Raw genomic sequence first — 121896 nt, 5'->3', positions numbered from 1 at the left:
TCTTTCTTTCTTTCTGCCTATCTTATGCATGAATCAATCAATAAATAAAATCAATATATATATATATATATAACCCCACATGAGATAGAAGTCAGAGTACCCTGGCCCCAGGCTGTGGCACACCTGGTTAAGCATATACATTACAGTGTGTAAGGAACCAGGTTCAAGGCCCAGGTTCCCACCTGATGGGGGAAAACTTCACAAGTGGTGAAGCAGTGATGCAGGTGACTCCCTTCCTCTCCCTCTCTAACTCCCATTCCTTCTCAATTGCTCTGTTTCTATCCAAAGTGAATAAATAAAAATAAAATGTCTTTTTAAATCTATATCTGCCTTTTAAAATATTTTATTTATTAATGAGAAAAATAGGAGGAGGAGAAAAAGAAAACCAAACATCACTCTGGTACACATGCTGCCAGAGATTGAACTTAGGACTTCATGCTTCAGAGTCCAAGGATTTATACATTGAGCCAACTCCCGGACCACAAAATAAAATATCTTTAAAAAAAGAAACAAAAGTGGTCCAGGAGGTGGCGCAGTGGATAAAACGTTGGTCTCTCAGGCATGAGGTCCTGAGTTCAATCCCCGACAGCACATGTACCAAAGTGATGTCTGGTTCTTTCTCTCTCTCTCCTATTTTTCTCATTAATAAATAAAATACTTTCCAAAAAAAAAAAAAAAGAAAGAAAGAAAAGGGGGGGCGGGCGGTAGCGCAGCGGGTTAAGCGCACATGGTGCAAAGCACAAGGACCTGTGTAAGGATCCGGGTTAGAGCCCCTGGCTCCCTACCTGCAGGGGAGTCACTTCACAGGCGGTGAAGCAGGTCTGCAGATGTCTGTCTTTCTCTCCCCCTCTCTGTCTTCTCTCTCCATTTCTCTCTGTCCTAGCCAACAACACTGGCATCAATAACAACAACAATAATAACTACAACAATAAAACAAGGGCAACAAAAGGGGGGGAAATGGCCTCCAAGAGCGGTGGATTCGTGGTGTAGGCACCGAGCCAGCGATAACTCTGGAGGCAAAAAAAAGAAAAGAAAAGTCGGGGGTCAGGCGGTAGTGCAGATAGTTGAATCCACATAGTGTGAAGCACAAGGACCAGACTAAAGATCCTGGTTCGAGTCCCCGGCTCCTCACCTGCAGGGGGTTGCTTCAGAAGCAGTGAAGCAGGTCTGCAGGTGTCTATCCCCCTCTCTGTCTTCCCCTCCTCTCTTTATTTCTCTCTGTCCTATCTAACAACAACGATAGCAATAACAATAACCACAACAATGATAAAACAACAAGGACAACAAAAGGGAAAATAAATATTTTTTTTAAAAGTCAAACAATGATGTGGTAATTTTCAAACACATATCTGATGATTCCATGTAGAATTCAGTCACTATGAGTTTCCTGGGGAAGAAAATGTCAGCAGGGGCACACCTGGTTAAATGTATGTTACCATACACAAGGACTCAGGTTCAAGCCCCAGTCCTCCACCTGCAGGGAGAAAGCTTCACAAATGGACAAGCAGTGCTGCAGGTTTCTCTCTGCCGCTCTCTCTCCCTGCCTCTTCCCCATCCCCTTTCTCAACATCTCTGTATCTTATAAAATAAAATTAAGTTAAGATTTAAAAAAAAATAGTAACCACCTCACTCTGGTATGTTCAGTGTAAGGGATAGAGCCTAGGAAGCTTAGGCAGACCAATGTGAACCAGTGGTCTACCTGCAGAGCTTCTTGATTGTAATTTACTCAGAATGCCAATGATTTGATTTCACTATAAGAACACTGCTTTGTTCTGGCTTATGGTGGCTAATGGAGATTGAACCTGGGGAGCTCAGAGCCTCAGGTATGAAAGTTGTTTGCATAACCATTATGCTCTCTTTCCAACCCTCCAAAATTTGTTTTTTTACCAGAGCACTGCTCAGCCCTGCTTTATGGTGATGCTGGGGATTGAACTTATGGTGCCTCAGACATGAAAATCTTTTTGCATAACCATTGCACTATTTCCTCAGCCTCCAAAGTTGTTGCTATTGTTGGTGGTCATAGTGGTGCAATGTGTGTGTGTGTGTGTGTGTGTGTGTGTGTGTGTGTGTGTGTGTGTATTTTATGGTGGTGTGGGGGATTGAGCCTGGGACCTCAGAGCCTCAGGCCTAACAGTTTGTTTGAATAACCATTATGCTATCTGCACTCCCCTCCCAAAGTATATTTTAATATTTATTTTATTTATCTAGTTATTTATTATTTTCTATTTGATTTGAAAAGACAGAGAGAAGGAAGTCACGTGGTAGCGCAGCAGGTTAACCGCACATGGTGCAAAGTGCAAGGACCTGCATAGGGATCCGTTTGTCCCCTCCCCCCCCTCCCCACCTGCAGGGGAGTCGCTTCACAGGGGGTGAAGCAGGTCTGCAGGTGTCTGTCTTTCTCTCCCCCTCTCTGTCTTCCCCTCCTCTCTCCATTTCTCTCTGTCCTATCCAACAACAATGACAGCAATAACAACAATAATAATACCTACAACAATGATAAAACAACCAGGGCAACAAAAAGGGGAAAAAATAGTCTCCAGGAGCAGTGGATTCATGGTGCAGGCACTGAGTCCCAGCAATAACCCTGGAGGGAAAAAAAAAAAAAAGAAAGAAAGAAAGGACAGGGAGTCGGGCGGTAGCACAGTGGGTTAAGCACACATGGCGCAAAGCACAAGGACCAGCATAAGGTTCAAGCCCAGGCTCCCCACCTGCAGGGGAGTCGCTTCACAAGCGGTGAAGCAGGTCTGCAGGTGTCTATCTTTCTCTCCCCCTCTCTGTCTTCCCCTCCTCTCTCCACTTCTCTCTGTCCTATCCAACAACAACATCAATAACTACAACAATAAAACAACAAGGGCAACAAAAGGGAGTAAATAAATAAACAAATATTTAAAAAAAAAAAGAAAAAGAAAGGACAGAGAGAAATTGATAATGGAGGGGAGATAGAAATAGAAATAAGACACCTGCAGACCTGCTTCACTGCTTGTAAAGCATCCCCTCCCCATTCTCTCTCCCTCTCTCCCATCCAAGTACTAACCAGGCCCGACCCTGCTTAGCTTCCAAGATGAGATGAGGCGTGTTCAGGATGGTGTGGCCGTAGACCCTCTCTCCCTCTCTATCCCCTCTCCCCTCTCAATCTCTCTCTGTCCTATCCAATGAAATGGGAAAAATGGCCTCCAGGAGCAGTGGATTCATAGTGCTGGCACCAAACCCCAGCAATAACCCTGGAGGCCAGAGAGAGAGAGAGAGAGAGACCGACCTTCAGACCTTCATCACTTATGAAATTTCCCCTCTGCAGGTGGAGATCCGGGACTTAAACCCGGGTCCTTGCACTTGGTAATATGTGTGCCACCACCTGGCTCCCAATATCTATTTTATATATTAATGATGAGAGAGAGAGAATATCAGAACATCACATTGGTACATGCAATACCGGGGCTCAAACTCGAGCCCCCATGCTTGCCAGTCCAGCACTTTATCCACGATGCCACTTACCAGGCTGCAGTTCAAGGCATTTTGTTGTCTGGATATGTGCTTTGTACCCTATGTGTAAACACTTTTGTTGTTGTTGTTGTTGTTTAATCTTTATTTATTGGATAGAGACAGCCAGAAATCGAGAGGGCAGGGGGAGGTAGAGAGGGAGAGACACTTGTAGACCTGCTTCACCACTTGCAAAGCTTTTTCCCCCTGCAGTTGGGGACTAAGGGTTAGAAACCCAGGTCCTTGTGCATGGTAACATGTGCGCTCAACCAGGTGTGTCACCACCAGGCCCCGTGAAACATGTTTGGTTTTTTTGTTTTTGTTTTGAGTCGCCCCTCGCCTGAGGACAATGTTAGGACCCTGCTTGAATGGATATATCACAGAAGGATGCTTCACATCCTTTGGAGGCCCCCCCTGTGGCCCCCTTGTCTGCAGACCGATGTTTAAGGACAGCCCTCAGCAGAGTCTTAGCAAGGGAAAAACAGGAAGAAATGTGCCCTAGAAGAAAGCAGTTTTCGTGGGGCCAGGCGGAGGTGCACCTGGTTAGACATACACATTACAATGTGCAAGGGCCCAGGTTTAAGCCCCCAGCCCCCACCTGCAGGGGGAAAGCTTTGAAAACAGTGAAACAGGGCTGCAGGTGTCTCTCTGTCTCTCTACCTCTCTATCTCCCCCTCCCGTCTCATTGTCACTGTGTCTCTATCCAACAATTAATTGAAAAATAAATAAATAATAATTTAATAATTAATTAAAAATATAGAGTGCTGATTTCCCTCAGTTGGATTTGTAGCTGCCAATATGAAGCACAGCCACTCGGGGGCGGTGTTGCCCCATGGAATTTGTGATTCTTACTCTGATTAGGCGGACTCAAGCAGAGCAAAAGCTGTTCTGGGGTTTTAAGTCCTACAGGACTTTATATTTTACTCACAAAATACTGGCGGGTTTTATCTGTTGGCTGTGTTCTGGCAAGTTGCTTGCATTTCTGTCCAATTTTTTTTTCTTGGAAAAGATAGTTCACAGAAAAATATGAGTTACCTACCCCACAGCGTAGGGGTGAAGGACACAGCTACTGTGGTGAAGCAGGGCTGCAGGTGTCCCTCTCTGTCTCCCCCTTCCTCTCAATTTGTGGCTGTCTCCATTTAATAAAGATAAGCATCTGGGGGGTCGGGCGGTGGCGCAGTGGGTTAAGCGCATGTGGCGCAAAGTGCAAGGACTGGCGTAAGGATCCCGGTTCGAGCCCCCGGCTCCCCACCTGCAGGGTCTGCAGGTGTCTATCTTTCTCTCCCCTTCTCTATCTTCCCCTCCTCTCTCCATTTCTCTCTGTCCTATCCAACAACGAACAACGTCAACAATGGCAATAATAATAACCACAACGAGGCTACAACAACAAGGGCAACAAAAAGGGGGAAAAAATGGCCTCCAGGAGCGGTGGATTCATGGTGTAGGCACCGAGCCCAGCAATAACCCTGGAGGATAAAAAAAAGAAAAAGATAAGCATCATCGCACATTCTTTTATATTAGATTTGAATTATACAATCAATACATTTTGAAATAGCTTTGTAAAGCACAGTTGATGAGCATTATGTCTGGATAAGACCGACAGCTTAGGGACAACTCCACATGAATCTGCTGGGGATACACAGTAAAAAATATAATATTGGAGGGGCAGGTGGTAGCGCAGCGGGTTAAGTGCACATGGCACGAGGCACAAAGAATGACACAAGGATCCCCGTTTGAACCCCACCTGCAGGGGGGTCACTTCACAAGCAGTGAAGCAGGTCTGGGGGTGTCTGTCTTTCTCTCCCCATCTCTGTCTTCCCATCCTCTCTCGACTTCTCTTTGTCCTATCCAACAACAGCAACAGAAATAACAAGAACAATAATAATAACGATAAACAACAAGGGCAACGAAAAGGAAAACAATAGCCCCCAGGAGCAGTGGATTCATAGTACAGGCACCAAGCCCCAGTGATAACGCTGGAGGCAAATATATATAATATTGGGGCCAGCAAGTAGCTCACTTGGACAGTAAGCTGCTTTGCCATGTGTGTGAGACCCAGGTTTGAGCCTGGCCCCACTTCAGTGAAGGAAGCTTTGGTGCTTTGGTCTCTTTTATTCTTTCTCTCTCTCCAGGGTTATTGCTGGGGCTCGGTGCCCCTGCAGGCCATTTTTCCCCCTTTTATATTGGACAAGATAAAGAGAAATGGAGAGAGGAGGGGGAGACAAAGAGGGGAAAGAAAGATAGACACCTGCAGACCTGCTTCACCGCCTGTGAAGTGACCCCCTGCAAGTGGGGAACCAAAGGCTTGAACTGGGATCCTTGTGCAGGTCCTGTACTTTGTACTATGTGCATTTAACCCATTGTCCTACCACGTGCTCCCCCACAGTGTCTCTATGGAAGGAAGGAGTTTCTTTTGTTATATGTATGTTTTTCAAACTAGTGTAATATGTATCTCATACTACAACCTCCTCTTCCCACTCAAAACTCTATCGGAGATGCTTTTGTAGTGGTCCAGGAGGTGGGGTCTCTCTCTCTCTCTTTATATTTTATTTGTTTATTTTACTTTAAAGTTTTTTTTGGAACCGTAAATTAAAAATTTATTATTATTATTATCTTTGCTTATTTGATAGAGACAGCTAGAAATTGAGTGGAGGGATAGATAGAGAGAAAGGGAGACAGAGAGATACCTGCAGCCCTGCTTAAGCTTCCCGCCTCTAGGTGGGGACCAAGGGCTTGAACCCAGATCCTTGCACATTGTAACTTGTGTGCTCAACCAGGTACACCACCAACCGGCCCCTAGTTTTTAATTTTTTTTTCAATTAAAAAAAAATTGGGGGGAGTCGGGTGGTAGCGCAGCGAGTTAAGCGCAGGCGGTGCAAAGCACAAGGGCCAGTGTAAGAATCCTGGTTCAAGCCCCAGACTCCCCACCTGCAGGGGAGTCACTTCACAGGCAGTGAAGCAGGTCTGCAGGTGTCTTTCTTCTCTCCCCCTCTCTGTCTTCCCCTCCTCTCTCCATTTCTCTGTCCTAGCCAACAACAACCACATCAGTAACAACAACAATAATTACTACAACAATAAAGCAACAAGGGCAACAAAAGGGAATAAATAAATAAATATTTAAAAAAATTTTTTCCCCAGGGAGTCGGGCGGTAGCGCAGCAGGTTAGGCGCATATGGCGGCAAAGTGCAGGACCGGTGTAAGGATCCCGGTTCGAGCCCCGGCTCCCCACTTGTAAGGGAGTCGTTTCACAGGCGGTGAAGCAGGTCTGCAGGTGTCTGTCTTTCTCTTTCCCTCTCTGTCTTCCCCTCCTCTCTCAATTTCTCTCTTTCCTAACAACAATGACATCAACAATAACTACAACAACAATAAAAAAGTAAATAAATAAATTAAAACGTTTTCCCTTTTGTTGCCATTGTAGTTTATCATAGTTGTTATTATTTATTATTATTGTTATTGCAATCGTTGTTGTTGGGTAGGACAGAGGGAAATTGAGAGAGGAGGGGAAGACAGATGGGGGAGAGAAAGACAGACACCTGCAGACCTGCTTCACTGCCTGTGAAGAAAACCCCCTGCAGGTGGAGAGCCGGGGTCTCTAACGAGAATCCTTACTCTGGTCCTTGAGCTTCAAGCTCTTAACTCACTGTGCCACCACCCGGCCCTTAAAATTTTTTTAAATATATATATATATTTATTTATTCCTTTTCGTTGCCCTTGTTCTTTTATTGTTGTTGTTGATGTCGCAACTTTTGGATAGGATAGAGAGAAATGGAGAGAGGAGGGGGAGAGAAAGACAGACACCTGCAGACCTGCTTCACCGCCTGTGAATCGACTCCCCTGCAGGTGCGGAGCCGGGGCTCAAACCAGGATCCTTTCCCGTCCTTGCGCTTTGCGCCACGTGCGCTTAACCTGCTGCGCTACCGCCGGACTCCCAACCTTTAAAAATTTTTTAATAGAGCCCTGCTCAGGTCTGGCTTATCGTGGTGCTAGGGACTGAACCTGGCACCTTAGAGCCTCAAGCACAGAAGTCATTTGACTTCTATTATGCTGTGTCCCCAGGCCTCACTCTCTATCCCTCTGTCCCCCTCCCCTCTGAATTTTTCTCTGTCCTATCAAATCAAATTAAATTAAATTTTTAAAACTTTTTTGTTATCTTTATTTATTGGATAGAGACAACCAGAAATCCAGAGGGAAGAGGGATGGTCTGGGAAGTGGTGCAATGGTAAAGCTTTGGACTCTCAAGTATGAGTTCGATCCCTGGCAGCACATGTGCCAGAGTGATGCTTGATTCTTTCTCTTCTCCTATCTTTCTCATAAATAAATAAAGAAATAAAAAAAGAGGGAAGAAGGAAGGGGGAGATACAGAGGGAGAGAGACAGAGAGACACCTACAGCCTTGCTTCACCACTTGCAAAGCTTTCCCCCTGCAGTTGAGGACAGGAGCTTGAACCTGGGTCCCTGTGCCCTGTAACATGTCTGCTCAAACAGATGTGCCACCACCTGGCCCAGCCCCAATTAAATTTTAATAGGTATTCTCAGTTTGTTCTTTAAATGTTGAACTTCTTTCTTTCTTTTCTTTTCTTTTTTTTTTTTTGCCTCCAGGATTATCACTGGGACTCGGTGCCTGCACTACATATTCAGTGCTCTTGGAGGCTATTTTTTCCCTTTTGTTGCCCTTGTTGCTTGTCCTGGTTGTTGTTATGATTATTGCAGTTACTGCTGTCGTCATTGTTGGATAGGACAGAAAGAAATGGAGAGAGGAGGGGAAGACAGAGAGGGAGAGAGAAAGACACCTGCAGACCTGCTTCACGGCTTGTGAAGCTACTTCCCTGCAGGTGGGGAGACAGGGGCTTGAACCGGGATCCTTGCTCTTCGTGCCTCATGCGCTTAACCCACTGCGCTGATGCTCGGTCCCCTTCAGGTGGTTTTATTAATCTTATCCATTAGAGTTTGCTTTCTGTGTCTTGTTTGGCAAGAATATTATCCAAAAAACAAAGATGTTCTACGCCATTTATAATGCAATACTTTTCCTATGTTATGATTATATTTGGAGTTTATTTTAGAGAAAGAGAATTTATATCACAGAAGTTCCTGTCAATGTGTAGGGAGCTGGACTCAAACCAGGGTCTTTCATATGGTAAAGCAGCACTATACAAGTAAACTGGACTTGATTTTAGGAGTGATTTGAGACCAGGTTGTGTTTATTGTTTGTGTATGTTATTGTTGTTGTATTTATTTATTTATTCTCTTTTGTTGCCCTTGTTTTTTTATTGTTATAGTTGTTATTGGTGTTGTCATTGTTGGATAGGACAGAGAGAAATGGAGAGAGGAGGAGAAGACAGAGAGGGAGAGAGAAATATAAACACCTGCAGACCTGCTTCACCACTTGTAAAGCAACTCCCCAGCAGGTGGGGAGTTGGGGGCTCGAACCCTGATCCTTACGCCGTCCTTGCACTTTTCACCATGTATGCTTAACCCATTGCACTACCACCCAACTCCCTGTTTGTTTTTTAACCAGAGCACTGCTCAGTTCTGGCTTATGGTGGTGCAGAGGATTGAACCTGGGACTTTGAGCCTTAAACATGACACTCTGTTTGTATAACTGTTATGATATCGACCCCTGCCCATTGTTGGTATTTTTTTTTAAACAGGTATCTGGTTGTCCCAAAATAATCTCTTGTATAATAACAGATGTAATGTGAGGTCTGAATTGACATAACAACTTCCTATATACACAATTCAATTTCTTAAAACTGTGTTTATTCTTGGATTAAGCTGAGATAGTGTCAACAGTTTCTCCATGTGCTCTGACTCTTGTTCCATCACATTCTCATTCTTTTTTTAAAAAAAATATTAATGAGAAAGGAGGAGAGAGAGAAAGAACCAGACATCAATCTGGTACATATACTGCCGGGATCGAACTTGACAACTCATGCTTGAGAGTTCAGTGCTTTATCCACTGCGCCACCTCCATTTCCACTCATCACATTTTCTTTCATTTACAGAATTACATTTGCTAGTCATAACACTTATTCTATATAAGACTTGAAGTCTCCCACCTGCAGGGTAGTCGCTTCACAGGCAGTGAATCAGGTCTGCAGGTGTCTAACTTTCTCTCCCCCTCTCTGTCTTCCCCTCCTCTCTCCATTTCTCTCTGTCCTATCCAACAACAATGACAACAATAATAACTACAACACAAAACAATAAGGGCAACAAAAGGGAATAAATAAATAAATGAAGGAATAAAAAAAAAACACTGGGTATTTTTTTTTCTGTTGGAACTACATGAAATTCATGAGTTAATTTAGAGAAATGAACTAGAAGTGACACTTTGTAATCTTGATTCTTCCCCATCTCAGTGAGACCTGGTATTTATTCTCTGATGTTACCACTGGTGTCAGTCCTCTGTTCAATGCTTGAATGGATCCAGTCCTCTGCTTGTAGATAAGTCTTCTTTCAGGGAGTTGGGCAGTAGTGCAGCGGATTAAGTGCATGTGGCACAAAGCGCAAGGACTGGTGTAAGGATCCCGGTTCAAGCCCCTAGCTCCTCACCTGCAGGGGAGTTGCTTCACAAGCCGTGAAGCAGGTCTGTAGGTGTTTATCTTTCTCTCTCCCTCTCTGTCTTACCCTCCTCTCTCCATTTCTCTCTGTCCTATCCAAAACGACATTAATAACTACAACATTAAAACAAGGGCAACAAAAGGGAATAAATAAATAAAAAGAAAAAAGATATTAAGAATATTTAAAAAGAAGATGAAAAGAAAGCTTTTCAAAAAATAAATAAAAGTCTTCTTTCCATTTAACATAAAGTCTTAAAAAAATTACTGGCTAGGCAGTGGTATACCCGGTTGAGTGCACACAATACCACGCACAGGGAGGCAGGTTCAAGTCCCCAGTCCCCATCAGCAGGGGAAAAGCTTCACAAGTGGTGAAGCAGTGCTGCAGGTGTCTTTCTTCCTCTCTCCTTTGCTATCTCCCTCTTCCCTATCAACTTTTCAAAGAAGTAAAGGACATTTCCAGTGTTGCATTTCTCTCTCTCTGAGTCGATCCATACTCCCAGCCTACCTCTCTCTTTCCCTAGTAGGTTGGGGATCTGGGGAAGCGGCGCTCCAGGACACAATGGTGGGGTCATCTGTCTAGGGAAGTCTGGTCGGCATCATGCTAGCATCTGGAACCTGGTGGCTGAAAAGATAGTTAACATACAAAGCCAAACGAATTGTTGAGCATCTTTGTTTCTTTTTAATGTTATTCTGGATCAACCTTTTTCTTTAGATAGACATACAGGAAGGGTGGGGGAAACTACTGCACCCCCAGACCTTGCTTTGGGGCTGTGGCCTCACACGTGGTGCCGGGTCCATACTTGGGCCAGTGATTTGCTAGGCAAGCATGCTACCCAGTGAATTATCCTCCAGCCCCACCCCACCCCGTTTATTTATTTTTTTCTTCCCAAGAGAGAGACAGAAGCAGAGAGGAAAAGAAACCACTACACTGACCCTTCCTCCAGTGTGGTGGGAGAAAGGCTCAAACCTGGGTCAAGCACGTGTTGAAACAACGCATGACACTAGTTGAGTTCTACCAGCCTGAATATAATTTTCTTCTCTCTCTCTCTCCCCTGTTGCTACAGTTATCACTAGAAAACTTGAGTTGTGTCAGAATGGTAGAGGTTAATTGGAGCTGATTCAAGTGAGAATAAGAGACAGGAAATTTCTGCACATACACACACACGAACCTTCTTGATTCCAATGTTTCCCGCCCCCCCCCCCAAAAAAAAACTAATCAGATCAGGGTTTTTGTTTGTTTGTATTATTATTTGGTAACACTGCAGTCTTAAAAGTGGGTGGTTACCAATGCTCCTTGGCCAACTTTTTCATTTTTTGTTTCAGATTATAGATAGGCCAAGGAGACACATCACAGTGGCCACACCAAGAACTGCTCAGCTCTGGTTTATAACAGACTATAGAAATGATCCCTGAAAGTATAGTCTTTTCTGGTTTATAGTGTTGAAAGGGTTTGAACCTGGGGCCTTGGAGCCTCTGGCTCTCCCACACCTCCATAAGTCAGAGATGAGCAGTGTTCTGGTAAAAAAAAAATACATAATATTAATGGAACAATAAGAAGTCAATTCTTTTTTTTTAACTTTTTAAAATATTTTATTCCCTTTTGTTGTTTTTTTTGTTATTGTTGTAGTTATTATTGATGTCATAGCTGTTGGATAGGACAGAGAGAAATGGAAAGCAGAGGGGAAGACAGAAAGGGGAAAAGAAAGACAGACACACAGACTTGCTTCACTGCTTGCCAAGCAACCTACCTGCAGGTGGGGAGCCAGGGGCTTGAACCAGGATCCTTACGCTGGTCCTTGTGCTTTGTGCCACCTACGCTTAACCCACTGCGCTACCACCGGACTCCCCAAGAAGTCAATTCTTACTATTCACTAATTTAAAACAAATATTTTTATTGGATAAAGACAGTCAGAAATCAAGAGGGAAAGGGGAGATAGAGAAGAAGAAGAGAGACAGAGACACCTGCTGGTAGAATTGTATTTTCTCTTGTGAAGGAATACTACTGGATGGTTCCTCTCATATGTGGAATATAGATGAGTAGAGAAAATGAACTTGATGGAACAAGAAAAAAGTCTTTCTCTTTTTTTTCTTTTGCCCAGTCTGCTGTCTAGAACAGCCATCACGTATTCTGTTGACAAGTCACCTCATCATGTCCCTGAGCACAAGGTTGAGCTGCACCTTTCAGAGAAGTTTCTTTTAGGCTTGAGTTATGGTACTTTCCAAGTGAAAACCAACAGTAAACATGAGCATGAACAGTGAACATGAGTTGTCCTCGGAGACACACACAGTCATGACCACAGGCTCCCAGGAAACTGCCTGATTCCTTAGTGGTTCAAGTTCAGTAGCTCAGAATGGGGTAGACTAGATTATTATTTATTTCCACCAGAGCCCAGCTGGCTTATGGTGGTGTGGGGATTGAACCTGGGACCTCCCAACCTCAAGCATGAGAGTCTTTTTGCAGAACCATTAGCTGTCTCCCCTACCCTGGGGAAAGACTTTATATTAACACACCTCCTCTGAATGAGGCTGGGCTGTCACATCACAGAATTCTTTTCTTTTTTTTTCCTCCAGGGTTATTGCTGGGCTCGGTGCCTGCACCATGAATCCACCGCTCCTGGAGGCCATTTTCCCCCCTTTTTGTTGCCCTAGTTGTTGCAGCCTCGTGCGGTTATTATTGCCATTGTTGACGTTGCTTTGTTGTTGGATAGGACAGAGAGAAATGGAGAGAGGAGGGGAAGACAGAGAGAGAGGGGAAAGATAGACACCTGCAGACCTGCTTCACCGCCCGTGAAGCGACTCCCCAGCAGGTGGGGAGCCGGGGGCTCGAACCGGGATCTTTACGCCAGTCCCTGCGCTTTGCGCTTAACCCACTGCGCCACCGCCCGACTCCCAGAATTATTTTCAAACCACTGTTTTCGTTTTTCCTTTAGTATATTTTATTTGCTTTATTTGGGGAGGGAGGGAGAGGGGGAGGCGAGAGGGAGAGGAGTGGGGAGGGGAGGGGGAGAGAGAGGAGGAGGGGAGGGGGAGGGGGAGAGGGAGAGAGACCAGAGCACTGCTCAGCTCTGGCTGATGGTGGTTCTGGGGACAGAATTTGGGATATGAAATTTTCATGCCCAAAAGGTATGAAAGCTGTTTGCATTACCCTTATCTGTCTCTCCAGTCCTGTTTTTTTTTTTTTGTTTCTTAGACAGTTATGTAGCTGGCACTAGTCAGAGTAAGCAGTACCATTATATTTGACCATCTGGGGTGGGTGATGCCACTGCTACCCCACCTCCTTAAAAAAAAAAAAAAGCCATCGCAACCTAATCAACACAACGAGTGCCACCCCAACATGCTTCACTTCAGACTATGACCAGAGACTTCAGGTGTATTCCAACAACAAGGGTGTATTGACAACCCTTCAGCTTCATCACTCGGGTGAGACCTTTACTTTCATAGTATTCTCTAATTCCATTCCAGGTGGTCCACTCCCCAATAAAGTCCACAAACATATAGTCCAGGTCCCCTGAGATAGAGCATAGGTTCACACGTGCCCATAAACGAGGGGAAAATATATACCTGAAAGCAGAAGTACACAAGAGCATGCAGGGAATACCCCCAACACTTCATCTGCACCATTCCAGTCTTTAGGTCCATGATTGTTCAACAATCTGTTTGGTTTTGTATGTTAACTCTCTTTTCAGCCACTAGGTTCAGGATGCTGACCAGACTTCCCTGGACTGCAGACCCCATCAATGTGTACTGGAGCGCCACTTCCTCCGAGCCCCACCCTACTAGGGAAAGAGAGAGGCAGACTGGGAGTATGGATCGACCAGTCAACGCCCGTGTTCAGCGGGGAAGCAATTACAGAAGCCAGACCTTCCACCCTCTGCAACCCACAACGACCCTGGATCCATACTCCCAGAGAGATAGAGAATGGGAAAGCTATCAGGGGAGGGGATGGGATGTGGAGATCGGGTTATGGGAATTGTGCGGAATTGTACCCCTCTTATTCTATGGTTTTGTTAATGTCTCCTTTCTTTAAAAAAAAAAAAAGCCACGTTTTGTTTTGCAAATTCAATGTCACTGGGGCTGCTGATGGCTGCAGGCTGCGAAGACTGGTGAAAACAGCTCACTTGGATAGTGCGCTGCTTGCCATGTGCACGACCCCGGTTCGAGCCCGGCACCCCCAGTGCTTTGCAGGAGAATTCGGTGCTGTGGTTACTTCCACCCTGCCTCCTCTCTCCAAAGCAAACAAACACAGCTGCAGGTTGCAAGAAAAAAAAAAAAGCTGACCGGAGGGGGGTGACGGCCGGGAGCTCCCGGGGCGCTGGGGCCCGGCCACCGGAAACGGCGGCCCCCACTTGGGGCGCTGCGGACACACCAGTGAGACCGCCTTCCAGGAAGCCAAAAAATTAAAAAAATAAAGAGGGAAAGAGAGACAAAGGAGGGAGAGTGTGGAGAGCAGGCCTGGCGCCGCGCCCGCCTCCCCGCCTCCCCGCCGCCCGCGCCGGGAACCTCAGGTGCGTACCCCAGCCCGGGGGTCGCCGGGGAGCAGGGCTGCAGACACCGCGTGCTTGCGTACCAGCAGCCCCCGAACCCCGCGAACCCCGCCCCGTCCAACCCCATTCCCCGCGGGCAGGGCTCCACGAGTGGGGGTGGGGCGGCCCTGCGGCGGGGGGGGGGGCCCGCGGTCGCACGCGCTGAACGCGCGTTCTCCTCTCCCTCCTGATTGGCTGAGCGCGACCTGAGGGGCGGGATTTTAGGCCCGAGGACCTCGGCGTGAGGTCACGTTCCGCCGCGGCGCCCGTTAAACTCTCGCGCGGCGTGCCTACGTGGCTGGATTGGTCAGGTGGGAGGGCGGGGCTGCCACTGTTGCTTGGCAACGAGGGGAGGGCTCAGGTGCGCCTTCCAGGGCCCGCCCCTCGGCCTGCGAGCTGTAGATGGCGCCCTTGGGGGCTTTGTGAGCCAAATGCACACAGGCCTGGGGAGAGATCTTGGAGGGACTCCTTGACCTGGTTTAGGCTTAAAGGGGAATATGGGGCTTGCAAGGCTGTATCCTGTCCTTCAAACTCGCACTTTGTGCTTAAGGTCTCAAGTTCAGCCCGCAGCACCACTATAAAGCCAAAGCTGAGCAATGCTCTGGTAAAATAAAATAAAATAAAATAAATAAAATATCCAGGCTGTGCTGTGAATTACAGCTTTATTGTTACAGCCGTAAAACACACCCTTTATGCAAATAACTTATATGCCTGGAGGGGAAAAACAATAAAGGAAATACAGGAGAAAATAAATACTCATAGTTGGACTGAGCGATGGCCCACTCAGTGGGTATCATATCTGCACTCCCCAGTACCACGTGAAAAAAACAAAAAGGAAAGGGGTTGGTGGAAACAACCTATGAGAGAATAAACAAAGCGACTTTTGTTCCTTTTTTTTCCCTGGGGACTGCTGAGCTCAGGCTTATGGTGGTGTCAGGGATTGAATTTGGAACCTTGGAGCCTCAGACATGAAAACTCTTTGCATCACCATTATGCTATATATATCTTTTAAATTTCCCATTTTCTTTAATTTATTGGGTAATACTTAATTTGTTGGGTAGAAGCAGAGAGAAATCAAGAGGGAAGGGGAAGATAAGGAGAGAGAGACACCGTCAGTCCTGCTTCACCAGCAGACCTGTTTCACCTCTCTTTCTTTATATTTATTTATTTTCCCTTGGTTTTTTTTATTGGTGTTGTAGTTATTATTATTGTTGTTATTGATGTCATCGTTGTTAGATAGGACAGAAAGAAATGGAGAGAGGAGGGGAAGACAGGGAGAGAGAAAGACACCTGCAAACCTGCTTAACCGCTTATGAAGCTACTCCCCTGTTGGTGGGGAGCCGGGTGCTCGAACCGGGTCCTTAGGCCTGTCCTTGCACTTTGCACCACGTGTGCTTAACCCGCTGCGCTACTGCCTGACCCCCTACTTCACCACTCTTTAAGCTTACCCCCCCCATGCAGGCAGGGACCAGGGAGGGGATTGAACACAGGCCCTTGTGCATTGGAATGGGCGTGCTCAACCAGTGCTCCACTGCCTGGCCTCCGTATATTTTTTCATTTGTGGTTTAATATTACTTTTACAGAAGTATAAAATGTCAGGAGGATAATTTCATACTCGCACATGGTGTGCGTGAGTCACAACACCCCCACAAAAGTTCTGTGCCCCAACTCTACCAAACCACCATAGTTCTCACAAAGTCCAAGAGACAGTTTCTTTGTTTATTTTTGCAAGTTCATTTGTTTTAGTCATCTATATTCCACATACATGCTCTAAACCACCCAGTAGTTGTTCTTTGTGAGTTATATACCTCACCCCATCCCCTCTCCCCTCCCTCTTTTCCTCTTCTTTCACTTCCTCCATCTCCTCCTTCTCCTTCTCCTTCTCCTTCTCTTCCCTTTTTCTTCTTCAGATTTATTAACTGAGCTGGCAAAATAGTTCACTTGTATTGCATACTACTTTCATGGGGGTGACCCAGGTTGGAGCCAGGCTCCCATCACACTGAAGGAATCTTCAGTGCTATGATCTCTCACTCTCTGCCTTCCCTGTGTCTATCTAAAACACAAAACAAAAAGGAATATAAAAGATTTATTTTAAAAATATGTTTTATGTATTAATAAGAGGGGTGAGGAGTGAACCAGAGCACATGCAGTGCTGGGGACTGAATTCAGGACTTCATGCCTGAGAGTCCAAGTCTTTATCCACTGAGCCACCTCCTGAGTCACAGTAATTCTAATTTTTAAAAACATGATGACACGAACAAATATTTTTACCCTTAATAACAAGGTTTCTGTCACATACGTTAAAAGAACTTTTTTACAATGAAACCTTTTTCCCTTGGAAAGGAACAGAGTGAATGGTGGCTATGACCCTGTGGTTCTCACTAAAGAAAACATACAGATAGGAACAGTATTTGACTTCAGAAAAGATGGTCCTACTTTGTTGCTTTTCATTCTGCTGGTGGGAGTTCTTTTAAGGACCCAGAACAGTATGTCCTTGTGGCTTGTCCCCCCCCCCCCACTTCCCATGAGCACCCACGCATAACATTTCCTAATCCATCTTCGAGACACTTAGAGGCAAAGGAGCTATTAATAATCCCACTTGCTGGGCAGGCGTGACCTAGGACTGTCCTTGGCCTGGCTGAGCTCACTGGCTTCAAGGGGGCCCTTTCCCTGCTGGTTCTTTGTCTAGACCCTGTGTTTCCCTTGTGGCAGTGCCTATCCCTGCTCTGAAAGGAACCATCTGCATGATACTAGGAGGAAATTCCTCCCCATTCTCTGGACTTACACTGGGATAACTTTACAAGATGTGGCAATTCCTAAAAATGATTTTTTTTTCCCAGAGCACTACTCAGCTCTGGCTTATGGTGGTGCAGGGGATTGAACTGGGAATTTGGAACCTCAGGTGTGAGGGTCTCTTTTTTTTTAATAAGATTTTCTTTTAAAATTATATTTATTTATTTATTTCCCCTTTTGTTGCCCTTGTTGTTTCTTTATTATTGTTGTAGTTATTGTTGTTGTTATTGATGTTGTCATTGTTTGATTGGACAAAGAGAAATGGAGAGAGGAGGGGAAGACAGGGTGAGAGAAAAATAGACACCTGCAAACTTGCTTCAACGCCTGTGAGGGGACTCCCCTGCAGGTGGGGAGCCAGGGGCTCGAACCAGGATCCTTACGCTGGTCCTTGTGCTTTGCGCCACATGCGCTTAACCTGCTGAGCTACCGCCCAACTCCCTAATAAGATTTTTTATTTATTTATTTATTTATTTATTAATGAGAAACATAGAAGGACAGACAGAAAGAACCAGACATCACTCTGGTACATGTGCTGTCAGGGATTGATTGAACTCAGGACCTCATGGTCAGTGCTTTATCCACTGTGCCACCTCCTGGACCATGGCATGAGGGTCTGTTTACAGAACCACTATTTATTTATTTATGGGAAAGAGAAGGAGGAAGAAAGAGAAAAGCAGAAGGGGCTGGATGGGTGGCACACCGGATTAGTGCACATATAACTACACACAGGGACCTGCCTAGGCATCCCAGTTCCAGCCCCGGGCTCCCCATCTGCAGAGGGGTCACTTCACAAGTGGTGAAGCAGGTCTGCGGGTGTCTGTCTTTCTTTTCCCCTATCATCCCCTGCTCTCTTAATTTCTCTCTGTCCTATCCAACAATAACAACAACAACAACAACAAAGGAAAATAGCCATAGGAGCAGTTGTAGTGCAGGCACCCAGCACCAGCAATAACCCTGGAGGCAAAAGAGAGAGGGAGAGAGAGACAGAGACACACAGAGAGAGGAGCAGAGCAGCCACTGAACCCAAGATCTCATGCTTAGAAGTCCAGCACTTTACCACTGAGTCATCTCCTGGACTGCTCCAGCGCCATTTTTAGTCTATGTTTTGAGAAGAGAGACACCAGAGCACCCCTCCACCATCTTTGGCCTTTCAGCCATCTTTATTCTTGGTACTGTCTGTGGTGCTCCCACAGGGTGCCATGACCCTGGGCCTTCAGCATGTGCTCTACCCACTGAGCAACCTCTCTGATATCCCCCCCTTTACACTGAGATTTTTTCTTTTTTTTTTTCTTCCAAAAAAAGAAATGTCTATAATTGCCTGGGGAGATAGTACAATGGATTAAACATTGGGCCCTCAAGAATAAAGTCCTGAGTTTAATCCTTGGTATTGCACATATCAGAGTGATGCTCTGGTTCTCTCTCACTCCTCCTCTCTCTTATAAATAAATAAATAATTTTTATGGGAGTCGGGTGGTAACGCAGCAGGTTAAACGCACAGGGCGCACAGTGCAAGGACTGGTGGGAGGCTCCCTGTTCGAGTCCCTGGCTCCCCACCTGCAGGGGGTTCTCCTTAAGGGATGGTGAAGCTGGTCTGCAGGTGCTTATCTTTCTCTCCCCCTCTCTGTCTCCCCTTCTCTCTCAATTTCTCTCTGTCCTATCCAACAACAACAACAGCAATGACAACAATAATAATGACAACAACAAGGGTAACAACAAGGGCAACAAAAAGGGAAAAAATGGCCTCCAGGAGCAGTGGATTTGTAGTGCAGGCACCGAGCCCCAGCAATAACCCTGGAGGCAAAATAATAGTAATTTTTTATTATTTTTATTTATTGATTGGTTAGAGACAATCAGAAATTGAGAGGGAAGGGAGTGGTAAAGAGGGAGACAGAGAAACCTGCAGCCTGCTTCAGCACTCATGAAGCTCTCCCCCTGCAGGTGGGGACCAGGGGCTTGAACCCAAGTCCTGGAGCATTTTTTTTAAAGATTTTATTTATTTATGAGAAAGACAGGAGGAGAGAGAAAGAACCAGCTATCACTCTGGTATATGTGCTGCCGGGGATCAAACTCGGGACCTCATGCTTGAGAGTCCAAAGCTTTACCACTCTGCCACCTCCCAGACCACATCCTGGAGCACTGTAATGTGCACCAGGTGCATCACCACCCAGCCCCATAAATAAATATTTTTTAAAGCATCATGTTTGAACCCAAGCCCCCTCTGCATTAAATGTAACTTAAGTGCTGTGGTCTATCTCTCTCTCTCAAACTTTTTTTTTTCTCCAAGGTTATTGCAGGAGCTCAGTGCCTGCACCATAAATCCACTGCTCCCGGAGGCTTTTTTTCCCCTTTTGTTGCCCTAGTTTTTGTTGTTGTTGTATTTATTATTGATGCTGTTGTTGGATAGGACAGAAAGAAATGGAGAGAGGAGGGGAAGACAGAGGGGAAGAGAAAGACACCTGTAGACCTGCTTCACCGCCTGTGAAGTGACTCTTCTGCAGGTGAGGAGCCAGGGGCTCGAACCAGGATCCTTACTCTGGTCCTTGCGCTGTGCTACCGCCCGACTCCCTGTTGCCCTAGTTGTTATCATTGTTGTGGTTATTATTATTATTGTTATCGATGTCATCATTATTATATAGGATAGAGAGAAATGGAGAGAGGAGGGGAAGACAGAGATAGGGAGAGAAAGACAGACACCTGCAGACCTGCTTCACTGCCTGTGAAGCGACTGCCCTGCAGGTGGGGAGCCGGGGCCGGGATCCTCACTCAGGTCCTTTCGCTTTGTGCCTGCTGTGCTACCGCCTGACCCCCACTGTCTAAAACTTTTATGTATAATACTGGCAGATTTAGAATTTGGTAAAAATGTCAGTGACCTTTTGTGCAGGAAAGAAAAGGAAGGGTTTCTCTTCATATATTTAGTACACAATCTCTCTCTTTCTCAGTGTGTGTGTGTGTGTGTGTGTGTGAGTAAAAAAAGGTGGTGTCTGGCACAACCCTGCTGGAATCTTACAAAACACGCTTCATCAGAAGACACATGTTCCTCTCCCAGTGAGAAATAGTCAGCATGCTTCTCTAGCAGGGAGCCACATTTATTTTATGGTTTGTTAATGTCTAGGTCTAAGGAGAAGCACACAGTAAGAAAGGCTTGATCCCAGCACAGGGCCAGACAATGGTGCCAGGTAGATGTCATATACATTTTCCACACTCAAGGACTTGGGTTCAAGCCCCCAGGGATGGGGAAGCTTCATGACAGGTGAAGCAGTTCTGCAGATGTCTCTCCTCCTCTCTGTCTTTCCCTCTCTGTCTCACCCGCTAGCCAAAAGAAAAATGAAGGAAAAAAAAAAGATGGGGGGGGGGCAGTCAGGCAGTAGAGTAGCAGGTTAGGCGCACATGGCCGCAAAGCTCAAGGACTGCCTTAAGGATCCGGGTTAAAGGCTCCCTGTCGTTTTGCAAGCGGTGAAACAGGTCTGCAGGTGTCTGTCTTTCTCTCCCCCTCTCTGTCACCCCCTCCTCTCTCGATTTCTCTCTGTCCTATCGAACGACAGCAATAACAACAATAATAATAACTACAACAATGATAAAACAATCAGGGCAACAAAAGGGAAAAAATAGCCTCCAGGAGCAGTGGATTCGTGGCACAATCAAGCCCAAGTGATAACCCTGGAGGCAAGAAAGAAAGAAAGAAAGAAAGAAAGAAAGAAAGAAAGAGAGGAAGAAAGAAAGAAAGAAAAAACAGTTTCCAGAACTGAGGAGTCAGGCAGAGTTCATCCATGATCTCATGGGGAAGAAAAATCTTTTTTATTTACGTGTTTTTCCTGGCTGAGCGTTTTTCCTTATGGTGCCAGGGATTGAACTTGGGACCTTTGATGCCTTAGGCTTGAAAGTCTTTTTGTGTGATCACTGTGCTATCTCCCCCAAACACTGCCCCCATTATTTTTTTTTGCTCTAAGAAATTCTGTTATTTGTTTATTTTTGCTACCAGGATTACCACTGGGGCTTAGGACCAGCACTACAAATCCACCACTCTTGGAGGCCATTGTCCCCCCCCCCTTTTCTCTTTCTCTCTCTTTCTCTTTTTTTTTTTTTGATAGGGCAGAGAGAAATTGAGAGAGACACCTGCGTCACTGCTCATGAAGCATTCCCCCTTGAAATGGAGGGAGCAAGGGCTCAAACCCAGGTTTTTTACACATGGTGATGTGTACACTCAACAGGATGCACCAGCCTCACCTGGCCCCCTCTGTGTGATTTTTAAAAATATTTTATTAATTCTATTTTTTTAATATTTATTTATTCCTTTTTTGTTGCCCTTGTTGTTTTTATTGTTGTAGTTATCATTGTCGTTGTTGTTGGATAGGACAGAAAGAAATGGAGAGAGGAGGGGAAGACAGAGATGGGGAGAGAAAGACAGACACCTGCAGACCTGCCTCACTGTTTGTGAAGCAACTCCCCTGCAGGTGGGGAGCCGGGGGCTCGAACCGAGATCCTTCCGCCGGTCCTTGTGCTTTGCGCGACCTGCGCTTAACCAGCTGTGCTACCGCCCGACTCCCTTAATTCTATTTTTGACAGAGAGAAATACCAGAGTACTCACTTATGGTGGTGTGGGGATTGAACCTGGGATTTTTGGCTCAGGCATGAGAGTCTATTTTCATAACCATTATGCTATCTACCCTGCCTGTGATTTTTTTTTAATTTAAAATTTATTTCCCTTTTGCTGCCTTTGTTGTTTATCATCGTTGTTGTTGTTATTGTTGTCGTTGTTGGATAGGACAGAGAGAAATGGAGAGAGGAGAGGAAGACAGAGGGAGAGAGAAAAATAGACACCTGCAGACCTGCTTCACCTCCTGTGAAGCGATTCCCCTGCAGGTGGGGAGCCGGGGGCTCAAACTGGCATCCTTACGGCCATCTGTACACTTTGCGCCATGTGCACTTAACCCGCTGCACCACCGCCCAGCCACCTTGTGATTTTTTAAAAATTTTATTTATTTTCCCTTTTGTTGCCCTAATTGCTTTTTATAGTTCTTGTAGTTATTGTTGTTGTTATTGATGTCATCATTGTTGGATAGGACAGAGAGAAATGGAGAGAGAAGGGGAAGACAGAGAGAGGGAGAGAAATACACCTGCAGACCTGCTTCACTGCTTGTGAAGCGACTCCTCTGCAGGTGGGTAGCCAGGGGCTCGAACTGGGATCCTTAAGCCGGTCCTTGTGCTTCATGCCACGTGTGCTTAACCCACTGCGCTACCATCCGACTCCTTGTGATTTTTTTATGTAAATTACTTATTTTCATGAGATAGTGTTAGACAGAAAAATGGTGGTGCCGGGGATTGAACTTGGGATGTTTGGGGCCTCAGGCATACAAGTCTGGGGCACTAGCACTGCTCATGAGGCTTTGAACGCTCTCAGCCTGGTGGCAATTCCAAGACTTTTGGGGGAGCTGTGAGTCGTAAATTGTGGGTGGAAACCTAGTACATCTTATCATTAGATGACTAAAGTGTGTTTAAATTTATTTTTAGATATTTTATTCACTTTTTTTTTAATGAGAGAGATACAGGGAGAGAGAGACGAACCAGAGAGGCCAGGCGGTGGCACACCCAGTTAAGCATACATAGTACTACACAAAAGGATATGCACATGGACCCGGGTTTGAACCCACACTCCCACGTGCAGGAGGTCACTTCACCGAGCTGTGAAGAGGGTCTGCAGGTGTCTATCTTTCTCTCCCTTTCTCTATCTCCCCACCCTCTCCCCATTCTCACTGTCCTATCTAAGAAAGAAAAAGAAAGGAAAGGAAGAAAGAGAAAAAGGAAATAATGGTCTTCAAAAGCAGTGGATTCATAGTGCCAGCACTGAGCCCCAGTGATTGGAGGCAAAATAAAAAAGAACCCAGCAAGGAGAACTTATGATTTTCATATGGAAGCTTCCTGTTCAATCCCTAGCACCATGTATCATAGGGACATTTTCTCTCTTTCTCTCTCTCTCTCACTAAAAAAATTATAAAAATTAAAAAAGAAAGAAAGAAGGAAAGAAGAAACCAGAGCGCTGCTCAGCTTTGGCTTGTGCTGATGCTGGGGTTTGAACTGGGACCCTCAGAGCCTCATAGAGGACAGTCATTCTGCATCACCGTCATGTCCCTCCCCGCCCAGATGTATATCATCTCATTTCAAGTGCACCATGCTCCTCTGCCGCAGGGACCATGGCCCAGGTAGCCATGTCGACGCTGCCCGTGGAAGATGACGAGTCATCAGAGAGCAGGATGGTGGTGACCTTCCTCATGTCCGCTCTGGAGTCCATGGTGAGACACTGTTCTGGGTCTGCAAACACCTACCCACCACCCCCAGCCGGGTCACAGTGGAAGGGAGAGACCCAGACAGTACTTCACGGTGGCTGTCTGTGTTCGCCTGCCTGACCAGATCCTGCATCCTAGAGGATTATTAATACATACATATATAAGGGGGCCGGGCAGTAGTGCAGCAGGTTAAACGTACATGGCTTTTGAAGCACAAGGACAGGAGCAAGGATTCTGGTTCGAGCCCCCAGCTCCCCACCTGCAGGGGGGGGGGGTCACCTCACAGGCAGTGAAGCAGGTCTGCAGGTGTCTATCTTTCTCTCCCCTCTCTGTCTTATACTACTCTCTGAGTTCTCTCTGTTCTATTCAACAATAACAACAAAATGGAAAAAATGACCTCCAGGAGCAGTGGATTTGTAGTGCAGGCACCAAGCCCCAGAGATAAGCCTGGAGGAAATGTGTGTGTGTGAGTGTATTTAGGGCCAGTAGAATAGTTCATTTGGGCAGGGTATATATATATGTGTGTGTGTGTGTGTATGTGTGTGTGCATGTGTGTGTGTGTGTGTGTGTGTATTTAGGGCCAGTAGAATAGCTCATTTGGGCAGGGTATATATATATGTGTGTGTGTGTGTGTGTGTGTGTGTGTGTGTGTGTGTGCGCATGTGTGTGTATTTAGGGCCAGTAGAATAGCTCATTTGGGCAGGGTATATATATGTGTGTGTGTGTGTGTGTGTGTGTGTGTATTTAGGGCCAGTAGAATAGCTCATTTGGGCAGGGTATATATATATGTGTGTGTGTGTGTGTGTGTGTGTGTGTGTGTGTGTGTGTGTGCATGTGTGTGTATTTAGGGCCAGTAGAATAGCTCATTTGGGCAGGGCACTGCTTTGCCATGTGCACGATCCAGGTTGGAGCCCAGCCCCACTGCAATGAAGAAAGCTTCAGTGCTGTGGTCACTTTCACTCTCGCTCTATTTCTCTCTGTCTCTAAGAGAATGTTTATTACAGGGGGCTGGGCAGTAGCGCAGAGGGTTAAGCGCACATGGCAAGGACCTGCATAAGGATCCTAGTTTGATTCCCCAGACCCCCACTTGCAGGGGAGTCACTTCACCAGCAGTGAAGCAGGTCTGCAGGTATCATTGTCTTTCTCTCCCCCTCTCTGCCTTCCCTTCCTCTCCATTTCTCTCTGTCCTATCCAACAACAACAGCTGTGACAACAATAACAATAACAGCTACAATAAGCACAACAAGGGTAACAAAATGGGGAAAATGTCCTCCTCCAGGAGCAGTGGATTTGTAGTGCAGGCACCGAGCCCCAGCAATAACCCTGGAGGCAAAAATAAAAAAATATTTTTTTTTAAAAAAAAGAATGTTTATTCCACTATGGCTGTAATGCATAAACTCAGATGTACAGATACACTGAAGCTTCCCAGACCTGAGAATGTAATGAAGTTATGTCTGTTGTTTTCCAGACACGTTCTGCTTCAATTCAAAGGTGTAGCAGTCATCCATGTAGGTGCAGGGGTTTACAACCTGGATGGAAGCCTTACCTTGTGGGTGAACCTTGGCTGAGAGTTCTGTCTTGTATCTGACCACAAGACACCTGTTGAGGGCTGGGCAGATAGCTTCCCTGGACAGTACTCTGCTTTGCCATGCGCACAACCTAGTTCCAGCCTAGCTCCATTATGGTTGACAAACTTTCTGTGCTGAGCTACCTCCCCTTCCTTCCTTCCTTCCTTCCTTCTTTCTTTTCTTTCTCTTCTTTTTGCCTTCTATTCTTTCTCCTTCTTTCCTTCCTTCCTTCTGTTCCTTCTTTTAGATGTATTCATTGACACAAGAAAGAGACAAAGAAGAAGCAGAGCATCACTCTGGCACATGCCATGGCAAGGCTGGAACTCAGGACCTCAGGCTTGATCATCCAATACCTTCTCCACTATGCCACTTCCTGGCTTGCTGATTCTGTTCGGTCCTTTGTTTGTCTCCACCCCAGTGTAAGGAGCTGGCCAAGTCCAAAGCAGAAGTGGCCTGCATCGCGGTGTACGAGACGGATGTATTTGTGGTGGGAACCCAGAGAGGACGGGCCTTTGTCAACACCAGGATGGACTTGCAGAAGGATTTTGCAAAGTTTTGTAGGTGTTAGTTGTTTTCTTTTTCTTTTGTTTATTGATATTTTGTCATTGATATTTTACCAGAGCATAGGCTGATGGTGGTGGTGGGGATTAAACCCGGTATCTTTGGGTGTCTCAGGCATGAAAATCTTTTTGTAGAACCATTATGCTGTCTCTCCAGTCATTATGTCCTTTGTACTCTTGGACCTTTTTAAAAAAATATTTTTTTATTTATTTAATATTGGCTAGAGACAGAGAAATTGAGAGGAGATGGGGAGATAGGGAGAGAGACAGAGAGACACCTGCAGCCCTGCTTCACCACTCATGAGGCTTTCACCCTGCATGTGGGGACCAGGGGCTTGAACCTGGGTCCTTGGGCACTGTAATGTGTGCACTTAACCAAGTGTGCCACCACCTGGCCCCCACACTCTTGGATCTTAACAGTGCTTCTGAGTAATGCTTTTTGTAAGCATTTCTTTTACTTGTTTGTCAATGTATAATATTTATGGAGTATTTTTTTTTTATTGAGGGAGTTAATGCTTTCAGTGCAGTCACTGACATATGCACACAATTTCATCATGTAACAGGCCCCCGAAGTTTTCTTCCTATCCCTCCCCCCACCAGCTTTTCTTTGCTTTGGTGCAGTATACTATGTCCAGTCCATGTTTCACTATGTGAGCTCCCTCCCAGAGTCCTTTGCAATACACCATGACCTTAAAAAAAATCTTTATTTATTTATAGGGGCCAATCAGTGGCACATCTGGTTAAGTGCTCACATTACAGTATGCAAGGACCCAGGTTCAAGCCCCTGGTCCTCACCTGCAGGGTGAAAGCATTACAAGTGCTGAAACAGAGCTGCAAATGTCTCTCTGTCTCTTTCTCTCTTTTTCTCCACCTCCGTTCTCAATTTCTCTCTGTATCCAATAATAAGTAAATAAAAGTATTTTTTAAAAAAAAGGTTTTATTGAGGGCCAGGTGGTGGTGCACACACATAGTACAAAAAAGCACAAGGACCAGTGCAAGGATCCCAGTTCAAGCCCCTGGATCCCCACTTGTGGAGGGGCGGTCGCTTCACAGGTAGTGAAGCAGGTCTACAAGTCTCTCTCTCAGTCTCTGTCTCTCTTTTACCTCCAAGGTTATCACGGGGGCTTGGTGCCTGCACTACGAATCCACCACTCCTGTGACCATTTTTTGGATAGGACAGAGAGAAATTGAGAGAGGAGAGAGAAAGACACAGGGCAGGGGAGATAGCATAATGGTTATGCAAACAGACTTATGCCTGAGGCTCCTAAGTCCCAAGTTCAATCCCCCGCACCACCATAAGCCAGAGCGGAGCAGTGCTCTGGTGTTTCTCTGTGTGTGTCTCTCTGCATCTCTCTCAAAAAATAAAAAATTAATAATAATAATATATATATATATATATATGATGGACACTTACAGACCTGCTTCACTGCTTGTGAGCCTACCCCTCTGCAGGTGGAAAGACGAGGGCTGGAACTGTCTATTTCTCTCTTTATCTTCCCCTCTTTTCTCAATTTCTCACTGTCCTATCCAAAAAAAAAAGAAAAAAAATGGATAAAAATTGCCACAGGGGCAGTGGATTTGTACTGCAGGCACCAAACCCCAGCAATAACCCTGGAGGCAAACAAAACAAAACAAGCAAAAAAGTATTCTTTGAGGGAGTCGGGTGGTAGCACAGCAGGTTAAGTGCAGGTGGCACAAAGTGCAAGGATCTGCGTAAGGATCCCCACCTGCAGGGAGTTGCTTCACAAATGGTGAAGGTGTCTATCTGCAGGTGCCTGTCTTTCTCTCCCCCTCTCTGTCTTCTCCTCTTCTCTCGATTTCTCTCTGTCCTATCCAACAATGACGACACCAATAACAACAACAGTAATAACTACAACAATAAAACAAGGGCAACAAAAAGGAATAAATAAATAAATACTTAAAAAGTATTCTTTGTGGGAGTCGGGCGGTAGCGCAGCAGGCTAAGCACATGTGATGCAAAGCGCAAGGACCAGCCTAAAGATCCCGGTTCAAGCCCCCGGCTCCCCACCTGCAGGGGAATCGCTTCACAGACAGTGAAGCAGGTCTGCAGGTGTCTATCTTTCTCTCCCCCTCTCTGTCTTCCCCTCCTCTCTCCATTTCTCTCTGTCCTATCCAACAACACGACATCAATAACAATAAAAAAAGGGCAACAAAAGGAAATAAATAAATATTTAAAAAGTACTCTTTGTATAGAATATGTTCAGTTTGATTTATTTTAAAAATTGATTATCACAAAAAGTTGATTATTTTTATTTATTTACTGGACAGAGACTGCCAGAAATCGAGAGGGAAGGAAGTGACAGAGAGACAGACACCTGCAGCCTTGCTTCACTCTCAGAGCTTTCCCCCTGGAGGTGGGGAGCAGTGGCTCACACCCAGGTCCTTGCACATTGTAACTTGTCCGCTCAGCCAGGTGCACCACCATCCTGCCCCTAGTTTGACTTACTACATACAAGAAAAAGAGACAACAGAGCAGGACTCCAGTTCATGTGACACTGAGATTCAAACCAGGGGCCTCAGGCATGTGAGCCCAATGCTCTCAGCAGTTGAGCTATTTCCCTAGCCTCGAGAAAGTTGTCTTCAATTCCTAATAGTAAAACTGCATTTAAAAAGGAAGAAAGGAAGAAAAAAAGAAAGAAGGCAGGCAGGCAGGCAGGCAAGCAAGCAAGCAAGCAAGAAAGCTCAGCCTGGGGTCTCAGGACCGAACCCCTGTCCCCTTTATCCCTAGAGTCACCTCCCAACTGAGTGTCAAGCTGTGTGCCGCTGCAAAGACCATGTTCTGGTTGATTAGCTCTGGTTGTCTGTTCACCCTCAGTCTCTGTTATTTCTCCAGGCTGGCACTGTGGATTTTCAGAAAGTGTCCGGTGCTAAGTAGGATGCTGACGCTGTGCCAACCGTTCATTTACAGGTGCCGGGGAAGGGGTGTCAGAGGTGGAACCCCCCTGCCCTGCGACCAGAGTGCAGACGAGAGCAGGAGAGAGAGAAGAGCTTAGCAGGGCAGTGGACGACCACTTCCGCTACTGCTATGGTAAAGCCCCCCACAGCACCACGTCTCTGGATGCAGGCAGCCCTCCTGGAGGATGGGTTCCCTTCCTGAAGCTCAGGCCATAAAGGATTTGTCAAGAGGCCAGGTGGTGGTGCACTGGGCTAAGTGTACACATTACAGTGTGCAAGGACCCAGGTTCAAGTCCTTTGTCCCCATCTGTAGGAGGGCAGCATCACAAGTGGTGAAGCAGGGCTCCAGGTGTCTCTTTGTCTCTTTCCCTCTCTATCTCCCACTCCCCTCTTGATTTCTCCCCATCTCTATCCAAAAATAAATAAATGAAAATATAATAATAATAAGAAGAAGAAGAATCTATCAGTAGTGTCCCAGGAGGGGGTGCGGTGGATATAGCCTTGGACTCTCCAGCATGAGGTCCTGAGTCCCATCCCCGGAATTGCATGTGCCATGGTAAATCTAAGGTAAATATTAAAAAAAAAAAATTAGAGTGGTCCAGGAGATGGCACAGTGGATAATGTATTGGACTATCAAGCATGAGGTCCCAAGTTCAATCCCTGACAGCACATGTACCAGAATGATGTCTGGTTCTTTCTCTCTCTCCTCCTATTATTTCTCATGAATAAATAAATACAATCTTTAAAAAAAAATTAGATTCAAGTAAATCTAAGAAAAAAAAGCTGGAAAAATAGCTAGCTCCCCCTGCAAAAAATAAAAGTAAGCCTTTCAAAAAAAATTAAAACATGGGCCAAGCAGCAGTGCACTTGACTGAGTGTACACAGTACTGTATGCAAGGACCCAGGTTTGAGCCCCTGCTCCCCACTTTCAGGAAAGGAAGATTCATGAAAGGTGAAGCAAGTACTGCATATATCTTTCCTCCACTCTCTCTCCTCTCTCTCTCTCTCTCTCTCTCTCTCTCTCTCTGTGTCTCTCTCTGTTGCCTCCAGGGTTATCACTGGGGCTCAGTGCCTGCACTATGAATCCACTGCTCCTGGAGGCTATTTTTCCCTTTTTGTTGCCCTTGTTGTTTATTGTAGTTATTATCATTGTTGTTATTGCTGTCGTCGCTATTAGATAGGGCAGAGAGAATTGAGAGAGGAGGGGAAGACGGAGGGAGAGAGAAAGACAGACACCTGCAGACCTGCTTCACTGCCTGTGAAGTGACTTCCCCTGCAGCTGGGAAGCCAGGAGCTCAAACTGGGATCCTTATGGCTGACCCTTGCGCTTTGTGCCACGTGTGCTTAACCCACTGCACTACCGCCCAACTCCTTTTTTTTTTTGCCTCCAGGTCATCACTGGGGCTCAGTGCCTGCGAATTCACTGCTCCTGGAGGCCATTTTTCCAATTTTGTTGACCTTGTTGTTACTGTTATTATTGTTGCCACTGCTGTTCTTCTTGGATACAACAGAGAGAAATCGAGAGAGGAGGGGAAGACAGAGAGGGGGAAAGAAAGACACCTGCAGATTTTCCCCACTCCAGATTAACTTCTCAGATAGAGAGAGAGAGGCAGTGGCCTTTCCATCTAAGCTGCAATATGCATTTTTAAAATTTATTTATTTATTTATTGGATAGAGACAGCCAGAAATCAAGAGAGAAGGGGGAGATAGAGAAGGAGAGAGACAGAGACACCTGCAGCCCTGCTTCACCACTCATGAAGCTTCCTCCCTGCAGGTGGGGATTGGGGGTTTAAACCTGCATCCTTGCACATTATAACATGTGCACTCAATCAGGTATGCCACCACTTGGCCTAAGTGATAGGCATTTTAAAGATATATTATTCAGGTAGTCGGGCAGTAGTGCAGCAGGTTAAGCACAGGTAGTGCAAAGCGCAAGGACCAGCGTAAGGATCCTGGTTCAAGCCCCCAGCTCCCCACCTGCAGGGGAGTCGTTTCACAGGCGGTGAAGCAGGTCTGCAGGTGTCTGTCTTTCTCTCCCCCTCTCTGTCTTCTTCTCCTCTCTCCATTTCTCTCTGTCCTATCCAACAAGGTGACATCAATAACAACAATAATACTACAACAATAAAATAAGGGCAACAAAAAGGAATAAATAAATAATATTAAAAAAAGTAAAAAAAAAGATAAAATGTATTATTCAACAACAACAACAACAAAAAGTGTGTGTGTGTGTGGGGGGATAGACTGCATCACTCTGGCATGTGTGCCTCCAGGAATGGAATACTTGACAGTCGAAATGCCTTATTCACTGGACCACTTCCCAGATCATTTTATGCTTGTTTCATTTCATTGTTTTTGTTTTATTATTTTTTTTTTCCTAACCAGATCCCTGCTCAGCTACAGCTGATGGTGGTGCTGGGTATTGAACCTGGGACCTCAGAGCCTCAGGCAGGAGTCTTTTTATAGGACCCCCCCACTCTTAAAAGTTTTTTTTTAGTATTTATTTATTCCTTTTTGTTGTTTTATTGTTGTAGTTATTATTGTTGTTGTTATTGATGTTGTTGTTGTTGGATAGGACAGAGAGAAATGGAGAGAGGAGGGAGAGAAAGATAGATACCTGCAAACCTGCTTCACCGCCTGTGAAGCGACTCCCCTGCAGGTGGGGAGCCGGGGGCTCGAACCAGGATCATAACGCCGGTCTTTGTGCTTCATGCCACCTGCACTTAACCCGCTGTACTGCCACCCAACTCCCAAAAGTATTTTTTATTAACATGGAAAGAGAGAGAGGTTGAGAAAGAGCCATAATGGGGCTAGTTGATGACGCACCCAGTTAAATACACATATTACCAAGCACAGGGACCCAGGTTCAAGTCCCTGCTCCCCACTTGCAGGGGAGATGCTTCTTGAGAGGTGAAGAAGGGCTGTAAGTGTCTATCTTTTTCTCTCCCTCTCTATCCCCCCCTCAGTTTATCTCGATTCTAATAAAACTTACAAAGAAAAAAGAAAAAGAGAGAGAACGATAGCATCACACTGGCTTGCATGATGCCTTCAGTGGGACTCAGGGCATCACACTTGTGAGTCTGACTCTGTCCTCGCTGTGCCAGGACTCAGCTTCGAGCCCCCAGTCCCTAGCTGCAGGAGGAAAACTTTGCAAGTGGTGAAGTAGTGTTGCAGGTGTCTCTCTGTCTCTCTCCCTCTCTACCACCCCCTTCCCTCTTGATTTCTGGCTATTTCTATCCAATAAATACAATAAAGATAAGAAAAAAAATTAAAAAGAGGTTTAGCTATGCCAGCAAACTGCTGGGAGGGCCTTTGCATGCAGATCCCAGAGTGAAACCCACCTCCTCTCCAGGTAAAGCCTTGGGGACACAGGTGAGGGTCCCTGTCCCCTACGGGCAGATGCTGAGAGACCCTGAGGCTGTGAGTGTGCGGGGCCTTCCCGAAGGTGTAGCCCCCCAGAACCCCGAGAATTATGACCTTGTGACCCTGCAGTGGATTTGGGAGAACAAAGCAGGAATGTCCTTCATCATAAATAGGTGAGTGACCACCCCCTCTCCAAGTCTATCTGGGGAGAGAGCAACAGCTTGGTTGTGTTTTTGTTTTTTGTTTGTTTGTTTTTAATATTTTATTTACTTATTTTCATTGATTGGATATATACAGAGAGAAATTGAGAGGAAATGAGGAGATTGTGAAGGGACTCCTGTGAAGCGACTCCCCTGCAGGTGGGGAGCTGGGGGCTCGAACTGGGATCCTTATGCCGGTCCTTGTGCTTTGCACCACCTGCGCTTAACCTGCTGCGCTATCGCTCAACTCCTTTTTCATTTTATTTAAAAAAAATTATTTACTGATTCATTTGGATAGAGACAGAAATCAAGAGGGGAGGGGGCGATAGAGAGGGAGAAAGGGAGACACCTGCATCCCTGCTTTTCATGAAGCTCATGAAGCTTTCTCCCTGCAGGTAGGGAATGGGGACTTGAACCCAGGTCCTTGCACAGTATAATGTGTGTGCTTAGCCAGATGCACTACTACCTGACCCTTTATTATTAATTTTCCTTAGAGCCTTGCTCAGCTCTGGCTGATGATGGTGCTGAGGACTGAACCTGGGACCTTAGAGCCTTAGGCAAGAAAGTCTTCTGCAGAACCATCCTGCTTTTTTCCCCTTCTGCCCTAAGACATCCTGTGGGTGTCTCTTTCATGCATGTCCTCCTGAGCTAACATCTTGGTTCTCTTACAGGCCTTTCCTGGGTCCCCTGGGTCAGCCAGGTAAGTGACAGTGTCTCATCCTTGGTGGTGGCCCTGGGCTGCTCAGCTAGCTCTGCTTCCCTGTTCTTCCTTTTTGCTTTTCCAACTTTTTCATTTAGATAGAGATGAAGATGGAAGCACTGGAGCTTCCCCTGGTGCTGTAACACCTCCCATGTGGTGCCAGGGTTTGGGCCTCAAGAATGGCTACACTCTACCCAATGAGCTCTCTCTCTGGCTCCTCTTTCCTTAATCAACTAAAGATGTAAGCTTGGCACCTTCTAAAGTTTATTTATGTTTATTACTTTTACAATTATTTTTCAAAAATACATTTCTTTTCCTCTTACCCTTTCTTTTTTCACTTTTTTCTTTTAATATTTATTTATTCCCTTTTGTTGCCCTTGTTTTATTGTTGTGGTTATTATTGTTGTTGTTATTGATATCATTGTTGGATAGGACAGAGAGAAATGGAGAGAAGAGAGGAAGACAGAGAGGGGGAAAGAGAGATAGACACCTGCAGACCTGCTTCAGCGCCAGTGAAGCGACTCCCCTGCAGGTGGGGAGCCACGGGCTTGAACCGGGATCCTTATGCTGGTCCTTGTGCTTTGCGCCACGTGCGCTTAACCACTGCGCTACCATCTGACTCCTGAGTCTTATTTTTTTTTAATTACTGGGGATTGGTGCCTGCATGACAAATCCACCACCCCCAGTGGCCATTTCTTCCTTCTTTATTGGATAGGACAGACAGAAATTGAGAGGGGAGGAGGAGATAGAGATAGATAGATAGATAGATAGACAGACAGACAGACAGACAGACAGACAGACAGACCTGTAGTCTTGCTTCACTACTTGTGAGGCTTACCACCTGCAAATGGGAGGAGTGTTTGAACCCAGGTCCTTGCTCATGGTAATGTGTGCGCTTAGCCAGGTGCTCCACTATGCATCCCAATAATACTTTTTTTTTTTTTTTTGCCTCCATGATTATTGCTGGGGCTTGGTGCCAGCACTACCAATCCACTGCTCCTGGCAGACAGTTTTTTCCATTTTATTGGATAGGACAGAGAGAAATTGAGAGAAGAGAGGGAGGCAGAGGGAGAGAGACAGACAGACACCTGCAGAACTGCTTCACCACTTGTGAAGTGACCCTCCTGCAGGTGGGGAGCTGGGGCCTCAAACCCAGGATCCTTGCTCTTTGTGCATTTAACTGAGTGCTCCATGACCTGACTCCCCCCAAAATACATTTCTTCTTGTTAAAATATTTTATTTTTCGGCAGGAGTAGGTAACATAATGGTTATGAAAAGAGACTCTCATGCCGAGGCTCTGAAGTCCCAGGTACAATCCCCCACACCACCATAAGTCAGAGCTAAGCAGTGCTCTGGGAAAACATTTTTAAAATTGTATTTTAATGAAAGAGAGAGAAAAACGAGAGTGAGACCCTCTGTTCAGCTCTGGCTGAGCTCAGAATGGAGAGTCTTTTGCAGAACCCCTATGCTGTTTCCCTGTGCGGTCTTTTTTACATTAAAAAATATAAATGTATTTATTTATGATAGAGAAAGAAAGAAAGAAAGAAAGAAAGAAAGAAAGAAAGAAAGAGCAGGAGAGACAGACAGAATCAGAGCAGACAGAATCAGAGCATCTACAACAAGGGCAACAAAAGAATCAAAGCATCTCTCTGGCACATGCAATGCCAGGGATCGAGCTTGGGACTCTGCTGTGTGAGTCTAATGGTTTATCCCCTGCACCACCTCCCAGGCAGCCTCCCCTGCACCACCTCCTGGGCAGCCTCTCAAGATTGTCTCCCCGCTGAGAATGGTGTGGGGAGACAACTGTGTGTGTCTGTTTGCTCCTGCACAGGTGACCCTGGGCCAATGACAGTGACATCAGCCAGAGAAAGGTAAGGCACATGGGATGGAGAAAGAGGCCCACAGTTCATTCCAAGTGCGGTTGTCACCCCAAGGAACAGCTTCCTCCTCAAATTTATAGTATTTATTTGTAATTGTTTTAAGATTTTGTTTATTTATTGTAACATGTGAAATCAACCAGGTGTGCCACCACCTGGCACCTGATTTTGTTTATTTATTAATGAGAAAGATAGGAGAAGAGAGAGAGAGAGAGAACTAGACCACTCTGGTACATGTGCTGCCAGGGATTGAATTCAGGACCTCATGCTTGAGAGCCCATTGCTTTATCCACCTCCCGGACCATGTAATATTTCCTTCCTTCCTTCCTTCCTTCCTTCCTTCCTTCCTTCCTTCCTTCCTCCCTCCCTTCTTCCTTCTCTCTCTCCCTCCCTCCCTCTTTCTTCCTTCCTTTTTTTCTTTTTGCCTCCAGGGTTATCGCTGGATCTTGGTGCCTGCACTACGAATCCACTGCTTCTGGCGGCTATTTTTTTTTCCTTTTTGTTGTCTTTGTTGTTTATAGTTGCTGTTATTATTATTGTTGTCATTGCTGTCACTGTTGTTGGATAGGACAGAGAGAGATTGAGAGAGGAGGGGAAGACGGAGGGGGAGAGAAAGACACCTGCAAACCTGCTTCACCACTTGTGAAGCGACCCCCCCAACCCCCCCACCTCCCGCTCGAACTGGAATCCTTGAAGGGGTCCTTGCACTTTGCATCATGTATGCTTAACCCTCTGCGCTACCGCCTGGCCCCCTCCTTTCTTTCTTTATCTCTTTCTTTCTTTCTTCCTTTCTTTCTTTCTTTCTATTTTTTTTTGCCTCCAGGGTTATTGCTGGGGCTCGGTGCCTGCACCATGAATCCACTGCTCCTGGAGGCCATTTTTTTCCCCTTTTGTTGCCCTTGTTGTTGTAGCCTTGTTATGGTTATTATTGTTGTTGATGATGTCGTTCGTTGTTGGATAAGACAGAGAGGAACAGAGAGAGGAGGGAAAGACAGAGGGGAAGAGAAAGACAGACACCTACAGACCTGCTTCACCGCTTGTGAAGCGACTCCCTTGCAGGTGGGGAGCTGAGCCTTGAACTGGGATCCTTACGCAGGTCCTTGTGCTTTGAGCCACGTGCGCTTAACCTGCTGCACTACTGCCCAACCCCCCCTTCTTTCTTTTTTAAATTTATTTTCTTTTTTGCTTCGAGGGTTATCGCTGGGGCTCAGTTCCTACACCACGAATCCACGGCTCCTGGAGGCCATTTTTTTCCATTTTTGTCGCCCTTGTTATTGTTGTCATTGGATAGGACAGAGAGAAATCGAGAGGGGAGGGCAAGATAGAGAGGGTGAGAGAAAGACACCTGCAGACCTGCTTCACCACTTGTAAAGTGACCCCCTTGCAGGTGGAGAGCTGGTAGCTCGAACTGGGATCCTTCTGCTGGTCCTTGCACTTCACGCCATGTGCACTTAACCTGCTGTGCTACCACCTGGCCCCTTCTTTATTTATTTTAATGACAGTGATTCAGAGAGAGAAGGAGGGCAACAGCCCTGCTCAGCTCTGGCTTGTGGTGCTGCTGCAGATCAAACCTGGGACATAAGAGCGTCAGGCATGAGTTGCAGAACCATTATGCTGTCTCCCTAGCCCCCTTCCTAGCCAGTGCTAGAATATGTCAGTTTGCTGCACTTTGTTTCCTCCTCCCCCTCCTCCTCCCTCTCCCTCCCCCTCCCCTCTCCCTCTCCCCCTCCCCCTCCCCTCCCCATCCCCCTCCCCCTCCCCCTCTCCCTCCCCTCTCCCTCCCCCTCCCCTCCCCATCCCCCTCCCCCTCCCCCTCTCCCTCCCCTCTCCCTCCCCCTCCCCTCCCCCCTCCCCCTCCCCCTCCCCCTCCCCTCTCCCTCCCCCTCCCCCTCCCCCCCTCTCCCTCCCCTCTCCCTCTCCCTCCCCTCTCCCTCTCCCTCTCCCTCTCCCTCCCCTCTCCCTCTCCTCTCCCTCTCCCTCCCCCTCCCCCCCTCTCCCTCCCCTCTCCCTCTCCCTCCCCCTCCCCCTCTCCCTCTCCCTCTCCCTCCCCCTCTCCCTCCCCTCTCCCTCCCCCTCCCCCTCCCCTCCCCCTCTCCCTCCCCTCTCCCTCCCCCTCCCCCTCCCCCTCCCCCTCTCCCTCTCCTTCTTCTTCTTCCTTTTTTGCCTCCAGGGTTATTGCTGGGGATCGGTGCTGACACTACAAATTCACTGCTTCTGGTGGGCATTTTTTTTTTTAAATTTTATTGGACAGACCAGAGAGAATTTAAGAGAGGAGGGGAAACAGAGAAGGAGAGAGATAGATAGATACCTGAAGACCTGCTTTACCACTTGTAAAGCGTTCTCCCTGCAGTAGGGAGCTGGGGTTCGAACCCAAATCCTTGCACTTAGTACTAAGTGTGCTTAACCAAGTGCACCACCACCCAGCCCCCTTTGATATACTTTTCTTTATTCAATGGTATCTTTGGGATTGTAAGACCAAATATAGGTTGATACCCTTAATTTTAAAAAAAGCTTAGCACTTTTAAACTTTTATATCATTTTATTTATTTTTTAATTAAAAAGAAAGAGAACAGAGCCCTTCTGAGCTCTGGCTGATGGTGGTGCTGGGGATTGATCCTGGATCCTCAGAGTCTCCCCAGACCTCCCTTAATTAAAAAAAGTGTGTGTGTGTGTGTGTGTGTGTGTGTGTGTGTGTGTGTGTGTAATATGACAGGGACAGAAGAGGGAACCAGAGTATTACTCTGGCACACTACATGCTGGGGATTTGAACTCAGGACCTCATACCTATGGAGCCCTTTAGCATCTGTGCTCCCTCCTGGACCACAGCACCTTGATTATTTTTTATTTATCCTTTTTTTTTTTAATTGCCACCAGTGTTATTGCTGGGACTCAGTGCCTGCGCAATGAATCCACCACTCCGGCAGCCATTTTCCTTTCTTTTCCTTCTGATAGCACAGAGAAAAGACAAAAGAGAAATTTCCCATGAGTGGTCATCCCACTTCCGGTTATCTTGTCCATCTCCAAAACGGGAACGGCTGCTGGCTATGATAACGTCACCCCAGAACTCATTCTTAACTTGGGCCCCGCAGCAAAGAAGTGGCTCACTTCATTCCTGTCCCACATCTTGGAATCTGAATCTATGCCCAAAATTTGGTGTCGTGCGAAGATAATAGCAGTTTTGAAACCAAAGAAAGACCCAACACTGGCTGCCAGCTATAGACCAATTTCTCTCCTCTCCGTGTGTTACAAACTCCTTGAGAGGCTGCTTCTGTCACGTATTTCTCCTCTTACAGAGAAATTCCTATCACCCGCCCAAGCTGGTTTCCGCCCAGGAAGATCTACCTGCGAACAAGCCCTGGCCCTCTCAACTTACATTGAAAATGGATTCCAGAAGAATTTAAAGACGGGTGCTGTCTTTGTTGATCTCACAGCAGCCTATGACACGGTCTGGCACCGTGGTCTCCTAGTCAAGATCTCAAGATGCCTGCCTCCATGGGTGGCCAACACTATATCGTTTCTTCTCCAAAACAGAAGATTCCGGGTGCATCTGGGTGACAAGTCTAGCAGATAGAGACTTGTCTCAAGTGGCCTCCCCCAGGGCTCTGTTCTGGTTCCTACGCTATTTAATATTTACATCAATGACCTCCCAGAAACTTCTTCAAGGAAGTTCATCTACGCCGATGACATCTGCTGTGCAACTCAAGCATCCAAGTTTGACATCCTTGAGGAAACACTCACGAAAGACATGTCTCTGATATCTGATTACTGTAAAAAATGGCGACTAATCCCTAGCACTGCAAAAACGGTATCATCTGTTTTCCATCTACACCATGCCTCGGCCTCGCGTGAGCTTAATGTGCAGCTTGGCGATACGAGAATCCGGCATGAAGCCCAGCCAGTCTATCTTGGCGTTACTCTCGATCGCACTCTGTCATTTCACGAACATCTCATAAAAACTGCAGCAAAGGTGGGCGCGAGGAATCACATCATTGCAAGACTGGCCAGCTCCTCATGGGGCGCGAGCGCTTCCACACTACGATCATCATGTCTGGCATTATGCTATTCCACTGCAGAATACTGTGCCCCAGTGTGGTTCCGTAGCCCCCATGTCCACTTGGTCAATTCCAAATTATATTCCTCCTTGAGGATAATTTCTGGAACCATCCGTTCCACCCCGGTTCCATGGCTGCCAGTTCTCAGCAACATCGCCCCGCCAGATATTCGTCGGGATGCGGCATCATCTAAGTTCATTTCCCACGTCTACGCTCGACCGGACCTGCCAATATACGCGGATATCTTCGCCCACCCTGTCCAACGCTGGACGTCTCGTCACCCAATCTGGTCCCCTACGCCTACACTGAACTTCTCTGTTCCAGTCTCTTGGAAACAGAGCTGGCAGTCAGCTGAGGTAAAGAACAAACACCTCATCACAGACCCCTGCAAGCGTCAACCCGGCTTTGACCTAGCACGTTATGATTGGACCCTCCTCAATCGCTATCGAATAAGCCATGCGCCGCTATGTTCCATCGCTGGGGAGCCAGAGACGACCCGAACTGTCCCTGCGGCTACAGACAGACTATGACCCACATAGTCAACGACTGCCACCTCTCCAGATTCAAAGGAGGTCTTGAAACTTGACATCAGGCTCAACCTGACGCTGTTGACTGGCTACGGAAGAAGGGCAAACGCTAGAAGAAGAAGCACAGAGAGAATTTGAGGAGGAGGATGGGGAGATACAGAGGGAGAGAGAAAGACACCTGCAATACTTGCTTCATTGCTCCTGAAGTTTCCCCCCTGCAAGTGGGAAGTAGGGGCTTGAACCCGGGTCCTGATGCAGGGTAACGAGTGCACTTAACCAGGTGTGCCACTGCCAGTCACCCCCCCCCACTTGACCAGGGTCTTGAGGAAGTTGAAGGGCACCAGGGCGTCCAGTCTGCTGGGTTGGACCTGGGGGCTCAGAGATCTGGGGACCACTGACCCAGTACCTGTGATCACCTTTCACCCTGCACGTCATGACGGGGTTCCTTCTCCTTCCAGCGGGAACCCCAGCACTGTGAAGGCTGAACCCCTGGAAGATGCCGGTATGTACAGGTTGTCATTGTGCTCCACTGGTTGGTTTTATTGGGGGGGGAATCAATTAACGGGACTCCATGTAAGCTATGATGGGAGGGAAATTTTTCCAGCTTGAGAAACTTCATCTACAGAAACCCTGGAGCAGAGGGCTGGGTGGTGGCACACCTGGTTGAGTGCACATATTGCAATGCGCAAGGACCCAGGTTCGAGCCCCCAGTCCCTACCTGCCGGGGGAAAGCTTTGCGAGTGGTGAAGCAGGGCTGCAGGTGTCTTTCTGTCTCGTTCCCTCTCTGTCTTCCTCTTCCTCTCAAATTCTGACTGTCTCTATCCAATAAATAAATAAAGATAATAAAAAAAACCAATAAAAAAGAAACCCTGGAGCTAATACAATACTTATTTTCTCCCTCCATCTCTCTCTACCTCTCTCTCTCTCTCTCTCTCTCGCCTCAGAGTTATCACTGGGGCTCAGCCCCTGCTCCTGGAGGCCATTTTCTCCATTTTGTTGCCCTTGTTATTGTCATTATTATTGTCATTAATGTTGTTGTTGAATAGGACAGAGGGAAATGGAGAGAGGAGGGGAAGACAGAGACGGGGAGAGAAAGATAGACACCTGCAGACCTGCTTCACCGCCTGTGAAGTGACTCTCCTGCAGGCGGGGAGCCAGGGGCTCAAACTGGGATCCTTACGCCCGTCCTTGAGATTTGCGCCATGTGCGCTAAGCCCACTGTGCTGCTGCCCCCTATCTCTTTCTCGTCGTGTATTTTCATTTATTTATTAACACAAGAAGGGGTCGGGCAGTGGTGTACCCAGTAGAGCGCACACATTACAGTCCACAAGGACCTGGGTTTAAGCCCCCTATTCCCACGTGCAGGTGGGATGCTTTCAGAGCAGTAAAGTAGTGCTGCAGGTCTTTCTCCCCCTCCCTCTCTCTCCCTCTCTCTCCCTCTCTCCTTTCCAGGGTTATTGCTGGGGCTCAGTGCTGGCACTAGTAATCCACTGTTCCTGACAGCCATTTTTTCCATTTTATTGGATAGGACAGTGAAATGGAGAGAGGAGGGAAGATAAAGAGGGAGAGAGAAAGAGAGACACCTGTAGACCTGCTTCACCGCTTGTGAATCGTCCCCCCTGCAGGTCTACAGATCTTTGCACAGGCCCTTGCGCTTAGTACTACGTGCGCTTAACTGAATGTGCCACCACCTGGCCCTCTCTCTTTCTCTCTTTAACATCCTCTTCCTTCTCAATTTCTCTCTGTCCTATCCAAAAGGAAAAAATGGCCGCCAGGAGCAGTGGATTCCTAGTGCTGGCACTGAGCCCAGCAATAACCCTGAAGGAAAGAAGAGAAGTATGTAAATGCAGATTTTAAGTCAACTGTCTATTATTTTATATATATATATATACCTTACCAGAGCATTGTTCAGCTCTGGCTTATGGTGGTGCAGGGGATTGAACCTGAGACTTCGGAGCCTCAGGCATGAGAGTCTGTTTGCATAATCATTATGCTATCTGCCCTCTGCCCTATTATACCTTTTTTAAAATATTTATTTATTTATTACTGGATAGAGAGAGAAATTGAGATGGGGAGATAGGGAGAGAGACAGAGAGACACCTGCAGCCCTGCTGCAGCACTTGTGAAGTTTTCCCCCTGCAGGTGGGGACCAGGGGCTTGAACCTGGGTCCTTGTGCACTGTAATGTGAGTGCTTAACCAGGTGCACTACTGCCTGGCCCCTTATTATTAATTTTATTTTGACTTATCTTTCAACGAGAGCACTGCTCAGTACTGAGAATTGAACCTTGATCCTCAGAACCTCAGGCACAAAACTCTTCCACTATGCTGTCTCCTCAGCCTTCAGGAGTCAACTGTTTTGAAAGAACATTTTCCCCAACTGTGAACTATTCCTCTTTCTACTCCCCTCTTCTCCTTCCTTTCTCTCTCTGTTCTTTCATTTGTCCTTTCCTTCCTTCTCTCCTTTTTATATTATTTTATCACTTTATATACATATGTTTTTAATATTTATTTATTTTGGATAGAGACAGAGAGAAATGGAGAGAGAAAGGTGAGATAAAAAGGAAGAGACATCTGCTGTCCTGCTTCACCACTTGTGAAGCTTCCCCCCTGCAGCTGGGGACAGAGACTTGAACCTGGGCCGTTCCCATTGCAATGTGTGTATTCTAGCAGATACACCATCGCCCGGCCCCACATCATCGTGTTTGCATCCCTGTAAGCCCTCAGTTCAGAGTGGGCTGCAGGTCCCCTGCTGACTGTAACAGGGCTGTGAAGGTCACAGCAGAGCCCTGAAGTCACGCTGAGCAATCAGATTATTCCATTGCTGGAGTTGGGTCAGCTTCTGACTGTGTGGTTTCTGTTGGTTCAAAGGTGGGTTACCAAGCACAGCAGCTGTGACAGTCAAGAAGGAGTTGGAAGATCCCAGTTACTACCAGAGCTCCCTGCAAGGTAACACCAGCTCTCAGCTTCTGGCTTCTTATGCTGGAGCCCAGGAGGGGCACAGTGGATACAGCCTTGGACTCTCAAGCATGAGGTCCTGAGTCTGATCTCTGGCATCACATGTGCCAGAGTAATGCCCTGGCTCTCTCTCCTTCCCTCTCTCTCTCTCTCACTCACTCTTACAAACAAACCTTTAAAAATAATTCAAATTGTGTAAGGATCCTGGTTCGAGCCCCCGGCTCCCCACCTGCAGCAGAGTCACTTCATAGGCAGTGAAGCAGGTCTGCAGGTGTCTATCTTTCTCTCCCCCTCTGTCTTCCCCTCCTCTCTCCATTTCTCTCTGTACTATCCAGCAACAGCAACAACTATAACAATAATAACCACAACAGTGATGGAACAAGGGCAACAAAAGGGGAAGAAATGGTCTCCAGGAGCCCTGGATTTGTGGTGCAGGCACCGAGCCCCGGCAATAACCCGGGGGGCAAAAAAAATAATAATAATTCTAATTATGGGAGTTGGGTGGTAGCTCAGTGGGTTAAGCGCAGGTGGCGCAAAGCATAAGGACCGGCTTGAGGATCCTGGTTCGAGCCCCTGGCTCCCCACCTTCAGGGGAGTCACTTCACAGGCGGTGAAGCAGGTCTGCAGGTGTCTTTCTTTCCCCCTCTCTGTCTTCCCCTCCTCTCTCCATTTCTCTCTGTCCTATCCAACAACTAACACCGATGACATCATCAACAACAACAATAACTACAACAATAAAAAAAAAACAAGGAGAACAAAAGGGAAAATAAATAAATAAATGTAAAAAATGTTTAACAAAAAAAAATTGAAAATAAGATACAATGGTCCAGGAGGTGACGCAGTGGTAAAGCTTTAAACTCTCAAGCATGAGATTCTGAGTTTGATCCCTGGCAGCACAAGTGCCAGAGAGACGTCTGGTTCTTTCTCTCTCCTCCTATCTTCCTCATAAATAAATAAAATCTTTAAAAAAGAAAGAAGTGAACAAATCTTGCTTTTAAAAAAAAAAAGAAAGAAAGAAAGAAAAGAAGATATAAAGTAAGAACCCCATTTCCACTTGCTTCAGCTCTAACAAACTGTCACTAGAGAGGAGATAGCATAATGGTTATGCATAGAGACTCTCATGCCCGAGGCTCCAAAGTCCCAGGTTCAATCCCAGCACCACCATCCGCCAGAGCTGAATAGTGCTCTGGTAAAAAAAAAAAAAAAAAAGAAGTCATTTGGCTCAAATCCTCAAATATATGCACATAAGCTTTTTGTTTGTTTGTTTCTGCCCCCAGGGTTATCACTGGGGCTCAGTACCAGCACCAGGAATTTACTACTACTCCCAGCAGCCTTTTTTTTCTATTAAAATTATTTATTTATTTGTTTCCAGGGTTATCACTGGGGCTCGGTGCCTGCACTACAAATCCACTGCTCCTAGAGGCTATTTTTTCCCTTTTGTTGGCCTTGTTGTTTATTGTTGTTATTATTGCTGCTGCTGTTGTTGGATAGGACAAAGAGAAATCAAGAGAGGAGGGGAAGATAGAGGGGGAGATAAAGAAAGACACTTGCAGACCTGCTTCACCACCTGTGAATCAACTCCCCTGCAGGTGGGGAGCCGGGGACTGGAACCGGAATCCTTACACTGGTCCTTGCGCTTTGCACCACCTGCGCTTAACCTGCTGCACTGCCACCCACCCACCCCCATTAAAATTTTTTTCTTTCTATTTTACTTGATAAGACAGAGAGAAATTGAGAGGGGAGGGAGCGTCAGAGAGGGAGAGAGAGACACCTGTGGAGCTGCTTTACCACTTGTGAAGCTTCCCCCCTTCAGGTGGGGAGCGGGGACTTGAATCCAGGTCTTTGTGCATTGTGACATGTGCGCTCAACTAAGTGGACCATTGTCCTGCCCTTAATATACTTCATTTAAGATGTAAAGAATGGGCCATTTATTTGTGTTTACTTCAGGGAGTAAAAGTACTTCCTACCTGCACTTTTTTTTTTCCCCCAGAGCCCTGCTCAGCTCTGGCTGATGGTAGTGCTGGGGATTGAACCTGGGACCTTGTGTCTCAGACATGAAAGCCTTTTTGCTTAACCATTATGCTGTCTCTCCAGCCCCCTAGTATTTTAAACTGTATTTTATTTGTTTTATTTTTAATGAGAGAGAGAAAGAGAGAAACAGACAGACCAGAGCCCTGCTTAGCTCTGGCTGATGGTGGTGCTAAGGATTGAACCTGGGACCTTGGAGCCTCAGACGCAGAAGGCTCTTTGCATCACCACTAACTATACTGTCTCCCCAGACTGTGACTTTGTTCTCACTACTTGCAATGGAATTATCATCCTAAAAAAAAAAGAAGAAAAAGAAGAAGAAGAAAAGAAAGAAATTATTTTCCTTGTCTTGCCTGATTTCTGCTTTTTCATCCATTTCCCTCTTATTTATTTATTTATTTTACCTCCAGGGTTATTGCTGGGGCTCGCTGCCTGCACTATGAATCCACTCCTCCTGGAGGCCATTTTTTCCCATTTTGTTGTCCTTGATGTTACCCTTGTTCCTGTTATTATTGTTGTTGTCATTGCTGTTATTGTTGTTGGGTAGGACAGGGAGAAGTCGAGAGAGGAGGGGAAGACAGAGAGGGGGAGAGAAAGATAGACACCTGCAGACCTGCTTCACCGCTTGTGACTCAACTCCCCTGCAGGTCGGGAGCTGGGGGCTCAAACCGGGATCCTTACTCCGGTCCTTGTGCTTTGCTCCATGTGCGCTTAACCCGCTGCACGACTACCCAAACCCCTCGTGTCCCTCTTTTCACATGCTATTTGTTCTCTGTTCAGGAAACCAAACCTCTTCCTTGAGTGACAAAATCACAGAAATGGTTTTACCGAGGGAAGGTTAGGTCAAGGCACCTGATCTGTTTTTTTGTTTGTTTGCTTTGCAATTTGTTTTTACTGAGGTATCTTCCCGGGAACACCCTGTTTTTATAATAATTTTTTAATATTTATTTATTTTTATTCCCTTTTTGTTGCCCTTGTTGTTTTATTGTTGTAGTTATTATTGTTGTTGTTATTGATGTCATTGTTGGATAGGACCGAGAGAAATGGAGAGAGGAGGGAAAGACAGAGAGGGGGAGAGAAAGACATCTACAGACCTGCTTCACCACTTGTGAAGCAACTCCCCTGCAGGTGGGGAGCTGGGGGCTCGAACCAGGATTCTTATGCTGGTCCTTGTGCTTTGCGCCACGTGCGCTTAACCCGCTGCTCTACTGCCTGACTCCCAGGAACACCCTGTTTTAATTAAGCACACAAGGTGGACAAGCTGGGATATTCCCAGCTCTGGCTTCTTCTTTAAAAAAGTTTTTTTTCATTATCTTTACTTATTTACTGGATATAGACAGCCAGAAATTGAGAGGGAAGGGGGTGATAGAGAGGGAGACAGACAAAGAGACACCTGCAGCCCTGCTTCACCCCTGGTAAAGCTTTTCCCCTGTAGGTGGGGACTGGGGACTCAAACCTGGGTCCTTAGACATTATAGCATGTGCATTCAACCAGGTGAGCCACCATACACACACACACACACACACACACACACACACACACAATGAATTTTTTAAAATAATTTGTTCTTTTTAAATTTTAAAAAATTTTTATTTATTTATTTTCCCTTTTTGTTGCCCTTTTTTAATTGTTGTTGTAGGTATTATTGTTGTTATTGATGTCGTTGTTAGTTAGGACAGAAAGAAGTCGAGAAGGGAGGGGTAGACAGAGAGAGGGAGAGAAAGACACCTGCTGGCCTGCTTCACCGCTTGTGAAGCGACTCCCCTGCAGGTAGGGAGCCAGGGGCTCAAATTGGGATCCTTACGCTGGTCCTTGCGCTTTGCACCACGTGCGCTTAACCCACTGTACCACCACCTGACTTCCATTTTTAATTGTTTTTATTATCTTTATTATTTATTGGATAGAAACAGCCAGAAATTGAGAGGGTAGGGGGTGATAAAAAGGGAAAGTCAGAGAGACACCTGCAGCCTTGCTTCACTACTCATGATGCTTTCCCCCTGCAGATGGGGACCAGGGGCTCAAACCTGGGTCCTTGTGCATTATAATATGTACACTTAACCAGGTGCACCACCACCAGGCCTCAATATATTGTATTTTTTAAGATATATTTTTTTATTTATTATTGGATAGAAACAGAGAGAAATTGAGAGGGGATGGGGAAATAGAGAGGGAGAGAGACAGAGAGACTCCTGAAGCCCTGCTTCACCACCATCATGAAGCTTTCTCCCTGCTGTGGGGAACAGGGGCTCGAACCTGGTCCTTGCACATTTAACATGTGCGCTTAACCAGGTGCGCCACCACCTGCCCCCAGCTCAGGCTTCTTATTAAAAGGAACTCTTTCAGTTCTCTGGTTGGCAGAGGTTCTGCTTACAGCATCTGGAGAGGAAAGTTCAGCTTAAGAAAGGGCTACACTTGGTGATATAGAGGTAGAATTTGATATTGCTGTTCCTCCTCCTCCTCCTCCTCTTCTCCTTTTTCTTCTTCCTCCTCCTCTTCAATAACAGGCAAGAGACAGAGTGACAGAGATATTTATTTATTTATTTATTTATTTAATTTTTGCCTCCAGGATTATCACTGGGGCTTGGCGCCTGCACTACAAATCCACTGCTCTTGGAGGCTATTTTTTCCCTTTTATTGCCCTTGTTATTTAGACCAAGATATTTACAAAGAAGTCCTACTTAGAGGGGCTGGGCAGCGGCACACTTGGTTGAGCACACATGTTACCATGTGTAAGGACCCTGGTTCAAGTCCCTGCTTCCCACCTGCAGGGGGCAGCTTTACAAGTGGTGAAACTGGACTGCTGGTGTCTCTCTATCTCTCTTCCTCTCTGTCTCCCCATGACCTCTCCATTGCTCTCTTGTTTCTATCCAAAATATATAAAAACTTTAAAAAAGAAAAAGAATCAGTTGTAGCACTGGGGTTGGCTTATGAAACACATTTTTCCAAACAGATGTTTAAGATCATAGTATGGAGGGCAGCTCGTTTACAGTGCCGTTGAGTGGTTTATGCTAAAAGGATTTCAGTGCACCAGGTTAAGTACACATAGTACAAAACGCAAGGACCAGTGTATGCAAGGATCTAGGTTTGAGCCCCCGACTCCCCACCTGCAAGGGAGTGTCGATTCACAGGTGGTGAAGCAGGTCTGCAGATGTCTTATCTTTCTCTCTCCCTCTCTATCTTCCCCTCCTTTCTCAATTTCTCTCTGTCCTATCCAATAAAATGGAAAAAAATAGCCTCCAGGAGCAGTGGATTCGTAGTGCAGGCACTGAACCCCAGCAATAACCCTGGAGGCAAAAAAAAAATTCAGAGCAACCTGGGAGGTGGCACAGTGGAGAAGACATGGGACTCTCAGGTATGAAGTCCTGAGTTCAGTTGTCAGCATCACAGTTGCCTGAATGATGTCCTCTCACTCTCTCTCAAACATTTCTTTTTTTTTTTATTTAAAATTAATAAAGTAAAGAATCACAGGTCCACAGGGAGCTGCAGGAGTAGCACAGAAAGAACCAGTGTCCATTCACCCGTCCCTTGGGGCTGCAACAGACGGGAACCCGCAGCTGCTCTAGTTGGCGTCTCTGTCTCCCTCCCTTTCCCAACAATGGCAGTCAGCACCCTGAGCCTTTCTGAAATGAGCCAGACTGAGCGCCACTAGTCTGTCTAGTCAGACTTTCCTCTGGAGTAGGGCTTCATCAATAGGACAGAGAGAAATCGAGAGAGGAGGGAAAGACAGAGAGGGGGAGAGAAAGATAGACACCTGAAGACTTGCTTCACACCTGTAAAGCGACCCCCCTGCAGGTGGGGAGCTGAGGGATCCATCCCGGATCCTTACGCAGGTCCTTATGCATCCCACCACGTGCGCTTAACCCGCTGCACTACTGCTGGCCCCCATGTCACGGTTTTGTAGTTGTTTTTTTCTCTTTTCCCTCCAAGCCCCTCTGCCTGTGTGATTTCATCACTCTGAGTCATTCATTCGGAGGGAGAAGGAGAGAGACAGAGAGATGGAGAGAGGGAGAGACACCACTGTGCCAGAGCTTCCCTAGCACTATAGCATCTCCCATGATGTCCCAGGGCTGGAAACTGAGCCACAGGCATGGCAAAGCAGGCACCCTACCTGTTGGCCCTGTGCTAATTGTTAAAGGCTTATGTCGTTATGGGGGGGGGGGGAGAGAAGAAAAAGAAGTAGAGGAGGAGGAGGAAGAAGAGGAGGAAAAGGAAATTGAAGAGGAAGAAGAGGAGGAGGGAACCAGAGCATCCCTCAGACACATGTGATCCGGAGATCAAACCCAGGACCTCGTGCTTGAGAGTCCAATGCTCTGACCACTGCACCATCTCCTGGGAGGCCTGTGATAATTCTTTCTGTGTTTGTTGACTTTTTTTTTTTCTTCTTTGATAGGCTAGAGAGAAATTGAGAAGGGGGAGGGAGATAGAGAGGGAGAGACACCTGCAGCCCTGCTTCACCACTTATGAAGCTTCCCCCCCTGCAGGTGGGGACTGGTGGCCTGAACTCGAGTCCTTGTGCATGACAACATGTGCACTCTACCAGGTGTGCAAGACCCCACCCCCCACGCCCACCCCCCACCCTACCCCTGGTCCCTGTACTTCTGTGTCTTAACAGACTGTGGATTCTTGGGGGCTGCTGGTAGCCTAAGAGTAATGCAAAAAAATGACATTTTTTAATATTTAATAATTTATTTTTCCCTTTTGTTGCCCTTGTTTTTTTTTTATTGTTGTTGTAGTTATTATTGTTGTTGTTATTGATGTTGTTGTTAGATAGGACAGAGAGAAATGGAGAGAGGAGTGGAAAACAGAGGGGGAGAGAAAGACACCTGCAGACCTGCTTCACCACCTGTGAAGCGACTCCCCTGCAGGTGGGGAGCCGGCTCGAACCAGGGATTCGAACCGGGATCCGAACCGGGGCTCGAACCGGGATCCTTACGCTGGTCCTTGTGCTTAACCCGCTGTGCTACCGCCTGACTACCACAAATGACTTTCTTTATCTTCCTAATTCCTGGTGCCAAGAAGAAAGGACTAGAACCACACTGATTCCTTAGTTTTGATAAAAGGCCTCCTGTGGGGGGTCGGGCGGTGGCGCAGTGGGTTAAGCGCATGTGGCGCAAAGTGCAGGGACCGGCGTAAGGATCCCGGTTCGAGCCCCCGGCTCCCCACCTGCAGGGAAGTCGCTTCACAGGCGGTGAAGCAGGTCTGCAGGTGTCTGTCTTTCTCTCCCCTTCTCTGTCTTCCCCTCCTCTCTCCATTTCTCTCTGTCCTATCCAACAACGAATTGTGTCAACAAGGGCAATAATAATAACCACAACAAAGCTACAACAAGGGCAACAAAAGGGGGGAAAAAAAAATGGCCTCCAGGAGCGGTGGATTCATGGTGCAGGCACCGAGCCCAGCAATAACCCTGGAGGAGGAAAAAAATAATAATAAAAAAAAATTTTTAAAAAACAAAAGGCCCCCTGTGAGGAGTCGGGCGGTAGCACAGCAGATTAAGCACAGGTGGCGCAAAGTGCAAGGACCAGCATAAGGATCCAGGTTTGAGCCCCCGGCTCTCCATCTGTAGGGGAGTCACTTCACAGGCAGTGAAGCAGGTCTGTAGCTGTCTATCTTTCTCTCCCCCTCTCTGTCTTCCTCTCCTCTCTCCATTTGTCTCTGTTCTAACAATGACATCATCAACAACAACAATAACTACAACAACAATAAAAAACAAGGGCAACAAAAGGGCAAATAAATAAATAAATAAAAATAAATATACATAAAGGCCCTCTTGGTCTACTCCTAACCAGAACCCTGCTCAGCTCTGGCTGATGGCAGTGCTGGGGAGTGAATTTAGGACCTCGGAGACTCAGGCAGGTGCAGAACCACTATGCTACCCCCCTCCCCAAACCCCAACACCGCAGTGTTGTCAGACAGTATCTGAGAGTTTCTCTTCTCCCCTGATTGCTTTATTTTTTTCCCTGATTGCTTTATTACCATCATCTCTTTTCAGTTAAAACAACCTTTGTGCTTGTCTTTTTTCTTCTTCTTTTTTTTAATATTGATTTATTTCCTTTTGTTGCCCTGGTTGTTTTTTATTGTTGTAGTTATTATTGATGTTGTCACTGTTGGATAGGACAGAGAGAAATGGAGAGAGGAGGGGAAGACAGAGAGGGGGAGAGAAAGATAGACACCTGCAGACCTGCTTCACCGCTTGTGAAGTGACTCTCCTGCAGGTGGGGAGCTGGGGGCTCAAACCGGGATTCTTACTTGGGACCTTGTGCTTTGGGCCACCTGTGCTTAACCCACTGTGCTACCGCCTGACTCTCTATGTCTTTTTTCTTTTTGTAACTGGAGCACTGCTCAGCTCTTGCTTATAGTGGTGTGGGGGATTGAACCTGGGGCTTTGGAGCCTCGGGCATGAGAGTCTCTTTATATAACCATTATGCAATCTACCCCCACCCAATAAAGTGAATCTTTTATTTTTTTTAACTTTATTTCATTTGATAAGACACAAGAGAAATTGTGAGAAAGGGAAGCGGTTTAAGGGCAGGAGAGACAGAGATGTATGGTTTTTTAAAAAATGTTTTATTAAATAGAGACAGACAGTACAAAATCAAGAGGGGAGGAGGAGATAGAGAGGGAGAGATAAAGAGAGACACCTGCAGCACAGCTTCACCGCTTGTGAAGCTTCCTCCTGCAGTGGGAACCAAGGGATTGAACCTGGATCCTTTTTTTTAATTATTTATAAAATGGAAACACTAACAAGATCATAGGATACGAGGGGTACAACGCCACACAATTCCCACCACCAGAACTCCGTATCCCATCCCATCCCCTGGATAGCTTCCCTATTGTTTAACCTTCTGGGAGCATGGACCCAGGGTCATTATGGGATGCAGAAGGTAGAAGGTCTGGCTTATGTAGTTGCTTGCCTGCTGAACATGGGTGTTGACAGGTGGATCCATACTCCCAGCCCTGTCTCTCTCTTTCCCTAGTGGGGTGGGGTTCTGGGGAAGTGGGGCTCCAGAACACATTGGTGGGGTCCTCTGCCCTAGGAAGTCCACTTGGCATCATGGTAGAATCTGGAACCTGGTGGTTGAAAAAGAGTTAAGATAGAAAGCAGAGCAAATTTTTGACTAATCATGAACATAATGGTTGGAATATTGTAGATGAAGATTTGGGAAAAGATAGTAGGTCTATTTTAGGTATATTCCAAGGGGCCCATGACCAACTAGTTTTTGCCTGAGCCTGACATTTAATATGCAGGTGACCTAAGTTATTGTCTGGGGGGATGGTGATTTTTTTTTAATATTTTCGAGAGGGAAGGGGGAAATGGAAAGGGAGAGAGACAGGGCCAGGCAGTAGCACAGCGGGTTAAGCGCACATGGTGCGAAGCACAAGGACCAGCGTAAGGATTCCAGTTTGAGCCCTTGGCTCCCCACCTGCAGGGGAATCGCTTCACAAGTGGTGAAGCGGGTCTGCAGGTGTCTATCTTTCTCTCCCCCTCTCTGTTGTCCCCTCCTCTCTCCATTTCTGTCTGTCCTATCTAGCAACAATGGGGAAAAAATGGCTTCTAGGAGCAGTGGATTCCTACTGCAGACACTGAGCCCCAGCAATAACCCTGGAGGAAAGGAAGAAAGAAAGAAAGAAAGAAAGAAAGAAAGAAAGAAAGAAAGAAAGAAAGAAAGAAAGAGAGAGAAAGAAAGGAAGAAACAGAGAGACACCTGTAGCCCTGCTTTATATAAAGCTTTCGCCCTGCAGGTGGGGGCCGGGGGCTCGAACCTGTGTCCCTTGCTCATGTGCTCATGTGCTCAACCAGGTGAACCTCCACCTGGCCCTGTCTTTTTATGCCGATGACAAATGAAAGGTGTGTTGAGTGTTTTGGGGGACAGCAGCCCTGAAAGCTGGAACCTGAGAATCCCTCATAATGAATGTCATTTGAGACATTTTCTTTTCAAGATGTCACCCAGCTCAGCCCTTCGGAAACTCGCGAGGCCCCTGTCGCAGAGGTGAAAGTTGAAGGTCAGTTGCTCTTTTTTTAAATACAGTTTCCAGGGTTTCTCGGGGGCACTTGATATTCCCATCAAGGACCCAGTGCTCTGGGTTATTTATTTACCACCTCACTGCTCAGCTCTGGCTTATGATGGTGCTGGGGATTGAACCTGGGACCTCAGAGGCTCGTATATGGCTTTTTGCATGAACATTATGTTATCTCCCTAGCCTCTCTTCCCTCTTTTCCCTCTCTTCCTCCTCCTCCTACTTTAAAGATACAGATAGAGACAGCCGAGTGGTGTCAGTCAAGCATTCATACCACCAAGTACAAGGACCCAGGTTTGAACCCCGGCTCCCTACCTGCAAGGGGGTCTGCTTCACAAGCGGGGAAGCAGGTCTGCAGGTGTCTTTCTCTCCCTCTTTCTGTCTCCCTGTCCTCTCCCAATTTCTCTCCATCCTATCCAATAAAATTCAGAAAGAAGGAAAGTAAGGGGGCCAGGCGGTGGCACACCTGGCTAAGCGCACACATTACAGAGCGCAAGGACCTGGGTTCAAGCCCCTGGTCCCCATCTGCAGGGGGAAAAGCTTCGAATGGTGAAGCAGGGCTGCAGGTGTCTCTCTGCCTCTCTATCTCCCCTCCCATCTCGATTTCTCTGTCTCTCCAATAATCTTCTTCTTCTAGCGTTTGCCTCTCCAATAATAAATAAATAAAAAGAAAAAAAGAAAAAAAAAAGAAGGAAAGTAAGAAAGCAAGAGAAAAAAATGACCACTAGGAGCGGTGGATTCGTAATGCTTGCAACAAACCCCAGCAATAACCTTGCTGGCAGAAAAGAAAAGAAAAGAAAAGAGACAATTTTACCATAAAAATAAATAAGATAAAGGCAGAGAGAGTGAAAAGAGACCATAGCACTGAAGCTTCCGTCAGTGTTTGGGGGGCTGGGCTCAAACTTGGGGGGGTGCATATGGCCAAACAGTGAACCTTACAGGTGGGAATCAGGGGCTTGAACTTGGGTCGTCGTACGTGGTAACATGTGTGGTCTGTCAAGTGCACTACCACCCAGCCCCTGGCTTTTTTTATATAGGTTAATTCGAATTTATTTTTATTTTATTGAGTGAGAGAGAGAGCAAGACACAGAGAGAGACCAGAGCCTTGCTCAGCTCTGCCTGATAGCAGCGTTGGGGATTGAACCTGGGACCTTAGAGCCTCAGGCATGAACAACTTTCTGCATAACCATTATGCTGTCTTTCCACTCTCCAGGGCTTTTTTTTTCTTTCTTTTTTTGCCTCCAGGGTGATTGCTGGGGCTCAGTGCCTGCACCATGAATCCACAGCTCCTGGAGGCCATTTTTCCCCCTTTTGTTGCCCTTGTTGTTGTAGCCTTGTTGTGGTTATTATTTTTTGTTGTTGATGTTGTTCGTTGTTGGATAGGACAGAGAGAAATGGAAAAAGGAGGGAAATATAGTGAGGGGGAGAGAAAGACATCTGCAGACCTGCTTTACTGCCTGTGAAGCAACTCCCCTGCAGGTGGGGAGCCAGGGGCTTGAATTGGGTTCCTTACGCCGGTCATTGCGCTTTGTGCCATGTGTACTTAACTCGCTGCGCTACCGCCTGACTCCTGGAGTTTTTATTCTTAAGATGTATTTTTACGGGAGTCGAGCGCTAGCGCAGCGGGTTAAGCGCACGTGGCGCAAAGCGCAAGGACCAACTTAATGATCCCGGTTCGAGCCCCGGCTCCCCACCTGCAGGGGAGTCGCTTCACAGGCGGTGAAGCAGGTCTGCAGGTGTCTATCTTTCTCTCCCCCTCTCTGTCTTCCCCTCCTCTCTCCATTTCTCTCTGTCCTATCCAACAATGACAACAATAAAACAAGGGCAACAAAAGAGAATAAATAAATATAAAAAAAAAAATTAAAAAAAAAAAAGATGTATTTTTACATTTTTACAAAAGACGAGAGAAGCAGGGCATCGTGCTGGCACATCCAATGCCGGGGATCAAGCTCTGAACCCCATATTTGAGACTTCAGTGCTCTACCCATGGCACCACCTCCTAGGCCATGATTTTTAAAGAATTATTATCTTCATTTATTTACTGGATAGAGACAGCCAGAAAGCAAGAGGGAATGAGGTGATAGGGAGAGTGACAGGGAGTCCTGCTTCATCACTCACAAAGCTTTCCCCTTGGTGGGGGCCAGGGGCTCAAACCCCAGTCCTCACACGCATTGTAACGTGCACTCAATCAGGTATGCCACCACCTGGGCCCGATTTTTTTTTTCTTTTAATTCAGGTCAGGCTTCTGCTCCAAGTGGCACTGGGACATTTTTTTACAGAAGTGCAGGCCTTGTTCTCTGCTAACTCTAAAATGTCCACTTCTGCTTTAAGGGAACACTAATTCATCCAGCAGTGCCAATTCAGCGACAGGTGTGGAAGATCTCAACATTGTCCAGGTGACAGACCCAGGTGAGGAGGTCTTCGGAGCTTGGCTGCAAGCCATCTCTACAGTATTTTTTATTTTGTTCTGTTTTTGACCCTTTTGTGACATGGGTTAGTCTCTTTAGTCCCTTTGAGATGTTATCTTTTTCTTAGTTCACCAAAAAATCACTCTCTCCGTCACCTATGATGTTCTCTCTGTTCGGTTTTAAGATATTTTTCTTTTCTTTATTTATTTTTCTGCCTCCAGGGTTATTGCTGGGACTCAGTGCCTATACTATGAATCCACTGCTCCTGGAGGCTGTTTTTTTTTTTTTTTAACTTTTGTTGTCCTTGTTTATTGTTGTTCTTATTGTTGTTGTTGTTGCTGTCGTTGGATAGAACAGAGAGAAATGGAGAGAGGAGGGGAAGATAGAGGGGGAGAGAAAGATACCTGCAGAGCTGCTTCACCGCCTGTGAAGCGACCCCCCTCTGCAGGTGGGGAGCCGGAGGCTCATACTGGGATCCTTCCGCTAGTCCTTGTGCTTTGCGCCATATGCGCTTAACCCGCTGCACTACTGCCCGGCCACTTTTCTTTTCTTTCTTGGATTAGATGAGTTTTTTTTTTTTTAATTTTATTTTATTTATTTATTCCCTTTTGTTGCCCTTGTTGTTTTATTGTTGTAGTTATTATTGTTGTTGTCATTGTTGTTGGATAGGACAGAGAGAAACGGAGAGAGGAGGGGAAGACAGAGAGGGGGAGAGAAAGATAGACACCTGCAGACCTGCTTCACCGCCTGTGAAGCGACTCCCCTGCAGGTGGGGAGCCGGGGTTCGAACCGGGATCCTTATGCCGGTCCTTGTGCTTTGCGCCACCTGCGCTTAACCCGCTGTGCTACAGCCCGACTCCCGGATTAGATGAGTTTTTAACACTTTTTTTCTTTATTGGGGGATTAATAGTTCACAGTCAACTGTAAAATGCAGTAGTTTGTACATGTGTAACATTTCTCAGTCTGCCATCACGTTCCAGGACCTCCCCCCCATCCACCCCAGAATCTTTTACTTTGGTGCAATACACCAACTCCAGTCCAAGTTCTGCTTTGCATTTTCTTGTTTTTCAACTTTTTAAAAAAGATTTTATTTATTTATGAGAAAGGAGGAGAGAGAGAGAGAGAGAGAAAGAACCAGACATCTTTCTGGTACATGTGCTGCTGGGAATTGAATTTAGAACCTCATGCTTGAGAGTCCAATGCTTTATCCACTGCACCACCTCCCGGACCACCCATTTATTATTATTATTATTATTATTATTGCTAGTGATTTAATAATGATTGACAAGGTTGTAGGATCCAAGGGGTACAATTCCATACAGAGTCAACCACCAGAGCTCCATATCCCATCCCCTCCACTGGAAGCTTTCCTTATTCTTTATCCCTCTGGGAATATGGACCAAAGATCTTTATGGGGTGGAGAAGGTGGGACATCTGGCTTCTGTAATTGCTTCTCTGCTGGACATGGGCATTGGCAGGTTGATCCACACCCCCAGCCAAGATCTATTTCTTAATTAATGAAAGAGCATCGCTCTGGTATATGTGATGCATGGTACTGAACTCGGGCCCTCATGCTTGAGAGTCTAATGCTTTATCCACTTTGCCAACTCACAGGCCTCTATTTTGTTTTATATTGGTTTGTTTGTTAGATCAAGACAGAGAGACAGAGAAGGAGGCTGGGTGGTGGCACACCTGGTTGAGTGCACACATTCCAATGTACAAGGACTTGGGTTCAAGCCCCTGGACCCCCATCTGTAGGGGGAAAGCTTTGCAAGTGGTGAAGCAGTGTTGTAGGTGTCTCTTTGTCTCTCTCCCTCTTTACCCCCCCCCGATTTCTGGCTTTCTCTATGCAATAAATAAATAAAGATAATAAAAATATATTTTTTGAATGAGAGAGAAAGGGAGAACGAGAGAAGGAAGCCACAGCACACAGCTTACTTTAACGCCGGTGAGGCCTGTAAGCCTCAAGCCTGTGCGTGTCACAAGCAGTGCACTGTCTGCGGGAGTTATTTCACCAGTTCTTCTATTTTATTTGTTTATTATCTTTATTTATTTATTAGATAGAAGAATCCAGGAATCAAGAGGAATGGGGGGATAGAGGGAGGGAGAGACAAACAGAGAGACACCTGCAGCACTGCTTCACCAGTGAAGTTTTCCCCTGCAGGTGGGGGCTGGGGGCATGAACACAGGTCCTTGTTCCCTGTAACACAGGCGCTCAACCAGGGGCGCCACCATCCAGCTCCTTATTATTATTATTATTATTATTATTATTATTTGCCTCCAGTGTTATTGCTGGGGCTTGGTGCATGCACTACAAATCCACTGCTCCTGGAGACCATTTTTTCCCTTTTGTTGCCCTTGTTGTTTATCATTGTTGTTGTTACTATTATTTCTGTTGTTGCTGTCTTCATTGTTGGATAGGACAGAGAGAAATGGAGAGAGGAGGGGAAGACAGGAGGAGAGAAAGACACCTGCAGACCTGCTTCACCGCTCATGAGGCGACCCCCCTGCAGGTGGGGAGCCAGAGGCTCGAACCGGGATCCTTCCGCCAGTTCTTGCGCTTCGCGCCGAGTGCACTTAACCCACTAAGCTATCACCCGGCCCTCTTTATTATTTTGTTTAACCATAATGCAGTGCCAGGTATCAAACCCAGGCCCTCTTGCATGCAAGGCATTTACTCTACCACCGAGCCACCACTCAGGCCCTAGACAAAGTTTTCTATTTTGTGAATTTTGAACCATGCAATAGCTCTGGAAATTCAAAAATGAAATACAATAAAAATGTTAAATATGAGGGGGCCAGGCAGTAGCTCAGTGGGTTAAGTGCACGTGGCACAAAGTCCCCGGACCTTTGCAAGGATAGTCACAAGGATCCCGGTTTGAGCCTCCGGCTTCCCACCTGTGGGGGGGTGGGGGGGGATCACTTCAGAAGTGGTGAAGTAGGTCTGCAGATGTCTATCTTTCTCTCTCCCTCTGTTTTCTCCTCTTCTTTCAATTCCTCTTTATGCTTTCCTATAAAAAAAAGAAACCATTCAGTGTGGTCAGATATTTCCCTAGGCACCATGTCACCTTAGTCATTTCTGCATTTGTTGCACCATGAGAGTCTCTGTCTTAGTGCTGAAGACAGAGGTGCGCGTGGAGAAGGTGTTAGACTCTCAAGCACAGGACCCTCTCAGCCCAGTACCCAGCATCGTGTGTGCAGAGTGATGCTTTGGTTCTCTCTCTCTCTCTTTCTCGCTCTCTCCCCCTCTCTCTCTCTCTCTCTCTCTCTCTCTCTCATAAATCTAAAAGTAGAAAAGAGGTGGCCAGATGGTGACACACTAGGTTAAGCACACATAATACTAAGTGGAAGGACCTGCGCAAGGATCCGGTTTGGAGCCCCCTGGCTTCCCACCTGCAGGGGGGCCGCTTCAAAAGCAGTGAAGCAGTTCTCAGTTCGGTCTTTTTCGCTCCCTCGCTCTCTTCCCCCTCTCAATTTCTCCCTGTCCTATGCAATCAAATGGAGAAAAAAAATATTGGGGGGGGAGGGAAAAAATGGCTTCCAGGATCAGTGGACTCATAGTGCCGGCACTGAGCCCCAGCATAACCCTGGAGGAAAATAAAGTAGAAAAGAAGTGAAGGGGGTGGGGTGGGGTCGGGGTGGTGGAGTACATACATTGCCATATACATGGACCTGGGTTTGAGTCCCTGCTCCCACTTTCAGGAGGGAAGCTTCATAAGTGGTGAACAGGGCTGCAGGTGTCTCTGTCACTCTTTCTCTCTCTCTCTTTTTAAATATTTTCCCTTTTGTTGCTCTTGTTGTTGTTGGTTTTTTAGAAATATTTATTTTATTTATTCCCTTTTGTTACCTTTGTTGTTTTATTGTTGTAGTTATTATTGTTGTTGTTATTGATGTCGTTGTTGTTGGATAGGTCAGAGAGAAATGGGAAGAGGAAAGGAAGGCAAGGGAAGAGAAAGACACCTGCAGACCTGCTTCAACGCTTGTGAAGCAACTCCCCTGCAGGTGGCGAGCCAGGGGCTCAAACCGGGATCCTTAGGCCTGTCCTTGCACTTTGCGCCACCTGCGCTTAACCCGCTGCACTACCACCTGACTCCCTCTCTCTGACACTCTGTATCTCCCCCTCCTCTCAGTTTCTCTCTGTCTGATTAAATATTTAAAATAAGGGCAGGGGAGTGGATGGACAGTGGTACCAGCACCTGTTAGGGCAATCACATTATGATGTGCAAGGACCCAGGTTCAAGCCCCCAGTTCTCACCTGCCGAGAGGAAAGGCTTGCTAAGCAATGAAGCCGGGCTGCAGGTGTCACTCTTTCTCTCCTTCTGTAACAACCCCCCCAGTTCCGTTCTTTCCTGGAAAATAAAGAGAAAAAGAAAAGAAGAGAAAAGAAAAGAAAAGAAAACAGCTGCTGGGACCGGTGGCTTCATTGTGCAATCACCAAACCCCAGTGATAACCCAGGTAGTAAATCAATAAATACAGTTAAAAATAAACGTGAAAAAGAAGATGTTCACTAAAGTAGCACATGGTGTGTTCACATAGTGCTGCAACTTCGAAAATTATTATTATTTTTAACCAGAGGACTGCTCTCAACTCTGGCTTATGGTGGTGCAGGGGATTGAACCTGGGAGCTCAGAGCCTCAGGAATGAGAGTCTCTTTGCAGAATCAGTATGCTATCTACACCCGCCTTGGAAAATTCTTGTTCATCTTTCCCAACTTCCATTGATGCATTTCCAGAAGTTTTGTTTTGTTTTGCCCCCAGGGTTATCGCTGGGGCTCCATGCCTCACCGCTCCTGTGGTTATTTATTTTTTTTTCAATTTTTTTTTTTTTGATAGGACAGAGAGAAATTGAGAGGGGCGTGGAAGATAGGGAGAGAGAAAGACAGATACACCTGCAGACCTGCTTCACCGCTTGTGAAGTGACCCCACCCTCACCTCCTCGCTGGTGGGGAGCCGAGGGCTCAAACCAGGATCCTTGCGCGGGTCCTTGTGCTTCCATACTATGTGGGCTTAACCTGGTGCACCTCCGCCCGGCCCCCTCCAGAAAACTTACTGTCTGTGGAAACAAACACTCAGGCAAGCCTGGTGTTTTCTTGTGGGCCAACATCAGTTCTCCGGGGGGCAGAGGGACACACTGTGAGAAATCTGAAGCAAGTTTGCTTGCTTGTCTCATTATTTTTAGATAATGAGAAGGAAACTGTAACAGGCACTGAAAAGATCAAACAAATTCGAGAGCAAGTCAATGACCTCTTCCGGCGGAAATTCGGTAAGTTGTCCTGTTAGGGAAAGTATGTACTTGTCCTTTTATTATTTTTTTTTAATTTAAGTTTTTCTGCTTTATTATTATTATTATTATTTACCAGAGCACTACTCAGCTCTGGCTTATGGCGGTGTGGGGGATTGAACCTGGGACTTGAGAGCCTCAGGCATGAAAGTTTCTTTGCATAACCATTATGCTATAACCCCACCCTTTCTTCTTTATTTATTATTGAACAGAGACAGAGATAAATTGAGAGGGGAGGACAAGGAGGTAGAACAGGAAAGAGACAGTCACCTGCAGCCCTGCTTCACCACTTGTGAAGCTTTCCCTCTGCAGGTGGGGACCAGGGGCTTGAACCAATGCCCTTGGGCATTGTAATGTGTATGCTTAACCAGGTTCACCAGCGCCTGGCCCCAGTCCTTCTTTTAAAGGAGGTATTTATTGCAGGCCAGGCTGTGGCACAGTGGGTAAGGTACTAGACTCGCAGACATGAAATCCTGAGCTCGATCCCTGTCATTGCATGTGCCAGAGTCCTGCCCTGCTTCTGTCTCTCTCATTAATAAGTAAATAATTTGGGGGGCCAGGTGGTGGCACAGTTGGTTAAGTGCACACATAGCAGTGCTCAAAGACCTGGGTTCAAGCCCCTGGTCCCCACCTGCAGGGTGTAAGCTCCACAAGTAGTGAAGCAGGGCTATAGGTGTCTCTTTGTCTCTCTCCCTCTCTATATCTGCCTCCCCTCTAAATTCTCTCTGTCTCTAGTCAATATTAAATAAAGATTTTAAAGTAAATAAATAATTTTTAATTTTAATTTTTTATTTAGTTATTGGATAGAGACAGCCAGAAATCGAGAGGAAGAGGAAGATAGGGAGAGAGACAGAGAGATACCTGCAGCCCTGCTTCACTACTTGTGAAACTTTCCCTCCACTGGTAGAGACTAGAGGTTTGAACCTGGGTCCTTGTACATTGTAGCATGTGTACTCAACCAGGTGCACCATCACCTGGCCCCCAATAAGTTTGTTGTTTTTTTTTTGCCTCCAGGGTTGTTTATTGCTGGGACTCAGTGCCTACACTACCAATCCACTGCTCCTGGAGGCTGTTTTTTTCACTTTTGTTGCTCTTGTTGTTTATCATTATTGTTATTATTGCCGTCATTGTTGTTGGATAGGACAGAGAGAAATGGAGAGGGGGAGAAGACAGAGAGGGGGAGAGAAAGATGGACACCTACAGACCTGCTTCACTGCCTGTGAAGTGAACCCCATGCAGGTGGGGAGCCAGGGGATTGAACCAGGATCCTTATGCCCGTCCTTGCACTTCAGGCCATGTGCACTTAACCCGCTGCGATACCCCCTGCCCCCCAATAAATAATTTTTATAGTATGTATTTATTATGAGTGGGTGAGGGAGGAAGGAGAGAGATAAATGACCAGAGCAGGGGGCTGGAGGGTGGCACACCACGCTGAACATACACGACTGTGCACAAGTAACTGGGTTCAAGCCCCTGATCCCCACCTGCAGGGGGGGAATGATGCTTCACAAGTGCTAAAGCAGTGTTGCAGGTATCTCTCTCTTCCTCACTCTCTGTCTCCCCTTTCCATCGCAGTTTCTTTCTGTCTATCCAATAAGTAAGTAAATAAATAAAATGTTTTTTGACTAATTAATTTATTCCCTTTTGTTGCCCTTGTTTTATTGTTGTAGTTATTACTGTTGTCTTTGTTGGATAGGACAGAGAGAAATTGAGAGAGGAGGGGAAGACAGAGAGGGGGAGAGAAAGATAGACAACTGCAGACCTGCTTCACCACCTGTGAAGGGACCCCCCTGCAGGTGGGGAGCTAGGGGCTGGAACTGGGATCCTTACGCTGGTCCTTAAGCTATAAATAAAATTTTTTTTAAGTTAAAAGAGAGAGAGAGAGAGAGAGAGGACCTGGGCATAGCAGGGGAACCTTGAACCTGCAGCCTCTGGGGCTACCAGTTGATGCTCTGATAGGCTGAGCTGATTCTCTGGTCCAAGACTATATATATATATATATATATATATATATATATATGAAATTACCTTTACAGGCTGGGCTGTGGCACACCTGGTTAAGCACACACATTACAGTGCTCAAGGACCTGGGTTCAAGCCCCTGGCCCCACCTATGGGGGGGAAGCCTTGTAAACAGTGAAGCAGAGCCTATAGGTCTCTCTCCTCTCTCCCCCTCTAGCTCCCCCTCCCCCCTTGAGTTATCTTGGCCTCTATCCAATAAATAAAGTATTAAAAGAATGAAAGAAAATGACTTTTTACATCCCGGGAGGTAGCTCAGGGCTGGACTCTCCCAAGTTCAGTCTCCCATGTCACATGTACCAGAGTGATACTCTGGTTCTCTCTCTCCCACGTGTAATGGATACAAATGTTAATAACTGAGTAAACCTTCGGAAATAACAGAGAAAAATGGACCTGGGCTTGGGGAGAGAGCTGGTGGCAGCCTGACTCCTGTCCTATCATCCACACCCCAGGTGAAGCGGTGGGTGTGGACTTCCCGGTGAAGGTGCCCTACCGGAAGATCACATTCAACCCGGGCTGCGTGCAAGTCCACGGCCTGCCCCGCGGTGTGGTGTTCAAGGCCCCAGGATACCTGGAGACGAGCTCCATGCAGAAGATCCTGGAGGCTGCAGACAGCATTAAGTTCACCATCGTGCGGTAGGCCAGACCACCCCACCTGGTCCCGGGGCCACCCCCTCCCTGCCCAGGAACACAGGGGACCATGGGAACTGAGGACCCTGATGGCAGGGGGGACAAGGGCAGCCTGTCTCTCACAAAAGTGGCTCAGCACTCTGTTCACAGAGCTGATTCTGTCTCTTTCTCCCCAGGCCGCTTCCAGGCCTCGAGCTGAGCAGTGGTGAGTATCCCAGCGGGGAGGGGCTGCACCTGCCCCTGGTGGGCAGTGGACAGTGTCCTGGGGGGCTCGCCAACTGGCCCAGGCCTGGCCTCTGCAGAGCCTGCTGATGAGTCAGCACTGTATTTCTCATGTGCTGGGAAGCCTCCCAGCTAAGTATAGCTTGATTTTGACGGCCAGGTACCTTCTTATTTATTTACTTTTATTAAGATTTTTTTTTTAATTTTATGTTTATTATTTTTTACTTCCAGGATTATTGCTGGGGGCTCGGTGCCTACACTACAAATCCACTGCTCCTAGAGACTATTTTTTCCATTTTGTTGTCCTTGTTGTTAATGATATTGTTATTGTTGTTGCTGCTGCAGTAGTTGTTAGATAGGACAGAGAGAAATGGAGAGAGGAGGGGAAGGCAGAGAGGGAGAAAGAAAGACAGACACCTGCAGACCTGCTTCACCACCTGTGAAGTGACTCCCCTGCAGGTTGGGGAGCCGGGGGCTCAAAATGGGATCCTTACACCAGTCCTTGCGCTATGTGTGCTTAACCCACTGAGCTACCGCCCAGCCCCCATTTATTTACTTTTCTATTTACACCAGAGAGAGGGAGTTACGCCTCCCTCTGGCAGATGCTGGAGATGGAACCTCACTCTTGAGAGTCCAGGGCTTTATCCATCACTCCCCCTTCTGGACAGTAGTTTTAGTGTCTTCCCTGGATGCCAAGGGCAGGGGCTAAAAGAGACCTCTCAAGGAGAGAGAAAACAAGTCAACTATTGAATGGCCTTACTTGTTGGAAAGCTCTAATGTTCTTTTTCCTCTTCCTCTTCCTCTTCCTCTTCCTCTTCATTACCAGGATTATTGCTGGGGCTAAGTACTGGCACTAGGAATCCACTGCTCCCAGTGGCCATTTCTTCTTTTTAATTTTTTATATTATATTTTTATTTATTTATTGGATAGACAGCCAGAAATTGAGACAAGGGGGAGACAGAGAGGGAGAGACAGAGAGGGAGAGACAGAGAGACACCTGCGGCACTGTTTCACCACTCGTGAAGCTTTCCCCCTGTAGGTGGGGACTAGGGGTTTGAACGCGGGTCCTTGTGCACTGTAACATGTGTGCTCAAGAAGGTGTGCCACCACCCGGCCCCCAAGTGGCTATTTCCTCCTCCTCCTCCTCCTCCTCCTCCTCCTCCTCCTCCTCTTTTTCTCTATTTGCTAAGACAGAGATTGAGAGGGGGAGGGGGAGACAGAGAGCAAGAGACAAAGAGACACCTGCAGACCTGTTTTACTGCTTGTGAAGTATCTCCCCTATCAGGTGGGGAGGGGGGCTCAAACCCGGGTCCTTGTGTGTCTTCAACCGCATGTACCACCACCTAACCCCCTTGAGCGTTCTTCCTAAATGCTCCCTGATTCTTCCTCAGCTCACCTGGGGGCTCAATTTTTTTTTTCTGCAGAGAGCTTGATGGGGGCTTCCTCCGCCTTCTCTTTGTTGAGTGGACAACAGTGATTTCTAGGAAATTTACAGAGTTGTGAAACCCTCATCACAGCCAGCTGTTGGAACCCCTCCATCATGCTTCCTCCTTCCTGGGGCTCAGCCACTTGCCCCACCCCCAGCCTGCCCTCTAGCCCAACACTGAGTTGCCTTCCTATCTCTGTGTACACTTACCCCTCTCTCTTTAAATTTGTTTATTTGGTTAGAAGGATGAGAAAGACAGAAAGGAAGATAAAGAGAGAGAGAGACATCTTCAGCCCTGCTTCATCGCTCCTGAAGCTTCCCCCCTGCAGGTGGGGACCAGGGCTTTAGCCCATGTCCTTGCACGTGTCTCTGACTGGAGCCCTCAACCAGGCGTGTCGTCACCTGGGCCCTCAGTCTACACTTTCTCAAAGGAAAGTTGTTTTTTTAATATTTTATTTATTCATAAGAAAGATAGGAGGAGAGAGAGAAAGAATCAGACATCACTGTGCTGTCAGGGATTGAACTTGGGACCTCATGGTTGAGAATCCACTGTGCCACCTTCCAGACCATGGAATTTTTTATTTGTTTGTTTTTACCAGGGCACTGTTCAGCTCTAGCTTGTGGTGGTGTGGAGAACTGAACCTGGGACTTTGGAGCCTTAGGTATGAGAGCCTCTTTGTATAACCATTATGCGATCTACCCCACCCCAGAATTTTTTTTTTCCATCATTGGAGCTTCACTGCTTCAGGGAACTTTTTTTTCTTTTCCAGATAGACATAGATACAGAAACAGAGAGAGAAAGAGAAACTCAAGGGTCAGGGGGTAGACAGCATAATGGTTTTGCAAAAAGACCCTCATGCCTGAGGCTCCAAAGTCCCAGGTTCAATCCCTTACACCACCATAAACCAGAGCTGATCAGTTCTCTGGTAAAAAAAAAAAAAAAAAAAAGTGGGGGCAAGTGGTAGCACAGTGGGTTAAGCACACATGGCACTAAGCACAAAGACTGGTGTAAGGATCTCAGTTCAAGCCCTGGCTTCCCATCTGCACGGCGGGGGAGGGGGGTTGCTTCACAAGCAGTGAAGCAGGTCTGCAGGTGTCTATCTTTCTCTCCTCCTCTCTGTCTTCCCCTCCTCCATTTCTCTCTGTCCTATCCAACAACGAACGACATCAACAATAACAATAATAGCCACAACAAGGCTACAACAGCAAGGGCAATAAAAGGGGAGGAAATGGTCTCCAGGAGCAGTGGATTCATGGTGCAGGCACTGAGCCCCAGCAATAACCCTGGAGGCAAAAAAAGTGCCAGCTGGCTGTCAGTGATGTTACCCCCAGCAGGTCAGTTAGGTGTGGTCATTCTTGACAATTTTCGAGTTCTCCTGGGGATCAAATGAAAAAACCCTGTGTGTTAACATGCAGATAATAATTCTGTAAAAGACTCAGAGAGGGGAGTCGGGCTGTAGCGCAGCGGGTTAAGCGCAGGTGGCGCAAAGCACAAGGGCCGGCATAAGGATCCCGGTTCGAACCCTGGCTCCCCACCTGCAGGGGAGTCGCTTCACAGGCGGTGAAGCAGGTCTGCAGGTGTCTATCTTTCTCTCCTCCTCTGTGTCTTCCCCTCCCTCTCTCCATTTCTCTCTGTCCTATCCAACAACGACAACAACAATAATAACTACAACAATAAAACAACAAGGGCAACAAAAAGGGAATAAATAAATTAAATAAATATTTTAAAAAATTAAAAAAAAAAAAAAGACTCAGAGAGGGCCAGGCAGTGGCGCACCAGGTTAAGTGCACATAGTACAAAGCGCAAGGACCCATGCAAAGATTCCAGTTTGAGCCCCTGGCTCCCCACCTTCGGGGGGGAGGTCGCTTCACAAGCAGGTCTTCAGGTGTCTGTCTTCCTCTCTCCCTCTCTGTATTCCCCTCCCCTCTCAATCTCTCTGTCCTCGCCAATAAATAAAAAAAAAGACTGAGAGGTAGGGATCTAGGAAGGGGGAGGGAGAGAGAGAGAGAGAGAGACAGACAGACTTGCAGCCCCGCTATACTGCTAGTCCCATGTGGTTCTGAATGAATTTAGAACCCAGGACATCACACAGTCGGGAGAGGCAGGCAAGCTTCCAGGGAGGCCATCTCCTGCTCCCCCTCCCCACACAGAAGTGAACTGCCTCTCACCACCATCTTTCTGTCTCTCTGTGCCTCTCCAAAGTGGGGAAACGGAAGATCGACCAGGAGGGCCGGGTGTTCCAGGAGAAGTGGGAGCAGGCCTACTTCTTCGCCGAGGTGCAGAGCATGCCCGTGTGCCTCGTGTGCAAGCAGAGCATGGCGGTGGCCAAGGAATACAACCTGCGGCGCCACTACCAGACCCACCACAGTCACCACTATGACCAGTACACTGGGCTGGGCCGAGAGCACAAGCTGCAGCAGCTCAAGGCAGCCCTCCGAGGCTACCTGCTGGGCCCAGCTGGCCCCATGTGCCCGCAGCACCTCCGGGCACTGGCCAGGGAGGCCCCGGCCATGGAGACCACCCGGCCCACGGACGACTCTGCCGGACCCCCGTGGCAGAAGCTGCGGGAGAAGCTCCGCGCCTTTGTGGCCTACTCGCTGGCCATCGACGAGATCACGGACATCAACAACACAGCTCAGCTGGCCCTCTTCATCCGTGGTGTAGACACCGACCTCGAGGCGTCGGAGGAGCTGCTGGACACTGTGCCCATCACGGGTGCCCGCTCGGCCCAAGTCTTCTCACGGGTGGAGAGGAGCCTCCACAAGTTCAGCATCGACTGGGCCAAGCTGGTGAGCGTGGCATCCACGGGCACGCCGGCCATGGTGGGCGCGGGCGACGGGCTGGTGCCCCGGCTGCAGGCCAGGGCGGGCCCTGGGGTGCGCTCTCTGCGTTGCGTCCTGCGCCCCGAAGCCCTGGGTGTCGAGGCCCTGAAGATGGGCCACGTCATGAGTGTGGTGCGGAGCGCGGTGGCCTGCATCCGCCTGCGGGGCTCGAACTGCGGCCCCTTCTCCGCGCTGCTGGGCGAGCTAGACGCCCAGTACGGCAGCCTTCTACGCCAGGCCGAGCTGCGCTGGCTGGGCCGCGGGCTGGTGTTGCGGTGTTTCCTTGACTCCCTGGAGGACATCGACGCCTTCCTGGCCGCTCGAGGTCGGCCGCTGGAGCAGCTTCGGGACCCAGCCTGGGTGCGAGACCTGGCCTTCCTGGCCGACGTGACCGTGCACCTCAACGGCCTGCACCTGTCGCTGCTGGGCCCGGCCCAGCTGGTGACGCAGCTGCGGGACATCCTGGGAGCCTTCGAGGCCAAGCTGGCGGCGTGGGAGGACCATCTGGCTCGGGACCACCTGGCCTACTTCCCCAGCCTACGGGCGGCCTCCCATGGTGGGCGCTATGGCCCCTGCTACGTGCCCCGGCTGGCCGCGCTCCGGGCCGAGCTGCGCCGGCGGCTGGGCGACTTCCAGCTCTGTGAGTCCGAGCTGCGCCTGTTCAGCGCCCCGTTCTCGGTGCAGGCGGATGGTGCCCCCGAGGCCCTGCGGGCCGAGCTCACAGAGCTGCAGCGTGACTTGGGGCTCCAGGCCCGTTACCAGGAGGCGGCCGGGGGCCCTGACTTCTACAGGCACCTGGCTGGGGCCCGCTTCCCCCTGCTCCGCAGCCACTGCGCCCGAGTCCTGTCCATGTTCGGCAGTACCCACATCTGCGAGCAGCTCTTCTCCATCATGAAACTCAGCAAGGCCAAAGTGGGCACCCAGCCCGCTGCCACCACCACCCAGTGGGACTCGGTCCTCCACGTGGCCACCGGCTGACAGGCTGACCCCGCCAACACCTTTAAGTGGCCTGTCATTAAAAAAAAAAAAAAGAGTCGGGCGGTAGCGCAGCAGGTTAAGCACATGTGGCGTAAAGCACACGTATCCCAGTTGGATCCCCCGGCTCCCCACCTGCAGGGGAGCTGCTTCACAGGCGGTGAAGCAGGTCTGCAGGCATCTCTCTGTCTCTCTTCCTCTTTATCTCCCCCTTCTCTCTCAATTTCTCTCTGCCTCTATCCAATAACAAATAAATAAATTTAAAAGAAAAATTAAAAATAAAGGGGGCCAAGTGGTGGCACACCTGGTTAAGTTCACACATTACAGTGCGCAAGGACCCAGGTTCAAGCCCCTGGTCCTCACCTGCAGGGGCAAAGCTCCGAGAGTGGTGAAGCAGGGATGCAGGTGTCTCTCTCCCTCTCTATCTTTCCCTCCCCTCTCAATTTCTATCTCTACCAATAATAAATAAAAATCTTCAATGGCCAAAGAACAAAGTGTAAGGATCATGGTTTGAGCCCCTGGCTCCCCATCTGCAGGAGGGTCACTTCACAAGTGGTGAAGCAGGTGTGCGGGTGTTTATCTTTCGCCCTCTCTATCCTATCAAAAATAAATTTAAAGTAAAGAGATGAAAGACAACTACCAGATAGTTTCACTCATGTGGAATCTAGAGACCTGATTCACATGAACTTGCCAAAACAAACAAAATAAAACAAACAAAAAAAGCAGGCAAACTATAAGACTCATTATGGTTCTCTTTGGGAGGTGGGAGGGTGAGGATAGGGAACTTTGGTGATGGGTGTGGTGTGGAACTACACACTGTCTTCTTATAATCTTGTAACAAATTATTAATAACAAAAAAATTTAAGAAAATGCAGGATAATAAATTTGGGCTAAATAAATTTAAAAAAAAATTTTTTAATGGCCACAGGAGCTGTGGATTCTGGCCGCAGGAGCTATGGATTCGTGTGCAGGCACCAAGCCCCAGCAATAACCCTGGAGGCAAACCAACAAACAAAAACAAAAAACAAGGGCAGGGGAGACAGCATACTGGTGATGCAAAGAGACTCTCCTGTCTGCCTGAGGCTCTGAGGTACCAGGTTCAATTCCTAGCACCACCATCAGCCAGAGCTGAGCAAGATTCTGGCAAATATAATAATGGTAATAAAAATAATAACTCCTGAAGGTGGGACTTGTCCCAGGCCTGACCTGTCTCTCCCGTTCACGGGCACACCGTGGAGACACTAGGCAGCACCTGAAATTGACGCCCACCCACAGAGAACTCGAGGCCCATACCAGTAACCACCTGGTAGATATGCCACCCAGGCAGCTCCCCACCCCCGCACTCTGGGTGTGGCTGGCTCCCCTGGTGGTCATCGGTGGAACTGCGTTCATCACATCCTCAGGGACTTGGGGGGGGGGGGGGCTGGTTTGAAAGCATAACTTAGTAACACACACAGGTTTGCAAGCAGAACTTATAACACACACACACACACACACACACAAAGGCAGGGTAGGTAGGTTGCAAAGAGACTCTCCTCATGCCTGAGATTCTAAAGTCCCAGGTTCAGTCCCCTGAACCACCATAAGCCAGAGCTGAGCAGAGCTCTGGTTAAAAAGATGGTGTGTGCGAAGCACAAGGACTGGTGTAAGGATCCCGGTTCGAGCCCCCGGCTCCCCACCTGCAGGGGAGTCGCTTCACAGGCGGTGAAGCAGGTCTGCAGGTGTCTATCTTTCTCTCCCCCTCTCTGTCTTCCCCTCCTCTCTCCATTTCTCTCTGTCCTATCCAACAACAACATCAATAACAACAATGATAACTACAACAACAATAAAAAAAACAAGGGCAACAAAAAGGAAAATAAATATTAAAAAATTCAAAAAAAGAAAAGATGGTGTGGAGGACACAGCACACCCTCGCTGCAGATGCTCATGCTGTTTTTTTTTTCAACTAAGTTGGGTCTCTTGTGTCCTCTCTCCCTCTCTTCCATCTCTGTGTGCACACAGCCTCATCTCACCTGTGTGTATTAACAGACTCCTCGGGATCTGGAATGCTGTGTATATACGAGTTCATATGTGTTTGATTTTGGTTTTTTATATTTATTTATTAGATACAGACAGCCAGAAATGGAGAGGGAAGGGGAGAGAGAAAGAGAGAGATACCCGCAACACTGTTTCACCACTGGCAAAGCTTTCCCCCTGCAGATGGAGACCAGGGGCTTGAACCTGGGTCCTTACACATTGGGACATATGCACTCAACCAGGTGTGCCACCACCTGGCCCCAAATGTGCTTTGTTTTATTATTTACTTATTTTTACCATCTGATGCCAGTGCAGGAGATTGAACCTGAGACTTTGGAGCCTCAGACATGAGAGTCTATTTGCAGAACCATTATGCTATCTCCCCCTACCCCACCCTAATTTTCTGGAACCATCTGATGGGAAGTTATATGCACTATCTATTCCTAAGCACTTTGGGGGTGTTCTCTCAGTGCCCAGACATGGGACACCATCCCCCCTCAGCCTGTGGACTCACAGCAGGTATGGCTAACTGAACATTGCCATCAAGCTTTTATAGTTTCCTCTTCAAACTCCGGTGTTATCAGTTGCCTCCAGACACACCTGTGCCTCTGTGTCCTGCATGTCTTTCAGTCACTGAGATGAAATGACCACTAAGTTGGGAATGCTTCCTGAAATTGGGATTGCATTCCAGATGAAGGGAATTTATCTGGCCAGGGTATAAAAGGCCAAGGATCAGGGGCTGGGCAGTGGTACACCCGGTTGAGTGCACACATTACAGTGCACAAGGAAGGACCTAAATTCGAGCCCCTACTCCCCACCTGTAGGGAAGATGCTTCATGAACGGTGAAGCAGGTCTGTAGATGTCCCTCTGTGTCCCCCATCCCTCTCGATTTCTCTCTGACTTTTCAAAGAAATTTTTTAAGGTTTTTTAAAATATTGATTTCCTTTGTGTTGCCCTTGTTGTTTTATTGTTGTTGTACTTTTTTTTTGTTATTATTGATGTTGTTGTTGTTGGATAGGACAGAGAGAAACAGAGGAGGGGAAGACAGAGGGGGAAAGACAGACACCTGCAGACCTGCTTCACCACCTGTGAAGTGATTCTCCTGCAGGTGGAGAGCCAGAGGCTTGAACTGGGATCCTCACGCTGTTCCATGCACTTTGCACCATGTGTGCTTAACCGCTACCACCTGACTCTCTCAAATAACTTTTTAAAAAATTAATATTTTTTTCTGGATAAAGACAGAATTGAGAGGGAAGAAGAGGACAGAGAGGAAGAAGGGGCCAGGCCAGGGCATACCCAGTAAAGCACACATAGTATGAAATGCAAGGACCCACACAAGGATCCGAGTTTGAGCCCCCATCCCCACTGGTAGGGGAAATTTCATGAGCAGTGAAGCAGGGCTGCAGGTGTCTGTCATTCTCTCTTCCTTTTTGTGTTCCCCTCCTCTCTCAATTTTTCTGTCTGTCCTATCCACTAAAATGGAAAAGGGTGTTGCTAGGAGCAGTGGTGCTAGCACTAAGCCCCAGGGATATCCTGGGGGCAAAAAAAAGGAGTGGGGGGGTCCAGGAGGTAGCCCAGTAGGTTGTGCACACATGGTGTAAAGCGCAGGGGCTGGCATAGGGATCCCAGTTCGAGACCCCGGCTCCCCATCTGCAGGAGGGTCGCTTCACAAGTGGTGAAACAGGTCTGTAGGTGTCTTTCTTTCTCTCTCCCTCTCTGTCTTCCCCTCCTCTTTCCATTTCTCTCTGTCCTGTCAAACAACATCATCAATGGCAACAAAAACAAGGGCAACAAAATGGGAAAAAAAAATGGCCTCTAGGAACGGTGGATTCGTGGTGCAGGCACCAAGCCCCAGCAATATCAAAAGGAGGGAAAAACACCTTCAGCACTTCACCACTAGTGAATTTCCCCCACTGCAGGTAGGGACTGGGGGTTTGAACCTGGGTCTTTGTGCACTGTAATGCATGCCCTCTACCAGGTGCGCCATTGCCTGGCCCCTGTAAGTAGCTAATTTTGCTACAGTTAAACGACACTCATTGATGCTGGACTGCTCCAGCTAAAGCCAGCTACAAAATGCAAAAGGGTTAAGGACCCGATGGTTTTCTCAAGGCTCCTGTCACAAATTATTCCCTAGAGAAGTATCTCCTCACTGACTTTCTGAGGGCCCTTCCCTTCCCTCCTGAAGCCAGCTCTCCCTGTGCCCACCCCCGTGGCCTTCCATTCTGCAAGATAAACAGCTCCAGTTAGGACCCACCAGCGGAACCCTCAAGGCCCCTAGCTGGCAGCCGTTCCAGGGGTCATAGTGACAATCCGGTCACAGTTGAATATTTGCTTTCTCGCCCAACTTCTTCGATGGACAAGTGGGTAGCCAGTTTTTGTTATTTTGTTAGACCTAAATGCCAGCTTTTGTTAGCTTTATTTTTCCCCTTCCGCAGTGCTGCACACCACCCAGACGCCCCCCCCCCCATAGGGCATGTGGCCCTTCCCCTTTTCAGGCCTCTTCTGCAGGGGCCTAGCGGGCACTTCCTGACCAGATAAAAACTACCTGGGAGCGGTAGTTGTTCTTGCACTTGGCCTTGTGCAAACCTGTTCTTGGCCAAAGCCAGAGCATGTGCAACTCCACCACCGGTCTTGCAACTTCCCTGGGACCCAGTTCAATTCGAGAAGCACCCCAGGGCTAACCCCACCCACCTCCCCATCCCCACCTCCGGAGAGCCTCTTGCACCGCAAGCAGCATTTATTGAGGGCGCTGGATAGCTGGGCCGGCAGGGACCGCAGGCTCTATACACGTATGTACAGGGGGGGGACGGCTCAGACGGCGGAGGACAGCTTCCGCTTGGTGCTCTCGCTGCAGCGGTGTAGAATGAGGTCCGCGCTGGGCCGCGGGGGCACCGCGGGCTGCGGCTTTGAGCGCTCGGGCTGCGGCTGTTGTTCTGCGGGGCAGGCAGGACAGGGCGACCGGGTGAGGCCGTGGCACCCATGACCTTGGCCACAGGCTGGCCCCACCCCCTGCGCGGTTTAGCGAACTTTTTTCCCTCTGGCAGCCCCGCCCACCCCTGAGGCCCCGCCTCACACCCAGGACCTGCCCCCTGCACGCTCTCAGCTGACACCTTTTCCTTGATGTCCCGCCCACACTTAGCCCCGCCCCCAAGGGCTCTGGGGTCCCACCCCACCTGGCCCCGACCTTGCATCAGGATTTGGTTACGCCCCTCCGTACTGGCCACACCCATTCTGACACTGGGCCTCCGCGGCTCTGTGCGTTGACCCCGCCCCATAGGCCTCGCCCACCCACTGGGCCCCGCCCAGAATTCATTCTGCCCTCCACCCAAATGTTGCCCCACCCTCCGACTACGGCCCCTCCCGGTTCACTCCGTGGCCCCGCCCACTATTATGGTTTGACCCCGGCCAACCCACTCTCCTGGCCCCGCCCCTAGTCGTGGCCCACCCATCTAGTCCTGCCCGTGGCTGTGGCCCCGCCCCCGACAAGGCCCTCGTGGCCCCGCTCATTACTCTGGCCCCACCTCTCCTGACCGTGTCCATTGTTAGGACCGGACACCTGGCCACGCCCATCTCACCGCCCCTCTCCAAGCCCCGCCCACACTCACGCTGCGCGCCGCGGGGACTTTGCGGGCCCGGCCGGGCCCGGCCGCGGCGCTGCTGCAGGAATCGCACACTGTTGCGGCGGTAGGTGTCCTGGCTGAGGCGCTTCCGCGACCGCTGGTGGATGCTGTGAGCGTTGCGGATGGAGGACCTGGGCGCGGCGGGACGCGGCCTCAGTCAGCGCCCAGTCCCTCTGCCAGGACCCGCACCCACACCCTGGGTTGCAGCGCCGGGCCCCAGAGGATGGGGAGCATCCCACATGGTACCGATCCCTTTTTGCTCATGCCCACGACGCCTTCTCTAGGAAGCCCTCTGGACTGCCCCAGCCCTCACCTGCCACCCCGAACTTGGGTGCCTTCCCCCTCCACGACCCCAAAAGGTTGTTCCCCCTTCCCCGGCTCCGAGAGCAGGCCCTGGTGGCCCCCCAACCGCAGCTCGGCCAACCCAGCACCAGCTCCGCACCCCCAGAAGGGGCCTCACCTGCGGGGCGGCGCCCCTCGACTCTTGATCTGGCGTTGGGCCCTCGTCTGGTCCTCTCCTGCCTTTTGCAGATACATGGACGGGAAGTAGCCGGTGACATCTTCTTTCCTGCAAGGGGAGGAGGCTTTTTCAGAGGTGGGGGGACCACACAGCGGGGAGCAGGAAGTCAGGTACCACTTGGCACTCGGAGCCCACCCAGGCTCGCTGCAATATCGCAGGGACCAGGTAGAGCACCAGGTAGAGCGCATGTTATCAAGCTCAAAGTTCAAGCCCCCCAGCCCTGCTGCAGGAGGGGAGCTCCATAAGCGGTGGAGTAGGTCTGCAGGTGTCTCTCTGTCTCTCCCTCCCCCTTCCCCTCAATGTGTCTGTCCTATCAAATAAGAACGAAAATGATAAAATGACCACCAGGAGTGGAGGGTTTTTCATGCAGGCCCAGAGGCCCAGTGATAACTCTGGTGAGAAAGAAAAATTTAAAAAAGGAAGAGGGGTGGAGGTAGATAGCATAATGGTTATGCAAAGAGACTCTCCTGCCTGAGGCTCTGTAGTCCCAGGTTCAATCCCCTGCACCACCATGAGCCAGGGCTGAGCAGTTCTCTGGTTAAATAAATAAATAAATAAATATTCAAATGAAAAAAGAAAGAGAAAGAAACACTGGTCTTTCCAGTCTCACTGATGTGGGTAAAGCAAGTTCCACTCTGGCAGAATAGCAAGCAGAGGCCCTGGGGCTGATAGTGGGGTGCAGTGAGTGTGGCTCCCTAAGGTGGAGACCCCAAGGAGGTTTCAAGCAGCTCTGAAGTGTCTGACCCGAGGCCATGCAGCTGCTGTGGCCACACACTGGGGTCCTAGGCTGAATCCTGTACACCTGTGCAAGGACCTGAGGGCAGGGGAGCCCTGGGATGTCTGCTTCCCCCAAAAGCAGAATAAAAAAGGTCTTCCTGGAACCCGGTAGCGCTACAGGTTAAGGGCACATGGCACAAAGTGCAAGAACTACTGTAAGGACCCTGGTTCAAGCCCCCAGCTCCCCACCTGCAGGGGGGAGTCACTTCACAGGCAGTGAAGCAGGTCTGCAGGTGTCTGACTTTCTCTCCCCCTCTCTATCTTCTCCTCTCTTGATTTCTCTCTGCCCTGTTCAACAACAGCAATAATGACAACAACAATAACAAGGAGAAAATGGCCTCCAGGAGCCTCGTAGGGCAGGCACTGAGTCCCAGCATAACCCCTGGAAGCAAAAAAAAAAAAAAAAAAAAGCCTTCCTGTAGCTGTTTCAAGACAAGCAGATGGCAATCGAAATGAAAGACCTAGAAGGAATGGCCCCTGAGGGAGTGCAGTGGATAAGGCATTGGATTCTCAAGCATGAGGTCCCGAGTTCCATCCCTGGCATCACATGCGCCAGAATGATGTTCTGTTTTTTTCCCCTCTCTTTCTTTTCCTCTTTCTCTCTCATGAAATAGTACATAAATAAATCAGTAGAGTGGTCCAGGAGATGGCACAGTGGATAAAGCACTGGACTCTCAAGTGTGAGGTCCTGAGTTCAGTCGCTAGTAGCATATGTACCAGAGTGATGTCTGGTTCTTTCTCTCTCTCTTCCTATCTTTCTCATTAATAAATAAAATCTTTTAAAAAATAAATAATCAGTATTGGGGGTAGATAGCATACCGGTTATTCAAAGAGACTCATGCTTAAGGCTCCAAAGGCCCAGGTTCAATCCCCCACACCACCATAAGCCAGAGCTGAACAGTGCTCTGGTTAAAATAAAATAAAATAAAATAAAATAGGGAGTTGGGCGGTAGCGCAGGTCAAACGCATGTGGCGCGAAGTGCAGGGACCGGCATAAGGATCCTGGTTCGAGCCCCCAGCTCCCCACCTGCCAGGGAGTCGCTTCACAGGCGGTGAAGCAGGTCTGCAGGTGTCTATCTTTCTCTCCCCCTCTCTGTCTTCCCCTCCTCTCTCCATCTCTCTCTGTCCTGTCTAACAACAATGATAGCAATAACAAGAACAATAATAACTACAACAACAATAAAAAGGGGCGACAAAAGGGGAAATAAATAAATTAGTCTTTTAAAAATAAATAAAGTATCAGAGAAGGAAAGGGAGTATGGGGTCTACACCCATAGTTGTTGGATATAATAACCAGTTGGCTGACGGAGCAGGGGGCTTGGCTCGAAGTCCCAAAGGAAAAAAATAATCCCACTTGGGGCCTGGTGGTAATGCACCTAGTTGAACACACATGTTATACTGCACAAAGACCCGGGTTCGAGCCCCTGGTCCCCACCTGCAGGAGAAAGCTTTGCAAGTGGTAAAGCAGTGCTGCAGGTGTCTCTCTGTCTCTCTCCCTCTCTATCAACCTCTACCCTCTCAATTCCTGACTGTCTCTATACAATAAATAAAGATAATAATAAAATAAAATAATTCTACTCACAGCAGGCACAGAGCCCCACAAGGCCACTAACCTGCTGTCCCAGTGAGCCCGGCCAGAGAGGGACAGCGACCAATCAGTGGGAGGGAGGGCTCCTACCTGACAACCCACCAGCCGTCCAGGAGCTTGTGAATAACCTCGATGGCCTCCCCCTCCTGCAGGGACATTTCATCCTCCATTTGGGCCATGTAGCTTTTGATGGTGACATAAGGCTCCCCTGATCCAAAGAGTTGGAGGGGGACAAGGTGTGAGGGTCAGCCAGCACCAGGCTCTTCTCCAGGGACCCCAGGGCTGCCCCCCAGCTCACCCCACTCCTCCCTGCTTCCCATGGCCGGGAGCTATAGGGCCCTGGACAGGGATGCCAGGAGCAGCCAATGGAAAGTTGGAGGAGGGGGCGTGCCAACAAGTGGTTAGACCGGAAGTGGGGAACACTAAGTGATCAGCCCCAGAAGTGGAGAGCAGAGCACTGCTCCATATGGCATCTGAGCCACTCAGCCACTGTCAACCGTTGGCACGAGAAGCTAAGTGTCCCCACCTTTGTGATTTTTTTTTTTTTTACCAGTGCACTGCTCATCTCTGGCTTATGGTGGTGCAGGGGATTGAACCTGGGACTATGGAACCTCAGGCATGAGATTTCTCTTTGCATAACCATTATGTTGTCTACACCGCCCCATCTTTGAACCTGGGTCCTTGTACATTGTACCTGGGTCCTTGTACATTGTAGCATGCATATACCAGATGCGCCACCACCCAACCCACAAATTGTGCAATCTCTCAATGCTGCAGGTCACCAAGGGTCCCAGGCTGACCTCATACACCCTTCACCCTCATCCTGAGAGAGGCCACCTCTTCCTACGGGGTTGCCTCCCCAAACTCCAGAGGCTCCTGCAGCCACCGTCCAGCAGAAACACTTCCGGCTCCCCCCCCACCACAGCCCCCCCCCCCCGAATTGGGGTCACCTGCATAGTTGGGCTCGGGCTCCTCTGCCTCATCGGGACTGTCCAAGGGCTCCAGGTAGGACGCAGGGACCCAGCCCCGCTTGGTCTTCATCTGGCAGAACCACCAGCCTGTGCGGGGGTGCAGGGCAGTAAATCCGGGTACCCATGCCTCGAGGGGGTCGGGGTGCATTTACACGCAGACACCCAATGACAGCCCAGACTCACAGCCGGGGGTGCCCCCCCAAAGTAGTTAAAGAATGTGGGAATGTGAGTAGTGATATGGTAGGGTCCCCACCCGCGGGGTTCACGCTCAGGGGAGGTCGAGCCCCTCCCCCAGGTGCAGGGAGCAGCCCCCCCCCCCCAAGTGTAGGGCTGGGTGTCCCGGGGCGGTGAGGGGCGCTGACCACTCTCGCTCTTCTCCACCACATCCACCACGTCGCCCACAGCCAGCGCCATCTCGGAAGCCGAGCTCTTCTCGTAGTCCGCGATGACCCGGTAGGTTTGCAGGATGATGGGGCCGGTGATGTCTGCAGAGGACGCTGGGTGAGGGGGTGCCGCAGGGGCTGGGCCCCCAAACAAGCAGCACCACTCCCCCACCCCCACCCCCCAGCTCTGGGCTGGCCAGGAAGCGCGCGCACGCAGGTCCCAGGCGCTACCACAGGTGTCCCTGTTTTCTTTGTCATTGGGGTTCTTGGGCTTCCTGACTGTTCCCCGAGAACTTTTAAAAATAATAATTAATAATAATATATAGTTTTATTTTATTTTTACCAGAGCACTGCTCAGCTCTGGCTTATGGTGATGCGGTGTTGAACCTGGGACTTTTTGGAGCCTCAGGCATAAGAATCTCTGAAAAACCATTATGCAGTGGTTGGGGAGGTGGTGCAGTGATAAAGCTTTGGACTCTCAAGCATGAGGTTCCGAGTTTGATCCCCGGAAGCACATGTGCCAGAGTAATGTCTGGTTCTTTCTGTCTCCTCCTGTCTTTCTCATAAATAAACAAAAAATCTAAAAAAGAAAAACAAAAACCATTATGCAATCTATCCCCGCCCTATATTTTTATTTTAACATGAGCGAGAGAAAGTCAAGCACTGCTCAGCTCTTGTGCTGGGGATAGAACCTGGGACCTCAGAGCCTCAGGCTTGAGAGTCTTTTGCAGAAACATTATGCTTTCTCCCCAGCCCCCAGTGGATATTTATTTATTTATTTTCGGAGAGAGACCACATCACTGAAGCTTCCTTTCATGCAGTGGGGACCAGCCTTGAACCTGGGTCCTACATGGAACGGTGCACTATTTCTACACAGAGCGGTGTGCTATTTCTCGGGGCCCCAGTGGGCCTTTCTTTCTTTCTCTCTCTCTCTCTCTCTCTCTTTTATTTTCCATTTTGTTGCCCTTGTTTTTATTGTTGTTGTAGTTATTATTGCTGTTATTGATGTCGTTATTGATAGATAGGATAGAAAGAAATGGAGAGAGGAGGGGAAGACAGAGATGAGGAAAGAAAAATAGACACCTGCAGACCTGCTTCACTGCCTGTGAAGTGACTCCCCTGCAAGTGGGGAGCTAGGGGATCTAACTGGGATCCTTATGTCCATCCTTGCACTTCGCACCACGTGTGCTTAACCTGCTGTGCTACTGTCTGACTCCCTGTCTCTCTCTTTTTAATTCAAGAAAGAATACCTGTCATACATGGGGTACCAGAATTTGAACCTACATCCTCTCTAGTGAAGTGTGCACTCTATGCCATGAACTCTCTCCTCCCCCCCACCTTTTAAAATAGATATATTTAAGAGAGAGAGAGCTGGGAAGACAGCATAATAGTTTTGCAAAAAGACTCTCATGCCTGAGGCACCAAGGTCCTGCTACTACCATAGAGCTGGAGTGAAGTAGAGCTGACACACATGTTGGAGCCTGTGTTGCTGAAGGGAGTCAGGGCCAGGTTCAATCCCCAGCAACACCATAAACCAGAACTGAGCAGGGCTCTGGTCTCTCTCACTCATATCTTTTTTTTTTTCTCTCTCATGGAGATATAAAAAGAAAGAGGAGGAGGAAGAAAAGAAGGAGAAGAGAACAGGAGCATCACTTTGGCACATGTGGTGCTGGGGATTGGACTCAGGATCTCTTGCCAGAGAGTCCAAAACTGGGCTGCAGTTTTTTTTTAAATTCATTAATTTATTATTGGGCAGGGACTGAGAGAATATGAAAGGGGAGGGGGAGAGAGAGAGAGAGAGAGACCTGCAGCCTTGCTTCACCACTTGTGAAGCTTTTTCCCCTGCAGGTGGGGACCAGGGACTTGAACCTGGGTCCTTGCGCACTTAATTTGAGTGCTAAACCAGGTGTGCTACTACCTAGCCCGTCCCCACGGGTTGCACTTTTTTTTTTTTTTTTTGCCTCCAGTGTTATCACTGGGGCTCGGTGCCTACACTACAAATTCACTGCTCCTGGAGGCTATTTTTATTGTTGCCCTTGTTGTTATTGTTGTTATAGCTGTTGTTGGATAGGACAGAGAGAAATCGAGAGAGGATGGGAAGACAGAGAGGAAAGACACCTGCAGACCTGCTTCACCACTTGTGAAGCGACTTTGGAGGCTCAAACCGGGATCCTTGCGCCCCTGGATCTTTGCACGGGTCCTTGAGCTTCCCGCCATGTGTGCTTAACCCATTGCGCTACCTCCGGACCCCCAGGTTGCACTTTTTTTTATTGTTGGGCTGGCAGTGAACCAACCCGAGGCCTCGAGCAAATGCAAACCTATTATGTGATCTGCCTGGCCTTTTTTCTTTTCTGTCTCTTTCTCTCTTCCTTTATTAACATCAAAACACTGGGATTAAGGGCTGGTAAAACAGCAAAAGACTTTCCTGCCAGAGGCTCTGAGGTCCCAGGTTCCATCCCAGCACCACCACAAGCCCGAGTTGAGGGCAGAGTCACCACCCTCAGGAAGCCCTGCTCACTGCCCAGTAGCCCCGGAAGACACCCAGTTAGAGCGGTTGCCCCCGCCCCACACTCCCTTTCTGGGGCCCCTCACCGGTCACACTGGCCTTGCTGTCCTTGGGCACCAGGTACGTCTCTGGCTTTTTTGCCCTGCAGGAGAAGAGACTGGACTAGAGTCGTTCCCCCTACGGACAAAGGAAGGGCTAGGGAGGGGGCCCTGCAGAGGGGAGGGAGAATCTGTGCTGGCAGGGACAGGGCTTTGGAGACATGCCAGCCAGGGGCAGCCAAGATTCACACCCTGGCACTACATGGGAGATGACATGGGCACCAGAGGAAGCTAGGGTGCTGTGGTCTCTCCTCTCTTATCTTTCTCTGTCTCTGAATAGAAAAATTGCCCAGAGAGGGACGTTGTGCATGTCTGTAAAACAAAACCAGAAGCTCCAGGCCCCTATATCTTTCCCATCAGTTTCTTTTTCTTTTTTCTTTATTTTTTAAAAATAGTTTATTTATTTATTATTGGACAGAGGCAGAGAAATTGAGACGGGAGGGAGAGATAGAAAGGGAGAGAGACAGAGACACCTGCAGCTCTTCTTCACCACTTGTGAAGCTTTCCCCCCTGCAGATGGGGACCAGGGGCATGAACCCAGGTCCTTGTGGGCTGTAATGTGTGCACTTAACCAGGTGCGCCACCACCCAGCCCCTCTTTTTCTTTTTTCTTTTGCCCATCGGGTTTTCAATACTCTGTCACATGGCCCCAGAATAGTGGGAAACATTTTTAGAAGCTGGGGTCCCACAGCCAGGCTGCCCCGTGGTCAGGAAGAGGACCTGGGATTCCAGACACGCCCACCCCCCCACCCCGTCCAGAGAGCTTCTCCTGGCATGGGGGCATCAAAGGGCTGGGGTGGGCACTTGGCTAGGGTGCTGGGTGTTGGACGCTTTCAGGTTGCACGAGCTGAAGCCCTGCCCCGACTCCCTGGCGCAGGTGGTACCCCTTCTCTGGACCTGGTTGCCGCGCCCCCTCTGCCCAGCCAATAGGGGAGCCCCGCCACTCCCTAGCCTGCCCCACCCCGGGCCCTTTCATGGTCCGGCTCCCGGCCCGCCTGCCACTCTCTGGCCTCCTCCCTCGGGCTCTGCCCCTCCCACAAATCACTGGCCGTTCTCAGGCTCCGTCCCGCCCCACCCGCCAATCACTGGCGTCTCAGGCCCGCCCCTCCCGTCACTCACTGGCCGTCGCCGGCGGGGAGCTTGAGGTCTTCCGGCCGCACCTTGAAGAAGCCCAATAGGTGCGGGCAGCGCGAGATCTTGGTGGGCAGCCCCAGCAGCGCGCTGCAGTACTCGGCCAGCGTGCCCTGCCTGCTCTCGGCTGCGCGCTGCCCGTCGAACCAGCGCGGGGCTGCGGGCAGGGCAGTGAGGACGCTCCCCGGGAAGGGGCGTGAGGGGAGGGGGGACAGGTGGGGGACAAGACAGGTGGGGGTATGTGGGGGACAGGTGAGGGCGGGGCAGGACAGGTGGGGGTGTGGCAGGTGGGGCCCGGACATGTGGAGGACAGGTGAGAGGGGGTGTGTGTGGTCCGGGACAGATGGAGGCGAGGCAGGTGGGGTACAGTTGGGGGATGGGACAGGTGGGAATGGAGACAAATGAATTAGGACAGGTGGGAGGCAGGAAAGTAGAGGGCCAGGACAGGTCGGGGGCAGGAAAGTAGACTCACCTGGCAGGTGGGGAATGATCCGGTTTTCGGGGTTGATGTCTCCTGCCTCGATGGGAAACATCTCCTTTAACATTTTCTAGCGGGAAAGCAGATGTGGAGGGACAACGTCACAGCACAGCACAGCAGACTTGGAGAGCCTCTGCCAGCTCTCAGGGCCTCAGGGACCCGGCTCACTTACCTCCCCTTTCCACCCTGGCCACTCGGCCCACGTAGAATTGGATCTTCTCTCTCCCCTCCACCCCCAATGGCCCACCCACCACCACCAGGGCCCACGTAGAACTGGATCTTCTCTCTCCCCTCCACCCCCAATGGTCCAGCCACCACCACCAGGGCTAGGCGATCACCAAGACCTGCGACACACACACACACACACACACACACACACACACACACACACACACACACACACACTTGTTTATTATTATTTATATATATTAGCACCTGCATGATTCTATGATTTCCAATGGTGTTTCTCTCTCTCTCTTAGTGGATAAGAGGCAGGGAGAGAAAAACAGAGAGAAGAGAGACCCCACAGCACTACTCCATCACTTGTGAAGCTTCCCCTGTACACAGTGCTCCCATGAGGTGGCTGAGGGGTTTGGACCTGGGTCCTTGTGCATATGGCAAAGTGTGCCCTCTACTGGGTGACCTATATTCTCAGAGCAACACAGGGACAATGAGAGACAGACAGAGAGAAAGAGAGAGAGAGAGAGAGAGAGAGAGAGAGAGAGAGAAAACAAAACAAAAAGATGTATTGGGCAGGGGAGACAGCACGGTGGTGCTGCAACAGACTTTCCTGCCTGAGGCTCTGAAGTCTCAGGTTCAATCTGTGGCACCACCATGAGCCAGAGCTGAATCCAGGGTAAGAGAGTAGCTTTGCCTGGGAGTCAATCCAGGTGACTACACAGCAAATCAGAAAGAGGGAGAAGGAAGCCAGCAGCTTGAACACAGCTGTACATAACCTCCTGATGGAGCACACTTGCTCTGTGTGGCGCGTGTGTGTGTGTGTGTGTGTGTGTGTGTGTGTGTGTGTGTGTGTGAAACATTCATACAAAAAGAGACAACACACTTCCACAGTCACCCAAGTTAGGGGCTGTGACAGGGACATGACCTGATTGGCATCTTCCATATCTTTTGTCCCCTTGTATTTTGTCCCCTTGTATTTCCTGAGTCGTGTGTGTGTGTGTGTGTGTGTGTGTGTGTGTAGTTTTCCCAGGGCTTCCCCACTCTAGGGAGACTTTTTCAGATAGAGAGAGATGGTCTAGGAGGTGGCACAGTGTATCAAACACTGTAATCTCAAGTGTGAGGTCCTGAGTTTAACCCCTGGGAGCACATGTATCATCAGAAGCTCCCACGTGATGTATGAGAAGGGGGACTTGAAATTGCGTCACACACAGCAAAGCAGGCCCCCTACCAGATGAGCTGTTTCATTGGTCCAAGGATTTATATTGTTGAATGAGATGGAGGCCAGAGCCCTGCTCAGCTCTGGGTTTTAGTAGTGGGGATTGAACCTGTGACCTGCAGGTTTGATCCCTGGCACCACCTTTTGCCAGAACCAAGCACTGCTTTGCTCTCTCCTTCTTTCATAAGAAATGAATAGAGGGAGTTGGGCGGTAGTGCAGCAGGTTAAGCGCATGTGGCACAAAGCACAAGGGCCTGCGTAAGGATTCCAGTTCGAGCCGCCAGCTTCCCTCCTGCAGGGGAGTCACCTCACAGATGGTGAAGCAGGTGTCTGATCTTTCTCTCCCCTCTCTTGTCTTCCCCTCCTCTTTCCATTTCTCTCTGTCCTATCCAACAACAATGATATCAATAACAACAATAATAACTACAACAATAAAACAACAAGGGCAACAAAAGGGAATAATTTTTTTTTCCTCCAGGGTTACTGCTGGGGCTCGGTGCCCTGCACTATGAATCCACTAATCCTGGAAGCCATTTTTCCCCTTTTGTTGCCTTTGTTGTTTTATCATTGTTGTGGTTATTATTGTTGTTGTTGTTGTTGTTAGATAGGACAGAGAGAAATGGAGAGAGGAGGGTAGACAGAGAAGAGGAGAGAAAGACAGACACCTGCAGACCTGCTTCACTGCTTGTGAAGCAACTCCCCTACAGGTGGGGAGCTAGGGGCTCAAACCGGGATCCCTACGCCGGTCTTTGCGATTCGCACCATGTGGGCTTAACCCACTGCACTACTGCCCGACTCCCAAATAAATAAATATATATATTTTTTAATAGTCTTTTTAAAATATTTTATTTAATTAATTTATTTATTTATTCCCTTTTGTTGCCCTTGTTGTTTTATTGTTGTAGTTATTATTGTTGTTGTCGTTGTTGGATAGGACAGAGAGAAATGGAGAGAGGAGGGGAAGACAGAGAGAGGGAGAGAAAGACAGACACCTGCAGACCTGCTTCACCGCCTGTGAAGCGACTCCCCTGCAGGTGGGGAGCCGGGGTTCGAACCGGGATCCTTATGCCGGTCCTTGTGCTTTGCGCCACCTGCGCTTAACCCGCTGCGCTACAGCCCGACTCCCAATAAATATTTTTTTAAAAAGAAATAAAGGAAAATGAAAACGGGCAGTTCAGTGGTGGCGCACATGATTGAGTTCACATGTTACCATGTGCAAAGACCTGGGGCCAGCGGTGATGCACCCAGTTAAGCACACATAGTACTAAGTGCAGGGACACATGCAAGCATCCGGATTCAAGCCCCCGGCTCCCCACCTGCAGGGGGAAAGAGTCACAAGTGGTGAAGCAGGTCTACAGGTGTCTATCTCACTCTCTCCTTTTTTAAAAATTTATTTCCTTTTGTTGTCCTTGTTATTGTTGTTGTTGGATATGACAGCGAGAAATGGAGAGAGGAGGGGAAGACAGAGAGGGGGAGAGAAAGATAGACATCTGTAGACCTGCTTCACCGCCTGTGAAGCGACTCCCCTGCAGGTGGGGAGCTGGGGGCTCGAACTGGGATCCTTACGCAGGTCCTTGTGCTTTGCACCACATACGCTTAACCCGCTGCGCTACCTCTCTCTCTTTCTCTGTTATTAAAGATTTTATTTATTAGAAAGATAGGAGGAGAGAGAAAAAAACAGACATCACTCTGGTACATGTGCTGCCCGGGATTGAACTCAGGACCTTATGCTTGAGAGTCTGATGCTTTATCCCCCATGCCACCTCCTGGACCACTCTCCCTCTCTATCTTCCCCTCCCCTCTCAATTTTTCTCTATCATATCCAATAGGAAGAAAAAGAAAAAGAAAGAAAGAGAGAGAGAGAGAGCAAAAGAAAGAAAGAAAGAAAGAGGAAGAGAGGGAGGAAGGGAGGGAGGGAGGGAGGGAGGAAGGAAGGAAGGAAGGAAGGAAGGAAGGAATGGAGGGAGGGAGGGAGGGGCTTCCTGGGAGCAGTGGGTTCTTCATAGTGTCAAGCCCAGCAATACCCCTGGAGGCAAAAAAAAACCCTGGGTTCAAACTCCTGGTCCCCAGCTGCAGGGGTGGAGCTAGGGGTGGGGGCAGAGCGCTTCACAAGTAGTGAAGCAGTGTTGCAGGTGCCACTCTCTCTCTCCCTCTCTATCTCTAATTCCCTCTCAAGTCTCCTTTGTCTCTATCAAAAAGAAAGATAAAGGGGAAAATGGCTGCCAAGAGTGGCTGAGTGGTCATGCCTGGTGTCAACAAGAATATTTTTTTTTTACTTTATACATTTTGTATTTTATTGGACTGATCTAGGACTATTTCAGCCATGTGTTGGGTAGTTGCCATCTCCCCCTGGCTTCTTCTTATCCATATGCCTATATAGGGATTTACTGATCCAAAGGTTTGGTCTATTTACATAAATCACTTTTACATAAAGCACTCCAGGGCATTGGTGGTTCAGTTATAGGATTCTCGCCTGTTCCGCCCCCTCCTTGTCACACTCTGATTTTCACCAGTCACTTTTCTCTCCACCCTCTCTATATCACATCCTGTTTCCACCCTACTTGGATAGTATAAAAACAGCTGCTCTTCTGATTAAAGACACTTGGAAATTGCTTTCCGGCTCCGAGAGTTCCAGAGTGTATCTCCTGCGGAAGTTGGTGCAGCACGCGTTCCTGATCCCTCTCCCACACAGCAGCCTAGATCAGCTCCAGTTGAGTTCTCTCCAACCCAGAGAGCACCGGCTCGGGAAGAAGTACCCTCAGGCTATCCCGGCAGCCATGCAAATTGTGTGCTTTTGGTTTAGCTGAAATAGTCCTGGACCTCTCAGAAACTTTGAAGCCTTCTACAGTTGTATAAATTGAACATGAACAATTTTAAATAATCTTTTGGTTCCTTTTCATTTCTGTTCATGCAACAGGACTTAAGAAAAAGTACTTTGATCTTTGTGTTTCAAAGATCATAGTAAGAACTGTATGCATATACATAAGCTCTTGAGGATAACACATAATTTTCACTACACTACAGCATATGATCTCCATGTAGTATATTTAAAACTTCAGATTGATTTTCCTTGAGTGATTATATATATATATATATATATATATATATATATATATATATATATATATTACATCTCCACTGTAGGGCTGAAAAGAATGACCTATGTTTCTTTCAAACTGTGTTGCTGTTGACGTTGTATCTCTGTGCACACAAGTCCTACATATATGACTAGATTAAAAAAGCACGCTACCTTTGTGAGTTAAGTACTGCTTCAACTCATTGTTAACTATAGAATTTTTTCTCCCTATAGAATGTAAGTAAAATTTAGTGTTTGTCACCAACAAATGGTCACACTAGATTCTTTTGTTCATTTATTCTCACCACAACTGCTAGGTTGGCTACCCTCCTCCCACTTTGTTTAACTTTTAAGAAAAAAACTTTGTAATGCTTATAATTCCATCTGGGCACAACTCTTGAAAAATTTAAGTAACTTTATATGAAATTGTTGATCAATAAACAGCTACTAATGTAAAAAAGATTTAAAAAAGAAAGAAAACATGGTCTGGGAGGTGGCGCAATGGATTAAGCATTGGACTCTCAAGCATGAGGTCCTGAGTTCAATCCCCAGCAGCACATGTACCAGAGTGATATCTGGTTCTTTCCCTCTATCCTTCTATCTTTCTCATTAATAAATAAATAAAATATTTTTAAAAAGAAAGGAAGCAAAGTTAAAACAGGATCTCGAGCTTCCCAGGAGGGAGTGCGGTGGATAGTGTTGGACTCTCAAACATGAGGTCCTGAACTCACACTTTGGCAGCACATGTGCCAAAGGAATGCTGTGGTTCTCTCTCTCTCAAATATTTTATTTATTATTAGGTATAGGCAGAGAAAAATTGAGAGGGGAGAGGGAGAGGGGGCAGGAAAAGAGAGGGAAAGAGACAGACACCTGCAGCCCTGCTTCACCACTTGTGAAGCTTCCCCCTGCACATGGGGGCCAGGGGCTTGACCCTGTCTTTCCCAAGGGAGAGAGCTGGGAGGCTGCAGTGTCCCAGTCACCACACACCCTGTACGTACACACACACACACACACACACACACACCAGCTCCAGCACTCACGTGGAATTCGTAGATCTCCGTGAAGCGCCGGTACACCACCTTCTCTGACAGGTCCTGCCACTTCACCAGGAACATATACACCTAGAGGAGGGAAGTGTGGTCAGCTGCCCAGGCATCCCAGCACTACAGGGTGAAGTCCACAGAACCAGGGGAAGAGCCTGGTTCAGGGCTGGTACTGAGACACTGGGCTTCCATAAGCCCCCAAAGCCACTGGCATCTCCAGACATGGCATCTCCAGAACAGGAAGAGGTGGGTCCCAGACCCCAGGATCTGGGGGCAGAGGGAGGGTGAAGAGTCATGGGTCTGGGGCTCTTTGGGGTGGTAGTAGAAATCTTAGATTGCCCCCTCGCCCAGGAGGGGGTACAGAGGATAAAGTACTGGACTCTCAGGTCCTGAGTTCAATCCCCAGTATTGCATGTGCCAGAATGATGCTCTGGTTTTTAAAAAGTAATAAATGAAAGAATAATCAGAAAAGCTACAATAGACTGTGATGAGGGTGGTTCTGCTCATAACTGTTTTAAGTGAACTCACTAAGGACACTGAGTCGCACTGATTTGCCAACCTTAGCATGTGAATTGTGTCAATGAGATAATAATTAGATTGAAGGGGGATTTTTAAAAAATTATTTATTTATTTATTTATTTTGCCTCCAAGGTTATCACTGGGGTTTAGTGCCTACACTACAAATCCACTGCTCCTGGCGGCCATTTCCCTCCATTTTTGTTGCCTTGTTGTTGTTATTATTGTTATTGTTGCTATTGCTGTTGTTGGATAGGACAGAGAGAAATCAAGAGAGGAGGGGAAGACAGAAGAAGGGTGAGAAAGATAGACACCTGCAGATCAGCTTGACCACCTGTGAAGCGACCCCCCTGCAGGTGGGGAGCCAGGGGCTCAAGCCAGGATCTTTACTTCGGTCCTTGTGCTTCACGCACCATGTGCGTTTGCCCTGCTGCACCACCACCTGACCCCCAAGGCCATTTTCTTTTCCCATTTTGCTGCCCTTGTTGTTATTATTGTTGTTGTTGTTGTTGGATAGGACAAGAGAAACTGAGAGGGGAGGGGAAGACTGGGGGTGGGGTGGGGAAAAAGACACCTGTAGACCTGTGAAGTGACACCCCTGCAGGTGGGGAGCCAGGGGCTTGAACTGGGGATCCTTATGCCAGTCCTTGCACTTTATGCCACTATGCTATCTCCCACCTCCTGAGAAAAAAAGTATTTAAATGAAAGAGCTCAAGTCAGCAGCAGTTACTCAGTTTAAAAAAAAAAAAAAAAAGGAAGGAATGAGTGATTTACAAAAATGACAGGAAGGCGGGGTAGGTAGCATAATGGTGATGCAAAGAGACTCTCACACCTGAGGCTCCAAAGTCCCAGATCCAACTCCACGCAACACCGTAAGCTAGTGCTCTGGCTAAAAAAAAAATGACAGGTGTCGGATGGTAGTGCAGTGGATTAAGCGCACGTGGCGCAAATCACAAGGACCGGCATAAGGATCCCAGTTTGAGACCCACTCTCCACCTGTGGGGGGGGGGGGTCACTTCACAGGCAGTGAAGCAGGTCTGCAGGTGTCTATCTTTCTCTCCCCCTCTGTCTTCCCCTCCTCTCTCCATTTCTCTCTGTCCTATCTAACAATGGCATCAACAACAACAATAATAACTACAACAGTAAAACAACAACAGCAACAAAAGGGAATAAATAAATAAAAATGACAGGGATGAAATGAAGGATCCAGAGACCTAGGGGTTAGGACAGTGGTTCTGCAAATAGACTTTTAAAGCTGAGACTCTGAGGTCCTAGGTTCAGTCCTAGGCATCATCTTAAGCCAGAACAGCAGAGCTGAGCACAACTGCAGATGAAATAGAATCAAAAGAAGAAGTCAGACACAAAAGCCACATCTGTGTGAGTCCGTATCCATGACAATCTACAGCAAGCCAGCCCAGACAAAGAGGAAGTCATGAGAACAGAGGCTGCCTCCAGAGACTGGGAAACATTCTGGGGTGAAAAATATGCCTAGATTTTTTAAAATTATCTTTATTGTGGTCCAGGAGGTGGCACAGTGGAGAAAGCATTGGACTCTCAAGCATGAGGTCCTGAATTCAATCCCCGGCAACACACGTACCAGAGCGATGTCTGGTTCTCTCTCTCCTCCTATCTTTCTCACTAATAAACAAATAGAATCTTTGAAAAAAAAATCTATTTGTTGGATAGAGATAGCCAAAAATTGAGCAGGAAGGGGGGTATGGAGAGGGAAAGAGACAGAGAGATACTTGCAGCCCTGCTTCACCACTCGCAAAGCTTTCCCCTTGTAGGAGGGAACGGGGGCTTGAATTCAAGTCCTTCAGCGCTGTAATGGGTGCGCTCAACCGGGTGCGCCACCACCTGGCTCTTAGCTTATTTGTTTGTTTGTTTTTAAATATTTATTTATCTTGGGGGTCAAGAGATATGTCCCCTAGTGGTGTTCTCTCTTTACTATGTGAGGACCTGCTCTGAGCCCCCAGCCACCACCTGGAAGCACCAAGCAAGGGGGGGGGAAGCCTCATGAGTAGTGAAGCAAGCGGTGTTGTAGTGTCTCTCCTTCCTTTAATTTCTCTCTCTTCCTCTCTCTCTCTCTTATATTATTTCCTCCAGGGTTGTCAATGGGGCTCAGTGCTGGCACTACAAATCCACTCCTCTGGTGGCCACTTTTTTTTTTTAATTTATTGGATAGGACAGAAAGAAATGGAGAGAGGAGGGGAAGATAAAGAGGAGGAGAGAAAGACAGACACCTGCAGACCTGCTTCACCGCTTGTGAAGCGACTCCCCTGCAGTTGGGGATCCGGGGGCTTGAACCTGGTCCTTGTGCACTGTAATGTGTGTCAGGTGTGTCACTTCCTGGCCCTCTTTCACTTTCTTTCTCTCTCTCCCTCTTTCTATTTATTTATTTATAATCTATCTATTTATTTTTACCAGAGTGCTACTCAGATCTGGCTTATGGTGGTTGGGGGATTGAATGTGGGACTTTTGGAGCCTCAGACACGACAGTCTCTTTGTATAACCATTATGCTAACTACCCCCAATCCCTCTTGTTATATATGAATAGTAGATAATGTATATTAATGTTAAAGATTCATTTTAATATATTTCTTATTGGGCTGGGTGGTGGCACACTAGGTTAAGCGCAAGGACCCACACAGGGATGCAGGTTCGAGCCCCTGCGCCTCACCTGTGAGGGGATGGAAGCTTCACAAGTGGTGAAGCAGGTCTGCAGGTGTCTCTCTATCTCCCTCCCTCTGTCAATTGCTCTGTCCTGTCAAATAAAACAAGAAAGAATATATATATACATACATATATATTTATTTATTGGACAGAGACAATTTTCACCACTTGTGAAAGTTTCCCCTGCAGGCAGAGAGCAAGGGCTTGAACCCAGGACCTTGCACCTGATAACGTGTGCTTTACCAAGTGTGCCACCACCTGACCCCCTTAAAGACCTATTTTGAGTGGTTTATAAATTTATCTATGTTGGTATGCATGAGACCCCTTCTGTTTCATTTGGTTTAAATCCCCCCTGCTTAACACCATTCTATTTACATAACCACTTCATTCTATTTACATAACCACTGTTAACAAGCACCACCCTCCCTCCAGGGCATTAGTGGTTCAGTGATAGAATTCTTGCCTGCGCCACCCCCTCTCCTTGTCACACCCTGATACTCTCCTTGTCACACTCTGATTTTCACCAGTCACTTTTCTCTCCACCCTCTCTATGTCACATCCTGTTTCCACCCTACTTGGCAAGTATATATAAAGACAGCATTGTTCGTTTGAGTAGAGTTTAGCTTAGCTTGGCTTAGATTGTGCTGCGTCCTGCATGAATAAAGAGATACTGCGTACAGCTCAACCATGAGTCCCTGGTCGTCTGTTACCCGCCCATGAAGCCAGCCCGGCGAAAACAACATATCTATGAGTTTATTAATAAGGGGGGAGAGAGAACCAGAACTTCACTCTGGTTCCATTTGCAAGATGAGAGTGTTCTAGAGAAGATTGGTGGTGATGGCGCCACAGCAACGACATTGTACTTAGTACCACTGAGCTGAGCACTTACAATGGCTAAGGTGATGGCGGGGTGGGGGTGCAGTGGATAAAGCACTGGACTCTCAGACATGAGGTCCTGAGTTCAATCCCCAGCCTTGCGAGTGCCTGAGAAATGCTCTGCTTCTCTTTCTCTCATGAATTAGTTAATAAAACTTTTTGTAATGGAAAGATTGCTTAAAATAGACCAAGATTAAAAAAAAAATTCTGAAAGGGTGTAACAGCTGAAATTCAGGAAGTGTTTCTAGATTAGACCCTGGATCTGAAGTAGTATTGATTGCAGGGGACAAAAAGAGAGTTCAGAAACTCCAAAGAAAATGGTGGTGGGGTTGTCACACCTGTTAGGAGCACATGTTACCATGCCTGAGGACAGGGGTTCAAGCCTCTGGTCCCAACCTGTAGTGAGGAGGCTCTAGAGTGGTGAAATTTCCCCCTTCTCTCTGGATTTCTTTCTGTCTCTATCCAATAAATACTAAATAAATAAATAAATATTTTTTCAAATATTTGTTAATGCAATATATATATATATATATATATATATATATATATATATATATATATAGACAGCAGACAGAGGTGGGGTAGGCTGGAACACTGCTCAGCTCTGGTTTACAGTGGTGCTGGGTGTTGAACCTGGAAACTTGGAGCCTGAGGCATGACAACCTTTTTCAGAACCATTATCCTGTCTCTGCAGGCTAAAAAAAAATTTGTTTTTCTTTTTGCCTCCTGAGTTATTGCTGGGGCTCTGTGCCTGCACCACAAATCCACTGCTCCTGTTGGTCATTTTTCCCATTTTTGTTGCCCTTGTTTTTATTTATTTTTTTATGTTGCCACTGCTGTCATTGTTGCTGGACAGGACAGAGAGAAATCGAGTGAGGAGGGGAAGACAGAGAGGGGGAGAGAAAGACACCTGAAGACCTGCTTCACCGCTTATGAAGCGACCCCCCTGCAGGTGGGGAGCAGCTGGGGCTTGAACCGGGATACTTAAGCTGGACCTTGTGCTTCATGCCATGTGCACTTAACCTACTGTGCAACTTCCCAGCCCCCTAATCCACACATTCTTTTTATTTTATTTTATTTATTTATGGGAAAGATAGGAGGAGAGAGAGAAAGACCAGACATCACTCTGGTACATGTGCTGCTGGGGATTGAACTCAGGACCGCATGCTTGAGAGTCCAATGCTTTTTCCACTGTGCCACCTCCCAGACCACAACTCACACATTCTTAAAAAGATTTTGGTCTGGGGGTCGGGTGGAAATACAGCAGGTTAAGTGCATATGGCGCAAAGCGCAGGAACAGGCATAAGGATCCTGGATCGAGCCCCCGCCTCCCCACCTGCAGGGGGGTCAATGCACAAGTGGTGAAACAGGTCTGCAGATGTCTATCTTTCTCTCCCCCTCTCTGTCTTCCCCTCCTCTCTCCATATCTCTCTGTCCTAACCAACAATGACGACAGCAACAACAACAATAATAATAACAACAATGATAAATGACAAAGGCAACAAAAGGGAAAAAATAGTATCCAGGAGCAGTGGATTCATAGTGCAGGCACCGAGCCCCAGCAATAACTCTGGAGGCAAAAAGAAAAAAATTTTTTCTCTCCCCATCTCTGTCTTCCCCTCCTCTCTCAATTTCTCTCTGTCCTAACAATAACAGCAATAACAACAAGGGCAATAAGGGCAACAAAAATGGGAAAAATAGCCTCCAGGAGCAGTGGGTTCATAGTATAGGCACTGAGCCCCAGTGATAACCATGGAGGAAAAAAAAATGTGTGGGTTAGCTGCCTGGAAGATGGTGTGGTGGATAAATCACTGGACTCTCAAAACATGAGGTACTGAGTTTGATCCCTAGCATCTCATGTGCCAGAGTGATGCTCTAGTTCCTTTTCTCTCTTGGTCTCTTATCTCTATCTCTCTATCTCTGTGTGTGTCTCTCTCACACATTAAGAAAGAAATACGTCATCTCTCTCTCCCTCTCTCTGTCTGTCTCTCATTAAGAAAGAAATACCTCATAAAGGAGAGGAAAAAAAAATGTGTGGGCTGGACGTGTGTGTTTTGCCCATGTTGACTTCCCGGCTGTGCCATGCTGGTGCTGTGGTTGAGTAAGAGAATGTCCAAGACACAGAGACAGGCTAAGCCAGTGCCTGGGACTCTGTGTCGCCCTGACCCTGCACTGTCTCTGAAAGCTTTTGAGGAGAGAGAACAGAGATGGGCTGTGGGGGTAAAGGGGTGTCTGTGGAAGTGACTAGTATTCTCAGGGGCAGCCTCTCTGAGCTGAATTCAAAAAGAAAAGTGAAGAAAAGTGAGATGTGCTCAATAGGGTTCCTCCCAGCCAGCCTTGACTCCCCACCCCACCCCACCCCACCCCCCTGTGAAGGGAAGAAACATTGGGGACTAGGGGGATGGTCTGTGGCAGGTGTCACCTTACAGGCACTGAAGGGACCCACTCTGGGGGCAGTTGGGGGCACAGAGCTGGTCTCTGGCTCCTGAGAGCCGGGCTGGTCCCGAAGGGCTGCCTGGAGGAGGGTGCCCTGGATGTGCTCTCTGAGTCTAGAGACATAGGCAGGTCACAGAATGGTGGGGAGGTAGGTGGGCTTGAAGGGCCCCCTGTGAGGGAACCTGTGCAGGGCTGTGCCCCCCTCCCCAGCACCCCAATACTCACATAGTGCTGGCTGGGCACAAAGCGCTTTTCGAAGCCCAGGAGGGCGATATGGCGGATAAAGGGGTCCCCCATGGCTGAGTCGCAGTTTGGGGCGCCCCTGGCTCAGTCTTAAATACACTGAAAAGAGGAAGTTGCTGCTGTCCCAAGGCCGCTTGGCAGGGTGCACCAGGGCTCTGCTTCTGCTTTCAGTTTCAGGGACTCTGGCTGGAGTTGACATACCCCCCCCCCCCCCCCCCCCGCCACTCACAGGTGTGTGGCCCAGACTTCACCCCTGTTCTGGGAACCTGGAGCACCTCCCCCATCCATCTGTGACCACTGCCCTCACTTCTCACTTAACTCTGACCTTAGGATGCCTTCTCCAAGAAGCCTTCCTTGATAAGGTCGCATAGATGGCCAAATGCCATACTTTGATACTCTGTCCCCTGCTTTTAAAAAATTTTTTTTTCTTTTTTTAAAAAAGAAAATTTTAGGAGTTGGGCGGTAGCGCAGTGGGTTAAGCGCAGGTGATGCAAAACATAAGGACCAGCTTAAGGATCCCAGTTCGAGCCCCCAGCTCTCCACCTGCAGGGGAATCGCTTTACAAGTGGTGAAGCAGGTCTGTAGGTGTCTATCTTTCTCTCCCCGTCTCTGTCTTGTCCTCCTCTCTCCATTTCTCTCTGTCCTATCCAACAACGACGACATCAATAACGACAACAACTAAAACAAAAATAAGGGCAGCAAAAGAAAATAAATAAATACATAAATAAAAATAAAATTTCTTATTATCTTTATTTATTGGATAGAGACAGGCAGAAATCGAGAGGAAGGGGGATATAGAGAGGGAAAGAGACAGAGAGACACCTGCATCACTGCTTTACCACTTGGGAAGACTTGCCCCTGCAGGTGGGGACTAGGGGCTTGAACCTGGGTCCTTGCACATTGTAATATGTACACTCAGTCAGGTGCGCCACCACCTGGCCCCTTCCTCCATTATTTCTTTTTAAAAGAAAAAAACTGAGGCCAAAGAAAGACCCAACACTGGCCGCCAGCTATAGACCAATTTCTCTCCTCTCCGTGTGTTACAAACTCCTTGAGAGGCTGCTTCTGTCACGTATTTCTCCTCTTACAGAGAAATTCCTATCACCCGCCCAAGCTGGTTTCCGCCCAGGAAGATCTACCTGCGAACAAGCCCTGGCCCTCTCAACTTACATTGAAAATGGATTCCAGAAGAATTTAAAGACGGGTGCTGTCTTTGTTGATCTCACAGCAGCCTATGACACGGTCTGGCACCGTGGTCTCCTAGTCAAGATCTCAAGATGCCTGCCTCCATGGGTGGCCAACACTATATCGTTTCTTCTCCAAAACAGAAGATTCCGGGTGCATCTGGGTGACAAGTCTAGCAGATGAAGACCTGTCTCAAGTGGCCTCCCCCAGGGCTCTGTTCTGGCTCCTACGCTATTTAATATTTACATCAATGACCTCCCAGAAACTTCTTCAAGGAAGTTCATCTACGCCGATGACATCTGCTGTGCAACTCAGGCATCCAAGTTTGACATCCTCGAGGAAACACTCACGAAAGACATGTCTCTGATATCTGATTACTGTAAAAAATGGCGACTAATCCCTAGCACTGCAAAAACGGTATCATCTGTTTTCCATCTACACCATGTCTCATCTGTTTTCCATCTACACCATGTCTCGGCCTCGCGTGAGCTTAATGTGCAGCTTGACGATACGAGAATCTGGCATGAAGCCCAGCCAGTCTATCTTGGCGTTACTCTCGATCGCACTCTGTCATTTCATGAACATCTCATAAAAACTGCAGCAAAGGTGGGCGTGAAGAATAACATCATTGCAAGACTGGCCAGCTCCTCATGGGGCGCGAGCGCTTCCACACTACGATCATCATCTCTGGCACTATGCTATTCCACTGCAGAATACTGTGCCCCAGTGTGGTTCCGTAGCCCCCATGTCCACTTGGTCAATTCCAAATTATACTCCTCCATGAGGATAATTTCTGGAACCATCTGTTCCACCCCAGTTCCATGGCTGCCAGTTCTTAGCAACATCGCCCCGCCAGATATTCGTCGGGATGCGGCATCATCTAAGTTCATTTCCCACGTCTACGCTCGACCGGACCTGCCAATATACATGGATATCTTCGCCCACCCTGTCCAACGCTGGACGTCTCGTAACCCAATCTGGTCCCCTACGCCTACACTGAACTTCTCTGTTCCAGACTCTTGGAAACAGAGTTGGCAGTCAGCTGAGGTAAAGAACAAACACCTCATCACAGACCCCTGCAAGCGTCAACCCGGCTTTGACCTAGCACGTTATGATTGGGCCCTCCTCAATCGCTATATCGAACAGGCCATGGCCGGTGCGCTGCTATGTTCCATCGCTGGGGAGCCAGAGACGACCCGAACTGCCCCTGCGGCAACAGACAGACTATGACCCACATAGTCAACGACTGCCACCTCTCCAGATTCAAAGGAGGTCTCGAAACTTTACATCAGGCTCAACCTGACGCTGTTGACTGGCTACGGAAGAAGGGCAAACGCTAGAAGAAGAAGAAAAGAAAAAAACTGAGGCCAGATGGTGCCGCACCTGGTTAAGTGCTCACATTACAGTGCGCAAGGATCCATGTTCCCACCTGCAGGAGGAAGCTTCACGAGTGGTGAAGGAGTGCAGGAGTCTCTCCGTCTCTCTCTATCTTCCCCATCTCTCTCCATTTCTATGTCTCTATCCAGTAATAAATTCATAAAAATAAATTTAAAAAGAAAAAGATTAGGGGCCAGGTGGTGGTGCACCTGGTTGAGCACACATTACAATGTTCAAGGACCCAGGTTCAAGTCCCCAGTTCCCACCTGCAGGGGGAAAGCTTTGTAAGTGGTGAAGCAGGGCTGCAGGTGTCTCTCTGCCTCTCTCTCTTTCTCTCATCCCCATCTCCCTTGATTTCTGGCAGTCTCTATCCAATAAATAAATAAAATAATTTAAAAATTAAAAAAATACTCCATATCTATATCTATGTACATATATGTATATGCACTTGTGTTTGTGTAAATTCTTTTTAAATTATTTATTTATTCATGAGAAAGATAGGAGGAGAGAAAGAATCAGACATCAGTCTGGTACATGTGCTGCCAGGGATCGAACCCAGGACCTCATGGTTGAAAATCCAATGCTTTATCCACTGCGCCACCTGTGTGTACACACCTACACTGTGTGTAGATTCTTTAAAGGGGCTTAATAGTTTACATTTCAGTTGTTGACACATAGATTATTTTTTAAAGTTTTTCTCTGTATTAAAATTTTTATTATTTTCTTTTTAAATTTATTTAACTATTTATTCCCTTTTGTTGCCCTTGTTTTATTATTGTAGTAATTGTTGTTGTTACTGATGTTGTTGTTGTTGTATAGGACAGAGAGAAAATTGAGAGAGGAGGGGAATACAGAGAGGGGGAGAAAAAGATAGACACCTGCAGACCTGCTTCACCGCTTGTAAAGCGACTCCCCTATTGGTGGGGAGCCCGGGAATCGAACTGAGATCCTTACGGGATCCTTGCACTGGTCCTTGAGCTTTGCACCACCTGCACTTAACCCCCTGTGCTACCGCCAGTTCCCTAGGCTTCTTTTTTTTCACCTCCAGGGTTATCACTGGGACTCCGTGTAGGCACTACGAATCCATTGCTCCTGGCGGCCACTTTTTCCCCATTTACTGGCATGGGGAAGACAGATAGTTGGAGAGAAAGAGAGACACCTGCAGACCTGCTTCACCGCTTCTGAAGCTTACCTCTTGCAGCTGGGGAGCCAGGGTCTGGAACCTAGTGCGCCACCACCTGGCCCCCTGTATTAAAATATTTATTTGGATAGGACAGAAATTTTGAGAGAGGAGGAGGAGAATGAAAGACAGCAGCCCTGCTTCAGTACTCGTGAAGTTTTCCCCCTGTAGGTGGGGGCTGGGGCCCTGAACCTGGGTCATTGTGCCTGGTAACATGAGCACACTGCCCAGCCCCTGACCAAAATTTTTGAACATTTGTTTTTATTCAGAGAGAGAGAGAGAGAGAGAACACCAGAGGGGGCCAAGCAGCAGTGCACCTGGTTGAGTGCACACATTACAGTGCGCAAGGACCCAGGTTCAATCCCCCAGTCCTCATCTGCAGGGGGTAAAGCTTCACAAGTGGTGAAGGAGGGCTGCAGGTGTCTCTCTCTCACCCCTTCCCTCTCAATTTCTGTTTTTTGTTTGTTTGTTTTGTTTTGTTTGTTTGCCTCCCAGGTTATTTGCTAGGCCTTGGTGCCAGCACTATGAATCCACTTCTCCTGGTGATTATTTTTGTTGTTGTTGTTGTTTTGTTTTATTAGATAGGACAGAGAGAAATTGAAAGAGGGGGAGATAGAGAAGGAGAGATGGGGGTCGGGCGGTAGCGCAGCCGGTTAAGTGCACCCGGTTAAGTGCACATGGCGCAAAGCGCAACGACCGGCATAAGGATCCAAGTTCAAGCCCCCGTTTCCCCACCTGCAGTGGAGTCACTTCACAGCTGGTGAAGCGGGTCTGCAGGTGTCTTTCTCTTCTCTCTGTCTCCCCTCCCCCCTGATTTCTCTGTCCTATTCAACAACAGCAATGACAACAATAGTAATGGTGACCGCAACAAGGGTAATAACGAGGGTAACAAAGTGGGAAAGGTGGCCTCCAGGAGCAGTGGATTTGTGGTGCAGGCACTGAGCCCCAGCAGTAACCCTGGAGGCAAAAAAAAAAAAAAAAGAAAGAGAAATAGAGAGAGACTCCTGCAGACCTGCTTCACCGCTTGTGAAGCGTCCTCCCTGCAGGTGGGGAGTGGGGGCTCGAACCTGGGTCTTTGTGCTTAGTACTACGTGTGCTTATTCAGGTGTGCTACTGCCCAGCCCCCTCAATTTCTCTGTTTATATCCAAAATAAATATATTTAAAAAGAGAAAGAGAGAGAGGGAGAGAACCAGAGCCTCACTCTGGCACATGCGATGCTGGGGGTTGAACTCACGACTTCATTCTTTCATTTAATATTTATTTATTTATTTATTTATTTTTAAAACTTTGTTTATTCATGAGAAAGATAGGAAAGAAAGAACCAGATATCACTCTGGTACATGCACTGCCGGGGACTGAACTCAGGACCTCATGCTGGAGATTCCATTGCTTTATCCACTGTGCCACCTCCTGGACCACTATTTATTATTGGAAATTGAGAGGCAAGCGGGAGATAGAGAGGGAGAGACAGAGAGACACCTGCAGGCCTGTTTCATTATTCGTGAAGCTTTTCCCCTGGAGGTAGGGACCAGGGGCTTGAACCTACGTCCTTGTGCACTGCAATGTGTGCACTTAACCAAGTGCGCCACCCACCGCCTGTGCCCTTGGACCATTTTCTTGAGAGTCCATGTCTCCAGCCACTGAGCCACCTCCCGGGCTGTCAGATTTTGAAAGGAGACACAACCCCGGGTCTCCAGGATGACTGTGGGGTGAGGGGCTCGGTGCCTCTGCAGGACACCCCCCTTCCCCACTCCCCAGCCTGCTGCCACACTGCTTCCTGCAGGTGGGCAGGGAGCAGGGGACAAGTGCACTAGTTGCAAGGACTTGCTGAGAGCCTGTCAGACCTCGGGCTCAGAAACATCCTGCATGGCCTTTTCTCTGGGGGCTAGATTCAGGAAGATGTCACAGGGCCTCGGTGCAAGAGTCCACGGGTTACTATGTACAAGGACTGGGGTTCAACCCCTGGTCCCCACCTGCAGGGGGAAGCTTCTTGAGCAGTGAAGCAGTGTTGTGTCTTCTTCTTTCTCTCAGAAGAAAACAAAAAAGATCACCAGGAGCAGTGGAACTATACAGGCACTGAACCTCAAGGAGAACCCTGGGGGAAAATAAATGGGGGCTGGGTGGTTGCGCACTGAGTTAAGGGCACGTAGTACTGAGAGCAAGGATCCAGGTTTGAGCCCCCACTCCCCACTTGCAGGGGCGTCACTTTACAAGTGGTGTAGCAGGTCTGCAGGTTTCTCTCTCTTTCCCTCCCCTCTCAATTTCTCTCTGTCCTATCCACTAAAAGGGAAAAAGTAGCCTCCAGGAGCAGTGGATTTGTAGTCCTGGCAGTGAGCCCCAGTAATAACCCTGGAGGCAAAAGAAAAAAAAAGGAACATTATGTGTGGGATCTAGGTACTAGCTCACCTGGTAGAGCAGGCACCATGCACCTCACCATGCTTAAAGCCCAGGTTTTGAGCCCTGACGCCACATGGAAGCACTAGAGCGCTGGGGGAAGCTCTATGGGTAGTGGAGCAGTGCAGAGGTATTTCTCTCTCTTTCTCTCTATCTGAAATATGAACAAGTGACAAAACCATCCCAGCCCAGGAGCAAGGGGTATGTGCATGTGTGAGGCCTCTGTACTGCAGAAATACGTCACAGAAAAGAAAGAACAGGCTGAGTGGAAGTGTCTGCTTCTTCCAGGAATCGAGGGTGATCTTAGAAGCACAGCCTCACTCCTGGTGGATGGCCTGAGCTTTATTATTATTATTATTAATTACTATTTAATTTTCCCCCCAGAGCCCTGCTCAGCTCTGGCTTGAGGGAATGCTGGGGATTGAACCTGGGACCTTTGGTGCCTCAGGCAGGAGAGTCTTTTTGCATCTCCCTTACTCTGTCTCCCCTTCCTCAGAGCTTCATCATTTTGTTATTGCTGGAGCTTCACTGCTCTGGGCTTTTTCAGAAAGAGACAGAGAGACACAGGGAGAGAGAGACATCACAGCACCAGAATTTCCCCCTCACTGGGGGCTCTACACGGCGCACTCTGAGCTGTCTCACTGGCCCGATTTTTCTCTCCTTTTGTTTTTTGCCTCCAGGGTTATCGATGGGGCTCAGTGCCGGCACTATGAATCCACTGCTCCTGGAGGTCTTTTTTTTTTTTTTTTCCATTTTATTTGATAGGACAGAGAGAAATGGAGAGAGGAGGGGAAGACAGAAACGGAGAGAGAGACACCTGCAGACCTGCTTCACCGCTCGTGAAGCATCTTCCCTGTAGGTGGGAAGTTGGGGGGCTCTAACCTGGGCCCTTGTGCTTGGTAATGTGTGCACTTAACCAGGTGTGTCACCACCCTGCCTCCCATTTTTTTTATACTTTAAAAAATATTTATTCCCTTTTGTTGCCCTAGTTGTTTTGTTGTTGTTGTAATTGATGTATGTTGTTGTTAGATAGGAGAGAAATGAAGAGAGGAGGGGGAAGATGGGGGTGGGGGAGAGAAACCTGCTTCACTGCCTGTAAAGCGACTCCCTTGCAGGTGGGGAGCTGGGGGTTCGAACCTTATGTCGGTCCTTTCGCTTTGCGCCACATGCGCTTAACCCACTGCACTACTGCCTGACTCCCCCCCCCCTTTTTTTTTTTTGCCTCCAGGGTTATCATTGCCTGCACAACAAATCCACTGCTCCTGGAGGCTATTTTCGTTGCCCTTGTTGTTGTTATTGAATAGGACAGAGAGAAATAGAGGAGGGGAAGACGGGGAGAGACAGATCTGCAGATCTGCTTCACCACTTTTGAAGCGACCCCCCTTGCAGGTGGGGAGCTGGGGGCTCGAACTTGGATCCTTACTCCAGTCCTTGCGCTTTGTGCCATGTGCGCTTAACCTGCAGCGCTGCTGCCTGACCCTCTATTTTCTTTTAAAAAAATATTTTTATTTATTTATTATTGGATAGAGACAGATAGACATTGAGAGGAGTGGGAGAGATAGAGAGTGAGAGAGACAGAGACACCTGCAGCCCTGCTTCACCACTTGTGAAGCTTTCCCCCTGCAGGCAGGGACCAGGGGCTTGAATGTGAGTACTTAACCAGGTGCGCCACCACCTGCCCCCCCCCTTTTTTTCTGTTTTTGAAAGTCTTACTGATTTATTAATGAGAGGGAGGGAAGGAGAAACACAGCCTCCTTCTGGCACGAGTGAGCCCAGGGACTGCACTCAGAAACTCCTGCTTGTGAGACCAAGACTTTATTCACTGCACCACCTTGGCTTCCCTGTTTCATTCTCCCTTGTGATACCAGCAACAAGCCCAGGACCTTGTAGCTACACAACGCTGCTGAGTAGCCTCCCAGGTCCAGCTTTATCTATTTTTTTTTTTTCTGAGAGAGGAGAGACATCATGGCACCGCTCACAAACCAGGGAGCTTCCCCAGTGACATGCGTGGTGCTCCCATGTGGTTCCAGGGCTTGAACACCAGGCCTTGAGCATGACTGGGTGAGCTCTCTCCTGTCCCTCTGTCCCTCGCTGTCCTGCTCCCTGATGGTCCCTGGGCCTGTCCCCGGCTCCCTCAGCCCTACACGGCCCACCTGGGCCCTGCAGAGGAAGCAGCACAAAGGCCCCTTCTGGGCGCTGGTCTGTGGCCTCGGCACTTCCTCCTTGCTCCCTCGGCCTTTCCACTCTTGCACAAGCGCCTGGCCTGGATGTCCGGTCTGTGGACAGCAGCCCTGTGGCCTGAGCCTTCGGCTTTGAAGCCGGCACCCCCAGGGCCCCCAGGAAGGTGAGGAGAGCTTGTGATTTATCTGTTTAATTTTTTCTTTTCTTTTTTAAAGATTTTATTTATTAATGAGAAACATAGGAGGAGAGAGAAAGAACCAGGCATCATCCTGGTTCATGTGCCGCTGGGGATTCAACTCAGGACCTCATGCTTGAGAGTCCGATGCTTTATCCACTGTGCCACCTCCTGGACCACTGTTTATTTTTCCCTCATTAGATAGAAGGTGAGAGACAGAGACAGTGAGACACCACAGCATGGCTTCTGCCGGCAGCAGGTGTTCCCATGTGGTCGTCTGGTGCTTGAACCCAGGTCCTCGAACATGGCAGTATGGGTGCTCTTATTTTTTATTTATATTTATTTTTTGCCTCCAGGGTTATCACTGGGGCTCGGTGCCTGGACTATGAATCCACTGCTCCTGGCGGCCATTTTATCCTTTTTTTTGCCCTTGTTTATTGTTGTTGTAGTTATTGTTATTGCTGTCGTTGTTGTTGGACAGTACAGAGAGAAATGGAGAGAGGAGGGGAAGGCAGAGAGGGGGAAAGGTAGACCTGCTTCACCACCTGTTAAGCAAGCGACTCCCCTTCAGGTGGGGAGCCGAGGGCTTGAACCGGGATCCTTACGTGGGTCCTGTGCTTTACCCGCTGTGCTACCGCCTGGCCCCCGTGTGCTCTTATTTTAAGAGTTGCCCCCAGCTCCTCTTCTTGCACTTTTTCTTTTCTTTTAAATCCATGTTTATTATTTTATTTTTTGCTTCCAGGGTTATTGCTGGGTCTCAGTGCCTGCACTACAAATCCACTGCTCCTGGAGGCCATTTTTTCCCTTTTGTTGCTCTTGTTACTTATCGTTGTTACTATTACTGTCGCTATTGCTGTTGTTATTGTTCTTGGATAGGACAGAGAAATCGAGAGAGGAGGGGAAGACAGAGGGGGAGAGAAAAACACCTGCAGACCTGCTTCACCATTTCTGAAACAACTCCCCTGCCGGTGGGGGAGCTAGGGGCTCGAACCGGGATCCATATGCCGGTCCTTGTGCTTTACGCCACGTGCGCTTAACCTGCTGCGCCACCGCCCATCCCCGTCTTGTGTCTTGTACTTTTCCTATAGCGCTAGAGCCGGGCCCACGAGAGTCTCCCCAGCCTCACACCAAGTTCTTTTCCCTTTCAGTCCTGGAGAGTCACAGAGAGACACCGCAGCTCCACTGCTGTGACATTATCCCTGGGCCTGGCATGCCCATGTGGTGCCAGGGGCTCGAACTCAGGTTCCAATCCAGGATAAAGTGTCACTCTACCAGAACTATCTATCATCGAGCCCCTGGTTGAGCAGTGGCTGGCACCTGGCTGAGCGCACACAGTACAGTGTGCAAGGACCCACGTTCAAGCTCCCGGTCTTAACCCACTGCGCTACCACCCGACTCCCCAAAATATATTTTATTGGGGCCGGGCAGTAGTGCATTGGATGAAGCGCAAGGACCGATGCAAGGATCCCAGTTCGAGCCCCCAGCTCCCCACCTGCAGAGGGGTCGCTTCGCAGGCAGTGAAGCAGGTCTGCAGGTGTCTTATCTTTCCCTCTCTGTCTTCCCCTCCTCTCTCCAGTTCTCTCTGTCCTATCCAACAGCAGCAGCAACAACAGCAGCAGCAACAACAACAGCAGCAACAAGTGCAACCAAAGTGGGAAAAATAGCCTCCAGGAGCAGTGGATTCATAGTGTAGGTACCGAGCCCCAGCAATAATCCTGGAGGGGGAAAAATAATAAGAGTAGGTGCCAGCCAAGAACAAGTGACCCAACTGGTGAGAGCATGGCACCTACATCCCAATACTCCATGTGCCAGGGTTCTCATGTACTCTCCTTCTCTCTCCCTCCCTGCTCTCAACCCCCATCACGTGAAATTGAAATGTAATAAAAATAGATCTTAAGGGGCCAGATAGCAGCACACCCATTTAAGCACACACATTACAGTGCACAAAGACCTGTTTTTTTGGTTTAGTTTTGCCTCCAGGGTTATTGCTGGGTCTTCAGGGGCTCTAACTGGGATCCTTGCACCAGCCCTTGTGCTTTGCGCCATGTGCGCTTAACCTGCTGCATTACTGCCTGGCCCCTTACTCTTTATTTTATTGCCAGCAGGGTTGTCGCTGGGGCTCAGTGCCTGCATGAGGAATCCACCGCTCCCAGTGGCCTTTTTTTCTCTTTTATTTGCCAGGACAGGGAGAAGTTGAGATCAAGGATAGACAGAGAGACACCTGCAGCCTGACTTCACTACTGATGAAGCGTCCCCCGTGCAGGTGGGGACTGGGGGCTTGAACCTGGGTCCTGGCACGTGACAATGTGTACTCTCCACTGGTGTGCCCTCCCCTCCTGGCAATGGTGGGTACTGCATGGTTTCTGGGGAAAAGAAAAGTGAAAAGTCCTTCTGCTGGTGAGGAAATGGGCAGGAAGCACCTTGACCAATGGGTGTTGTATCACAGTTTGCTTTGGGCTTTCTCGAAACTTCCTCATAAAACCACAAAGTATGACAGGCAGGAGCCTGGGTGGGTCAGGTCACACGGGGCTGTTTTGCTTAGCAGAACGGGGAAACCCAATGCCTAGCTGCACCCCACCCCGGGAGAGGGGGGCCCCCTCAAGAGCAATCAGGTGGGTCCCCAGCAGGCACTGCCCCCTACAGCCTCCACATCCTTGGGATGGGACTCGTTTTACATCTGCAGTCTCAGCACAAATCAAGAGTCCAAAGAATCTGAGTTGCAGGGCTGGTGGTGTAGATTGAGGGGCCGCCCCCCAGGGAGCTCAGCCTGCAGGATGGGGGTCTGAGCAGTCCAGGAAGGTGGGGCATAGGCACCATGGTTCCTGAAACCTGACCCATCCCACTCCACTGTTATGGGACAGCCATGCAGCCCAGGGAGAGCTGGGTGGGTGGGTGAGTGCTGCCGGGGCTGGAGCTCTGACTCTGTACTGTTTTTGGCTGCACCGAGGAAAGCTTTGGGGCTGTGGTCTCTCTTTCTCAGAAATAAAACAAAATGGCAACAGTGAAGGCCCTTGGTTGTGTCTGGACAAGCGGGAGAGGGGGGGACATTCAGCCTGCTCAAACCCTGATGGGTTGGGCGACAGAGAAACGAGGTCCAGGGGGCAGGAGGTGGCTCTTCTGGTAAAGTGCATACTATACAGTGCACCAGGACTCAGGTTCAAGTCCCTGGTCTCCACCTTCAGTGGGGAAGCTTTATGAGCAGTGGAGCAGAGCTTCTCTCTATCTCCTGCCCCCTCTCAATTTTTATCTCTAAAATAAGTAAATAAAATATGAGACAAGGGGGTTGAACTGTAGTGCAGCAGGTTAAGCGCACATGGCGCAAAGTTCAAGGACCGGTATAAGCAGCCCAGTTCGAGCCCTTGGCTCCCCACCTGTGCGGGGTGGGGGGAGTCCCTTCACAGGCGGTGAAGCAGGTCTGCAGGTGTCTGTCTTTCCCCATCTCTTTCGATTCCTCTCCGTCCTATCCAGCAACGACAAAAATAATGACAAGGGTAACAATAAAGGCAACAAAATGGGAAAGATGGCCTCCAGGAGCAGTGGATTCGTGGTGCAGGCACCAAACCCCAGCAATAAACCTGGAGGCAAAAAAAAAAGACGGGAGAGGAGATATGTAAGGATGGTCACAGTGACCCAAGAGGGAACTGGCTGCCGTTATTTATTTTTTTAAAGACTTCTGTGCCACCTCCCGGACCACTGGCCACTGCTTTTGATGGCACATCCAAGGTGCCCGTGGTCCCAGTTGCCTGGGCCCTGTCCCTCAGTTCAGCTGACTCAGGCAGCAGGGGGAAGCAGGTGCCCTGTGTGGGGTGGTGGGCACTCCCCATTGGCTCCAGCACTGCTCCAAGTCAGACAGGCTGACGTGATCGGGCCCTGCAGTCAGGTCTCAGGCACTGCTGTCTTGCTTGCTGTAGGGCTGGGCCCTGAACCAGCATGCTCCCCAGGAAAGTGCTCACCTCCCCCTTCCAGCTGAGTGCCTCATGGCGGGTTGCTCCATAGACGCACAGGCCTGCACAGGTGGGATGCCCTGGGGGTCAGCAGCTTCCCTCCAACCCCCGTTCCTCACAAAGAGACGGGACAGTGACCAGTCCTGGAAGCCCAGCAGCAGGCGGAGATGGGAGAGACCTGGAAACAGTCCCAGCCTGGTCCTTGGGAGTAGGTGGGGGTGGGGCAGGGCAGGAAAGCACCTCGAAACCCTTGAGTGCTGAGGTGAGGGCAGTGGCACATTTGATCTGGCTGTTTGCTGGAAGTGTGGAGGAGCTGACAGGGCAGTGAAGACTTTTTATTTTTTTTGGCTTTAACTCCCTGAGCTGAGGTTTTCAGACAGAGACGGGGAGATGTGGGAGCTTCCTCCAGTGTACCAGAGGCTGGGATGGAACTGGGTCACACTCCCGGCAAAGGTGCCCAGGTGAGCTAAACCCACTGGCCTTCGGTGCAGACTGGACAGCCTCCTGCAGAGGAAGCAGGTGGTTCAAGGATGCAGCTCGCCCCCTGGTGGTGGGTGCAGGAGGGGCAGGTGGCATGGGAACCTCAGGGAGTCTGCTGCTGGTGCTCCATCTCCCTGTGGGAGGTTCTGCCCCCGGCCCCCCAAGCCACCGAGTCACCCCCAACCCCCACGCTCGAGACAAGAGCTCCGACAGATGAGTAAGTGTGTGAAAGGCCTGGATGGACTTTATTTATTACCCTATATCTACAGTTGACTTTGAGGTAAAATATAAGTAACACATAAAAATGCCTATTTCTGCTACCATGTAATTGAATTCTCCATTGTGAATATTGTGGTAAAGCTAATGACAGCTCTAATGTCATCACATACTCTAGCTTCCCGGTGAGCCGGGGTCACACGGCCTGGGGGGGGTGGAAGTGGGGAAGAAGGGGCTGCATGCCCCCCCAGCCCCTCACCAGGGCCTCAGTCGTGCGAGTGGGACCCTGGGGCCCGGCTGGAACAGTGGATGCCCCAGAGAATTCCACGCTTACTCGCCTGAAGCCCTGGGCCTGTGCCCAGGCTCCCGGGACACCATGCATTTTATTTGGGGGGGACAGTGACAGGGTGTGGTGGGGGGAGTTGGAGGGACAAAGGGAGAGGAGCTCGGTGTCCATCGACGGGCCACACGCTGAGATACTGACCTCTCCCCTGGCTGTGAGGTGATCCGAGTGGGTGGCTTTGTTTTTTGTTTGTTTGTTTGTTTTTTAATTCTGATAAAAAAAAAAACCATATGAACCATGATAGACAGCCTAGGAAAAGGTGCTCGTCAAATATACAGACGCTAACTGTTCACGGAGTCATTCAGGAAGTCGTTGAAGTGATTTCTCAGATCAGGAGGGAAAAAAAGAAAAAAAGAAAAACTATGGGACTGAGCTCTCACGGTGGGTATCTTCATCGGGCGGTGGGCACGGAGCTGTCCCTTCAGGGTGGGGGTGGTCACAGCCGGCTCCCCCACCCCTGCGGTGTCCCTGTTGCTCCCGGCATGGCCCGGTGCAGTCCATAGTCAACCAGCCATTCCAAAAAGCTACAGTCACTCTGCTTTTTAATTCAATTCACAGAACTGCTGAAAAAGTAGACATTTCTATCTAAAAGTAGAAAAAAAGGTTTGTATAGAAGGTATTTCTGTTATACAAGTATATTACACAGCTCGGGGCAGTAACGGGTCCGAAAAGCTCTTCTTCAACGACTGATACTTTACGCTACAAGGGGGAAGAAAACAGACAGGCAAGGAGACAGGTTAACCAATCCCTCCCGCGAAGTCGCAAACGTCACAACTGTCAACACGCTGAGCTACAAACGGATGTGTGGCAAACTACACAACCAGAATGACAGCAGATAAAGTGGGTTGTGGGGGTCGGGTGGTGGGGCACCTGGTTGAGCACATGTGTTACAATGTGCAAGGACCCAGGTTCAATTCCCCCCACGCCTACCCCAGTCCCCACCTGCAGGGTGAAGAAGGAAAGCTTTGTGAATGGTGAAGCAGGGCTGAAGGTGTCTGTCTCCCTCTGTATCACCCCCTTCCCTCTCGACTTCTGGCTGCCTCTATCCAATAAATAAATAAAGATAATATAAACAAACAAGAAGGGTGAGGGTGGATAATGTAATGGTTATGCAAACAGACTCTCGTGCCTGAGGCTCTGAAGTCCTAGGTTCAATGCCCTGCACCACCATAAACCAGAGCTGAGTAGTCCTCTGGTTTAAAAAAATATATATATATAAATATATATAAAATATTTTAAAAAAGGTTTTTAAAAGAAAAAGTGGGTTGTGGGGGCTGGGCAGTGACATACCCAATCGAGCGCACACACTACCATGCGCAAGGACAGGGGTTTGAGTCCCCACTCCCCACCTGCAGGAGTGATACTTCCTGAGCAGAGAAGCAGGTCTGCAGGTCTCTGTCTCTACCCTTCCTCTCTCTTCCCAATTTCCCTTACCTATCCAGTGAAATAGGAAAAAAAAAAAAAAGGTTAAAAAAAGGAATAACAGGAGTCAGTCCAATGAGACTCAACTCCACCCCTGGGGGATGAGACTAGGTGACAAGCCACAGACACTTCCCTGTGGGATGGGGGCACTGAAGGGAGAGCTGCCTGGGGCTTCTAGCTGAGCCCTCACTGGCCCTGATGCAGGGCAGGGTGAGGCGGGGATTACCCTGGGCGGGAAGAAGTCTACCACGTGGGGTCGGGTTCTTGCTTGATCTGAGAGCTCCCATCAGTCTCCTTTATTTCTATCAAGAAAAACAAGAGAGCCCGTTAGCCACACTGCTCATGCACCCTGCTCAGCTCAGAACCCACTCGGAGTGAACCACTTCCCACCATGATGTGACAGAAAACACAAAATGAGATTGGGAGGGGGGAGAAAAAAAAAAAGTAACATTTTTCAGAGACAAGGATTCTTCTGCACCGACGTCTGAATCTCAGGTCTGAATCTCTTTGAATTTTCAAAGTCATGAAGACTGTTACAAAAGTAATTCAAGTTCAAGTGGTTTGGGATTTGCTGTGTGTGGGGGGGAATGTTGAACAAAAGGACCTCTGAACTCTGTTTCTGTCCAGGTTTTATGATTCACCCAGAAATAACAAACCCTCACACAGTACTAGTTTTCCAGCCAGCTAATCCTGTCTGGGTGAAAGCCTTCAGGGGTGAAAGCCTTCATAGGCAGGCTGCCTGCTTACCTTCTGTGGCTGGGGCCTCCAACTGGCTCTGCTCAGCGGACTCTGAAGAGAAACACAGGAAAAGGCAGGTCAGCCCTGCTCAGGACTTAACTTCTGATCCTTTCAAAAGCCCAGAGGGAGACCAGGCTCTGCACACAAAGCACAGGCCAAAGAGAAACAAGAGCCAGCGGCTTACTGGGATTAAACATGCAGTTATTCGACCAGGCTTTCCAGAAAGGTCTTTTGCTGACATGGGGCAAAGTCTGCTGAAGTTTTAAAAATAACAGCTTAGTGCAGTTCCAATACAAGAGGAAAGAGTTTCCTCCTTCTGTGGGCTTCTTTGTAATAAAAGTCTTTTTCAGGGGGAGGGGTGAAAAAAAGCTTTCATGCTTGAGGTTCTGAGGTCCTGGGTTCAGGTCCCAGCACCACCAGAAGCTAGAGCTGAGAAGGGCTTTGTTTAAAAATAAAGTGCTTAATAAAAAGCTTGGGGGGGGGGAGACACGGACTGGAGACAAAGGTGAGAGGCCTCCTCACTGGGCCTCAGGGGTCCTGGTGGGGACGGATGTTCTTTGTCAGGACCCTCCGCACGGGGCTGGGAGCCAGGCTGAGAATTCCCCATTGGGCCAAGGCAGAAGTGTCAGGCCACAGCACCTGAGGGGACTTGTTCTGTTGCAGGAGTGGGTGGGACTATTTCCCTTTATTACCCCTGCTTCATCTACCTTGTATCACTGGACCTTCTGACTCACTCTGATCAACCAGTTCTGTAAACAAAGCAGATGAGACAAGTCGCCATTAGTGAGGAGCACTAATACAGCGTCTGCTGAGGCTCCGGCTCGGCCCTGATGGGGAGCTTACCCCACAACAAGGAAACGGGCCCCCAAAGAACACACTAGGCAAAACAGGGCTTCCACCATTAACAGATAAAGGGGATTCTGAGACGACAGTCTGGGAGATGATATGGTGAAATCAGGCCTGATACCCGATGTCCCATATGCCAGAGATACTCTCTCCCTCTCTGTCTCCCCCTTCCTGTCAATTTCTGGCTGTCTATCAAATGAGTCAAGAGGATAAAAAAAAAATTTAAAAAGAGAAAAGAAAAGAAAAAAGAAAAGCAACAACAAACGCAGACTCTTTCTTATTGGGCCTGGGAGACTGGCCAGGCCCCGGCAGCCTTCTCAGGAACAAGCAAGTCAGCACAGGTTTTTGGTTCTCAAGTCTTTGTTGTGACTTCTCAGCTTCTGCCCACACAAACGCTCCATCCTTTATAGACACAGGCAGGAACTGGCTGCCCTGACTTCGGAAGGCTGATGCATGCTTTAACGTGTCCCCAATAGGAGCTGCTAGCATTACCGTTTCTATTAACGGGGAAATAGGGATCTCAGAAAAAGGTTTTATCTGATTTCACCGGCAGAAAGTGTCCTGCACTTGACACGAAGGCAAAAAACAAAAAACAAAACAAAACAAAACAAAAAACACCAAAAACTCTTGTGTGGGCTGCTACAGGAGGGACGCACTTCCTTCCCTGCCTCCCAGCCCCCGAGAAGTCAAGGGAAAAAGACATGAAAATACTCACGGTTATTGATCACAAGTCCTGGGAATGGTCTAAAGAGGAAAACAAATTGCATAATGGTTTATTTTCACTCTGTGAGAGTTGGCATGTACATCTCATTTGATCCAAAGATTACTCAGCCTCCCCATATACTGTGCCCCGGCCCGCCCCGCCCATCCACAGAACTCACATGTCCTTAACAAAGGAAAAGGGAGCAGTCATTCTAGCAAACAAGCAACAACAAAAACAATAAAAAACAGACTAAGGAAGAAGGTTCCTTTTTACCAGACCGACCGATGGGAAGGTATGAAGAACGGGCAGTGGATAAAAGGCACAAAAATAGGAGTTGGGTGGTAGCGCAGCGGGTTAAGTGCAGGTGGCGCAAAGCGCAAAGACCGGACTAAGGATCCTGGTTTGAGCCCCCGGCTCCCCACCTGCAGAGGAGTCGCTTTACAAGCGGTGAAGCAGGTCTGCAGGTGTCTGTCTTTCTCTCCCCTTCTCTGCCTTCCTCTCCTCTCTCCACTTCTCTCTGTCCTATCCAACAACGATGACAACAATAAAAAAAACAAAGGCAACAAAAGGGAATATTTTTTAAAAAAAGAAAATTTTTTTAAAAAGGCACAAAAATATGGTGTGTGTGTGTGTGTGTGCGCGCGCTCGTGCGTATAGGAGATGAGTCTTAGAAAGGGCGAGCCTTCAGCAACTCCAAGACCAGATGTGAGCAATTTATAAAAGGGAATACTTGACAGTGAACTAACTGCCTTGGTAAATTTAGTGATGGTCAAGTTTTGAGGAGTTGGAAGAAGGAAGACAGCTTAATTTTTTTTGGGGAGAGGGGGGCGGATGGACACAAATAACAGTTAATAGATGTAATTCTTAAAATGCTACTAGTGGGAAGGGCTGCAGCATGGGTAAAACAGGGGACTTTCTTGAAAGCACGAGGTCCTGATGATGTTGATCCCTTGCACTGCATGAGCCACAGTCATGCTCTGCTGCTTCCGGTCTCTCACTTTCTTGTGGTCTCGTTAATTGATCGTTTGGTCAGTCAGTCAGTCTTCTTTTAAAATGCTACGGGGGGGTGGGGCGGTGGTGGTTCTTGCTTCTATTCTAGAATCAAGTGTTCTCCAAGGGAACAACTATGTCCTACTCACTGTGGAGCTAAGGAAACTGAAGGGGCCGGAGGGGTGTGGGAATCCTGTGTGACCTGAAGCTGGGATGAGGCCTGGGGAGGGGTCAGCATGGACTGGTTCTGAGAGAGAAGGGTGTTTAGACTTTGCAGACCATAAGGACTCTGTCCCAGCGACTCAGTTGGCACTGTTCTGTTCAAACCAGGTGGCAGGCTGGATTCAGTCTGCAGCCACCCGCAAAAAAAACAAAACAAAACAAAAAAAACCCCTGGAGAATTCAGAGTTGGCACAGGGAAGGGAGCAGAAAGTACAACAGCTCAGATGCTTGGTTTGGTCATTCCCCACAAGTGAAGTTGGTTCTGTTAACACAGAAGACTCTGTCTGCGGCAATGACGCAGCCTCGGGACAGGCAAGTTCTTACTCGTGAACAGGGTGCGCGCTGACCTCACGCGTCTCACTCACCTAATGACTGTGAACTTGATGAACTCTGCGGAATCTAAGATCCTCCGCATGGAGCTGATCTCCAGGTAACTGGGAGCTTTGAATGAGACTCCCGGAGGCATGCCATCCACTACCACACAGCCGGGGTTGATGGTGATTTTCCGGTATGGCACTTTCACGGGAAAACCCATGCCAATAGCTTCACCTGGGATGAGGAGGAAGGGTGGAGACTCCATATTATCCAAGCATCCTCAGTGTTGAAAAGCACATGACCAGGGCTGGCGGCCTGGTTTGGTCCTTAGCACCACACAGAAATGAACCAACAGTGGTTCAGTGGCGCAGTGGATAAAGCATTGAACTCTCAAGCAGAAGGTCCTGAGTTCAATCCCCGGCAGCACATGTACCAGAGTAATGTCTGGTTCTTTCTCTCTCTCCTCCTATCTTTCCCATTAATACAGATAAGTAAAAAAATATTAAAAAAAAACACAAAACAACAACCAGCCAACCAACCAACCAACAAACAAACAAAAAAACACACCCCAGAAGCGAACTTACACAGTGAAACATTGCTAGGTAGCACACTGCCTCAATTGTAAAAGTAATTCAGAGAGTGGAACCAAAAGTTAAAGACTGTTTCTGGCCTCAACTAGGGCTCTGAATCATTCAATCGTATCTACTGGGCTGTTAAAAAAATTCTGGAAGGGGGGGGGCTGGCGGTGAAGCACTGGGTTAAGCACAAGGGCCTGTGCAAGGATCCTTGTTTGAGGTCCCAGCTCCCCACCTGTAGGGGGTGGGGCTTCACAAGTAGTGAAGCAGGTCTGCAGGTGCCTGTCTTTCTCCCACCTTTCAATTTCTCTGTCCTGTCCAATAAAAGGAAAAACAAAAGAAAAATGGCTTCCAGGAGCAGTGGATTTGTAGCGTATAGGCGCTGAGCCGCAGTGATGATGATGATGGAGGAGGAGAAAAAGTCGTGATGTAGTTTTCTAGGTTTTTCTATGCAAAAAGGTGCCAAGGCTTTCTGACAACCCAATATAAACCTTGCTTTGATAAACTTAGTTATTGACCAAAACATCAGCAAAACCAGAATGCCTTATTTCTTATTTTCCTTTTCATGTGAAGATTACAATTCAGTGTGACCTGCTGCTCCAGTCGCACTAAGATCAAACACCCACGAGTACAACCGACTTACCAAACTTGCGGCTGAACAAGTCGTTCACCTGTTCTCTGAGCTGCCTCGCCTTTTCCACTTTGGACAGTCTCTCATTATCATCATCTAAAAAGCAAGAGAAAAACCGTTAGTGCTTTGTTGCTTTTTTTTTTTTTGGGGGGGGGAGGTGCCTCACGTTATTGAGGGGCCTGGAATACGAAAGCATTTTGAAGCACTCAAGATTGAAATGATTTCACAATACCAGAAATGAAAAATAATAGATAACAGGGCTGAGCAGGCAGTGGCATGACCGGTTGAGCACACATGGTACCATATGTAAGGATCTGGGTTCAAGCCCCCGTTCCCCACCTGCAGAAAAGCTTTGCTGGTAGTGAAGCAGAGTTGCAGGTATCTCTCTATCTCTCCCTCTCTATCATCTGCTCTATCATCTTGATTACTGTCTCTAACCAGTAAGATACATATTTTTAAATGTATATATACATTTTTAAGACTCTCTTCTCAGAATTAATGCGGCCACACATTTACCTAAACTAACCCTCCACGTTTAAAAAAATCAATGACCTGTGGGCCAGGCTGTGGTGCACCTGGTTGAGCGCACATTACCATGAACAAGGACTTGGGTTTGAGCCCCGAAGCCCCATCTGCAGGGGGGAAGCTTCATGAGCAATGAAACAGGGGTGCAGGTGTCTCACTCCCTTTCACCTCCCCCTCCCATCTCAATTTCTCTCTGTCTTATCAAATAAAATAGAAACGAAAAGAAAAAAATAAAGAGGAAAGAATCCTGGTGGCAAAACCTCTTTTGATTTCACTCTGGTAAATTCATTCCTGTCATGAAGCACTTAATCCGAGGTTTTGTACGGCAATTTAACACAACATAGTTCTGCACTTTTAAATATATATATATATATATATATATATATTTAATTAACAAATTTACTTATTTATTATTGAATAAAGACAGAGAGAAACTGAGAAGGGAGAAGGAGATCATGAGAGGGAAAGAGACAGAGGGACACCTGCAGCCCTGCTTCACCACCTGTGAAGCTTTTCCCTTGCAGGGCCTTGAACCCAGGTCCTTGCATACTGTAATGTGTGTGCTTTGCCAGGTGCGCCACCAACCTGCCCACAATAGTAGTGGACTTTTGAGCACGGGGTTCCAACCCCCCAAGAGTGCTCCCTGGCTGTATGTACCACGTTGATAGACTGGTTTTCTTTCTCTTTCATTAATTCTTCTAAACAAAACGCAATAGAGATCTTAGTACCAAGCCAACAGCCCACCCAGAGCTGTTTAAGCTGGCACGCTGCAGCCTCAGGCTAACAAGTCCTGCAGCTCTCTGGAGAGAGGTGCAGTTACAAACAAACCACTGGTTGGACTCTAACCCATGACACAGAAGTGAAGCATTCCCTAGAGCACGAGAAAAGTCAAGGAGTCATACCTGGAATTGTCACCTGAATGATGTTCAGGTCTTCCACTCCGGATGCAGTAGTATTAACGTTGGGTGATGAGTTCATCTTTCCTTAAAGGGGACACAAAACCAGAATGGATACCAAATCTCTGTACCGTGCTTGCAAACTTCATGGGGGCGGATCATTCAATTCAACTCTCTTCAAGGTTAGCTCCCTGTTGTGGTGTGTTCTAATATTTGGAGATGTGAAGTTTCTGGAGAGATTACCTCCTACTTTTATCTCTCCCATGGGGCACTTAGTCCATAAATCCTAACCATGAAAGGAATGAAAACTGTCCACTAGCCACAATCCCCATTTTGAAACTGACTTTCCTGATTTAACTCTGGCAGCTGTTTAAACAGTTTGTTCTCTCTCTCTCTCTCTCTCTCTCTCTCTCTCTCTGCTGCAAAGTCAATGTCTTAAGAACACACGTTTTTTCCCCAAGCTAGACACTTACTTGGAGGGCTCTTAGAGGAGGAGGAGGAGGAGGTGCTCTCCTTAATCGCCGTCTCAAACATTTCTGGCCTGAAAGTGAGACAAAAGTGCGGTGGTAATCTGTCAGCAAGACATGACAAACAGAGCAAGTCACAGTTTGAAAGACCCAGGATGTTATCTATTGGGCTCTTCATCTGGAGAGTACAGGGACAACAGGGTTCTCAAAGAAGGAAGAGAACATGGTGGAATATTCCCCATGGGTGAGAGATAGCTGACTACATTAAAGCATAGGCCTTACATGCCCGAACTGGGCAGTGTTCTGGTCTTTCTCTCACTCTAGTACATAAACAAATCGTGGCAAAAAAGCAATGAAGAAAATATTCTTTAATGGGAGGGGGGGGCAGGCAATCAAAATAAATCAATGCTTAAGACTCCAGCAGTCACAAATACGACTATGGGTAGATGCCCACACAATCTGGTCACCATGCCACTGACAAAGCTGACTTTAAGGTCTGGTGGCGGCCATCACAGCCACAAAGGTGATCCCAAGAATCAGCTCCCCAGCAACAGCAATTGACTCACAGCCCCGCTCACGCAAGGGCCTTACTTAAAAAATTTTTTTTAAGTATTTATTTATTCCTTTTTTGTTACCCTTGTTTTTATTGTTGTAGTTATTATTGTTGTTGTTATTGATGTCGTTGATGTTGGATAGGACAGAGAGAAGTGGAGAGAGGAGGGGAAGACAGAGAGGGGAGAGAAAGATAGATACCTGCAGACCTGCTTCACCACCTGTGAAGCAACACCCCATGCAGGTGGGAAGCCAGGGGCTCGAACCGGGATCCTTGGGTGGGTCCTTGTACTTTGTGCCACGTGCATTTAACCCGCTGCGCTACCACACAACTCCCCAAGGGCCTTACTTTTTTCTTTATTTATTTTCCCTTTGGTGGCCCTTTTGTTTTTTTAAATTGTTGTTGTAGTTATTACTGTTGTTGTTATTAATGTCGTCGTTGCTGGATAGGACAAGAGAGAAATGGAGAGAGGAGGGAAAGAGAGAGAGGAGGAGAGAAAGACACACACCTGCAGACCTGCTTCTCCACCTGTGAAACGACCACCCTGCAGGTAGGGAGCCAGGGGCTCAAACCGGGATCCTTCTGCTGGTCCTTGCGCTTCCCGCCACCTGCGCTTAACCCCTTGTGCTATCGCACAACTCCCAGGGCCTTACTTTTTAATGATGAACTTGATTTTGGCTTTGTTTCTGAGGATCTTCTCCAGCCGTGGAATGCCGAAAGTGGAGGGCCGTCGGAAGGGCACACCCTCAGGCAGGCCTTCCACATAGAAGTCTTCTGGGAAGGACTCAAAGAGAGCAAATGGCACCTTCACGGCTTGTTTAAGGCCAAGGGCTTCCCCTGTAAGACAGACACACACCCACACACACCTCTTAGGATTCACAGCAGCAGCTCCTAAAATAACACCTTTCAGAAAAATATTTGTGGCATTGTCTGACCATTTATTTAGAGGTATAATTGGTAAACTAAACTTTATTTATTATTGGACAGACAGAAGTTGAACAGGGAGGGGGCGATAGGGAGAGACGGAGAGACACCTACAGCCCAGCTTTACCACTCATAAAGCTTTCCCCCTGCAGGTGGGGACATGGGGCTTAAACCTTGGTCCTTGCACACTGTAATGTGTGTGCTTAACCAGGTGTGCCAACGCCTGGCCCTATAAACTAAACTTTCAAGGTGTTTGGGCAGTGGCACTACTGACTGAGTGCACACGTGACCGTGCAAAAGGACCTGGGTTCAAACCCTATCTGCAACAGGGGAACTTCATGAGCAGTGGGTGAAGCAAGTCTGTATCTCTCCCTCCCCATCTCTTCCCCCCCGTTTCTCTCTGTCTCTAATAAATAAATAATATACATACAAGATTATTAAACATCAGCTGTTGTAGTTATTATTGTTGTTGTTATTGATGTCCTCGTTGTTAGGAGAGAGAAAAGGAGAGAGGAGGGGAAGACAGAGGGGGGAGAGAAAGATAGACACCTGTAGACCTGCTTCACCACCTGTGAAGCGACTCCCCTGCAGGTGGGGAGCCAGGGGCTCGAACCGGGATCCTTACGCCAGTCCTTGTGCTTTGTGCCATCTGTACTTAACCCACTGCGCTATCGCCTGACTCCCAAACATCAGCTTTTTAAAACTACATTTCAATTACACCGTGTTGGTACGATCATAATTTGAGATGAATCCACTTTGATTTCAGAACGAGAAATGATGAGGCTCAAGCCTGTGAAGTCCACAGCCCCGAACAGTTTCGGGTTTAAGTGCTGAGCCCCAGAAGCTCCCTTCCTGGACTATGGAAACACCCCGCCGCCACCAGAAATTTCAGTGGGGAGGCTTCTTACCGCATTTTTCATTGAAGAGATTCTCCACTTTCTGTTTGAGGTCTGTGATTTTGGCATTCCAGGCCTCTGGGGGGGGGGGGAAGGGAGACCAAGACAGTCACTGGCCACGGCCAAACCCCCCAGCTGCTCCCCATTTTGCGATAGGCTGTGTAGCTGTAGCTTTAAGAGTGTGAAGTTACAAGAACACACATTGTTATCAGTCCTTGTGGGACCTCAACTACACCAGTTAGTTGTTTTACTAGGTAAGGAATGCGCTGGCTTCAAACAGATAACATCGCTCAAGTCACCAGAAAAACAAAAGGAAACTAAAAAAGAAAAACAAAACAATACCTCTCTCCCAAGTCACCACAGTATCCTCTGACCCTCGGCAAGACTTGAGTATCTAGAACCTCTACCCTGCCCCGAGTCCTATGAAGCGGGGGGCTACACTGTCCTCACGTGACTGAGGACACAGACTAAGCAGCTGTCCAGTATCCTGGGATGAGGACGCAAGGGGGCCCACTCTCACTCTAGTAGTTTGGTTCAAGAATCTGTGCCGTTAGTTAAATAACAGACACTGACTTTTATTTATCTCCTTTGGTTGTCCTTGTAGTTATTATTATTATTGTTACTGATGTAAGCTGTTGGATAAGACAGAGAAATGGAAAGAGGAGGGGAAGACAGAGAGGGGGAGAGAAAGACAGACACCTGCAGACCTGCTTCACCACCTGTGAAGCGAATCCCCTGCAGGTAGGGAGCTGGGGGCTCAAACTGGGATCCTTATGCTGGTCCTTGTGCTTTGTGCCACGTGCACGTAACCCGCTGTGCTACCACCCAACTCCTCGGACACTGACTTTTACACACACACACACACACACACACACACACACACACACACACACAACCACACACCCCTAGCACGCTGAATAATTCCTTCTACTTAAATGAAGAGACCAAAAAATTAAAACCCACACTTACCAAAGGAAAACTCCCTCCCTCTGGGTTTGAAGGGGACATTAGAGCCATTGGTCTGGGTGGGAGTCCGCACGGCTGAGGTCTGAGGGTTGTTGTTAGGGCCTAAGGGAGAAGAGAAGAGGCAGCACAATCCACCCACACAGCGCGGCGGCCTGAGGATGTCCGCAAGAGGGCTCTTCAAGGGTGTGAGTGGGAGAACGAGCCTCCAAAGCAAACAAGCACTCCATTTACCTGTCTGTTACTTTTGCAAACTCTGACCACCAACACGACTCCAGGTGCATGGGTCCCACTCTAAAGCTTCCTGCAGAAACCCTCGAGTGGGTGGCACAGTTGACAGGGCTTTGGACTCAAAGATGTGGGGTGCCCTGTTCAATTCTTGCCATCGCCTGGGCCAGAGTGATGCTCTTGTTATCTCTCATTAGTGAATAATTTTTTTTTAAAGTAATTAAAAATTCTCTGTAGCTATTGCTGACATAGTCTTCATGGGATTCTTAGTATAAAGTATTATTATTATTTTGCCTCCAGGGTTATTGCTGGGGCTCGGTTGCCTGCACTACAAATCCACTGCTCCTGGCCATCTTTTTTTTTTTTTTCTCTCGTCATCGTTGTTGGATAGGACAGAGAGAAATTGAGAAAAGAGGGGAAGACTGAGGGGGGAGAGAAAGAGAGACACCTGCAGACCTGCTTCACAGCTCCCCTCCCTACAAGTGGGGAGCCAAGGGCTCGAACCAGGATCCTCGTGCTTTGTCCTTAACCCAGTGCACCATGGCCCAGCCCCCCTTACTATAAAGTTTTAAATGTTGCTACATCACCAGATGCTTAAACACCGAGTTTATTTTAGTCAGAAGTCAATGATTTCAAATCTCTTCAGGTTTCATGGAGAAGAGCCAATGTTCCAAGGACACACAGTAGAGCCCTCGATTTCCCAGCCTACAGAAGAGACTGGAAAATCCGCAGGCTCCCAATCTCCTTCCTCTGCTGCTTAATTTATTACTGGACAGAGCCAGAGGAATGGGGGAAGAGAACAGACAGAGAGAGACCTGCAGCCCTGCTTTACCCCTCGTGAAGCTTTTTCCTTGTAGGTGTAGGTGGGGACCAGGGGCTTGAACCCGGGTCCTCACACACTGTAATGTATGTGCTTAACCGGACGCACCACTGCCTTACCCCCTGTACAGCTTTCACAGGACTTTGTAACAGGAGCAGTTTCTCCAGCAGCCATGCAGGCTAGTCATGGCCCCACATACGCTCGGTGTGTCGCGTCATTTCGTTTCTGTGGTCATGTGCCCTGGAGCTCTGTGAAAGCAGCCAGCTAAGGGGCCTGGCAGTGGCGTACCTGGTTAAGCACACAAGGATCCAAGTTCAAGCCCTGACTCCCTACCTACGGGGGAGGGGGGGTCGCTTCACAGACGATGAAGCAGGTCTGCAGGTGTCTATCTTTCTCTCTCCCACTGTCTTCTCCTCCTCTCTCCATTTCTCTCTGTCCCATCTAATAAAATGGGGGGGGGGGGGAGGCTACTAGGAGCGGTGGATTTGTAGTGCAGGCACCAAGCCCCCAGCTATAAACCTGGAGGCAAAACAAAAAACGGAACCCGGCTAGGGGATCATGTGACTGACGGCCTATCACACAGCTAGTAAGTTATAGTGGAGACACCACACTGCAGAGCCGTGTGTGTGTGTGTGTGTGTGTGTGTGTGTGTACACACACACACGTGCTGGGGATTCCTCACCTTCCACGGTGACCTCAATCTCAGGCACCTTTGAGTTGTTCCCAGGGCTACGCGGTCTCTTGGGGGACTGCAAAGCTGTCGGGAGAAACAGTCATGTCAGGATGGCACAAGGGGGGGGGGGGGGGACCTGGCAGGACACACAGAAATGGACACTTTGTAAAAAGTCCAGACAATTTGTAAAAGGCCAGACAGTTTGGCTCTTTCTGAAGAAACCTGAAAAATTAAGACTGGCAGGGCAACCTTCTACCCGAGTCTCAACAGAGCTGTGGAAACATGAAAGGGGGAGGGTTGAGGGCATGCAATCTCCCACGAAATATTTAAAACAAAAAATAGGTGGTCCAGGGGGGTGGCACAGTGGACAAAACTTTGGACTCTCAAGCATGAGACCCGAGTTCAATCCTCAGCACCAGAGTGATGTCTGTTCTATGTCAAATAAATTTAAAAAAGGAAAGAAGATGAAGCTAGCCATTAGATAAATTAATTGATAATAAATAATATACTAG

The 121896-nt window shown here is 48.2% G+C and overlaps 3 protein-coding genes and 1 non-coding gene across 26 annotated transcripts in view; 2 read left to right on the top strand and 2 right to left on the bottom strand.

Annotated features, from left to right (window-relative positions):
* The first annotated feature begins 1317 nt into the window (after positions 1-1317).
* Positions 1318-1387, top strand: LOC132533276 (small nucleolar RNA SNORD121A). Its single transcript, XR_009545169.1, has one exon. It is a non-coding gene; the product is annotated as a small nucleolar RNA SNORD121A (small nucleolar RNA).
* Positions 1388-14215: 12828 nt separating this feature from the next.
* On the top strand, positions 14216-69358 carry LOC103109016 (general transcription factor II-I repeat domain-containing protein 2A-like). Of its 9 annotated transcripts, none has more exons than XM_060173530.1 (16): positions 14217-14538; positions 23488-23636; positions 25617-25755; positions 28688-28807; positions 32024-32207; positions 32906-32934; positions 34766-34805; positions 39849-39892; positions 41149-41226; positions 42260-42337; positions 52313-52375; positions 54722-54799; positions 59978-60061; positions 62551-62734; positions 62905-62933; positions 66580-69358. In XM_060173530.1, the coding sequence occupies exons 2-16, from the start codon at positions 23538-23540 to the stop codon at positions 68175-68177; spliced, it is 2847 nt and encodes a 948-aa protein (XP_060029513.1). In that variant the 5' UTR covers positions 14217-14538; positions 23488-23537; the 3' UTR covers positions 68178-69358. The 9 variants fall into 9 exon arrangements, with proteins under 9 accessions (XP_060029518.1, XP_060029520.1, XP_060029513.1 ...); XM_060173529.1 differs by having other exon boundaries at positions 14218-14538; positions 23533-23636; XM_060173535.1 differs by lacking the exon at positions 59978-60061 and having other exon boundaries at positions 14216-14538; positions 23533-23636.
* A 3472-nt stretch (positions 69359-72830) lies between these two features.
* Positions 72831-94641, bottom strand: NCF1 (neutrophil cytosolic factor 1). 2 transcript variants are annotated; one of them, XM_007517970.3, is made up of 11 exons: positions 94504-94640; positions 87775-87855; positions 82257-82332; positions 81773-81941; positions 80643-80698; positions 78030-78152; positions 77647-77754; positions 76787-76904; positions 74272-74379; positions 73797-73942; positions 72911-73124 (listed from the first exon to the last, which is right to left on the bottom strand). In XM_007517970.3, exons 1-11 carry the CDS (start codon positions 94573-94575, stop codon positions 73003-73005), a joined length of 1179 nt encoding a protein of 392 aa, XP_007518032.2. In that variant the 5' UTR covers positions 94576-94640; the 3' UTR covers positions 72911-73002. The 2 variants fall into 2 exon arrangements, with proteins under 2 accessions (XP_060029511.1, XP_007518032.2); XM_060173528.1 differs by lacking the exon at positions 76787-76904 and having other exon boundaries at positions 72831-73124; positions 94504-94641.
* A 13537-nt stretch (positions 94642-108178) lies between these two features.
* Positions 108179-121896, bottom strand: part of GTF2I (general transcription factor IIi) — a 104368-nt gene continuing 90650 nt past the window's right edge. For 8 of the 14 annotated variants that reach the window (XM_060173509.1, XM_060173508.1, XM_060173516.1 and 5 more), the window contains 13 exons: positions 121394-121468; positions 119670-119768; positions 118713-118778; positions 117534-117717; positions 116334-116401; positions 115867-115947; positions 114452-114535; positions 113284-113467; positions 111719-111747; positions 110865-110906; positions 110167-110208; positions 109646-109721; positions 108179-108696 (listed from right to left, as the gene is read on the bottom strand). In XM_060173509.1, coding sequence (XP_060029492.1) covers positions 109663-109721; positions 110167-110208; positions 110865-110906; positions 111719-111747; positions 113284-113467; positions 114452-114535; positions 115867-115947; positions 116334-116401; positions 117534-117717; positions 118713-118778; positions 119670-119768; positions 121394-121468 — 1013 coding nt within the window. In that variant the 3' untranslated portion in view covers positions 108179-108696; positions 109646-109662. Of the gene's footprint in view, positions 108697-109645; positions 109722-110166; positions 110209-110864; positions 110907-111718; positions 111748-113283; positions 113468-114451; positions 114536-115866; positions 115948-116333; positions 116402-117533; positions 117718-118712; positions 118779-119669; positions 119769-119803; positions 120053-121393; positions 121469-121896 lie in introns of those variants that run through there. The other 6 variants (XM_060173510.1, XM_060173514.1, XM_060173512.1 and 3 more) reach the window with 6 other exon arrangements.

Source organism: Erinaceus europaeus, chromosome 15 (assembly GCF_950295315.1).
Source record: "Erinaceus europaeus chromosome 15, mEriEur2.1, whole genome shotgun sequence".
Classification (NCBI taxonomy): Eukaryota; Metazoa; Chordata; class Mammalia; order Eulipotyphla; family Erinaceidae; genus Erinaceus; species Erinaceus europaeus.
Note: the sequence above shows the minus strand (reverse complement) of the source record. Positions and strands in the feature narration are given on the sequence as shown.

What these genes read in the sequence shown, in the direction of transcription:
- LOC103109016 (XM_060173530.1), top strand. Translation starts at nt 23,538, where the DNA reads ATGGCCCAGGTAGCCATGTCGACGCTGCCCGTGGAAGATGACGAGTCA. An exon ending in CCACTTCCGCTACTGCTATG is followed by an intron (nt 28,808 to 32,023) that starts GTAAAGCCCCCC and finishes CCTCCTCTCCAG; the next exon opens with GTAAAGCCTTGGGGACACAG. An exon ending in CCTCTTCCGGCGGAAATTCG is followed by an intron (nt 60,062 to 62,550) that starts GTAAGTTGTCCT and finishes TCCACACCCCAG; the next exon opens with GTGAAGCGGTGGGTGTGGAC.
- NCF1 (XM_060173528.1), bottom strand. Translation starts at nt 94,575, where the DNA reads ATGGGGGACCCCTTTATCCGCCATATCGCCCTCCTGGGCTTCGAAAAG. An exon ending in TTGTGCCCAGCCAGCACTAT is followed by an intron (nt 87,856 to 94,503) that starts GTGAGTATTGGG and finishes TCCCTCCTCTAG; the next exon opens with GTGTATATGTTCCTGGTGAA. An exon ending in GCCCGAGCCCAACTATGCAG is followed by an intron (nt 74,380 to 77,646) that starts GTGACCCCAATT and finishes CTCCCCTTGCAG; the next exon opens with GAAAGAAGATGTCACCGGCT.